The sequence below is a fragment of the Caretta caretta genome, chromosome 26 (genome assembly GCF_965140235.1).
Source record: "Caretta caretta isolate rCarCar2 chromosome 26, rCarCar1.hap1, whole genome shotgun sequence".
In the NCBI taxonomy this organism is placed as follows: domain Eukaryota; kingdom Metazoa; phylum Chordata; order Testudines; family Cheloniidae; genus Caretta; species Caretta caretta.
Window position 1 is genome coordinate 12294556 of NC_134231.1, and position 144179 is coordinate 12438734.

At 46.7% G+C, this 144179-nt stretch overlaps 2 protein-coding genes across 3 annotated transcripts in view; one reads left to right on the forward strand and one right to left on the reverse strand.

Moving 5' to 3' along the window:
- Positions 1–376: 376 nt before the first annotated feature.
- FIGLA (folliculogenesis specific bHLH transcription factor) lies at positions 377–69856 on the reverse strand. Its single transcript, XM_048829548.2, has 5 exons — positions 69772–69856; positions 9209–9442; positions 6184–6336; positions 1886–2122; positions 377–397 (listed from the first exon to the last, which is right to left on the reverse strand). Exons 2-5 carry the CDS (start codon positions 9440–9442, stop codon positions 377–379), a joined length of 645 nt encoding a protein of 214 aa, XP_048685505.1. The 5' UTR covers positions 69772–69856.
- A 23303-nt stretch (positions 69857–93159) lies between these two features.
- LOC125626497 (hexokinase-2) overlaps positions 93160–144179 on the forward strand; it is a 62052-nt gene continuing 11032 nt past the window's right edge. The window contains exons 1-15 of one of the 2 annotated variants that reach the window (XM_048829537.2): positions 93162–93483; positions 107029–107191; positions 117806–117954; positions 120854–120973; positions 123795–123890; positions 125498–125597; positions 126210–126393; positions 128477–128632; positions 131152–131385; positions 132773–133077; positions 134401–134549; positions 137431–137550; positions 139777–139872; positions 140846–140945; positions 142405–142588. In XM_048829537.2, coding sequence (XP_048685494.1) covers positions 93421–93483; positions 107029–107191; positions 117806–117954; positions 120854–120973; positions 123795–123890; positions 125498–125597; positions 126210–126393; positions 128477–128632; positions 131152–131385; positions 132773–133077; positions 134401–134549; positions 137431–137550; positions 139777–139872; positions 140846–140945; positions 142405–142588 — 2219 coding nt within the window. In that variant the 5' untranslated portion in view covers positions 93162–93420. Of the gene's footprint in view, positions 93484–107028; positions 107192–117805; positions 117955–120853; positions 120974–123794; positions 123891–125497; positions 125598–126209; positions 126394–128476; positions 128633–131151; positions 131386–132772; positions 133078–134400; positions 134550–137430; positions 137551–139776; positions 139873–140845; positions 140946–142404; positions 142589–144179 lie in introns of both variants that reach the window. The other variant, XM_048829538.2, reaches the window with a different exon arrangement.

Sequence of the window (144179 nt, forward strand, 5' to 3'; positions counted from 1 at the left end):
CCTAGATTTATTTATGATGGGGCTCATCCCCTCCACTTTCATGCCACCCCTTGATTTTTACCCTCACAAATTGCAAAGGAGCAGATGCAGGAGGCATGCCAACACACGGCAGAGGAAACACCATCTTTCCTGTAGCCATACCTCGGGCCCAATCCTCAGCGTGCATAAATCAGCGATAGCTCCAGCAGCTGGCCCAGAGCCTCCACTCACTATGGAGAGCAGACACCTGTGCTTTCCCACCTAGTACTGCATGAGGATTTGTAGTATCAAGCTCCGTGCACTGTAATCGGACAGCAAATAAACTAAAAATGCCCTGCACCAGGTTATTAGATAGTACAGACAACTTACTTCAGCCTAGTCAGGAGAGCTGGCCATTTTAGTGATTTGTTTGATACACCTTTAAAAAAAGAAATTCGGACACTTTATTCAAAGATATTCATGAAGTTGCTTCTGAGGATTGCATTAAATCAAATTTGAAAGCAAATGCAGCAGGACAGTTCTTAAAGAGACGTGCACAAGCTGAATAGACCTGAGCTCGATGAATACTAGAAAAGCTACAGGGTTTGCAGTTAGGCACGTGCCTTCGTAAACAATAATGATAATTTATTTGAGCATAAGCATTCGTGAGCTGTAGTTCAAATAAATGTTCCAATAAATTGGTTAGTCTCTAAGGTGCCACAAGTCCTCCTTTTCTTTTTGCAAATACAGACTAACACGGCTGCTACTCTGAGACCTGTAATAATGATAATAAAGCCTCAGCTAACAGAAGCAAGTTGTATTCTGAATCAATATCTGAAACTTCCTCTCATGCTCTCGTCTGTTACAATTACAGATAAAACAGAGTTGCCTGCAGCCAAGTACTTGTTTGTGTGAACTACTGTGTACTTTGTAGAACTCTAAATTACAAGATTGGAAACCAGCTTTGCAGCTTTCTCAGAGGCCTGGCCAATGCACAATGCCCTCCTCCTCATGCTATTTTAATGATTACAGCACTTTTAAAAAAGGATCTTTTTCCCACAAGGTGAACTTTACAATAAGGGTCTTGGGATGGAGCAACTCAGAAGCCTGATGTTAAACAAGGATGTACAATTTTTAAAACCCCTTATGCTCTAATGGAAGGGTCCTTCATTGAATAGCTGGATTTTCAGAATTACTGAGCATCCAGTTTGTTAAAGTCATGGGGAAGCACATGTGCACTGCACCTCTGGGGGAACCCCCTTATTTAGGTGCCTAATTTAGACAGACAAGTGCATAATGTTGGTTTCACTTTTTAGATACCTAACATGAGATCTAAACATACTCGCAAAATTTGAACTACAAGAATTCATTAAAAAAGTGTTCCAAAAAACCAAAGTTAAAAAACGTGATCCACATAAAGCCAGCCAGCCAAGAGAATTAAATTCAACAAAAATCCCCCACCCTCTAACTGCCCAAACCCAAGCCTTCTCTGGATGCCTGTGAGAAGAGGTGGACTTTGCAACATGCCCTAGAGCTCAACAGATTCAAGCAATTGTGGACCAACAGGCAAGAGAGAAAGATGCAACTTAAGGACATTTCAGTAGAGCCACACCTACTTCCTTTCCACTCAAGCACCTTTGCTGATCACAGCTATGGCAGCATCACACAAGGAGAGCAATCTCCCATGTCGGAAGATTGCAGGTCATTTAGGACTCTAGAGGTCAAAAAAATAAGGTTATAATAGTACATCTAGGGATGGTATAGGTATGGGGTTATCCTGCCTCAGTACAGGGGTATGGATTAGATGACCTCTTGAAGTCCCTTCCAGCCCTACATTTCTACAAGTCTATGATCTATTCACCTACAGAGCAAGTGGAACATACACCCCCACGCCCCACTTCTATAAAACTCAGACATTCGCTCTTACCAGCCTTCCATTTTTCTGGATTTGTACGATCCCCAAGTAAGAAGGAAGGATGCTCCGGCCCCACACATACACAGGGCTCTCCACTGCATTGCTTGTCCAAGGTACGCTCATGTCGTTTTCAGTCCTGATATAACAGCTGGCGCTCTGTGGCAAGGCATTTCCCCCAAAACCTTCCTCTAAGGAGACGGGCATGGAAACGCTGCTGGCTAACTCCTGATCAACAGGGTCTTCCAATTTCTAGAAGCAACAGAAGGCAGCGTAAAGACTGGACAGCTTAGGTAACCATCCCCCAAACAAGGTATTGCAGATGTCTCTACTGCAGTAAGCCATTACATATAGAAACCAGTACTAAGAAGCCAACCCAACTGGCCTCCTTAAAAAAAAAGGGAGGATGGCAGCTGCTACACAGGAGCCAAGGAAGGACTAAAACAGAGAGTAAGTGGTAACAAAGAATAATCTCTATAACCTTAAATATGAGAGATGAGGGCTGAAGGTGTCTTCGTAGAACAGGAGTCTTAGAAATCCTAGAAGGATCCCAGGGGGTAAGTTGTACCATATTCTAGCCCCCACAGCATACAGGTTATGCAGATAGGGACATCAGACTCCCACTCCTCAGTGCATATCACCTCTGGGTTGGGCTCAGTGTCAAATTGGGCATACAGGCATCTAAGTTTGTGCAACTCAATTACCAAGAGGCCAGGAGAGAGCAAGAATATGGAACTGAAAGTAGACTACCCCCCTGCTTCAACATAGACCTTCTTCCAGATGCTTAGCATGTAAATTATGCCAGCTTAAACTTCTTTATACACATGCAGAGTTTTAGGACTTCCCTCAAAGATACTTGCAGCTCATGACAAAATGCTGCAGTGCATAAAAAACACTGGAGGGCCAACCCTATCGTGAAGGCTCCGTGCGTCTCCAGCTTTCTGCTCCATTCTGCAGGCTTCTTCATACAAACCCTGACCGGGTTCACGTACCTTCCCGAAAGCTTCACTGAAGTATTTTTAGATCTAGCCAATCTGGAAGCTACCTCCAAATCTAAAAGGCTGAAGGACTAAAGCCAGTGGGGGGGGGCGGAATTGGGATCCCCTCCGTTTCCCTTCCCCCCCCCGGGGGGGGTGGAATAGAAAAAATAGAAAGTTTCAAAACTCCAGTTTTTATTTCAAATAAAAAATTTTACCCTTTCAGGGTTTTTTTTTTGGGGGGGGGGGGGAATAAAAAAGTTTGGGCACTGGAATTTCGCCTCCTTCTCTTTTTTGCTACTGGATAAAGGTAAAGTGAAAGTGGGGGGAAAACCCATCCTCCCTGTTACTTTTTCCACTTGAAAAGTGGAGGCAAAGAAAGAGAAAATGAAGTTCTGGTGCAAGTGCTAGAGGAGCCAACTAGGGGGGGCGCTTTTCTTGACCTGCTGCTCACAAACCGGGTAGAATTAGTGGGGGGAGCAAAAGTGGATGGGAATCTGGGAGGCAGTGACCATGAGTTGGTCGAGTTCAGGATCCTGACACAGGGAAGGACCCTGGACTTCAGGAAAGCAGACTTCGACTCCCTCAGGGAACGGGTGGGTAGGATCCCCTGGGGGACTAACATGAAGGGGAAAGGAGTCCAGGAGAGCTGGCTGTATTTCAAGGAATTCCTATTGAGGTTACAGGGACAAACCATTCCGATGTGTCGAAAGAATAGTAAATATGGCAGGCGACCAGCTTGGCTTAGCGGTGAAATCCTTGCGGATCTTAAACATAAAAAAGAGGCTTACAAGAAGTGGAAGGTTGGACATATGACCAGGGAAGAGTATAAAAATATTGCTCGGGCATGTAGGAATGAAATCAGGAGGGCCAAATCGCACCTGGAGCTGCAGCTAGCAAGAGATGTCAAGAGTAACAAGAAGGGTTTCTTCAGGTATGTTGGCAACAAGAAGAAAGCCAAGGAAAGTGTGGGCCCCTTACTGAATGAGGGAGGCAACCTAGTGACAGAGGATGTGGAAAAAGCTAATGTACTCAATGCTTTTTTTGCCTCTGTCTTCACGAACAAGGTCAGCTCCCAGACTGCTGCGCTGGGCATCACAAAATGGGGAAGAGATGGCCAGCCCTCTGTGGAGATAGAGGTGGTTAGGGACTATTTAGAAAAGCTGGACGTGCACAAGTCCATGGGGCCGGACAAGTTGCATCCGAGAGTGCTGAAGGAATTGGCGGCTGTGATTGCAGAGCCATTGGCCATTATCTTTGAAAACTCGTGGCGAACGGGGGAAGTCCCGGATGACTGGAAAAAGGCTAATGTAGTGCCAATCTTTAAAAAAGGGAAGAAGGAGGATCCAGGGAACTACAGGCCAGTCAGCCTCACCTCAGTCCCTGGAAAAATCATGGAGCAGGTCCTCAAGGAATCAATCCTGAAGCACTTGCATGAGAGGAAAGTGATCAGGAACAGCCAGCATGGATTCACCAAGGGAAGGTCATGCCTGACTAATCTAATCGCCTTCTATGATGAGATTACTGGTTCTGTGGATGAAGGGAAAGCAGTGGATGTATTGTATCTTGACTTTAGCAAAGCTTTTGACACGGTCTCCCACAGTATTCTTGTCAGCAAGTTAAGGAAGTATGGGCTGGATGAATGCACTATAAGGTGGGTAGAAAGCTGGCTAGATTGTCGGGCTCAATGGATAGTGATCAATGGCTCCATGTCTAGTTGGCAGCCGGTATCAAGTGGAGTGCCTCAAGGGTCGGTCCTGGGGCCGGTTTTGTTCAATATCTTCATAAATGATCTGGAGGATGGTGTGGATTGCACTCTCAGCAAATTTGCGGATGATACTAAACTGGGAGGAGTGGTAGATACGCTGGAGGGGAGGGATAGGATACAGAAGGACCTAGACAAATTGGAGGATTGGGCCAAAAGAAATCTGATGAGGTTCAATAAGGATAAGTGCAGGGTCCCGCACTTAGGATGGAAGAATCCAATGCACCGCTACAGACTAGGGACCGAATGGCTAGGCAGCAGTTCTGCGGAAAAGGACCTAGGGGTGACAGTGGACGAGAAGCTGGATATGAGTCAGCAGTGTGCCCTTGTTGCCAAGAAATCCAATGGCATTTTGGGATGTATAAGTAGGGGCATTGCCAGCAGATCGAGGGACGTGATCGTTCCCCTCTATTCGACATTGGTGAGGCCTCATCTGGAGTACTGTGTCCAGTTTTGGGCCCCACACTACAAGAAGGATGTGGATAAATTGGAGAGAGTCCAGTGAAGGGCAACAAAAATGATTAGGGGTCTAAAACACATGACTTATGAGGAGAGGCTGAGGGAGCTGGGATTGTTTAGCCTGCAGAAGAGAAGAATGAGGGGGGATTTGATAGCTGCTTTCAACTACCTGAAAGGGGGTTCCAAAGAGGATGGATCTAGACTGTTCTCAATGGTAGCAGATGACAGAACGAGGAGTAATGGTCTCAAGTTGCAGTGGGGGAGGTTTAGATTGGATATTAGGAAAAACTTTTTCACTAAGAGGGTGGTGAAACACTGGAATGCGTTACCTAGGGAGGTGGTAGAATCTCCTTCCTCAGAGGTTTTTAAGGTCAGGCTTGACAAAGCCCTGGCTGGGATGATTTAACTGGGAATTGGTCCTGCTTCGAGCAGGGGGTTGGACTAGATGACCTCCAGGGGTCCCTTCCAACCCTGATATTCTATGATTCTATGAAGATGGATTTCAGTCCCAAGAGAGAACAACCACAGTAAACAAGGAGCACAAACAAAAGCCTCTCCCCCTCCCCAGATTTGAAAGTATCTGGTCCCCTTATTGGTCCTTTGGGTCAGGTGCCAGCCAGGTTAGCTGAGTTTCTTAACCCTTCATAGGTAACAGGATATTGCCTCTGGCCAGGAGGGATTTTATAGCACTGTATACAGAAAGGTGGTTACCCTTCCCTTTATATTTATGACAAAAGGTTTGTTTCATAACCCAGCTACTTTTGTATTCCTATGAATCAGTAACTGACAGGAAGCATCTATGGCAGGGAGAGCTGACCAAATACAATACATTTAACATTAAAAATGGCAGCTTTTCAATTGCTAAAGTGCTGCTTTATTTTGCAATTAAACATCTGCGAAGTAGAAGGGACAGGTAGAAAGGGGGTATGATGTTTTAACACATATTATATTAAATACTGAATGCAAGATACGCATGAATTAAGCTCAAATTCTGGTTGGATGTTAGTGATGACATTAAGAGTCATTAAGTTGCAGTCACATACATGCTGGTACCACGACCCTTTGAGAGAATTACAGATGTATTTTACAGAGAGGGAAAGGTTCTTGTGTACCTCAAAGCCTCCAGTTTCTTCTAAAATCAAGTGGAGCAGGCGTATATATTCCGTGGCTGCTTTAAGTGTGTCGACCTTACTAGGCTTCCGGTCTTTAGGTATCAAAGGCACGATGGTCTTCAGCTTCGAAAAGCCACTGTTCAAGTTTTTTATCTATCCAAGATATGGAAGGAGGAAATTAAACAAAATTTAGCCCGGTAGCTGCAGAACTCCACCCAGTGGTGAAAAGGGGAAACTTTTAAAGGCAGCTCATTTTAAACTGAATAGATCCGTTACATTCTGCATTAAGAATAATTGGTGGCCTTTTATGAAAAGATTAAATGCAGTTTCAATAAATGCTTAATCGATGGTTGTAGAGTCTAACACACGGATAGGTGGCTTGTAACCATCTGTAATACCTTCCACTGATGTGCCATCTACCGCATGCATCAGTCATTGATTAACTCTTTATAAATGGAACCTTAATATAAAGTGCAATTGAATTAGTAACAATATGTGGGATAATCCACCACCTGCGTGTCCTGGGGAAAACAAAGGTAACCACACAGTTATGATCAAATAGCAAAGCTGAGGCCATAGGTGCTGGAACTATGGGTGCTGCAGCATTAAACAAGAAGGTCTATTAGGAACAGAATGCCTAAGACGATCACTGCTCCAATTCACAGCAATTCTGACGTGAAAGCTTTAAGCTCACCAGGTACTTAGGCGTTGCTGCGTTCAGCCTCGCAATGCTAAACCGATTTAGAAGCCCCCCGTCTCATTTTCAAAAGGATTTAGATACTTAGAGCCCAAATCCCATTAATGGCCAACTCCTTTTAGTGCCTCGCTCCTCTTTGAGAATGAGACTGAGGCTCCTAAATCGGTTTAGCGTGGCAACACTGACTGCACAGAAACACCTGTAAACATCTGGGCCTTAGGCCACAACGCTATAGACAACTTTACACACAAGCAAGTAACTCGTGAGTAGTTCCGCTGAATCCAGAAGGACTACTGGTGCAGGTGTGCGCACAGGATCTGACTCCAGCTGCGGGCAAGGACCTTCGGCATATTGGACCAAGTTGTGTTCGCAATTAGTTATCTGACAATGTTTGAAAGTAACGACGTACTGCACATGCTGCAGCTGTGTTTACTGACCACTCTAACCATCCCAGATGCTTCACAGCATTCTGATACGCTGCACTTCCGCCAGCATGCCATTCTTTGAAACTCACCTGCCAAATGGGTTTTGCATTGACACCGTGCATCCTTTTAGTTCTCTCTCCTCAGTCTGTACTCGCTACGGTGCCAGCTTAGAGTTGCTGTGAATTTTGAATCTCTTAACGTTTTGTTCATAACAACTTGGTTATTTTGTTGCATCAGAGTCTTTTGCACAGAGACCATAACATTATTGATACTGAGCGAATGTTGAGGGAGTAGGTGACAAGCCAAATAGAAATCTCTAGTGTTGCTTGTACACCTAGGTCTTCCAAAAACAGTTTTTTGCAGCAACAAGCAAGCTTGCACACATGTTTGGCAAGTGCTGATCACCCAGGCATCTCTCTATTTGGATAGGTTATCTAGAATACATAGTGCACACTCCTCATTTGCAGATAAGAATCACTTTCACAAGCATTCAAAGAACACCTATTGCTGAACCAAGCGACCAGGCACATGTCATGGGCCCTCTTCTGTAGCTGCCCCAGGTGTAAAGCTCCCATTGATTTGAGGAATAGCTCTGCGCATGGAGCTGCTACTGTAGCAAGGCTAACAGTATCAAATCTGATTAATTTGAAGAAGGCCGCACAGGGAAAGTTGGGGAGCTGCATCGGTTGGGGCGGGGGTGAAGTCATTCCAAAAGGAAGGGTAAAAAAACCTCACTCTTACCTTCTAAGTTCTTTAGAGACCCAGAGACTGTCATTATGTCCGACAGCACCTAGCACAGGGGTCAGCAGACTTCAGCCCAGGGCTGCATCCAGCCCTTTAGAGGTTTTAATCCACCCCTCGAGCTCCTGCCAGGAAGCAGGAAACCACGGCCAATGGGAGCTGCAGGGGTGGCACCTGAGGATGGGGCAGCCCCCACTCCGCCTGGCTGCGCCTCCACATAGGAGCCAGAGGAGGGACATGGCACTGCTTCCGGGAGCTGCTTGAGGTAAGCGCCACCCGGAGCCTTCTCCCCGACCCCTCCTGCACCCCAACCCCCTGCCCCAAATCTGATCCCTCCCACCCACCCTCTGAACCCTTCTGTCCCAGCCCAGAGCAACCTCCTGCATCCCCAGTCCCTCATCCCCACCCCAGAGCCCACACCCCCAGGTGGAGCCCAAACACACATACACCCTGCCCCAGCCCAGAGCCCCTTCCCGCACCCTGAACTCCACATTTCTGGCCCCACCCCAGAGCCCATAACCCCAGCCTGAGCCCTCACCCCCTCCTGCACACCAACCCCCTGTTTCTATTACTATTACTATTATTATTATTACATTACTATTCATGACCCCCCCATACAATTTCCATACCCAGATGTGGCCCTCAGGCCAAAAAGTTTGCCCACCCCTGACCTTGCACAAGGGGAGCCAGAGCTGACTGCACCTTTACAGCATCACCCAACAGAAGCATTGAATAATAATTTAGAGATCTCCGTAGGAGCCAAAGATAAGCTAGACGCTAATAATTAATTGCACCCTTTAGCGAAGAGTTGAGCAGGAACTGAAATTTTGTATCAGCATCCCTCCACGATTTGAAGTGTTTGAAGCCCAGACTGCGGTGAGAATTTCACAACCCCATCCACTGCAGGCAGAAAAATGCTCCCCTTATTCTCTGTATTACTGTAGTCATGGATCAGGATCTCCTTCTTCACACCATGAACCTTGTTCCCACCACGTTCCCACCCTGCTCACTGGATCCTGCTGGAACGTCACAGAAATAAAATGTAGAAGTTCAGACTCATTTCCTCCCACAGCCGGTTCACCAGCAGCTTATTGGCCCCACTGAAGCTTTAAAAAACAAAAAGCAGCAGTTTATTTTTGAGGGGGAACAAGAGGCCCCTTACCCTCTCTCTCTCCTTGGCGTTAGCTGCCTGTCTCCTCTCCAAGACCTCCTCCAGGTTCTCGGTGGAGAGGTAGTGCCCGGAGGCCTGCCTCTTCATCCTGGTGATGGCTGCCATGAACGGGAGGGGGCCAAACTGCTCGCTCAGGACATCTCCCAGCACCTCAGGCACGGGGGTCACCAACAGAGGCACCTGGTGCTGCTGCGGCTCCTCTTCCTCGGACGCTTGCTCCGCCATCTGTGAGGTCTCAAAGCAAATCAGTTGCCCCTCAGGTCCAAGAAGGCACGGGAGCACCTCAGGTAGGGGGAGAGAGAGCGAGCGCGTTCCTTGTTCTGCTCACGGCCCCAGGTAATGGGACTGGCTATTCCTTTGGGCAGGAACATGGGAGTCTGGGGAGGGAGACCTAGCAGGGATAACAGGGGACACTACTCACCTGTGGGGTATTTTGGGAACAGTGGCTAGCTGCTCTGACAGCCCCAGGGAGCAGAGGGCACTAAATACCTCCTCCTGGGTAACACAGAGCTCACCAGCTCTATTTTTGGGGGTGGCCACAGTGGAACCCCTCCCAGAGGATGCAATGGAGGGGTGCACTTCTCACGGGGAGTGGGGGCGTGAGCCACTCTGGGAGCCCCCAGAAAATACAGTGGAGGAATGCACTTCTCACCAGGGTGGGGGGGGGTGAGGGTCAGCCGCTCTGGGAGCCCCCAGAAAACACAAGAAGGGGCAGTAGCAGTTCTTCCGGGGTGTCCCTTGCCCACTTATGACTCTGGCGGTGTAGGACTCCACAGAGGTGCAATGGGGGTGCCCTAGCATTCCCCCCCCCAAAATGTGCATGACTTCCCTGTGATGAGGGGGTGCAGGAGTCAATAGAGAATACAATAGGCGCCCCCCCCCCGGGAGAGGGGGATAGAAGAAGTGGGGGCCTGCTCACCCCCTCTGTGTGTGGAGGGGGGGAGCAAGGGGGGGTTACCTGGCTCAGCCGGGGGAGGGGCAGCAGGGAGCCCTAGGACAGGTGTCTCGCTCCCCCCTGGAGACGCTGCGCTGGAGGCCCCGGGGGTAAGTCGCTGGCCCGCAGCCCGCGCTAAGCAGCTCGCACGCTGCGTCCCTAAGGAGCCGCACCTGGGGCTGCCGCAGGGCGCCCCCGGCCCCGCTCTCCGCCGGGGGGCGCTGGCCGCGGCCGGGCTGGGGTAGCCCCCGGACAGCACAGGAGACAGGGTCCTCTCACCGCTTGCTGGAAAGGGGGTTAGCCGTGGGTCGGGGGGGATCTGCCCGGCTCTGGGCATAATGGGGGGCTGCAGCCCTGCATTGGGGGCGCCTTCCCCTCCCCCAGTGCATAATGGGGGGCTGCAGCCCTGCAATGTGGGCCCCTTCCTCTCCCCCCTGTGCATAATGGGGGGCTGCAGCCCTGCACTGGGGGCGCCTTCCCCTCCCCCAGGACATAATGGGGGGGCTGCAGCCCTGCACTGGGGGCGCCTTCCCCTCCCCCAGTGCACAATTGGGGGGCTGAAGCCCTGCATTGGGGACCCCTTCCCCTCCCCCAGTGCATAGTGGGGGGCTGCAGCCCTGCACTGGGGGCGCCTTCCCCTCCCCCAGTGCATAATGGGGGGGCTGCAGCCCTGCATTGGGGCACCTTCCCTTCCCCCAGTACATAATGGGAGGGCTGCAGCCCTGCATTGGGGCACCTTCCCCTCCCCCAGTACATAATGGGAGGGCTGCAGCCCTGCATTGGGGGCACCTTCCCCTCCCCCAGTGCATAATGGGGTGGCTGCAGCCCTGCATTGAGGGTGCCTTCCCCTTCCCAGTGCATAATGGGGGGCTGAGGCCAGGCACTGGGGCACCTTCCCCTCCTCGGTTTTCTTTCCATGCTCCATAGAGAGAGCCAGGTAACCCATGTTGAGGGAACCCATGCTCTGCGACAGGCTTCCTGTCAGCTCCGGGCAAGTCACTTCGGCCCAGATCCTTAGGTATTTGCGTACCTAACACCCAGTAACTTGCCTGAGTGCCTCAGTTCCCCAGCTGATATAGAGGAGAATAATACTCTTCCCAGGGGTGTCTGGAGGACACATCCGATGAAGTGAGCTGTAGCTCACGAAAACTTATGCTCAAATAAATTTGTTAATCTCTAAGGTGCCACAAGTCCTCCTTTACCTTAAAGATTGTGAAGCACTCAGATACTATGGTGGAGAGGGCCTGATACTGACCTTAGATAGAAATCACTGGGAGTAATCACATGTGTAATGTCACTCGTGTGCAGAGGTTTGCAAGATTGGGTCCATATTCACTCAGGCCCATCACCTCATGCCTATTGAAATCAATGGAAATTAGGTGCCTAAATACTTTTGAGGAGCTGGACCTAATATATCAGCAAAAATAGCATTGCAGGTTGGCTTTTCCAGAGAGCTCATTAAACTAGAGGTAAATTCAGGGCTTTGGAGCGGAGCCCGGAGCTGGAGCGTGGAGCAGCTCCGGAGCAGTGGGGTTGCAGGTTTTTGCCTGGAGGTGGAGTGGAGCCGGAGCACAGCTCCAAAGCCCTGGGTAAATTGGAATAATTCAGTTACAGAGAAAGGCAAATGCTCTCAAATTATGAGATGCCGAGCACTCCAAGGAGTTGCATCAGGTCAAACAGGAAAGCACAGTCTGTTTTGGATTACTGGGATTAGAGCAACAGGAAATAAAGGATGTATGAAACTGTCAGTGCACTATAATGTGGCTGAAACAGCTCAAGAAATAACCATCCATCTGCTGCAGCTCTGCAGTCTTAAAGGGTCTGTGGAAATACAGACTAGGGACCGAGTGGCTAGGCAGCAGTTCTGCAGAAAAGGACCTAGGGGTTCCAGTGGATGAGAAGCTGGATATGAGTCAACAGTGTGCCCTTGTTGCCAAGAAGGCTAACAGCTTTTTGGGCTGTATAAGTAGGGGCATTGCCAGCAGATCGAGGGATGTGATCGTTTCCCTCTATTCGGCATTGGTGAGGCCTCATCTGGAGTACTGTGTCCAGTTTTGGGCCCCACACTACAAGAAGGATGTCGAAAAATTGGAAAGCGTCTAGCGGAGAGCAATGCAAATGATTAGGGAACTGGAGCACATGATTTATGAGGAGAGGCTGAGGGGACTGGGATTATTTAGTCTGCGGAAGAGAAGAGTGAGGGGGGATTTGACAGCAGCCTTCAACTACCTGAAAGGGGGTTCCAAAGAGGATGGATCTAGACTGTTCTCAGTGGTAGCAGATGACAGAACAAGGAGTAATGGTCTCAAATGGCAGTGGAGGAGGTTTAGGTTGGATATTAGGAAAAACTTTTTCACCAGGAGCGTGGTGAAGCACTGGAATGGGTTACCTAGGGAGGTGGTGGAATCTCCTTCCTTTGAGGTTTTTAAAGTCAGGCTTGACAAAGCCCTGGCTGGGATAATTTAGTTGGGGATTGGTCCTGCTTTGAGCAGGGGGTTGGACTAGATGACCTCCTGAGGTCCCTTCCAAACCTGATATTCTATGATTCTATAATAAATGTCAGGTTTCAGAGTAGCAGCTGTGTTAGTCTGTATTTGCAAAAAGAACAGGAGTATTTGTGGCACCTTAGAGACTAACCAATTTATTTGAGCATAAGCTTCCAATGAAGTGAGCTGTAGCTCATGAAAGCTTATGCTTAAATAAATTGGTTAGTCTCTAAGGTGCCACAAGTACTCCTGTTCTTTTTATAATAAATGTGCACACTTTGCAAGTGTGATTCTAAACTTAATATATTCATTAACCACCTATTGCACCATATATTCATTGGCTAGAAGGGACTGGGTCTGGCTGGTGGGTCTCCCCCACATGCTCAGCATCTAACTGATCACCACATTTGGTGCTGCAGAAGAATTTCCCCCCAGATCAGATCAGCAGACAACCCGGAGGGTTTTCGCCTTCCTCTACAGCATGGGGCATGGGTAACTTGTTGGTTTGAACTAGAGTACATGGTGGATTCTCTGTCACTTGAAGTCTTTTGACCAAAATTTGAGGACTCCAGTAACTCAGCCAGAGGTTATGGGCCTTTGCAGAAGCAGGTGGGTGAGGTTCTGTGGCCTGGAATATGGAGGAAGTCAGACTAGATGATCAGAATGGTCCCTTCTGGCTTTAAAGTCTATGAGCCTATGAGACTGTTATGATCACCTAGTGTGACAGGCCATAGAATCTCACCCCATAATTCTTGCATTAAACCCATATCTTTTGTGGTTGAACTAGAGCATATACCAAGGCACACGTGAGCTGGGAACATTCACTTTCACTACAGTGGCTAGAACTGGAGCCAAGAAATTAAAGGCAGAGTCTCTCTTTATCACTCATTTATCAAATCTGCTGTGTTCTATTTAGTTATGGGAGGCAGAATTATCTAGTAATTAAAGCACAGCACCAAGCGATACAGATCTGGGTGGTGTTCCTGGTTCCACCTCTGACTTTTGGCAAGTCATTTAACTTCTCTGTGCCTCAGTTTCCCCATATGTAAAATACCACCACAGGATTATGGTAAGACTTGTGGATTTTCAGATGAAAAGTGCCATGAAAGAACAAAATATTAATATTTACATCTCCACTAAATGTAATGCTCTTGTGAGCTCCCACATTGATAGCCCAGAAGACCAAAGTCCTCTGGTTCACCCCAGAATAGCTACAGCATGTGTGTGGCAGATTCTCTCGTGCTGTTCTTTTTTATTGTTCACAGATGATATGTCCTAATAAGGCATTATTCCACTCCATGCTTCCTAGGCCAGTACACCAGAGATCCCCTGTTTTTACACCCGAACAAACATCTATTCAAACCTTGCACCTGGACCTAAACTCGGGATCCAAACCACACTCCTCAGGTTTTACGGAGGTTGAGATCTAAGTCCAAACTTTGCGGCATGAGCCCATCTCCACTTAGGTAGCAAACTTCCTCCTTCTCCTTAATGGTATAACAAGTATCTAAACAAGATCCCCATCATATCCAACAACCTCCTGCTCAATGCATTGACGCTAGTGTGGGGCTTATTTTCTCAGCCCCCTTACAATCAGCACCATGCACACTTTCTTGCTAATTCTTACATGGGTTTGCTCCCATCCTTTGGGTACTTGCATACTTGTCTTTGTGGACAGAACAGCATGCTGCCTCTGTTGCTCTAGAAACCTTTCCAAATACCTTTCATATCTGGGGTAGGGACTGTCTCTTTGTTGAGTCCCTAGCACAGTGGGGTCCTGGCCCATGTTAATACAATACTTCCTTTCTTCCCCACACTCTTTAGGATTGCTCTAACAATGTATTACCTGGCCAAGGTTTTACTCTGTCCACTATTGATTAGGGCCAGATCCTGATCTCATTAACACTGGTGTAAATCTGCAGTTCAACAGAGTTACTACACATTTATAACAGTCTAACAGATCAGAAATTGATTTCAATTCCTTCAATGAGTAAGAAAATATTCATTGCAGGAAACCTGGGTTCAGATGTATCTAAAGTTTCAGTTAAAAGGATTTTGGCTGTTTTGATCTAGTCTCTAGTTGACATTCATTCATTCATTCATCACACACACACACACACACACACTTTGGCAACATGGCAATTTTGTTATAGGCTTTTCAGCAGGTTAATCCTCAATTTTGTTACTCAGAGTTCACTGTGATCGGCCGGTTGACTTGAGTGTAAGATTGGTGTGGATCATAACCTGCATGAAAAGGTATTCATCTCCTAAATACCGAACTTAGGGACAGATTTTGCTATTTTGAGAATCTGATTATTAGTGATGAGAGGGATTTTTTGCCAACAGCTGCAATGTAACACTAGATGTCACTATTTTACCTATTTTCTACTCTTACCATATAATTCCCTCTCTTCTCACAAAATGACAAAAATATCACCACCATCAGTCAGGATTTAAAAGATATTTCCCATCACTGTGTTGCAATCATGCTGTTACAATTCAAAAGTGCTGTAGCTTGGAGAAAATACATGATCGTATACTGGTCCTTAAATTATTTGCAAATAACAGCCAACTTGTGGAGAAGGTTTCAGAGGAACAGCCGTGTTAGTCTGTATTCGCAAAAAGAAAAGGAGTACTTGTGGCACCTTAGAGACTAACCAATTTATTTGAGCATGAGCTTTCGTGAGCTACAGCTCACTTCATCAGATGTATACCGTGGAAACTGCAGCAGACTTTATATACACACAGAGAATATGAAACAATACCTCCTCCCACCCCACTGTCCTGCTGGTAATAGCTTATCTAAAGTGATCAACAGGTGGGCCATTTCCAGCACAAATGAAAACTCAGGGTCTGCAAATATTTGCATGAAGCTTCTTCAGTTGCTCTCTGTTTGAGTCGTGCCACATTTACTCCTTTGCTACTACCCTGGTCATTCACAGATGCCGGTGTTTGACATTAAGGATAACATAAAAGGTAACAAACATGCTCTACCGGCTGAACTAATTTTTGGAAGCTGCTCTGTTGCAACACTAGGCTGAAATCCTCATGTACCAGAACTGAGGCACTTACTAACCCTCACATAAGGTCACATGGGTCAGTGGCAGATTTGAGAATAGAATCCAGGAGTCTATTCCAGGTCCTATGGTCTAGCGATTAATAATATCGCCCCTTCTATAGCTGATAGTAAAAGGATGTAAAGTATTTTACAAGATACTAGAATATCCTATTAATATAGTCTGTTCATAACTGGAAGTTGGGTGACTTCTATATGACAGCGAGGGGATTCATTTATTTGAAAGTCAAGAGCCAGGCCCTCTACTCTTTACTCTTGAAAGTGAATTTTGCCTGCGTGAGGACTGAAAAATTAGGATCTGCCCCAGTTGTGTGTCTTTTAATCACTGAATCACATGAGCTGTACATCTGACAAACACAGAAGGCTCCTGTGTAAATGGGCTGTTAATTCTGACCTGAATGTAGCTCTTGATATGAATCATCTTCTATGTTATATTAATATTATGCTGTAGTGAAAGGAGTGACCCGATGAGTGGCAGAGACTAACGTTGACTCATTTTCACTCTTCAGTGGAAATCATCTTTAGCTACCCAGCGTGGGGACCGATTTTCAAATGATGGCAGCACAGCACCCAACAGCTCCCATTTAGGCACCTACATGCAGTGGCTCGATTTTCCAACGGGCTCAGCATCCCGCAGCCCCTACCGAGGACACACACTTCAGTAAGTGCTGTAGATTGCTAAGCACTTTTGGAAACTTGTTTGGTAACCCTGCATGCACGGGCAGGCCATTATGTTGTTAGCAGTTCAGTCCGATATGGGTTACTGACAGGACTTGGCGGCCTGCCCTCAATGATCCTGGCTTGGCAGAGATCCACACCATCCGCTTTATAGCCTGCTAATAAAAGATTAAGATAGAGTCCCCTGAGGGTGTGTTAGCTGGCAGTGGGCATCATGTGGAAGCTTTAGCTGTTCTGTTTGCCCTTGGAGATGCAAAAGCCTTTCATGGTGCTGGCACAGTTATTTGGGCAGGAACCATTGGGAAAGAGAGCGATTTGAAAACAGAAAGTATCATAGTGCCTCTATATAAATCCATGGTACACCCACACCTTGAATACTGCCTGCAGTTCTGGTTGCCCCATCTCAAAAAGGATCTATTAGAATTGGAAAAGGTACTGAGAAGGGCAACAAAAATTATTAGGGGCGCGGAAGAGCTTCTGTATGAGGAGAGATTAAAAGGATTGGGACTGTTCATTTTAGGATTCAGAGTAACAGCCGTGTTAGTCTGTATTCGCAAAAAGAAAAGGAAAGAGACATCAGCAGGGGATATGATAGAGGTCTATAACATCATGACTGGTGTGGGGAAAGTGAATAGGGAAGTATTATTTACCCCTCCCCGTAACAGGAGAACCAGGGGTCACACGATGACATTAATAGGCAGCTGGTTTAAAACAAACAGAAGGAAATATTTCTTCACATCGCGCACAGTCAACCTGTGGAACTCATTGCTGAGGGAATGTTGTGAAGGCCAAAAGTATAACTGGGTTCATAAAAGAATTAGCTAAGTTCTTGGAGGACAGGTCCATCGATGGCTAATAGCCAAGATGGTCAGGGACACAACCCCATGCTCCGGGTATCCCTAAACTCCTGACTGCCAGAAGCTGAAACTGGACTACAGGAGACAGATCTCTTGATAATTGCCCTATACTGGTCATTCCCTCTTGCCATTACTGGAAGACAGGATACTGGGCTAGATGGGCCATTCAACTGATCCAGTATGGCCATTCTTATGTTCTTATGTTCATTGAAACCTGTGCTCAGGGTGGGATAGAAGATGGATATTGTTTCCCATAGTGCATGATGTCACTAATGTGATGGAAATACAAATAGTACCGTAGATGTCATAGGAAACAGGCTTCTTTTTGTTAGAGCAATGAAGGGTTCATAGAGAATTTGTTGAGGGTGAAATTCATCCCTGTGCAGAGGAGCAGCATAAGGTCATACGACCCATCTGATTGTTGTCAAGTGTCCTCTGAATGGAGAGTGACTCAGAGACCAACTCTCAGTAGATATGTGTCCATATTATAACAACAAAAATCATAACCACGGCTTATCCCAAACTGGCAGCTACCACAGAGAAGCCAAAGACTGAACTCTCCTCTCGCTGTCCCTGCAGGTGACGGTTAAGGAGCATTCCCAGGGCATTGTGGGACTCTTGCCCTGCTGGGCATGTTCTGTGATTTAACAAGAGGCTTCACACTCCAGGGAAGTTAAATCAAGGGCTTCACTAGCACAGGAATCGCTGAAGATAAAAAACACTAAAGAAACTTAATGGAGCCAGATTTTGTTTCAAATTAAGGGATTACTGGAAGGAATGGGTCATAGGTGTATTTAGCCAACTCATGTGCTCAGATATGATTGCATATAGAATACAAACTGGATTTGCATTTTCTCTCAAAGTTAGATCAAAGAACGCAAGGCCCTTTTACTCTATGTAGCAAGGATTATAATGGGAAGGCTTCCAAAAGGCTAATGAAAGCCATCTTTCCTCACCCCACTGATGACAGGTGGGAGTGTATTTCAAAGGATTCAGCGTGTTAGACTGTATCAGCAAAAAGAACGAGGAGTCCTTGTGGCACCTTAGAGACTAACACATTTATTTGAGCATAAGCTTTCGTGGGCTAAAGCCCACTTCATCAGATGCATGCAGTGGAAAACACAGTAGGAAGATATATATATATACAGAGAACATGAAACAGTGGGGGTTGCCATACCGACTCTAACAAGACTAATCAATTAAGATGGGCTATTATCAGCAGGAGAAAAAAAACTTTTGTAGTGATAATCAGGGTGGCCCATTTCAAACAGTTGACAAGAAGGTGTGAGTAACAGCAGGGGGAAAATTAGCATGGGGAAATAGTTTATTTCAGAGGAGTTGCTCAATTATCAGCATTCCTCCCCACGCATCCCTCTGTAACTTCCCCTCATGGTTGGCGAAGCTTCCCACATGCAAAGCCCTGGTCTACACTACAAACCCCTGAGTGACACGACTGAACTCCTGGTACAGACATTTCCCGTTGACATAGCTACCGGTGGAGGTGAATTAACTACGCTGAGAGGTGAAGTTCTCCATTGGTGTAGGTAGTGTCTTCACAAAGAACCACAGAGGCACAGCTGCAGCACTATAAGTGAAAACAAGTCTCAGACTGCTAAGATCTGGCTTCCACACCCCCTGAAGTTAATGGGTGTGTCTCCATTGGCTTCAATCGACTTGATATCTGCTCCTAATGAAAGGATGAAGGAGAATCCCCTTGAGTGCTATTTAGGGCTAGAGCGGTGCTGGAACTGGAATTTCCATCTGATGGGAAATTCCGTGATTGTGAAACAGGTTTTTGTTCCAAAAGGTCACTTCAAAATTTCACCCAAACTTCATTTTGGGTGGACAAGAAGATAAAAAATAGTTTGTTTTGATTGCAACTTCTTATAGATTTTGAAGTGAAAGCACTGTTTGGAAATAAAATCTAACAATTCAACAGGGTCAAATTAGAACACTTTGAGCATACTGGAAACACTTCATTTAGATATTTTTGAAAACAAATTTTAATCAATGGCAACATGTTTCTGTGAACACTTTGACTAGGTCAAATCAACAGTTTTTGGACAGAAAACTGTTCTGATGCAAAACTTTACCCCAGCTCTATTCAGGAAGAGTATTAATATTGAGATACCTCAATGTTAGCAGCGTCACCTCCAACTAAAGAAGGGTGAACTGTTCTCCCTAGGAAGAAGTGTTTGCATTTAGCTCTGTGGAGATACAATCACAATCAAAAAGAAAAGGAGTACTTGTGGCACCTTAGAGACTAACCAATTTATTTGAGAATGAGCTTTCGTGAGCTACAGCTCACTTCATCGGATGCATCAATCACAATCAAATAACTTATAACAGATTTATGCTGTGAGCCTATCAGATCCTACCAAATCAAAAGGTATGAGCACTTTTACGGGAGCCTCTAAGGATACGTCCGCACTGCAAAAAAAAGACCTGCGGAACCGAGTCTCAGAACCCAGGTGAACTGCCGCCAGCTCACAGGGTTCAGGCTGTGGGGCTAAATATAGCGGCACAGATGATCTTGCTCCGTCAGGAGCCTGGGCTCTGAGATCCTGCCCCCCCCTGCAAGATTTCAGAGCCCAGGCTCTAGTCTGAGCCCGAATGTCTCCACTGCTATTTTTAGCCCCTTAGCATAAGCCTGCGTCAGCTCACCCAGGCTCTGAGAGTCACTGCTGTGGGGATGTTTTTGCAGTGTAGACATTCCCCAAGGAACATCTCTGCGTTGCTGGAAATGATGCTCGTGACTCAGCAGGTGGCAGTCTTCCATGAGTCAAGTTAGAGCCAGTGTCCCACCCTCGCACAAGAGAATGCAAATGCTGGTGGTTTATTTTGGCTGAGATACAAAACTAGGGTCCAGGCTATCTGTTAACTAGCAACCCCAAACCTCTATTCGTGTGAAGAGGGGTATGAACCCAGTGTAATCACCAAAGCCGAACACTGCCTATGTCCCACCAGTTTGTTTCAGATGGATTCTGCGATGGTCTTACTTCCCGTCTTAAATGGTTGGGTCTGCCCTATGCTAGTGATTCACCAGGTGGTGGATGTTCATGAACCAAAACCTTTTCCATTGTTCGAACTGCCAGTGAACCTAGCACAGCGCTAGTCAAGGCCCCTGTATACCCTTTACCCAGGTCCCATGTACTGAGATCATTAAAGAGCAAACACTATTATTTGAGTAGCTCTGAGACCCACATCTGGACACCAGGGACCAAGTTAAGTATGACTGAATGTACCACTCAATACAGAACATTGCCTCCTGAAACACTCTTTCCGAACAGCGGCTGCCTCACACACAGGGCCAGATTCTGATTGCCCTTGGTAGTTTCATACCAGATTAACTCCCCTGACTTCCAACAAGAAAAGGAGGACTTGTGGCACCTTAGAGACTAACAAATATATTTGTGCATAAGCTTTCGTGAGCTACAGCTCACTTCATCGGATGCATTCAGTGGAAAATACAGTGGGGAGATTTATATACAATAGAGAACATGAAACAATGGGTGTTACCATACACACTGTAACCAGAATGATTACTTAAGGTGAGCTATTACCAGCAGGAGAGCGGGGGGGGGGGGGGGGGGGAGGGAGAGGGGGGAAGGGGAGGAGAAAACCTTTTGTAGTGATAATCAAGGTGGGCCATTTCCAGCAGTTGACAAGAACATCTGAGGAACAGTGGGGGGTGGGGGGGAGATAAACATGGGGAAATAGTTTTACTTTGTGTAATGACCCATCCACTCCCAGTCTCTATTCAAGCCTAAGTTAATTGTATCCAGTTTGCAAATTAATTTCAATTCAGCAGTCTCTCCTTGGAGTCTGTTTTTGAAAGTTTTTTTGTTGAAGAATTGCCACTTTTAGGTCTGTAATCAAGTGACCAAAGAGATTGAAGTGTTCTCCGACTGGTTTTTGAATGTTATAATTCTTGACATCTGATTTGTGTCCATTTATTCTTTTACGTAGAGACTGTCCAGTTTGACCAATGTACATGGCAGAGGGGCATTGCTGGCACATGATGATTTTCCAGATGCAAACAGATGGACGTCATACCAAAAGGACTGAAGGTAAAAAATCCATTACAATCTACATACCACACAGACTATGCTGTGGAGTGCTCCAAGGGTTGGTCCTCGGGCCAGTTTTGTTCAATATCTTCATAAATGATCTGGAGGATGGTGTGGATTGCACCCTCAGCAAGTTTGCAGAGGACACTAAACTGGGAGGAGAGGTAGATACGCTGGAGGATAGGGATAGGATACAGAGGGACCTAGACAAATTGGAGGATTGGGCCAAAAGAAATCTGATGAGGTTCAACAAGGACAAGTGCAGAGTCCTGCACTTAGGACGGAAGAATCCAATGCACCGCTACAGACTAGGGACCGAATGGTTCGGCAGCAGTTCTGCAGAAAAGGACCTAAGGGTTACAGTGGACGAGAAGCTGGATATGAGTCAACAGTGTCCCCTTGTTGCTAAGAAGGCCAATGGCATTTTGGGATGTATAAGTAGGGGCATTGCCAGCAGATCGAGGGACGTGATCGTTCCCCTCTATTCGACACTGGTGAGGCCTCATCTGGAGTACTGTGTCCAGTTTTGGGCCCCACACTACAAGAAGGATGTGGAAAAATTGGAAAGAGTCCAGCGGAGGGCAACAAAAATGAATAGGGGACTGGAACACATGAGTTATGAGGAGAGGCTGAGGGAACTAGGGATGTTTATTCTATGGAAGAGAAGAATGAGGGGGGATTTGATAGCTGCTTTCAACTACCTGAAAGCGGGTTCCAAAGAGGATGGCTCTAGACTGTTCTCAGTGGCAGCAGATGACAGAACAAGGAGTAACGGTCTCAAGTTGCAGTGGGGGAGATTTAGGTTGGATATTAGGAAAAACTTTTTCACTGGAAGGGTGGTGAAACACTGGAATGCGTTACCTAGGGAGGTGGTGGAATCTCCTTCCTTAGAAGTTTTTAAGGTCAGGCTTGACAAAGCCCTGGCTGGGATGATTTAATTGGGATCGGTCCTGCTTTGAGCAGGGGGTTGGACTAGATGACCTCCTGAGGTCCCTTCCAACCCTGATATTCTATGATTCTATGACAGCTTGTGCCACACGCTCTCAAAGAAACTGCGGAACCACCTGATCAACATCCTCTACAGCAAACAGGGAAAGATTAAGAATGAGCTCTCAAAACTGGATACTCTCATAAAAAACCAACCTTCCACACAAACTTCCTCGTGGCTGGACTTTACAAAAACTAGAGAAGCCATTTACAACACACACTTTGCTTCTCTACAAAAGAAAAAGGACACTAAACTATCTAAACTACTACATGCCACAAGGGGTCACAACAGTGGTTCCCTTAACCCACCCAGCAATATTGTTAATCTATCCAACTATACTCTTAGCCCAGCAGAAGAATCTGTCCTATATCAGGGCCTCTCCTTCTGTCCCTCCACCCCCACGAACATGATACAGTTCTGTGGTGACCTAGAATCCTATTTTCGACGCCTCCGACTCAAGGAATATTTCCAACACACCTCTGAACAACATACTAACCCACAGAGAGCTTCCTCCCAATACTACAAAAAGAAGGATTCTGGGTGGACTCCTCCTGAAGGTCGAACAGACTTCAACAGACTGGACTTCTACATAGAGTACTTCCGCCAATGTGCACGGGCTGAAATTGTGGAAAAGCAGCGTCACTTGTCCCATAACCTTAGCCGTGCAGAACACAATGCCATCCACAGCCTCAGAAACAACTCTGACATCATAATCAAAAAGGCTGACAAAGGAGGTGCTGTCGTCATCATGAATAGATCGGAATATGAACAAGAGGCTGCTCGGCAGCTCTCCAACACCACTTTCTACAAGCCATTACCCTCTGATCCCACTGAGGGTTACCAAAAGAAACTACAGCATTTGCTCAAGAAACTGCCTGAAAAAGCAGAAGAACAAATCCGCACAGACACACCCCTGAAACCCCGATCTGGGGTATTCTATCTACTACCCAAGATCCATAAACCTGGAAATCCTGGACGCCCCATCATCTCAGGCATTGGCACCCTGACAGCAGGATTGTCTGGCTATGTAGACTCCCTCCTCAGGCCCTACGCTACCAGCACTCCCAGCTACCTTCGAGACACCACTGACTTCCTGAGGAAACTACAATCCATCGGTGATCTTCCTGAAAACACCATCCTGGCCACTATGGATGTAGAAGCCCTCTACACCAACATTCCACACAAAGATGGACTACAAGCCGTCAGGAACACTATCCCCGATAATGTCACGGCTAACCTGGTGGCTGAACTTTGTGACTTTGTCCTCACCCATAACTATTTCACATTTGGGGACAATGTATACCTTCAAATCAGCGGCACTGCTATGGGTACCCGCATGGCCCCACAGTATGCCAACATTTATATGGCTGACTTAGAAGAATGCTTCCTCAGCTCTCGTCCCCTAATGCCCCTACTCTACTTGTGCTATATTGATGACATCTTCATCATCTGGACCCATGGAAAAGAAGCCCTTGAGGAATTCCACCATGATTTCAACAATTTCCATCCCACCATCAACCTCAGCCTGGACCAGTCCACACAAGAGATCCACTTCCTGGACACTACGGTGCTAATAAGCGATGGTCACATAAACACCACCCTATACTGGAAACCTACTGACCGCTATTCCTACCTCCATGCCTCCAGCTTTCATCCAGACCACACCACATGATCCATTGTCTACAGCCAAGCTCTACGATACAACTGCATTTGCTCCAACCCCTCAGACAGAGACAAACACCTACAAGATCTCTATCAAGCTTCTTACAACTACAATACCCACCTGCTGAAGTGAAGAAACAGACTGACAGAGCCAGAAGAGTACCCAGAAGTCACCTACTACAGGACAGGCCCAACAAAGAAAGTAACAGAACGCCACTAGCCGTCACCTTCAGCCCCCAACTAAAACCTCTCCAACGCATCATCAAGGATCTACAACCTATCCTGAAGGACGACCCATCACTCTCACAGATCTTGGGAGACAGGCCAGTCCTTGCTTACAGACAGCCCCCCAACCTGAAGCAAATACTCACCAGCAACCACACACCACACAACAGAACCGCTAACCCAGGAACGTATCCTTGCAACAAAGCCCGTTGCCAACTGTGTCCACATATCGATTCAGGGGACACCATCATAGGGCTAATCACATCAGCCACACTATCAGAGGCTCGTTCACCTGCACATCTACCAATGTGATATATGCCATCATGTGCCAGCAATGCCCCTCTGCCATGTACATTGGTCAAACTGGACAGTCTCTACGTAAAAGAGTAAATGGACACAAATCAGATGTCAAGAATTGTAACATTCAAAAACCAGTCGGAGAACACTTCAATCTCTCTGGTCACTCGATTATAGACCTAAAAGTGGCAATTCTTCAACAAAAAAACTTTCAAAAACAGACTCCAAGGAGAGACTGCTGAATTGGAATTAATTTGCAAACTGGATACAATTAACTTAGGCTTGAATAGAGACTGGGAGTGGATGGGTCATTACACAAAGTAAAACTATTTCCCCATGTTTATCTCCCTCCCTCCCCCCGCCCCACTGTTCCTCAGATGTTCTTGTCAACTGCTGGAAATGGCCCACCTTGATTATCACTACAAAAGGTCCCCCCCACCCGCACCCTCCCCCCCCCCCCCCGCTCTCCTGCTGGTAATAGCTCATCTTAAGTGATCACTCTGGTTACAGTGTGTATGGTAACACCCATTGTTTCATGTTCTCTATGTATATAAATCTCCCCACTGTATTTTCCACTGAATGCATTCGATGAAGTGAACTGTAGCTCACGGAAGCTTATGCTCAAATAAATTGGTTAGTCTCTAAGGTGCCACAAGTCCTCTGTTCTTTTTGCGGATACAGACTAACACGGCTGCTACTCTGAAACCTGACTTCCAACAGTTACTCTTGATTTATGTTGGTGTACATAAGACGAGTGAGGCCCATGGATTTCTTCCAAACCACTGCCTGTCCTGGGGGCATAAATCCTCTGCCCCTTCATGAAACGTGATCTCTGCAGCCCTGCGTTTTTGACTGCTTTCTACCAGTTCTATCCTTAGCCCATGTGAGACCTGTATTGATCAGGCAACTTCTGTGCCTGTGCAAGGAGTCTGGACAAAGAGCCCATGAGGCGTGAATCCTAACTGAACCCGGATCCTGTAGGTTTAGCTTGCTGCAGCTCAGATGGTCGGGCTAAGCTGCTGTGATCTGCTTGAATATTTAAGCGCATCTTTCAAATTTTATAAGATCTTATATAACTGCTTTTGTTTCAGCTGGCATTAGGGGTTTCTAAATAGGGCCAGATTTGTCTCCTTAATTCTCTCAATTCACTGAATTTGTGAGGCATGCAGCTTTGCACGTCCTATAGAGCATACTACTTCTTCCTCTGGAGTGGGTGTGTGTGTGTTACTTTTCTTATGAATAGTTTCTCTTCTGCTTTCCACATGCTTTTCTCAGAGTCACTGAGTCGTGCACATGTTCCTGCCTTCTGCTCACTGGGTGGACTTTCTGGGAAACACTTGGTCATTGAATAAGAACCGAGCTGGCTGCTTGGAGAAAGGTGCACTATAGAAAGACTGCCTTTTATATGGAGTGGTTCTCTCTCTCTCTCTGCTCAGGGAAATGTTAACGTTTGACATTACAAAGCCATGCAGCTGCAAAACAGAGCTTGACTGTTCATCGCACGGATCTAACATTTAAACTGGTCTGGATAATTCTGACATCGGGGTGCAGAGTAATGTTAATAAAATTCAGCGTGGCTGTCTTGATGAGAACTAGGTGCGGTTCTACGGAGCAGTAGCTGATGGTATTTGTTAGTAGGTACAGCATGGTCAGTATCCTTCTTGGTTCAAACTCTATTCTGAGCTCGCATGTGTGCATATCTGTATACGCCTCAGTAGTTCCCCCTCAGTGTTACTTGGAGGGAAAATGAATCCCTGAGTCTACTTTTTATAACCACCACCACAGTCAGAGGATTAAAACTATGCAGAGGAGACAGAATGGTCTTGTGTTTGCAGCAGGGACTGGATCTTGGCTCTGTTCCTAACTCTGCCACTGGCCTGCTGGGTGCCCTTAGACAAGTCACATCCCCTCGGTTTCCCTATGTGTAAAGGAGCGTAAGGATAATTACCCACCTTCATAAAGTGATTTGAGATCTTGAGATGCAAAGTGTAAACCCCCAGGCAAGGCATTATCTTACTTTCGATCCACTAGGCTACCACAGTGATGGCGAAGTGTAAGCATTATCTTCGTGGCCAGAAACCTGCAGGTCTCAAACCCTGGCCCATTGAGGGTTCTGTTCAGGTTATTCTACTTGAGTGAGAAAGTGCAACCTGCTGGACAGTGCTGGAACTCAGGAGGCCTGGGTTTTACTCCCAGCTCTGAGTTGCTGGGTCACGTCGCTTCTCTGTGCCTCAGTTTCCGCATCTGTAAAATGGGCACGATACCTTTCTTTGTAAAGTGCTTGAGCTCTATGGATAAAAAGCATTCACTAAGAGCTGGGTCGTGTCTGTGGATTCAGAAGAAAGGGCAGACCACCTTAATTTACACATTTTTAAACTCACCTGCTAGTCGCTTTTTCCTTCCAGCCCCCTGGGGTATGTGTAACACCAGCTTAGACTCAAACGCCCTCACACTGGGTTAGACTCACAGATGATGTGCATGTAACTCAAAATAGGTATGAGACTCAGGCTATAACCGCACACTTACGGGGCTAAAAGGCATTGATTTATCCCAGCTTAGATTCTCCTGTGGATTGAGCCCTTCAAGCCTTTGTTTTTTTGCTGAGGAATCCCCACTTCATCTGAAGTCCCTGGGAGCTGCAGTCACTCACCACGCTTTGGTTCTTCAGCACAGGTCCACGCGCTTCCCAGCTCTGGTCCATTCTTGTCCTTGGAGAAAGAGCTGCACTGCTTTTATTGCTTTCACTCATTCTGAGGGCAACTCACCCCTGTGCAGAGGGCTATTGCAAGGCCTGTGTGAGTGCTGAACATGGGGCTAAAGTCTGCCCAGGCCTTGTTCTGGCCCCCTACCCTGGGGGGAAATGCGTCTCACAGGCAGAGCCCAGCTGAGGGTCTGTATCAGGAGCACTGTGGCAAATGAACTGCAAAGAGAGCAGAAGAGGAGGGGAAATTATCCACCAAGGCTTTTATGACCACCTTGCCACAGGACCCTGAAAATCTAAATTTCCTTTTTTAATCCTCTGTAATGAGCTACTGTATCCAGCAGGCAGATCTGTGTAATCACATTATTGCTAACCTAATCAGGGCGGCATTCTGGAGAATTGATTTTACAAATTAAACTGAGGGCAAGTGGCTTTAATTCCATCTCCGATGGAAGGCATCCTTACTGGAAAGTGAAGTGCTCAGATTTTCCGGGAGGACTGGATCCCTTGGGGAATTAATGCCCTATGAACCCTTTTGCTCCTCGGTCACTGGTTGGAATATGGGTTGGCAGATTGCTCTAGTTCACTGAAAACATTTGCTAATTTTCCTCTCACTGAGAGAAGTTGGTCCATTAAAGATATTACCTCCTGCACCTCGTTTTTCTGATATCCTGGGACCGACATGGCTACAACACCACTGCATAAAACAAGAAATTTGCCATTTTTCTGTTTCAGGTTTGGCATTTTTCACCCAGCTCTAGTCAGGAGCCACCAAAAGTTGTTATAGTTTAAAGTCTGATTCTTCTTCAGTGCAGATAGGGAGTTGCCCAGCTCACAATCATACGCACAAGGGAGGGTGATCACTGCTGTGAGGCTGCCAAGTCATTCCTTCCAAGCTGTAAGAGATGCACAAGCGTGCACAGCAAAATTCTTGTAGCAGCATGAGGGTTTTGCTTAAACTCACGTCTCTTCAGACATGCCCACGCCTTGCCCCTTCTCCAGCCTGGGCACTTGCAAGTGAGTGGCCTGTGATTCACTATTGCTCAGCAAAGAGGCCCTATGCTTGCCACTTTGCTGTATTTGACTCTGCTTACGTTGGTACCATCGTGCACCACGCAAAGGACAGCAGGATCGGCGATCATGGAAAAAATGAGTCCTCCCAGTGGATAAATATCCACATAACACAAAGTCATCACAGCTGGCTTCTTTCTTGGCTTTGTCAGACTCCTGTGACAGATGGGGGTGTGAGTCCCTCCCAGCAATAGAGGTGGCGGAAGCTTGCGGCGAATGGGAACTGGTAGGTGGAGGGATGGGGGGGAATGGGGAGCGATGGGAGATGAGACTCAGCAGGGGAAGCAGCCAGCTCCAGGCTGAGAAGGAGGAGTCCTAGTGGTTCCTATCTGGCTCTCCGGGCCAGTTCCGGAATCATGCATGAATTTACAGGGAACGTTGGTTCCCATCCAGGGCAGAAACATAGGTTAGCCCCCCACAGGATTTCCACTGAAGGGTGCTCATCCCCACTGCTCTCCTGCCAGTATCTCTAACACAGAACTGGGTCTCCCTGAACTAACCACTGCATACTACTGCCCTGGGTTTTGTGCTTCTATCACATACTGTGAAATAGACTTTTCCAAAACATTGCTCTTGGGCTGAAACTCTGAATACAGGGTCTTGGGCCCTGATCCACGAAGGGATTTATGAAGTTAGGAGCCTAAATACCTTTGAGGATCTGCGGCTTGGCCGATAGCTAGGGTTGCCCACCCTCCAGGACTGTCCTGGAGTCTCCAGGAAGGTTAATTAAAGATTAAGTCACGTGATGAAACCTCCAGGAATTCATCCAACCAAAGCTGGCATCCCTACCCATAGCTCATTCACACTTAACTCTTCAACCCCTCAAAGCAGTGGAATCAATGACAGACCCTTTACTGCATAGTTTCCACGGTATGCATCCGATGAAGTGAGCTGTAGCTCACGAAAGCTCATGCTCAAATAAATTGGTTAGTCTCTAAGGTGCCACAAGTACTCCTTTTCTTTTTGCATAGTGATGCTAATGCAAAATGCTGTAACTTACGAGAAATGACTAGACCTGTAGGCAGGGATGTACTGGGGCCACATCTCATCTTGCAGACTTAATTAGCTAGCAGCTTTCCTCTCTAGCTGAGGGACCAGCTCTAGCAACCGGTTGCTCAATTACCTTCATTAAGGAAGGGGTTGCAGACGGGCTGAGTGGCACATCACATCTCTATTACAAGCACCAGATCTTATTTCTCCAAGATGGAGAGTGCCTACGCCAGGCGCAGCACTCCCTACGCCTTCCACGTGGCTGGCAGCACAGCAAACAAAGCTGAGACTCGGGGCAAATTTCAGAGGTGTCTCTGGAGACGGATGTCATCGAGAGCAGCAGAGAACAGGCAAAGCGCAGAACGGTTCTGCGTGCTATCCGGTAGTGCCTCCTGGATGCTCCTAATGTCTGACTTGGCCGAGGGAGAGGAAAGTTCAGTTACTTGCCTATCCCCAGCACTGAGCCACTCTCATCTTATGATTTGCACCTGTGTTCCTTTGAGATGGAAACAATCCCTAAAGAATCACCAGAAGAATGGTCTGTAGTTAGAGCAGGCGTTGGTGGGATGAGTTCTGTTCCCACATCTGCCACTGGCTTGCTGCAAACTGGGGCGAGACCCTAAGCGTATGTCTATGCTCTGTACCGTAGACGCTTCCTACATCAATGGAAGGGTTTTTTCCACTGATGTACTTAATCCACCTCTCCGAGAGATGGTAGCTAGGTCAAGGGAAGAATCCTTCCTTCCACCTAGCCCTAGGGTTATGTTGACTTAACTGGAGCTATAGGCATGACATTTTTCACAGCCCTGAGCATTGTAGCTACGTCATTGTAGCTAAGTTTTAGGTGGGAAACTGAGGCAAAGAGGAGAAAGGTCACATCAAGTCATGCCATAAACAAAAGGGGAGGGCCCCATTTGATACCCCTGTCTTTAGGGTGGGAGTTAGGAATCCAAATACCCCGCTCAGCCCTAAGGGATTTATCCTGAATCGCAGAGCAAGCTAAAAGCAGAGCCAAGAATTAGAACTGACTCCCAATTTCCACTGGTTAGTAGGTCATGCTTCCCTCCCTCATATCTTTGATCTGAGGAGATCACAACGTGCTTGCAGTGACAAGTGAATGAGATCAGCTGACAGGCAATCAGCAAAACCACACATACATGAATCAGTCACTAGCTAGCCTGGAGAAATCATTTAGGGAACGTAACTAAAAACACAAGCACCTAGCATTGGGATGGACAGAACACGCATGTAACGTGCCATTGCATGGTCCCAAGTCATGACAATGACAGTCCTACATGTTTAAACAACTTTGATATCCGAGGAGGTCCTTTGTGCCTGCTTCCCCAGTAGGTTTGTTTAAGCTGGCTGGGGTGAGCTCTCTTTGGGTACTAGACCGTGATAATATCTCTGGTCACCGCTGTCTGTTATCCACGTGCAGTTTGTCACGTTCTATGCAAGGATAAACTCTCTGCCTTTGGACCCAGCGGGAGTCCGCTACCTCTAGTTTTTTCCCCGTTTGGTGCAGCACGAAGGCTAATATAAGTGCCGAAGCCTATTGGAGGTTACAAAGGAACGGTCCCTGGGAGCTAGCTAAAAGCTGAATGGTCTAAAGCCTGGGAAAGCTCTTTGGTTATTCCAGCCTGATACAAGATGCAGTCATCTTGGTTTGCAACAAAATAAATCACTATAAATAGCAATCGCCTGTTACAGCCCAAGGGGGAGAGATGAGAGGGGAAGTGAAAGGTGTTTAAAGATGCAAGAGGCAGCAAGCATCTCCAGTTCTAAGCTGAGGGGGGTTTTGCTTCTCTTGACCTGTATGAAAATACCCTGGTTCTACAGCAGGTGTGGGCTGGATAGGGCACCTTGTAGGGATATGCAATAAGGGATCATTTATCACTAAGATACCGCTGCATCAGGAATAGGAAGGAGGCAGTGAGACAGAAGGTGGTGCTCCATTGCCAGCAGCATTATGCCTGCAGGGGCTAGAAGCCGGGATCAGCCCCCCTGTGGCTCGGGGGGCAGGGGATGCTCAATGGTGGCACATTGCTATTTCTGTAACTCAGCTCCCCACCGCAGCCCACTGTTGTGTCATAGGTCCACAGTGCTTCCACGGACCCCTTTGTACTTCCCAGCTACAACCAGCCAAAGCATGGCAGAGGTGTAAAGTGTACCCATCCCCTGTTCTTGGCAGCAGCTGTAAATTGGCCCTCTGGGATGCATCCTGGTTGCAGCACCCAGCCGGAGCAGCTGGCCCAGCCAGGCACACCCCGACATTCCCATTTGGTGGAACAGCTTCCTGCTTTTTCTGGCTTGCCCTTGTCCCACCCTTACTCCTTTCACGCTTCATCCCCCATCTGAGGGCACACCGAGTCTTGAACTCCCTTGAGCAGTAGAATCGCACCAGTTTCTCCCCAAGGAAACTTCCCTTGCTGTGGTGGTGAAGACCAAGCCTTGCCCCTAAGAGTTAATTCAGAAACATCTATGCTACCCTGACCCTAAGGTGACTCTGAGGGTTTGTCAAAACAGTCTGTCTCTCCCCACTCCTTCTACCAATGTAACAAAATTGGTTTTGAATAGGTGTAGCTAAATCCGTGCAAAGAGCAGCCCCAGGAATACAGGAATCCTGGGGCTTCTGGATTTCAATCCGTTAACACACTGCCAGGGTTGTAGCTGCCCCCAAGGCAAACCTGGCATTTTGATTTCTGAGTCGATAGGACCAGAGACTGACTTCCAGCTACATGACAACCAGGGCTTTGGAGCTGTGCTCCGGCTCTGCTCCAGCTCTAGGCAAAAACCTGCAGCTCCACTGCTCCGGAGCTGCTCCATGCTCCAGCTCCGGGCTCCGCTCCAACGCCCTGATTACAACTGCCGGCGCCCATGTAAGGCCTGGCAGTAGATGGTCCGTGTGTGCAAAACACAGCGTAAGGGTCTGACTCCCTGCAGCCTTCACCTGTGTGATCTGACAGCATTTAACACCCATTCTGCATGGGTGTAAAGGAGAAAGTGGGTGGGGAATGGGGCCCCCAGGGTAGACAAGGACTATGAATGTTCCCTCTGCATTCTGATGCTGTGCGTGTGCGTATGGTGTGGTAGCTTTTTGCTTTCCCCGAAGCCAGGAGGGTTGGCATAGCTGACCTATGGGCCCCAGCTGATCCCAAGTGTGGACGTCATTCGTTAAACCAGGCATGAACTTGGCACATAGTATTCAGTACAATTTCTCTCAAGGACAGGAATTTAGGAAGCTTCCCGCACAGAATTACTGAAAAATGGCAAATGAGTGGTTCTGTTTAAAGGACCTATTGTCTCTGTGGATGGCCTCTCTTCATCTCTCTTTTAAAAAAATTAAAAATCTTTTAAAAAATCTTTCCATCACCTTTCAACTTTCACAGGTCTGATTTCCTTCTCTTGGAGTTTGCTGGCCTGAAAGGCACTTGAGATGGCTAAAGGAAAGGGGCCACCTTCAAGATCTGAGAACAGGCACCGGTGCATCTGAATATTTTGTTTTACTACTGTAGCTTCTCATGCCAGCTCAGAGCTTCCCCAAGGTCGTCTGCCAAAACACGTGACTTGGGATCTGACATGGCCTATTTCACGAGGCAGCTGATGTGACTGGCTGCACAGTTCTCTTCCCCAGTCTTCAGTCACAAGGGGAGATTCTGTGCTCCGTTGGCAAAGAGCAGTGCTAAATCTGTGCGTGGTTAAGGGCTCCCTCTTTAAAGCATAGGTTCAAAGAGCGCTCATTTCAGTCCCATTGGACTGCATGCAGGAGATACAGGTTTGACAGTGACCCTGTTTAGCACTTGGAGCGTGGGTCGGTCTCATTATTCCCTCATTCACAAAGTGGGAAACTGAGGCAAAGAGGCATGAGGTTGACCAGCGAGTCACGCCATAACCAAAAGGGGAGGGCCCCATTTGACACCTCTGTCTTTAGGGTAAGGAACTTATTGGTATATGGGAAACAACACTTGTGCAAGCTTCATGTTAAAGCACTCTTTGTACTACAGAGAGGGATGTTGGTGTTTCTCTAGTGCCCTCAATCCAAGGATCTTGGGTTGCTTTATAAGCTAAAGAATTGAGTGTTGAAATAATCCACTTTAGAGATGGGAAAACTGGAGGCTTCAGAGTCTGACTCTTTAGTGATGCTGAGCACCCACAATTTACAATGGAAACTGGAGCACTTCTGAAAATTAGGCACAAGGACCCAGATCAGCAAAGGTATTTAAGTGCTTAATTCCTATTGAAATAATGGGAGTTAGGAACCTAAATACCTAGATCTGGGTGTAGGTGACAGGCTTAAGATCACACAGGGCATCTGTGACTGAGCTGAGAGATCTGAAAAGGGATCACCACGTAAGGTCCTAGTTCTTGCCCACAGGTATAATATAATAGAATTCAGTCGTTCCTTCTGTACAATTTACTGCTGGCATACAAAGGCATCTTAAAAAGAAAAGAAGTACTTGTGGCACCTTAGAGACTAACTAATTTATTTGAGCATGAGCTTTCGTGAGCTACAGCTCACTTCATCGGATGCATCTTAGTAAATCTGAATTCAACTCGCATTTTAGATAGGTTCCCCATGTGGCATTGCATACAATATCTTATCACATGCCACCTGTGGGTCTTTGAGTACGTACACAGCTGCTTATCAACATCAGATACGGGCATGGGGCCAACCTGGTGGATAAAAGTGCTTGATTATATGACGCAGGAGGATACATCTGAGACTCTTGCTCATCGGGCTGTCTTGCACTGGCAGCGTTGTGTAGGAAAGAAATACCAGTAGCACTTTGCAAAGAGTGCAAGGGACACCAGGTTACTGGATGGATTTCAGTCTTGGGTCCCTCCCAGTGCAGGGTGAGTTCAGCAACTATCACTTCTACTAGGAGGGGGTGTTGTGCAGAGAGGAAGTGAGAGCTTTGGGCAGCTCATCCACAGCGGATCATTCTCTAAATAGGGTTGCATGAGCCCTTCTAAGTTTGCTTCCAAAAGGGGTCACAAAATCCCACTCCTGCCACTGCACAAAAAACCCCTAAAGCCCTGGCCTGCCTGCCTTTTATTATGGCGTCACTGTATTCCTGATGGACCCACAAAGGGCAAGCGCTGCATACACAAACCCCATAGGAAGACAGCCCCTACCCCACAGAGGTACAACCCATGCCTCAAGGTGACAGTTCCCCCTGTGCAGGGGCCGAGCACAAGACCACTGCACCACTTGAGCCCTAATTTGTGGGTTTAAGGGTGCACTGGCTCTGTGCTATCTTAGATGGATAACTTTAAATAGGCCAGACCTACAGCTGGGTACACTGAGCAGTAACCGAACCTAAAGCTTCAGGGTGTAGAATTGCGCAGGGCCAGGACAAAATTATTTTCCACTTTATGGGCCTGACCCGAAAGCCCTGGAAGGAATCCCACAGACTGTAATGGGCCTGTCTGCAGCACTGGTGAAGACAGGTGCCTTACGGCAATTTATCGCCCTCCCTTGAAGCAACAGGTCTTGGCCAGTGCCAGAGGCAGGAAATGGGATGTCTTGGAATTTGCTGTTCCTAATTTGCCTTTGGCATTACTTAGGGAATTCTGGTCAGAATGCAGTGCAAGGGAGGGGTTAATGGCGGTAGCTGCTGAAGTGCTGGTTCATGATCAGATGAGGTTTGTCAGGTTTCCAGGGCTGCACATAAGCAGATTGACTCTGAGGATTGCCTTTATGTAAGAGAGTTTGCCGTGCTGCATTTTGTGTAGGTCATTTGCTTGTTGATTGGATTCCTTTTTATCCCCCTTAGCTGTGTGCTCGCTTGAGCCAGCTTTCAGAATGGAAACCTGCAAGTTATTTGCAGGGAGGTGCCACCTACATCTGCAATGCGTGCATCCCAAGCCCCAGAATTCACAAAAGCCATAGTCCAGCTGGCGGCCCATGGACTGCATCCGGACCCCAAACGTAGATTATAGAACAAAATGGCATCCTCTGCACGGCGCAACCTTGCATGCACCCTGCATGCAAGGCTGCCCCGCCTGGAAAACGCCATTTCATGGAACGTCACTAGAAATGATGGAGGACCTAAGGTATGCAAGCGTAGAATGGATTCGTCTGTGATAGAACAGAGCTAGCGGCATAAACTCTTTGTCCAGATGGAAAATTTAGGGCAAAATTTGCTCACTACAAATGTGTTGCACTCCTTACTAAATTTATCACAGCCTGGCACTGGTTATTTGATAAGCGTGCAATGGACTGACGGGGGAGGCCAGGCCCTGATGCAGCCTTGGAACTCTTGGGCCTGATTCTGGTCTTGCTTATACCAGGCTAAAGAGGAGTAACACCCCTAAAGCCAACAGAGTTTCACCAGTGTCAAACTAGTCTGAGAAGAACAGGCCCTTATTTTGATAACTGGGAATGTTTAGGTATGAGGGACTGATGCCATTGGACCTGCTGATGATCTCACACTGGTTTAAAGACAGGTTCATGCCACTGAAGTGAATAGAGTTACACTGTTGTTAATAGAACTGGGGTCAGACCCTCAGCTGGCAATGGATCTTTGCTCACACCAGCCGAGGGTCTGGCCCCCATTGTCTAGCAGTTTTAGGCGGAGGATCAGATCCTGCTCTGTTGTGTCGATTTTAATCCGGAGTAACTTCAGCAAAGTTAAATTTATGCCTGTACTGGACACTCTGCTAGCTTCGGTTTGGCTGTGTTGGAGTAAGTCTGTAAAACCACTCTTCCCAGCTGGGCCCTAATGATCTCAGTTCCCTGATCTCCCTACATTACACCCCAGCCTGCTTATTTGCCTCATCCAGCTGCTGCATCTTGCCTCTTGGCTGGGGGAGGGACTGGCCTAGTAACTATAAGGCACTGGCCTGGGACTGAAAGCTGGGGTCTATTCCTAGCTCTGCCACTGGCCTGCTGGATGACCTTTGGCAAGTCACGGCAGCATACTGTTTTGCTAACACCGTATCTATCCAGTGACACACAACAAAGCGCCCCTTTCCTCCAACACCTGGGTGCCTTCTCCCTATCCAAAAGTCAGACTGAGATGTCCCTGCTGAACTGGTGTTAAGAAATAGGGACAGCAGCACAGACATTCTCTGGTCAAGTCACTGTACTGATCTGCCTCAGTTTCCCCATTGTCAAATGGGGATCATAGAATCATAGAATCATAGAATATAAGGGTTGGAAGGGACCCCAGAAGGTCATCTAGTCCAACCCCCTGCTCAAAGCAGGACCAATTCCCAGTTAAATCATCCCAGCCAGGGCTTTGTCAAGTCTGACCTTAAAAACCTCTAAGGAAGAAGTATCTAAGGATAACGATACTGATTGCAAAGCACTTCAAGACCTACTGATGAAAAATGCTGTGTAAGAGTATTTATGTCTATTCACACACAAAGAGATATTATGGATATTATTTACTCATGGTTTGTACAGCACCTAGCACAATGGGGCACAACCTTGTTGTGGTGTTTAGGTACTACTGCAACTTAAATGTTAATGCACTCTCTCCCCACTAGCCAAAGTACAAGGCCACTGAATTGGTGTGGTCACATCACATCATTGCAGCTAGTTTTAAGAAACAAAACAACTCCATCTTCCAGAGGGAAACGTTTCAAATAGAGACGGCTTTGCTTCGAAGTATATGTGGAGCGGGGAGATACTATTCTGTCTCTTTGCACTCTGAACCACATCCTCAGCTGATGTAAACTGGCTAAGAATCTAGCTCTGTGTTTGGACAGCAAATTTACAGCAGATATTATCTGATCTGTCTTTCAAGTGGAAATGGAACTCTGCCCCCTTAGTGGCGTGCTATTTTGCATCATATGGAACACTTAAATAAAGGCCCAGGGCTTGTCTACATGGAGACAGTCAGAAAAATTAATCTGAATTTAAAGAAGATTAGTTAAACCACATAAATCCCCCTCCCACTTCACACACACACACACACGGATGGATACTCTCATTCAGAATTAAAATGGCCTTAATTTACTTTATCTCAATTCAGTTTCCTTGCTCTTGCTCATCCTGCTATAAAACAGAAGGAATTACACTCAAATCAGTTTCAGAGTAACAGCCGTGTTAGTCTGTATTCGCAAAAAGAACAGGAGTACTTGTGGCACCTTAGAGACTAACCAATTTATTTGAGCATAAGCTTTCGTGAGCTACAGCTCACTTCATCGGATGCAAATCAGTGTAAACCTACTGCCAGGTCAGGATCAGGTGCAGAGATAGGGCCCTGTGTGTTACATGGCATCTGCCCAGAATCAAGGCTGGTGAGCGTGAAGCTCCTTGTCAATAAGGTCACTAATTATTATTGTCAACTGAGGCACAACTGGCAAGAACAGACAGTGTCTTGTGATGATCATCATGGGAGTGAGTCATGTGGGAAGCCCAAGTGACCAGCGAGGCATATCGTAGACAAACAGGAGCTTGGGAGATCTGATGAGAAGGACGTTGTGGTGATTACTAATGCAGTCATGCTAGAGAAATGGGACCGATTGTCCTGTTGCCCTGGAGCAAATCTGAAGCAAATCCACCTGAAATCATCGGTGTCCTGGATTTACACCAGTGAAAATACAGACTTTGGTCCTTATCTATCTGTCAGCTTCTGCTTAGAATTACGAAGTGGACAGGGGCACGATGCTTCTCTTCACTGGCTCAGTTCCTCCAGGGGAAGATGTATGCATCCGATGAAGTGAGCTGTAGCTCACGAAAGCTTGTGCTCAAATAAATTGGTTAGTCTCTAAGGTGCCACAAGTACTCCTTTTCTTTTTGCGAATACAGACTAACACGGCTGTTACTGTGAAACCAGGGGAAGATAGAATCCACTCCACAACAATGCTGGAGAGTTTTCTTCCTGACCCCAGAAAGGATCAGCTTATTCCCTGAAGCATGGATGTCCATGGAGGCTTTATAATTTTAACCTCCTTACTGTCATTCATACCTATGCTTAATCCCTTTGTCCGAACCACCCTGAGCTGTTTGCCTCAGTAGCGCTTGCAGTTGAAGGCTGGGCTTTGTAGCAAGTAATTAATGCAATCCCAAAGCGTTCATCTGGCTTGTGCCAATGGACTGGCTGGGCTATCTCTCAGCACAGTCCAACATTCGGTCCTCCCTTGTGTCTAGTCTTGTAGGCCTGTGAATGGCACCAGCTGATGCCCTGGAAGGTTTTGTGGCTTGAGTGACACTTGCACTTGGCCTGCGATTGGAAAATGATAGGATGGATCATCATTTTTTATTGCAGTGACTTTTCTGGGAAGGTCAGCTGAGGTGCCTAGCGCCAGGGCTGCAGGATCATTCATACCCTGTAGCTCCATGATTACTATCGCAATCGTCCTTCCTTGGACTGAAGCCAGACACGGTATCCGTGGACTAGAGAGGAGAGGCTTTGGGCAACGCCTTGAGTAGACGTGCACGTGGGGCCTGATCCTGCATGAGGCTGAGGGCCATAGTCTCCCTCTGCCTTCCAGGGTATTTGGGGTGTTCTGTGTCTCCCACGGGGAGCTTGGCATGTTGTGCATGCCCAGCCGGGATAGTCCTGATGACAGACAGGTTGCCAAGCCAGGCCCCTTGCTCAGACCCAGACAAAATCGCTCTAGCTTTCCCCCATTGCAGCCCTTAATCACGCAAGCGGTCCCATTGAACTCAACAGGGCTAGACTTATGCTATGAGTGGGATGTGAGGACACTGGTCTCTCCCATTGGAAGTGTGGCTGCAGGCAGCACTGAGGGGGGAAGGGAAGGGAGCTCAACTCTGGAAGGGCAGCTGTTACATCCTCTCAGGGAGCTCCGTAAAAAGCCGAGTTCTGCTTTTTACAGCTTAGGAGGTCAGGCTAGTCCTTTGATCGGTCCTATGCAATAGGCATTAGGTGGTTTCTTGGAGCCAACTGAGGGCAGAGCTGCAGAATAAGGGTCAGACTGAATACACCCAAAGCCCCAGGGATGGCTAGAGCTGAGGTTTGGGTTTGGTTCAACATAGATGTATGGGGAATTTGCACATTTCAGGCTGGGTTCCGATTCTGAGGGCCAGGTCTTCCTTTTTTTTTTTTTTTTTTGCACCTTTCCAGTAGCACAAAGATTTCATGCTGCCCTGAAAGGCAAGATGAAATTCCTCAAGCGTAGAGAATTGTTGGTAGCATACAGGTGGAGTGAGGGGTGGGGACTGAGGCAGGTTGCCAGGGGTTGTGAGGAGACACTGACAAGAGCCAGCCAGTGGAACAGTCCAAAGGGGTGCCTGCCAAGAGAATGTCCCTCGTGACCGGGACAGCTTGTGCTGGGAGCCAGACTGTCCCCGGCTGACTGCAGGATAACAGGGAGGTGGAAAGGGAACGTGGTGCTCCTTCTGAGCTGCCTTCTCACCCAAGTGGCCCACTTGAAAACCACTGTTATTCACATTTCTATAACATCCCCTTCCAGGATGATCTAAGGCCATAGAGAATTGCTCACCAAAGCATATGCCTGTTTTCCGAGTTACATACAGACCTTCAAGCATAGACGGCAGCTAGGGAGGCTCACTAGTTGTCTAGTGAGCTAATACATGAGGTCAAATTCAGTGGAGTACAGTGGGGTTATAACAGGGATAAATATAGAACCATAGAAATGTCGGGCTACAAGCGACCTCGAGATCATCAAGTCCAACTCCGGCATTGAGGCAGGACCCAGTCAACCTAGACCATGCCTGACAGGGGTTTGTCCAACCAATTCTTAAAAACCTCCAATGACCAGGGGATTCTACAACCTCCCTGGAAGCCTATTCCAGAGCCTAACTCCCCTCAGAGTGAGAAAGTTTTTCCTGATATCTAACCTAAATCGCCCTTGCGGCAGATCAAGCCCATTGCTTCTTGTCCTACTCCATGGAGAACAATTGATCACTGTCCTCTTTATAACAGCCCTTAACATATTTGAAGACTGTCTCAGGTTCCCATCTTCAGTCTTCTTTTCTCAGGTTCTTTTCAGTCTTCTTTTCTTCTTTTTCATCTTCATAAATGATCTGGAGGATGGTGTGGATTGCACTCTCAGCAAATTTGCGGATGATACTAAACTGGGAGGAGTGGTAGATACGCTGGAGGGGAGGGATAGGATACAGAAGGACCTAGACAAATTGGAGGATTGGGCCAAAAGAAATCTGATGAGGTTCAACAAGGATAAGTGCAGGGTCCTGCACTTAGGACGGAAGAACCCAATGCACAGCTACAGACTAGGGACCGAATGGCTAGGCAGCAGTTCTGCGGAAAAGGACCTGGGGTGACAGTGGACGAGAAGCTGGATATGAGTCAGCAGTGTGCCCTTGTTGCCAAGAAGGCCAATGGCATTTTGGGATGTATAAGTAGGGGCATAGCGAGCAGATCGAGGGACGTGACCGTTCCCCTCTATTCGACATTGGTGAGGCCTCATCTGGAGTACTGTGTCCAGTTTTGGGCCCCACACTACAAGAAGGATGTGGATAAATTGGAGAGAGTCCAGCGAAGGGCAACAAAAATGATTAGGGGTCTGGAACACATGAGTTATGAGGAGAGGCTGAGGGAGCTGGGATTGTTTAGCCTCCAGAAGAGAAGAATGAGGGGGGATTTGATAGCTGCTTTCAACTACCTGAAAGGGGGTTCCAAAGAGGATGGCTCTAGACTGTTCTCAATGGTATCAGATGACAGAACGAGGAGTAATGGTCTCAAGCTGCAGTGGGGGAGGTTTAGATTGGATATTAGGAAAAACTTTTTCACTAAGAGGGTGGTGAAACACTGGAATGCGTTACCTAGGGAGGTGGTAGAATCTCCTTCCTTCGAGGTTTTTAAGGTCAGGCTTGACAAAGCCCTGGCTGGGATGATTTAACTGGGAATTGGTCCTGCTTCGAGCAGGGGGTTGGACTAGATGACCTTCTGGGGTCCCTTCCAACCCTTATATTCTATGATTCTATGATTCTATGATTCTAAGACTAAACATGTCCAGTTTTTTTAACCTTTCCTCCAAGGTCATGTTTGATCATTTTTGTTGCTCTTCTCTGGACTCCCTCCAGTTTGTCTATATCTTTCCTAAAGTGTGACGCCCAGAACTGGACACAATACTCCTGCCCTAGGCCTCACCAGTACCAAGTAGAGTGGGACAGTTACTTATGTGTCTGACAGACACCACTCCTGCTAACACACCCTGGAATATTAGCCTTTTTCACAACGGCGTCCCATTGTTGACTCAAATTCAATTTGTGATCCACTCTCACCCCCAGACCCTTTTCAGCAATGCTACCACTATGGTCCTCTGTGGCTATATGGTAATCCGACCTTCCTTGAAGTCTAGCATTCCTTGAAGTCCAGCAGCACAATGAAGAGAAGGCCACTGTGTAACGAGTCCCCTCTTCTTCAACTGCTAGGCCCATTTCTAAAGAGCAGAGTTGATCAAATATTTCCAACGCTTTTGCAGAAAATGTTCATATTGGATTAAATTTTCAGTGTGTTTTTCTACACACAGATCTCTTGGTTTTTCCCCTAGAGAATTTACAGTCTAAATAGACAAGAGACATACAGGGTGGGAGAAAGCATGTGTTATCCTCATTTTCCATGAGGCAGAGAAAAGGGACAGATTTTAAGCACTGAGCACTCAACTTTCTGAGCACTCTTTAAAGCCTAGCCATAAATGACTTGCCCAAGGTCACAAGAAGCCTGCGGCAGAGCTAGGAACTGAATCCAGATCTTCTGCATCCCATTCCTTTCACACACACCCCTAAACATGCATCCCCTCTAGAGATTCTTCCTCGCTGGAGTCTTCAAGAGTCTAACCTCAAACGGCATTGCAGTTTCTCCTGACTTACAATGATGTAATGGTGATCACAGCCTGGCTCGCTGAGGGATAAAACGGAGAATGGGCTTGTTTGTGGTACCATGTGGTTGATAAATTACAGAAAGGGACTGAAAGCAGCCCTCCGGGCTCATCCAGAAAGACACATGGAGGACTGTCTTGGAAGGTACCTTGGGAGACCATCACCTGAGGCTGAGAGCAGAGTAGAGGTGAGGACACATTTTCATTGTGTGTCACAATTGTGCAAGGGTTGCTCTGAACAATTCCTGACTTCCGGCTCCCTTGCTCCAGCATGACCCAGGAAGATTTGCTTCTTTCAGGATCACCGTCTTTCAAGTCCAGCCAATTACAAATTACCTGTGCAATTACACAAACACTGCCGGCCAAGTTTCCTGATCCACGCCTGGACATGCATGCACCCAGGGGGTACTGAGTGTGTTGCCTCATGAGAAGTCTGAAATCCGGGGTCTGCCTGTCCCAAGCAAGCTCAGAGCTAAATGTGCTATCAGACCTGTGTTGAAAGGAGTGGTAGGCTGATATACTAAGAGTCCATATGCTTTTGCAGGAGCAGCAAAGGCAAGTTGAGAGATGAACTGCTGGTACAGCACTCTGAAATCCTTGGCTGGATCCAGGCATATGGGAACACTTTGCTGAGGACATATTAAGTAAGAACAGTTGTGACACAGACTCTGTGTGGATCCAAAATATTCTTGGACCCTCTGGAGCAATGAGATTTCAGATGCACAGACAAGTGATGTAAAAAAGTCAAGCCCCTTGCAACAGCCTTACAAATGTGCCATCATTTACAGCAGTGCAGAGTGGGCCTGGGTTTCCTACTGCCTTCTGTTTTACGCAGTCCCTTTCCACCTGTGCAAAGTGGATGTACAACTGCAACGAATCAGCAGGGGACCATTTTACACCCACTCTGCACTGGGGTAAAGGATTGTACAGGGCGCAAGGCAGTAGCGAATCAGGCCCATGATGTTTCAGCTACCAGATCTTCACAGAAGGGATTATTTTCATTTGGTGTCTCTTAGTTAACAAGCATGCTGGCCACACACCATTAATTACTACTTGCTTAGTGCTGACAGTTGTCACTTACCCAAACTCTGTCATCCTGTTTACCATGTAAAATATAACAGTTCCTTCCCTGCCTTTGACAATGAACATAAAGAAGCAAAAAGAAAAGGAGTACTTGTAGCACCTTAGAGACTAACCAATTTATTTGAGCATGAGCTTTCGTGAGCTACAGCTCACTGCATCAGATGAAGTGAGCTGTAGCTCACGAAAGCTCATGCTCAAATAAATTGGTTAGTCTCTAAGGTGCTACAAGTACTCCTTTTCTTTTTGCAAATACAGACTAACACGGTTGTTACTCTGAAACCTGTCATAAAGAAGCAAGTACACCCAGCTCCAGACAGGGTGACCAGACGGCAAGTGTGAAAAATCAGGACAGGGAGTGGTGGTGGGGGTGGGAATAAACACCTCTATAAGACAAAGCCCCGAATATTGGGACCGTCCCTCTAAAATCTGGACATCTGGTCACCCTAGCTCCAGACCATCTCAGAACAGTCAGTCAGCTGCAGTTTTTAGTACTGGGCCCATGGCTGAGGGTGAGCCATTGACAAACATTAGAAGCTGGGAATGGACAATAGGGGATGAATCACTTGATGATTACCTGTTCTGTTCATTCCCTCTGGGGCACCTGGCACTGGCCACTGTCAGAAGACAGGATACTGGGCTAGATGGACCTTTGGTATGGCCCAGTATGGCTGTTCTTATGTTCTTAAACATTCAGAAATTTAGCATGTCTCAGTGCAAAGCTATCCAAATGACTTGAATTCCTGGCTACGTATATAATGCAAACATTTTAGATCTAATCTCTGGGTAGGCCAATATGCTCTTTGGAGCCAGGGTCTGTTGGCTTGAATCTCAGGAGAGATCCTTTCTGAAAAGGCACTTATTGGATAAAGCCATGTCTGTGGAACAGGGATCTGGTTGAACTACTTGTTTTAAAATTTTTATTAAGATGATGTTAAAATTAAAAGAAAATGGTACAGAGTTTAAACATCGATGTTTCTGGTTATCAGGGAATAACGTACTACTGTTTAAGAAAGTAGCCCCTTCTTAAGGATAGTGGCTTTTAATGAACCAGGCCTGATCTCTCTTTGAATGGATTAGTTATTCAAATAGCAAAATTTTCCCTTATCATCTTATAGACTCTTAAAATCTTTTGAAGAGACAAGGTGGGGGAGGTAATATCTTTTATTGGACCTACTTCTGTTGGCGAAAGAGACAAGCTTTCGCCCTAAACAGAGCTCTTCGTCAGGGACCTGTCTAAGCACAAAAGCTTCTCTCTTTCCCCAACAGAAATTTAGTCTAATAAAAAATGTGACCTCACCTACCTTGTCTTTCTAACGTCCTGGGATCAATACAGCTACAAGAACACTGCAAACAATATTTTGAAAAGATTAATTGGGGAAAACATAGTATTTAAATACTGAGCTGCATGTTAAAATTTCAACAAAGCTGCTCTCCACATTCAGGGCCTGATCCTGTTTCCATTGAAATCAGTGGCCCATGGATTTCAGTTTCCCATTTGACTTCCAGACTCTGATCTTTAGTATCCCTGCTCTGCTTATGGTACCTAATCCCTGCATAATCGTGTGTTTTCTTGATTAAATACGCCTTAATCAAGTGCTGTAGGTGCCTTGTTGGCTGGATTAGCCTTGTTATCAGAATAAAGACGACAAAAATCCTCTTGTAATTAACACTTTAGTAGGATCAGTTGCATAGCCTGACTTAGCCTGGCTAAGCGAGTTTCTCTTAAATTAAACCAAAAGACGCAAAGCCAGGTTCCGATCTCAGTTAAGATGTGTAATTTCCAGAGTAACTCATACCAGTGTAAATCCATTGAACTAAGGTGAGAACGCAGTGTTGCCAACTCTCATGATTTTGTCATGAGTGTCATGATAATTATTGTTTTCCTTAAAGCCCCAGCTCCTGGAGTCATGGAGAAATGCGATGATTTCAGCCTTCTTTCTTAAAGAAAAAGTAAGTTTCAAGCCCTCGCGGCTGTGAAGAAAGCTTCAAAATGGGATTCCCAATGCACCCTAAAGACTCAGAAGCAGAAGGCAAATAAAAAGAACACCAACTCTATTACTTTACATAATCTCATGATTGTTGGTGAGTTTGACTCAATATTTTTGAACATTTGCGATTGGCAATACTGATTCCTAGACGAATATCTACCTTGTCTATTCATGGTACCCATGCAAATATATAAAGAGTGAAGGCAGGTTCGAACAGACATCAGGAATGAGACTTTCAGATGAAAGCAACCAAGTCGTTAGACTAGAAACCTCAAGCCAATGAGCAATCTGAGGACATTTCATTAGACACGTAGCAAATGTATGAGGAGCCTGGAAAGATTCCACAGAATCATAGAATATCAGGGCTGGAAGGGACCCCAGGAGGCCATCCAGTCCAACCCCTTGCTCAAAGCAGGACCGATCCCCAATTAAATCATCCCAGCCAGGGTTTTGTCAAGCCTGACCTTAAAAACTTCTAAGGAAGGAGATTCCACCACCTCCCTAGGTAACGCATTCCAGTGTTTCACCACCCTCCTAGTGAAAAAGTTTTTCCTAATATCCAACCTAAATCTCCCCCACTGCAACTTAAGACCATTACTCCTTGTTCTGTCATCTGCTACCACTGAGAACAGTCTAGAGCCATCCTCTTTGGAAACCCCTTTCAGGTAGTCTGTAAATATGAGGATGGAGCCCATGGAGGGAAGGAAACAAACAGCTCCCTGCTAAAATCTCAGGCAGGGTAGGGAATTGGGGTGGATTGGCTTTTGAAGTTTGCATTAGTGAAAAGGGAAAACTTTTCTTCTGCCCTTGGCTAGTTGCCCATTCACTGTACCTTTTGGTCTGCCATTGCACCTTTTGAGCCTTGTTCCGCTATCCCTTACGCTGGTGTAAAGCCAACATAACCTACCCCTATTTACACTACTCTGAGAGGAGACTAGTAGCAAACTGACTGCTACTCCCCATGCAGGTGGGTCAGGAATGCCTTTGTTTGGCTGTCTCTGAATTCTTATGCAAAAGCTTCACTATGTTCCAAATCCTGATCCCCCTCACATCTGCTCCCAGCCACTCACGGCAGAGATTTAACCCCTGGGGAGCTGCTAATTGCACCTCCAGTGATGCCCTATAAAGTACATCCCCTTTAGAAGGCCTTTGTGCCAATGGAACCTGGCTGCTCATCTCTCCTTCCTTATTTATGTGCTACTAAGAGTGATCGCTTTGATGAGATACTCAGCCAAGGGGGCAACAAGCCAGATGTTTAACAGCAAAAAGAAAAGGAGGACTAGTGGCACCTTAGAGACTAACCAATTTATTTGAGCATAAGCTTTCATGAGCTACAACTCACTTCATCGGATGCATTCAGTGGATGCATAAGCTCACGAAAGCTCATGCTCAAATAAATTGGTTAGTCTCTAAGGTGCCACAAGTACTCCTTTTCTTTTTGCAAATACAGACTAACACAGCTGCTACTCTGAAACATGTTTAACAGCAAGATTCAGGACCAAAATAACGTTGCGCTCCATAGATCTTAAAGGTATCTTCTGATAGCTGTTCTGTGGCCTGCTTTCAATCACAGAACCAGAGAATCATAGGACTGGAAGGGACCTTGAGAGGTGTTCTAGTCCAGTCCCCTGCACTCACGGCAGGACGAAATATTTTCAGAGTGTAGAGGATCCTCAGTCAGCCAGTTTCCAAGTGGAGGTGCCACACCAAAGCCACACAACAGCTGGTATTAGTGGTGACCGTTGAAGGAAGGCCAAAATTTCAGTGGTTCATGGAGACCATACTGACCTTGCCCCTCGGGGGGTCTCCCACCAACACTGGCAGTTGCAGCCAAGGAATATTTTAGTGCATTTGATTTCTTAAAGCTAGAAATTGGAACTCAGGTTCTAGTCCTGGCTCTCTCATTGACCCCAGGCAAGTCACTTAACTTCTCTGGGCTCAGTTGCCTCCCCTCTAAAATGGGGATGATATTCAAACCAACTCGGTGGGGCGAAATGGGGCTTTGGTTTTCTAAAACAAGTGAGGATTTTTAGAAAAAAAGGGCCTAGAAAAGCCAAGATAATTGTCTGCTGTGACAAGATAATTGTCTGCTGTGTAACGGCCTGTAAAGGCACAGGCTTGTTCAAAAAAAACAAAAAAAACAAAAAAAACCCAGGCTTTTTTTAAAGCCTAGCAATCGACATGGTACTTTGACTCACACTTCATGCAATTCCACGGGAGTCTCTCAGACGACCAGGGTAAAGAGAGCTCATCAGAAGGGGTTTGTTTGCTTTTAAAAATTCTTGACCATCTCCAAAATCAAAAATCAAAAAGGAGTTGATTTCAACAATTTCCCCAGTCTCCAGAAAACTTCAAACAGCCATGGAGGTGGCTGAGTCCCCTGGAAATTTAACACAACTCCTATATGTCAGTAATTTTGATCAGCTCTGTTTGTAACTTGGGTCAGAAGCTAGTTCCAAGGGAGGTGAGCTGAAGGTTCATTCTGCAGGTCTTTACCACTGAGAGAGCTGTCATCTCATACGGGAACGTCAGGAGACCAGAGTTTTCTTGCCTGTCTCTGGGACTGACTAAAGTCATGTCAGTACACGGAGTCTACCTGTAAAATGGGGATAATTATAATGACCAACTCTTGAAGGCGGCCCTGCAGATGAAATGCACAATGGAGCAATGCAAAGTAGTTGTATACCGTCTCACTGTTTCCTGGTTTGCTGTCTGAATCCACCTCTTACCTCCTCTTATGTTTAGATTGCTTTTGGGGCAGGGGTCATCTGTGTGTCTTGTCTTTTTTGTGCCACACCTAGCACAACGGGCCAAAGACTGGGGCCCCTAGTTGTTACTACAATACAAATAAATAATGACGATGGATGACCTTCTAGAAACCTGACTGGCTAATACAGATTCAGTGTCGGTGGAACAGGAGGGGCCAGGAGGCCATGGCTCCATCACCTTTTACCGGCGGTAAGGCCGACGATGCAGGGGAGGGGCAGAGAAGAGCGAGCAGGGGACAGATTCTTTGGAGGAAGAGGTGGTGCGGGAGCGGGGCCTCAGGGGAAGGGGTGGTGCGAGGGTGGGGGTTAGGGTGACCAGACAGCAAGTGTGAAAAATCGAGACAGGGGGTGGGGGGTAATAGGTGCCTATATAAGAAAATGCCCCAAAAATCGGGACTGTCCCTATAAAATCGGGACAACTGGTCACCCTAGTAGGGGTTCCAGGAGAAGGGGCAGAGTGTGAGTGGGGCCTCGAGGGGAAGGGGCGGCCCAGGGGGCAGGGCCATGGTTTGGGCGCCAGTGGCCCCCCCATTTTTAGGGAGCTTCCACTCCTGCATAGACTATAACATAAAATTTCTCCACCACTTTAATGTCAGGGTGAGGAGGAAGCAACTGGAGACTTACATCATCCCAGAATGCATGAGTCACCTGGCTCTACCTCGGCTGACATAGCTGAGGTTAACATGATGCGATACGACAGGTCAGGCTAGGCGGAGCTGGTACTGGCAAGAAGCTTCTTGGTCAGGTGCCGGCCACCACCCAAAGACTTCTGGGCAGCTGCCAGATTGGGATTACCAGTCAGGAGCGGGTGCTGATGTGTCATTGGCACATAAACCTGCGGAAGGGCAGGCCACTTCTTGAAGCAGTTCGTTAGTGCTGTAGTCTACGAGCCGAGACATTAACAGGGTGTAAAAATCAGCAGGCACCAGTTTGGTAACTTCGTTCCAAAGGTACACGGAAAATCTCCTGGAGCGTTCGTATTTCTCCAGGGTGCCCCAGCGTGCGTCCCTGCTCTGGCTGTGACTCTAGCTGTTGGGAAGCGTGTTACTGCTCCCCCAACGACTTGGACCGGCTGGAATGGTTTTGGTTTAGTATAATGAAAATTGGAAGTAAGGGCCATTTTGGGGGGCCTGGCTACACAGCCATGGGGCTGCTATTCCCCCTCCTGCTTGGGTGGATGGAGCCCTGGCTGTGCCACCCTACTTCTGGGCTAGCCAATGCAACTATGCTCTACCTCCCAGGATACATGGGGGGTGGGGTTGTGTACTCCTGGCTCCCACCCCCACAGCACTGGTCAGCACAGCTGTGCTGGGGGACAAACAGTGCACCAGGTGTGGGTCTGGCACAGAGTACAGCCCGCTGGGCAATTGCAGAGGATGGTGACTCTTCATCTATCTGCTCCTGGGCTGTATACACACTGCCCCCAGGTGCGGCTTGGGACAGAGGCATAACTGACCCCAATGGGAGTACTTGTAAAGTAAGGTACTGCCCAGGCTCCATGTATGTGAGGGTGGCGGAATCTGGTTTTAGGCAAATCAATGCTGTAGCAGACTGAAATTTTGGTGACCTGGGTTCCAGTCCCAGCTCTGCTGCTGGGTGACTTTGGGCAAGTCACTTCCCCTCTCTGTACCTCACTTTCCCCATCTGTAAAATGGGGACAACAATACTGCCCTTCTTAGTAAAGTGCTCTGAGATCTGCAGAGGAAAAGTGCCACCTGAGAGCAGGGCGTGATTGCGCTTTTACTCTGATAGATGGATAAACTGAGCCTTACAATGATCTCTCCTAAAATGGTGTAAACCCAGAGCAGCTCCAGCTGGCTCAACACAGTTATGATGGTGTGAGCAAGGTCACAATCAGGCCCTCATTTGCCCAGAGAGGTTCCGGGCAGGCTCATGCCATCCTTGCACTCAGGGTACCCCTACTGAGTCACTTCTACCACCCTCATACACCAGGCATGGCACCTTACTCTGCAAGCGGTGAGTACTGTAAAGATGGCAGAATCCAGTCCGCTGTGACTTCAGTGGGCTTTGGATCAGGTCTTAATGGACCTGCTTGAGTCTTCATGCGGCAGTGAGCAGGTGGGGAATAAAGCCCAGCACCCTTAGCCCCTCTGCTCAAACCAGGAAACTACACTGCTGCTCTGGAAAGTTGGGACATGATATTGTGAGATGCTGAACACACATGCTCAGCTCCTCTTGACTTTACAGCACCTTGCAGGATCAGGCCCTTAACTAGGTTGTTTTGTCTCTCTCAGTGGTGTCTCCATTCACTGGAATCTGCTGCCTTAAGCCGGGAGGTGGCTGCATTCCAGAGACTCTGCAAATTCCTGTAGCATCCCAGTGGGAAGCACCAGGGCAGTTGTTCTCAACCAGGTGTACTTGCACCCTGGGGGTATGCAGAGGCCTTGCAGGGGGTACATCAACTCTAGATATTTGCCTAGTTTTACAACAGGCTACAGACAAAGCACTAGCAAAGTCAGTTCAAACTAAAATTTCATACAATGACTTGTTTATACCGCTCTATGTGCTATACACACCGAGATGTAAGTACAAAATAAATATTCCAATTGATTGATTCTATAGTTATATGGTAAAAATGAGAAAGGAAGCAATTTTTCAGTAAGAGCGTGCTGGGACACTTGTGTAGTTTTAGGTCTGATTTTGTAAACAAGTCCTTTATAAGTGGCGTGTAACTTGTGGGTATGCAAGACAACTCAGACTCCTGAAAGGGGTACGGTTGTTTGGAAAGGTTGAGAGCCCCTGACCTAGGGTGATGGTGGATTATCAGTGTCAGGGACTTCTGGAGTTATGGAATCTGCTACTGCTTTGTTTGGAGGACCTGGGGCTTTTCTATCATTGCTTCCTTCCCTGTGTCACATTGGTGCTTTGGTTTTACACTAGCGGGAGATGGCTTTGAATGAAAGACACTAAATATTAAAGCTGTTACCGGGGCTGGCTCTGCTCGGAAGAGGCATGCTCCAAAAAGCAGTGTCTGGAAGGTTTACTGATGCAGCCGCTCAGCCGGGGGCTGACGCTCTGATGCTCTCCCTCGCTCTCTCTCTCTCTTCCTCTCCCTCCCTCAGGGTCAGCCTTGTCCTGAAACGACCGTTCAATTCTGGCATTTGTGTCCAGGAATTTGCTGTGGTCAGATGCTCCTGGTTTCGAGCTGGGATTCCTGAGCTGAGTGTGGTTGAAATTCCACTGGCTGTTGCCCGCAGGGATTTCATACCTGACACTGGCCTGCAAGAATATAGGACACCCTGCAGCAGTAAAGAGGGAGTCTTGAATCCTGAACCCTAATGTCCCTGTACTTTGAGGTAATTCTGACCTGAGCTGAGACATTAGGAGCCGTTCTCAGTAACACTCAAACAGGAAAGTGCATGCAGGGTTTAGAGAAGATGCTGTGGAAAATCAGGTAGCACTAGCTGTGTTAGGGAGACCTTCTCTACCCTAGGAAGGTTTAGGTGGTATCATATCAGTATATATCAGCAAAACCCTGCAGTGGGGATGCAGTTATAGTGGTTTTAAAGTGCCTTCTATACTGGTATAGTTTATGCCGGTTCCCCCAGCTGTCATAAGCTATACCAGTATAACTGCATCTGCACTGGGGCTTTTACCCTCAAAGCACTATCAGTAACATAAGACACCTCTAAGCGAGCGAGCTATGCTGATAAAACTTAAGTGTAGACCAGGCCTCAGTCTGGGAGCCAGAGAGAACCACAGGGTGTGTCTGTGTCCAGCAGCCTCAAAGTCCCCTTTGTATTATAACAGAGGTCAGTGCCTTGTCTACCACAAGGGATGTTACATAGCTGATATCTGAATACTTATGTGTTAAGGAAAGTCCAGATAGCGTTTTCATACTGATGTAACTCCATTGACTTCAGTTGTGTTACACCTGACTTAAAACAGAGATCAGAATTGGACTCCTAACATCAAACTCATATAAATCAGAGTAATTCCTGGTGCCCCAGCAGAACACACATGATTGTTCCATCTCTCCTTCAGCATCTCAGTCCTTGTCATCCTCCACAGTGTGCCACAGACCTACAGGTGGCATATTAGCCTTTGTGATGACAAAGTGCGAGCCAGTCTTCAAAGAAGATGGCAGGATGTTGAACAGCTGGCTTCCATTCCTGGTTGTGCAACTGACTCACTGCAACCTTGGGTAGCTCACTGCACTATATGCCATATCTTTTTGTAAGCTTCTCCAAGTATTTTTTCTTTTTACAGTGGGGAAACTGAGGCACAGAATGTTCTCTTTGAATAAAATGGGAGTTTTAAAAATGGCTGTGGGAAACACATAGTGAACACAGTGTCAAAGGGATTCACCAGATCCTAGCTCTCCCTCCTTGTGAGGGTTTTGCAACTGACCAGCTCTGTCTAGTACTCTGTAGCATCGTAGTATATTTCTCAGTACTGACTATTTCCAAAGACATCTCTCAACAGGAGCAGGGCTAAAAATGCCTAGTTCCTGCTTAGTAGATCAGAGGGGCTTTCAACCCACAATACGTTATATTACCCTTATGAATGATATATGTTCAGGAAGCACAATGGGACTCATTAAGTGCAGCATACCCAGGAAAAATGCAATTGCTAAGCTGACATGCCTGGTTTTCAAATATTTTCTTACAATGAGGACCCGCTAGCCACATTTTCTTTGTTCTGGAAGCTGTTAACATCAGAGTGGGGACAGCTTAGTGGTTTAAGCCACAGATTTAACATATCTTGACTCCTTCCCCTTTCCAGCGACACACACACACACCCCCCCACTGCCAGCAACGGTACAGTCATTTCAGTGGTTTTGTATTGGCCTAATCTTCAGAGGTTCTGAGCACTTGTAGCTCCCACTGTCTCAGTGCGAGTTGCGGGTACTCAGCACCTGTGAAATTCAGGCCCCCATGTTTATAGCATAGGTGGGTGGGAAATCCCTTGGCATAAAAGGGGATACAGATAAGTACAGTACAAATAGATATTTGCATTCATTAAACATTAAAGAATCAAGCCACTCAGTACCCATGTCTGCATTTTACAGATGGGGGCACATGGCAGAAACAGAAGTTAAGTGACTTGCCCGTGGTCACACAGTGGGTCTGTGGCAGAGCAGGAAGTCAAATTTAGGAGTCTGACTTTCCTGACGCATACCTTGGTGTAAATCAGGAGGTGTTCCACTCTAAACAAGGGATTTTCACTGGTATAAATGAGGAAGAATTAGATTCTATCTCTGTACTCCATTTTGTCCAGATTCTGGGCACTGTGTCCATCACCCTGATATCTGTCTTGTACCTCCAAATCCTGTGCTTGTCTGAAGACCCTCCAGGACACCGAGACGGGCCCACTGGTGCCAACTGGCAAAGGGTTCACTGTTCTTTACAAGCAACTCCTGTCTCAGAACTGACAAACTCACTACAACTAACAAACTGCTTTCATAGTATTTATACATAAAGGATGGCATGTGAGGTCTCTACTGGAAGTATGAAACTTATTGATACTCATAATCATTGCGAGATATGCATACAGGGACTATTTAAGGAATAATGTAACTATATTGACATCGTGACCTTATTATCTTGGAGTAAAATGGAGCCACCAGCTAATAATATGACTTGGTGATGGCCCATTCAAGCAGGAGGAAGTTGTCATCCCTCCCTGGCTAGCCAATTATAATGTCTTGCTCAACTGTGTACCTTGGCACCAAACCCGAAAAGTCAAGGGAAAACCATCAAAGATAAACTATAAACATCCAAACCACTTGGAAGTGAAATATAACAGTCTGTGAATAAAGACAAAAGTCTGATTCAGTGTATCAAAGGGTGGAGGAGGACAGTCTGGATCCTTTCACTGAGGAGATACCTTGAGGGGGTGCTTCATGAATGACTAGGGCTGAATTTTGGGGTGAGAATTTACTTTATCAGATAGAAAAAATCCCTATGAATAAGTGTAGGCTGCGGTTCACGTTTTGTGATTTTCTTTGGTACGTAACCATTTGTTTCCATCACTCTCACTTGTTTCTGTTTGAATCTCTATTCTTTCCTCAATAAAATTGAATTCAAGGGCCGTGGGTGATACAAGAGTAGTGTCTAAAGTAAAGCTGGTAAACTGGGGTACACTGTTCCTTGGGGAACAGCGGATCTGGGATTTCTGTGGGTATCCAGTGATCCGGGGCTGGACACCACTTTTGAAGGGACTTAGGGGTTAAGGTGCACTTACCATCAACCCGCAGGGCAAAGGTGAGGCTGCTGTCACCAGAGGAGAAGGGCTGAGCATCTGACAGGCTGGTTGTGTTAGGGCACGAACACCCAGCTGGCACAGGCTAGATTCCCGCACACTGGAGACAGGTGGTGACTCTCAGCCCGGTATGCCAAAGACAAGTCACACTCTCCAGATGTCTATGACTGGGCAAGATTTATGAGTCTGCATACTGCTTATTGTGCCTAAATGGAGCCCTTGGATGGAATTGTTTGCGGGAGTGAATTTAGATCCTGCAGATGGGTCACACAACTAGCCTGATTTTCAAGGGAAGGAAATCCAAGCTTGGGCCTCTTGTTCCAAGTTAACCTGCCCCAAGCTAAAGTACAGAAACAGCAGCAGACACTAAGCGGAGTGGCGCGATATAAGGCGGGTAAAAAAAGCCTCCAGCAACAACCTAATGGTGACCCTAACCAGCGTTTCATTTCTCACTTCGGACCAGCTCCGGTCGTCTTGACGTTTTATGACATATGGTTGCATTCTACAATCATGTACCCTTCCTACGCTGATTAATTTGGACTAAGTCTGAGCCCAGCCTGCCGCTGCATCACAGATCTTTCTCTTCGCAGCACTGATTGTTATATAACTGTCACATTTTTTTTTCCTGGTATGATCTAAATGCAGACATGTCAGAAGATATACCCTCAATCACCCACCATGCAGCACTTTGTCTCTTGTTGAAGCAGTAGCAAGGGGGAGTAAACAAAGCCCGCTCTGTTCTCTCCACTTGGCCAGTGTTTCATATTTCAGTGATTTTAAAGACTAGCTTTCCCTGAGATGTTCAGGTGGTGGAAGCCCGTTGGGTGAGGGGAAACAATGTCAGGCTATAGTTGTTCGAATCGGCAGCACGCTTCTTTCCTAAGTGCTTTAGCTGTGTTGGAGCTTGCAGAGATAAATGTTTTCAAATTACAGAAAGTGTCTCCAAAAAAACAGCATGAGCCAAACTGCTGGCCTGGAGCAAGCAGGCAACAACTGCCCTCAAAGTCAAGGGATCAAAGTTACATTGGTGTCAATCTGGAGGAACTGCAGGCCACGCTTTGGTCCAGGAACTCCTGGTTAGGTTTGTTTTATTCCCATTCTTCCCCATCAAGTAGTGGGGAGGTTTCATGGTCCACTAGAGCAATGGCTCTCAACCTTTCCAGACTACTGTACCCCTTTCAAGAGTCTGATTTGTCCTGTGTAACCCCAAGTTTTACCTCACTTAAAAACTTAAAAAATCAAACATAAAAATACAAAAGTACCACAGCACATTATAACTGAAAAATTGCTCACTTCCTCATTTTACCATATAGTTATCAAATAAACCAACTGGAATATAAATCTTGTACTTACATTGCAGTGTATAGTATACAGAGCAGTATAAATAAATCATTGTCTATGAAATTTTAGTTGGTAGTGACTTCGCTAGGGCTTTTTATGTAGCCTGTTGTAAAACTAGGCACATATCTAGATGAGTTGATGTACCCCCTGCAAGACCTCTGAGTACCCCCACAGATACACGTAACCCTGGTTGAGAACCGCTGCACTAGACTAGGAGCTAAGAACCCTGAGTTCTAGACCCAGGGCTTCCACTTATGTGCTGTGAAACCTTGAATTCTTCCTATGTCTGTACCTCCCTTTGCCCGTCCGTTAAATGGGGATAATCGTGGTACAATATCTGAGAGAACAGGATAATGGTGCAGTAGCTGAGAGAAAGGATGGCCTTGTGGTTATGGCAGTGGATAAAGACTTGAGACATCTGGGGTTTAATCCAGTTGGATCTTGGGCAAGTGACTTAATCTCTGGGCTTTAACTTCACATCTGCAAACTGGAGATACCATTTCCTTTTCACACTCTGTCTTAGCTTGTAATATTTTAGTGCAGGGACTCTAAGCATTTTGTATCACACTTTGTTTTGTTTTTAAATGTTACACTAAATACCAGCAACTTTTGTTTCCTGATTTTTGAGCCTTTAGGGTCAACCTCGGATCACATTGTTAAAGCTTTTCTTGCAACACTGAGGGCTAAAAGCTGTCTTGGAAATGAAAGCTGAGATTCTCACATAAACACATGAATCTGGCAGCTAGGGTCTAAAAAATGCACCAAATCTTGCAAGACGCAAGATAAAATCACAAGAGTTGGAAATCCAATCACTGTAACCCAACCAGGGGGCAGGAACCATTTTGTTCTGATCACACAGCGCCCACATCGGGAGTCATGATCCATGACTTGGGCTCTAGGTGCTACTATAATGACATGTACCAGCTGAAGATCCGTGAGAATGTGTACAAGTCAAAGGAGCTGAGCTGACTTACCTCAGCTGAGAATTAAGCCCCCAGTGGAAAGTGGTTGCAGACTTAATGGTAAGTACAATAGGAATAAGAAAAGGAGTACTTGTGGCACCTTAGAGACTAACCAATTTATTTGAGCATGAGCTTTCGTGAGCTACAGCTCACTTCATCAGATGTATACCGTGGAAACACATCTGATGAAGTGAGCTATAACTCACGAAAGCTCATGCTCAAATAAATTGGTTAGTCTCTAAGGTGCCACAAGTACTCCTTTTCTTTTTGCAAATACAGACTAACACGGCTGTTCCTCTGAAATCTACAATAGGAATGAACTTAGATACGCTCCCAGAGACTTACAATTGCTCTTGTGAATTACACTGAGTTTCTGTGAAGGAGACCCTCCCTGTCTGCAGGCAGGTGGAAATTTCAGACTCCAAGGCTGTAGGCGGAATGATTTTTAAACTCAATGATATCCAAGACTGTGGCAAGGAAGAATTTGGCAAAACTTTCAGAGCTATTACATTTTCCATGGAATTTGTTGCACAGAACAAAATTCTACCTGACCACAACAAAAAAATAACCCTCTCTCTCATGCCTCTTTTGTCGTAAACCTTCTGAATGTGAACTGAAAAGCAAACATTCCCAACTGGACTAATCAGTATTATTTGCGGATTAGATTATTGCCTCAAGTAATCATGACGTGATTACAATAAAAGCTTGCCCATTAAGGGAAACATACACTGATTAAATCGTCATAAAAGGCTTAGTTAAAAGGTCTGGAGTACAGGTATTTTGTATAATTTTCAAAATGTATGTAAGCTTCCAGAGGGTTTATCTAAAGCACAACACTAAAATCCATTTTCTGTGTCTTTCCTCCTCTAACATACACACGTTTGTTTTCATTCATTTATTTATTTGTTAGATTGCTTTCTTTGCCCAGTAAATGTGGGGCCTTCCCCCTGCAGGACTGGGTCCATAGTGCTTAGAAATGTAGCAAAGTGAAGGTACAAAGGGGGTACTGTCTGCTGCGATGAGCACAGTACAGTGATCAGAGCCATGGGCTGTGTGCTGGCAGCGGTGAGTTATAATCCCAGCTCTGGGACTCGCTGTGTGATTGGGAGCATCAGTTTTCTCCTCAGCTGCTTCGTGGAGGGACTTTCTCCTCTGGGCCTGGCCTACGCTGTGGAAATCTCCCTAAAAATGATAACCAGGCCTGTCATTTATTTGTATTCCCATGCTGCCTCGGGGCCTCATTGTGCAAACACAAAGATGGCCCCTGCCCCAAGGAGCTTACAATCCAAGTCAAAGCTCCATCAGACTCCACGTGGCTAGAAGCAGTTCTGGAGGGAGGACTTTCCCTACACTGATCTGGCCTCAGAGCTACAATGACGCTAGCTAGGCACAGCTCGAAGCAACAAGCTGTGCTGGGCCCCCAGGGGTCCCTAGCTGTACCAGGGAGCAGTGAGGCAGGAATAACTCTTAATCCGCCCCCTCCCCTTTTTTTGCAGTTGTTCAAGTAAAATGAACTGAGGGTGGGCGAGAGGGGAGATCTCACTGCACAGCCAAGGATCAGAGGGAGATGGGGTGGGGGTGCACTGGGGGAGTGCTGCTCCCCCAAGGCAGGCAGAAGAGGGGGAGCTCCCCGCTTCTGCTTTCAGCAGAACTGGGGGAGCTGTCTGTGCTTTTTCCTGCTCCCTCTTACTTTAACCTTGGCATCAGACCCATCCCCATGGGCCAGCCAGCTCTGCTGACCGGCATGTCGGGGCCAGGGCTCTGTTCAGTTGCTCCTTGAAAGGCATGTGTGCATAGGTGGTACGTGAACCCCCCATTCGGGGAGGCTATCCCCCCTGCCCTGCCCCTTCTGAATATCTGGGTGTGGAGGGCATCCTTCCCAGCATCCCTCTGTGGCAATGCAAGGCAAGAGAACAGTTTAGCCGTTAAGGTCTCTCAAGTGCTTTGAGATCCCTCAGATGGGAGATGCGCTATCTGTCTCTTGGGTCTTTCTGTAGCACCTATAACTATTAACACTTGCACTGTATAGTGCCCTAACTAGAATGATACTCTGAGAGGCTTTTTCTTTCCTCTGCTTATATCGGTTGTAGGGTTCAGAAATGTGGGGTTTAGCAGAGTCGTGGTTTGGCCATAGAATGGGACAGGTGCATTGGGAGAAAGCCAAGAAATAATTAATTGGTGGCTCTCAATAATCCCATGCTATCCTCACCATATTAGCCCAGGGATTACTTTGACCAAAGGCTAATGCATCTTGGTGACACCAAATTATACCAGCAGCACTGAGACCAGGATCTGGATCCTGGTCTTATGGTAAGATTTGGATTTGAGTAAACCCATTTCCCCCTGCAAATTCAACCGGAGATGCTTTTTTTTCCTTTTCTAACACATGCTGCCAGGGCAGTTAACATAGGTCTCTCATATGGGCCAGTGTGCACTACCAATATTTTAAACACCAATTTCTCCCTTTTGACCAACCCTTGGAGCAGGGATTCATTTGTTGATAGACTAGGGACGTTGTTCCTTTGTTTTCCCATCTAAAGAAAGAACAATACTTGGCAAACTTGCATGAAGTTGCTGGAAACATTTATCCTGGATGCCTGGGAGGTATATACAGTAACTTGATAATATTCTGCTTGGGGAACTGCTACTGGGGGGAGTGAAGACCTTGAAGGATCTGTAGACAGCCTCCCTGGGGATGTTTTATTTTAATGGCTACAATTTGTGACAATTCAGTTAATCTTGAAGGCAAAAACCAGTTGCTTTGTGAGGATCAGTTGTCTCTGCCAGGCAGAGGGGAGGGCAGGAGAGAGAGGTGACCCCATCTCAAATGTCTCCCTCCATCTTATTGTCAGAGCTATAGCAAGGGGCTCTGGTTCCCGCTGTCAGACACTGCCTAGCTTGCCCATTGCACCATGAGATCAGAGAATTGGGTCAGACCTGATTGGTGAGGCCAGGTCATTCCAGGGGAAGAGCTTGTTTCGGGCGCTGATGCGATGGCATGCTCTCAAACCTATATCATCTAAATGTGATTGAATTAATTGTGCCTCTGCTTAAAGCTCATAAACTCTCATCCCATGACACGGGCGAGGGAAAGTCGCCCCAGCCTGCATGCCTGAGATCACGTACCGGGAAGGCTGATTCAGCCGTGGAGACGGGCTTTGATGGCATGTTGCCATGGTGCGCTCAGGCAGGCAGCTCTTTCCTTCCATCGCTGCCAGGTCCTCGCCTCCCTTTATTTCTCTGTGTCTCTTTGTTTCAGTGATATTCATGCATCGCTTTCTGCCCTGCCCCTCCCCTTTTGCTTCTTGGGGTGGGGTGGGGGGGGTCCCTTCAGAGTGCTCTGAATAAGCACAGAAGCTGTTCTCACATGATGCGGCACCAGATGCCCGCAGCTGCTGAGCTGATTAAGCACTTCAGAGGGCATCCATTTAAAAGCCATGTGAATGAACACATGCCTCACACACCCCCTCCACTCCCCTTGCTGCACGTCTGCTAGGAGAGAGGCTCTTCTAGGCCGATCAAGGCTTTCCTTCGGCCAGGATGAGCTCATGTGAATGGGTGGGGTCGTGTGTGGGCGCAGCACAAAAGGGGGGGTTAGGAGGGGGAAAGGGATTATAATAATCCTCTGTATTTCTGCAGCTCCTTTCATCTGAGCATCTCAAAGCCCTTGCCATACATTTAATGAATTAAGATTCCCAACACCCTGGGGAGGAAAAGAAGGGACATTCTTCCCCCTTTTTCAATCAAAGCCTAAAACGAGGCAGAGGTAAAGGCCCAAATTCTAAGGGCCGCTGGGTGTGCTCAGCTCTGAATAGACGGGCTGAATTCTGATCTCTTTTACACCACTGTGAATCAGGAGTAACTGTGCTGAAGTCAATGCAATTACAGTAGTATGGGTGAGTTTGCTATCAGGTCCACCTATTTCAATCATCTGTCTCACTTGGCATCTTTTAACCATGCTCATCTTTGTTGGTAGAATTTGGCTCCGAGGCCATAGTGTGGGTGACTGGGTCTGATTCTGCTCTCATGGGCCACTGCTGTAACTCCATCGACTTTATAGAGTAACTTCTCTTTCACTCTGGCACAGATGAGGTCAGAATGGCCCCCACCATGCTGGAGATTAGACTCCCACCTTCTGCTGGAACCCCCGTTGGAGGGCAGCCAAGGATCTGTCAGTGAGACAAGATGTGCTGAAATTGTTGCAACCCAGATGCTACAGAAAAGGAAGACAGCTGAGCCAGTGCCCCAAGAGTGAATTCCCAAGGATGCAGGACAGCAGAAAGGTCTCCTTACCATGCCTCTAGCTCCAGCCTCAAGTGCTGGACAGCCCCCGCCCCAAAACTAATCACTAGTACTCACCAGTAGATCTTAAAGAGCTTTACGCAGGAGGTCAGCATTTTAATTCCCATCTTGCAGATGGATAAACTGAGGGACTTGCTCATGGGGACCCTGCAGGCCAATGGCCAAGCCAGGAATGGAACCCAGGTCTCCCAAATCCAGTGTCTGTCCACACTAGGCAACACTGCTCCCTTACCAACTGCAAAAGAGAACTGAATGCAGCTTTTCTGTCAGGGTTATCCGCCTGAGTGTTCTTAAAATGTCCTCCAGCAGCATGAGAGGCTGTGACAAAATGAATGTACCTTTTGATCTAAAAGATGCATCATGGCCTGGTTCTCAAACTGGGGGCCGTGACCCCTCAGGGGGTCGCAAGGTGGTTACATGGGGGTCACAGACTGTCAGCTCTGTTGGGCTGACAGCCCCAAGCCCTCATTAAATTAACACCCCCCCCCCATTTTTAATTTATAAGGGGGGGGGTGTCACGCTCAGAGGCTTGCTGTGTGAAAGGGGTCATCACCAACAGAAAAAAATTGAAAACCAGAAGGATCCCATCCAAAATGCAAAGTGAGCACTTAACCACAGAGCACTGTGGATGCTTTGTTTTGTCAAATCCCGGTAAAATCCCACCCTTAGCCGCCCCAGGCCTCCACTGCCTTCAAAAGGAGGAAGACTCAGCCCAGGACTTTGGACATCCTGCTCTCTCAGACTGGGATAGGAGAGTGCATGCCAGGGGAAAGGGACCATCCTAATGAACTCTCTGCCAGCAGCCCCCTTTTCCTATAGGGGGTTCCCACTCACCCACCCCTTCTGATCTCAACTGCAGCAGTAGTTTATGGGCTGAGAGCAGATGCTGAGGCAGGAAGACCCTAGGCTAGTGATAGCTTCATAAGGCCAGAAGGGACCATTAGGATCATCTGGTCTGACCTGTGGAACACCACTCGTTGGATGGCGCCCAGTAAATCCCGAGTTAAGCCCGTATCCTGTGGACGAACTAGAGCATCTTCTTTTCTAGAAAGAGACGTCTTATCTTGATCTACAGCTTAATAGCTTAAAAACAACACTTTGAACTCCGCCGGAGAGCCAACGGAGAGCCCGTGCAGACCCGGGAATACAGTTTCTCATGTGCTCAGGGCAAGAAACTCCCTCTCTCAAGATGGCTTTGGAGCCTTTCCCTTGACTCCACTGGGCTTTGGATCTTTAAGCACAGTGGCTCCGGCAGGGTTCACGCTGCCTTCAGATGTTCTAATGAACGTCAGGAACATTGGTAGAAATAGGGGTCTTGATCCTCCACCTGCTCTAAACTGTCATGCACCAGGGCAGGATTCAAAGACAAATGTCAGCGGAGAGACTCTAGTAGGCTAAAGTGAGGGATAGCTCAGCAGTTTGAGCATCAGCCTGCTAAAGCTAGGGTTGTGAGTTCAATCCTTGAGGGGGCCATTTAGGGATCTGGGGCAAAAATTGGGGATTGGTCATGCTTTGAGCAGGGGGTTGGACTAGATGCCCTCCTGAGGTCCCTTTCAACCCTGACATTCTATGATTCTAAAGGCCACTGAATGGGTTTTTGGGCCAGGCCCCAGCAGAGAATCTGATCCAATGTATCTGAAACCAGAATAGTCTCCTATACATGCATTTGGAGTCACAATACACACTGATTTTTATGCTCATCCCATTAGGGAACAGAAACATCATCATGAGCTTGTGGTATTAGGGACTGTGCTTTTAAGGGCAGAGCTTCCCATCAGATGGAGTCTGGGTGGGACACTGTGAAGCTCTTGTTATGCAAAGCCAACTGGCACCGGACAAAAGACAGCAGAGCTCAGCGCCTGCAAATACAGGGTCCCTAAGCACGGAGTGATCACTGAAGAACACCATGTGGTACCAGGAGTAAACTGAACTGCCTGCCCCTTGGATATCAGGAGCTCTCACTGCATCAGGAAATGAAGGGTTCCTGTGTTAGTTTATGATCTGTGCTAGTCTTATAAGGATACATAAGGAGCTTCCAAAGAGATTTTCCTAGGGAAGGACACAGGTGAAGGAAGCTTATAGGCTGAGATGGATTAGTATAAGCAGCAGGACTCCTAACCTTTTTGCCCCCAGGGGTTAAGTAAATGACCCTAAAATCAGGAAGCAAGTTGCTAGCCATGGCCATTTTTAGCCCCTTCCTCCCCCCTGAAACTTTCTATGCCTCTCCTGAGTGCCAAGCCTTCCAGCATTTCCAGACAGGCCTCTGCCTTTCCTTGGACACTGCTTGGTTCTTATATGGTTCATCTGGAAAAGCACTGGTGGGTAAAGTTTAAACAGAAGATACAAATGGCCATACTGGGTCACATCAATGGTCCATCTAGCTTGTATCCTGTCTTCCGACAGTCGCCAATGCCCGATGCTTCAGAGGCAGTGCACAGAACAGGGCAACTTATCAAGTGATAGTCTGTCGTCCAGCCCCAGCTTCTAGCAGTCAGAGGTTTTGGGACACCCAGAGCAAGGGGCTGCATCCCTGACCATCTTGGCTAATAACCATGGATGGACCTGTCCTCCAGGAACTTAGCTAATTCTTTTTTGAACCCAGTTATACTTTTGGTGTTCAAAACATCCCCTGGCGGGGAAGTTCTGTGTCAGGGACGTTTTATGGCCTGCGTTATGCAGGAGGTGAGACTAGATAATGACAGTAGTCCTTTCTGTCCTTGGAATCTATGAAGTTTCATACATTTCAGTCCAAAGTAACTGTACTCACAAGCCCTCTCGCTCACACTGCAAATAATAGAGGGATCTGAGGGTGTCCCTACACCTGGCCCTGGGGCTTGGATCGCACTGCTCCTATCACAAGGCTGAGTTCACGTTACAGCCACTGAAATACAAGTGGAAGGAGTCACCCTGAAAAGGCAGTTTTCAAGGGACACAAGGGAATACTCTTGCACAGCTTGGTCAGAGCAGTCCCTGGGGGCACAGGAACACAAAGACTGCCATTGTGCCAAGCCACTTCCTGCAGGAAGGATGGAGAGGAAGGCTCCTGTGCCTCTTTCCCACTCAAGCCCCCTGCACGCCTTTCCCACAGCCAAGTACAATCAGTGTGAATGCTAAGGGCCCAGTCCACTGTGCTTGGAAGTCAATGGGATTCTCTCTCATTGGATCAAGCCCTAGGTTTGCATCGTGGTATGTTTTTCTAATAGCTTCCATGTCTCCCTAATTATTATTTGCATTCCTAATGCTAACACTCTCCAGTGCAGAGTGTTGGGAATACCTGTGATGTGGGTTTCAGACACCCCCTGGGCAGCTGTTTCCTTTCGCACATCTGCCTTGCTCTGGATCTCATGGTAGGTGCCCTGGGGGAAGGGTTATAAATCATCCCCATTTCTTCGTCACAACCCTCCTCAATCACCTTCCACCCAATTGAAAATAGGTTGCGTAGAACCGTGCTCACTGACTGGTTCAATTACATGCTCTGTGTGCTTCGGCGCTTTGGTCCCTGCTTGACTTCCGCTCTCGGGGAAGCTCTTGCAAAGTGTAACTTTCATACAGTTGTGATTCATCGACACAAACTCACAGACAGGGAAAGATCACGGAGGTTATCCTGTCCTTCTCCCAGTCAGTGTATTAATAGCAGTATAACTGTAGTGGCTTGGGGTGCCAGCAAAGATCTGGGCCCCATTGTGCTTGGAACCGTCTGTACAAACACCGTCTGTATGAACACCTCTCCCCTCAAGAGCTTACATTTTAAAGAGACAAGAGACAAAGGGAGGGGAAACAGAGGGATGTAGAGGGGAAGTCCAAGCCCAAGGTCACGCTGTGAATTATTGGCAGAGGTAGAAATAGAATCCATGTCTTCTAAGTCAATTGCTAAAGCCACTGGACCATGTTGCCTCTCAAGGCAGGACTGTCCACTAGAGTATGATCCATCATATCTAATCTAGAGGCCAGATCTTCAGCTCCTTTTAAATCCCCTACCCTAGGGGGACAGGCTGAAGACATGCCAGGGTAGGACTTCAATGTGAACGGAGAACACTCTGCGTCTTGCAGAAACTGCTCAGCTTTTCACAGGATTAGGCCCATTGGCTGGAACAGGATTGGGCCTTAAAGGCAGAGTGGAGCCCCAGTCCATTCTCAAGACCCACTGACCTCAGAGCTCCACACTACAGGGGGGTAAACAAGTTGGCAACGATTCATTTAGTCCTTTATTTTCATGGCTCTTCATTTGTCCACAAACAGCTTGCAAAATTCCAATCTAGTCCAAAAATGTTGTGGGTTTTTCTTCCCAGGTTGATTCTTAGGCTGGACATACTTCTTGAAGGATGCGTTGTAAAGACTTGCTGTTCGCTGCTGGTAGGTTGCATAAGTCCCCTTCTTTTCCATGATTGGATGGTGGTTGCTGTTTGTATATTTGTATTGCAGTGACTACTAGGAGCCCAGCAAGTAATGTAATGGCCCAGCACCCGTTGTGTTACATGCTGTACAAATATAGAAAAAAAGACAATCCCAAAGAGCTTCTAGTCTTAAGTAGTAAATAACTAGCCAACAAAACACAGATTTCAAAAGCCATATGCGTACTGCATTGGGCTAGTTGTGCAATTTTAGATGATTTTCTTAACTTATCATTCGCTCTTCATAAGTATTTATATCAATACATCTTGACGGCTGGAATATTAACTTCAATATGGAAAGAGATCAGCACCATTCAGGCTCATAAGAGACACAAAATCCTTTAAAAACAAACTCCTTTGCTAGCCGGGGCTTTTTCCCCACCTGCTTCTAACTTCTCCTTACTGATATTAAGTCCAGTAGATTTTAATAGGGATGAAACCAAGTAGAGTTGTGTAGAAATTATTCTAAAAACCTATAGATAGAATTTAATAGCAAATGAGATCCTTTATATAGAATTTTTAAAACAGTCTTATAAATTTGCACATTGAATTGATATCGGACTCTATAGGTTGTTTTTAAAAACTTCTATGGGGAGTCTAAATTGGCTGTTAACCACTTTACTTTCACTCCTCATGAAAAAGGCTAAACAAGGGCTGCTTCTTGATTTCCTCCTTTAGTTTCTCAATACAAAGTAGAATTAAAAATCTGATGCTGTAGTAGAATGACGGGGACTGGAGGAAAAGTGCCAGGTTTCAGGAGGAATCTACTTCAGTATAATACCATTCATAGGAACACCTGGTGATAGCCTCTGCCCCCAAGAACTTACATTCTGAAGAGAGAAGAGACAAAGGGAGAGGAAACAGAGGGATGTAGAGGGGAGAATCGTAGAAGATTAGAGTTGGAAGAGACATCAGGAGGTCATCTAGTCCAACCCCCTGCTCAAAGCAGGACCAACACCAACTAAGGTCCAAGACGATCTAAGGTCATGCTGTGAATCATTGGCAGAGGTGGCTGGAAATAGAATCCAGGTCTTCTGCTCTTCAGGGGCCAGGCCTGGCTTTGAAGGTATGCCTACATTGCAAGTAGACACGCACGGTTGGCCCGTGCCAGCTGACTCAGGCTTGAAGAATAGGTGCTAGAACAAGGGTTGCTGGGGCGGGTGGGGGAGGACTGCCGCACCTCCTGGCCTGAAGTGGTTTCCATCATATACAGGGTTTATAGTTTGGTTCAGTGGCTCTCAGCACCTCCCTTCACAGGGCTGGATTAAGGTTATGAGGGGCCTAAGGCTAATGGGAGGGAAGAACCTAAGTATGAATTACATATTGCAAAAAAAAAAAAAATTATAAAGTCAAATATTTATCTATATGCATAGTTACATATTATTTATTTACGTCAAATTAACTAGTTTATTCTACTCTCACTACACTTAACTTTTCCAACAAACCATTCCCACCCCCAGCTTTAGCTGTGGTAAAGTCATGAATGATGTCATCGTAATTCAAAGACCTGACTATTTCATTCTAAGTGCTCAAGTGGGACAAAGCACCGAGATGCTCTTGAGTCATGGTGGATCGGAGGACATTTTTGGCCCTTGTTAGAAGACAGAAGGGAGGATGGAGAGGATAAATTGAATTTGCAGCCATAAATTGAGTTTGCAGTCTTGAGGGATTAATTTATACAAAGCAATATGTAACGAGACAAAAAATTTCTGATGGCCCCGCTCAGCTGTAACTTCAGTATGGAATGGAGTACCTACAGTAGGGCCTAAAAATTAGGGACTAAAAATTGGAGGGCCTAAGTCTACAGCCTTATTAGCCTATGGGTTAATCCAGCCCTGCCCCCCTATACAAATTGTTCTAGCACCCCTGCTTGCAGGGCTTGGGCTGCGGGGCTGTTTAGTTGTGGTGTAGACATTCTGAGCACTGGGACCCTCCCATCTCACGGGGTCCCAGAGGCCAAGGCCAAGCCTGAACATTTCAACCTCTCAGCATTAGCCCTAGCCTCTATGTCTGCTTAGTAAAGATCTTTCCTACAATAATCAGCCTGCCTGCTGCATCGCTTATTGCTAAAAAAACAGCTGCAGCTGCCAATGAACATTGTAATGCTTTAGCTGTGGCTGACAGGCTAAAAAGTGAAACTGCCCTGGGCTCAGTCTGGAAGGAAACTGGGGTGGAACCAAATTCCCCTCATTAAAATGAATTACTTGCAAATTATGATCCTAATGCTCTCTGCTTCTGTAGTGAATAACAATACTCAGCAGGAAGCACTGTCAAAGTGCTTAGCAAATTTAATAATTTTATTAAGATGATGTTGAAGTAAAAAAAAACGGTACAGAGTTTAAGCATAGAAGTTTCTGGTTATCAGGGAATAAGGTACAGATTATCAAGGGGTGCGAAATTCGTTTTAGGAACGGTTGGCGTAAGGAATACATAATCTGCAGTCTCCCCAGTTGGGGGTAAAAGTTTAACGGGTCAAAGTACAGACATCGAGATATGGGGGTATGCTGTTCATATAATGGCTATGTTCAAGTGTGGAGTATAATGAGTGGATACGATGATGAGGATGGATTTACCCTCATTTGGTGGGATTTAATGTTCAGTGTGTTTATGGTTCCAGTTCACATGGTCCATACTAATCAGCCTCACAACACCCTGGCGAGGTAGGTCAAAGAATACGGAGCCTGATTCTGATCTGAGTTATGCTAGAAGGAATAACTCCACCAAAATTAATGGAATATCACACCCGGCACGAGTGAGATCAGACTTGGCGCCAGGCTATTTTGTGCATGAATTGTTACGGACATGTTTCTGTAGTGCGGGTTGCATATAAAAATAATGAATACTAAGGCCTGATCCTGCAAGTACTTGCTCTTAGTAGTGCATACTGCTGGGTGTAGCTCTACCAAAGTCAATAGGAGCCATTGAAGTCAATGGGACGCCTCTCAGTACTGACAGCTGTAACTGGTAGTAAGCATTTGTAGGCTCAAGTAATATACAAACAGATGAACTAACTCGATGCAGCTTAAGCCAGTGGTTCTCAACCAGGGGTACTCAGAGGTCTTCCAGGGGGTACATCAGCTCATCTAGATATGTGCCTAGTTTTACAACCGGCTACATAAAAAGCCCTAGGAAAGTCAGTGCAAACTAAAAATTTCATACAGACATTGACTTATTTATATGGCTCTATATACTATGCACTGAAATGTAGGAGTAATATTTATATTCTAATGGATTTATTTTATAGTTATATGGTAGAAATGAGAAAGTCAGCCATTTTTCAGTTTGTAAGCAAGTGGTTTTTAAGTGCGGTGAAACTTGAGGGTACGCAAGACAAATCAGACTCCTGAAAGGGATACAGTAGTTTGCAAAGGTTGAGAGCCACTGGCTTAAGCAGTGTTTCTCAAACCTGTTTGGTACCAGGGACCGGCTTGCGGCCTTCCTAAACAGTGTCAGGGAGAGCTCAGGGACCGGCGCCCGTCCACGGACTGGTCCTTGAAAAACACTGGCTTAGAGGATCTTGACTCTTTCCACATCCAGCTGCGGTTTTTTGTTTTGTTTTATAAAAAACCCTTCAAATTCTTTCCCATTTATTTTACACTTAGCTGTGTCCCACTGTCATGCAGTGAAACATTCTATTTATATTTATACTACAAATTACATCACCGATTATGCAAGGTGGGAAGATCAATTCCACTTTGCTTGAAGTTACAAATACAGTTCAAAGATTTAAATTCAACCACCTCCCTTAATCATGTCTGCTTCATGGGAATGAATACTAGCAGAAGCCTGTTCTCAATCTGCTAGCGGGTAGAGGCATTTCTGCAGGTTTTTTCCTTGTTGCCTGTTGATGTCTTTTAGAACCCCTTGCCAGTGATGCAGTTTACTCAACTGCTTCTGAATTAGTGCTAGTTTCTTGTGTAATGCATTTTTTGGTTCGGAGGCATCCTCTTTAATAACGAGCCCCGCTTTCGGTTGCTCTGAGCAGCATGTTTACAAAGGTAGAGAATGCGTCTCTCTTGCGTGGATTAGTGTCTGCAAAGTGCTTTCAGAGCCCCAAACACAAGACACTATAGATGTGTGTGGTATTATTGTTTTTGTGCTACGGATTTAGGGGGCATCATGCTGTAAAGGAGACTGTGTAATATCACACATGGTGAGTGTAACCAGGCTGGCCACTTCCCATGTGCCCCCTCCTGACTTAGAGTCACACTAATGGCAGGCTGCCTCAGTTTCCCCTCTTGGACTGTTTAATAAACTCTTCTGTCCATTCCCATCTCTTCTCAGATCGTGCTTTATTAAAGCAACAAACACTCACAACAAAGTTTTCAAAGTCCATCCGAAAGTCCACATGCAACAAAGGTTTCTCTTCCTTCTTGGGACCTTTCCTGCTTTGGCAAACCACCCCCGAGACCACACCTGGCTGGAGTCCTAACTCCCAGGACTGTCTAATGGACCCTGCTCACTCCTAGCCATCTCTGATCCCTGTGCGTTTTCCCCTTTGTTTTCTTTCCTTTTTCTTCTTTTTAATGGTGAAGCAGACTTAACTGAATAGTCTATATCTGCCAGTCATTTATAGTCTCTTGCTCTGCCCTGTGTCCTTCAGGTAATGTAACAATCCTAATACAACCCCATTTCCCTGATTTTGCTAAATAACATGATGTAACTTTTTTTCTTACCTTAGGATGTTTGAATTCCTCAGCAAGCTTTTCCCTTTCTTTATCAAAGCCGTTACCGACCCATCAAAGGTGCTCAGTCTTTTCTTCCACCTTACAGAGTGGACTGATCCATCTTTGTGTCTATTTATTTAAAAAAAGATTTTTGTTTAAGCCACAATGGCACTTCATTTTTCCTATCCAGACCCAGAAGTATGTCATTATCCTCAACTCTAGGGCACAATTAAAAAAATGTTTTCCTCTTTTTCTGTTAGTGCAAGTTTTTCACCATTTCTCTTTTACATTTTTCTGTGTTAGGCTTTTGAATAGGGTATTTCTATGTCAATCTTTCCATTTCTTACTGCGTGTTTAGCTACTTTGTCCATCATTTCATTCCGTTACCCCAATATGCATGGAGATCCAAGCTAATGTTAAATGTGACCCCATCTGTACTCGTTCTGTTATTAGAAATAGAATTTCATTGGTTAAATCACTCTTACTTCTTGAGACACCCTTTTTTATTGCCAAAAAGCTGGAGATCAAATAAAAAAAGAAAAGACCATCGCTCTGGGCATACATCCCAGATGCCATTATTGCTAGCATTATTGCTACTAGTTTGGCTGTCGTGACGGCTACAAAATTGGATATTCTTTTAGATATACTAATTCCAAATTGTGTATACAAATATGTTCTCCTTGCACTTCCTGTTTTTCTTTTATGGACCCATCAGCATATATTTGACAAAACTGACTCCACTTTTCATCTTTTTTTTTCATTTTTAATACCTACGGTCTCTTTTTACTCTTAAGTTTATAAGATAAATCCGAATTCATGTTGGAACATGTGACTGCATCCAGAACACATTTCCCCATGTCTAAAAGTTCTGATATCGTTTCGCTTTTCCCTGTCTTTCAAATTCTGCATCCACGCTGTCACTCGAGTGGCATGTGGGGTTCAAACATCACGTGCAATAGTCCGCCTATGGAACTCCCAACCATCCTCATATATTTGGTACTTTCATTGTTGCAGTTCCCATTAAATTTGGCTCAGAAGGTTAGATTCAGTCGTTTCATTCATAGTGTAACTGGCATTTCACTAGACGCTATCTGTAGCATGCATATAAGTGTTGTAATAAACGCACCTCATGCTATTTGTAGTGCTTGGGCTTGTATTAAATCTAATTTTGTAAGTTCTAATTTTGATGTCGATCCGAAACCAGTCTGAATAAGGCTCTGGATACTATCAGCAGTGTTTTCTTGTCTACCGCCCCCGTCCCAATCAATCCCAGCAAGACTTTTAAGAAGGTTAATCCTTCCTCTACATTTATCTTTAATAAACTCTATATGATCTTCCCAAAGTAATGTAGTATAAAATATTATCCCGAGGAATTTAAATCTTTTAACTATAAGTATTTGTTTTCCATACAGATACAGTTTATACTCCTTTGTCATTTTCCTTTTTGTAAAGATCAGTCCTTTGGTTTTGGCAATGGAGAACTTGAAACCCCATGCGTTTGCCCGGTCAGAAGTGTCTCGTAACGCTTTTTTGATTCTCTTTTTCTGCCATCTCAATATTCCTGTTCCTAACCCACAATGCACAATCATTTGTGAACAGAGTGACGCTCACTTGAGTCATTTTGGGAGATCATTTATTGTAATACTAAATAAGGCCAGGCTAATAACACTTCCGTGTGGTGTACCATTTTTAATATTATATATAGTCAACATAACTTGCCTAACTCTGACCTGCACGGTCCTTTTACTCAAAAAAGTTTCTAATCCCTCCATACATTCATGCCGTTATCCCTAGTGCACCTATTTTGAACAAGCCTTCCCTCTGTAGCATGTCATGCACCTTTTCAGCATCGAGAAAGACAGCTGTCATGAAAGCTTTGTGCCTCACATGGTTTTGTACTTCAGTTTCTAATTTAACAATGTGATCAGTGGGGCTGCTTCATCTCCAACAACCACCATTATCTATAATGCCATTGTTTTCCAACTAGGCAACCAATCTTCCATTCACCATTCTTTCCATAATTTTACCCAGCCAGGATGTAAGGGCAGCAGGTCCATCAACATCCACTTCTGTGGATAGTTTGCCTGGTTTCCGTATTAGAATTACTAGTGCGTGTATCACTCCTTTTTCCACATACAATATCTGAAAGTTCTCTTGGAACTATGTAACTGCTTTCAGAGAAAGAGTTAAACATTATGTTGCGTATATAATTAGGGCCCTACCAAATTCACAGCTGTGAAAAACTCATTATGGACTGTGAAATCTGATCTTCCCTGTGAAATTTGATCACGGGGAAGACCAGCATTTCTCAAACTGGGGGTCCTGATCCAAAAGAGGGTTGGGGGGGCTTTGCAAGGTTCGTGTGTGGGGGGGGTCACAGTATTGCCACCCTTACTTCTGTGCTGCCTTCAGAGCTGGGTGGCAGAGAGCAGTGGCTGTTGGCCAGGTGCCCAGCTCTGAAGTCAGCGCCCCGCCAGCAGCAGCAGGGGAGAAGTAAGGGTGGCAAAACCATACCATGCCACCCTTACTTCTGCGCTGCTGCCTTCCGAGTTGAGTCAGGACCCCTACAGTTACAACACCATGAAATTTCAGATTTAAATAATGGAAATAATGAAATTTACTATTTTAAAAATCCTATGACATTAAATTGACCAAAATGGACCATGAATTTGGTAGGGTATAATTTTTCCTGGGGGTGTATTCTTACTGATACCAATAGCTAGCTCAAGTTCCAGCCTACAAAACTATTCGTTCAGTATAGTGTCTTCATGTTTACTCCCCCTATGTAATAGTTCATGATTTTCTTCAATGAATTGACTTCTAATCTGCACTTTGATGATTGTCCCTCAGAAAGTTTCTGCTCAAACTTCTGCTTTCTTGTTATTGGAACTGACAAAACAGAAGTACTGATAAGACCCAGGATGTGACTGCTCTTAGTCTGAATTCCATTCATTCTTCTAATTTGCCTGTATATTTGTGATGTCTTGGTATCCTTATCTGCCCACAATACTTCTACCAACTCACTTTCTTTGATATTTTTATAAGTCTTTGTGCTATTGCCTTATTTCTTTTATAGTTCACGAGCAAAAAAAAAAATACAATGAATAGCAAAAAGCTCTTTTATAGGCTTTGTTCCTTTCTTTAATTACCATTTGCATTCCAGCATATGGTACTTGAGTATCTTAGGTATGGCTGCTATAACTGCTGCTATTAATCCCTTGAATGCACGGTCATTGAAATTCTCTATGTCATCACTCACACAATGAACATTCACAAATTCGGGATCTTTACAAGCTCACAAATTCAGCTCCCAGTTGGAAAATTACCCACCTGATACTTTAAAAAAATCTAAAGGAGGACTTGTGGCACCTTAGAGACTAACAAATTTATTTGAGCCTAAGCTTTCGTGAGCTACAGCTCACTTTACCTTTAACCTTACTTTTGACTTGAAAAGTAGTAAGTATAGAGAAGTTATCACTCTCCAGTCCTTCTTCCTTATTTATTTCCAGTTGTATCTACTTGCAATATTTGGTGTTATAATTGCCAGGTCTAACAAGAAGAACTACCTACTATCTGCTGCATTAAATATAATTGGGGGTGCCACTAGATTGTTTTCAACAATTAACTTCTCTAAGCATGTGCCCTTGTTATCAGTTGTCTTACATTGTGGGGATGTCTGATGACTATTTAGGTCACCACATATCATATAGGGTCTTTTAGCATTCTTCACTATTTCCTGTAACCCCGAGCTTTCTAATTTCCTACCCGAGTTATAGATATTATAAGTCCTTAAAGGACAATTTCTTTTCTGCATTGGGATTTCATCAGCATTATATTCGAGACTTATTTCTTTATTCTCTACTACCGTGTAGTTTAAGCTTTCCCTTATGAAAGTACAAATGCCTGGTCCTCTTCCTAGCTTTTGGTCTTGTCTAAAGGCCCTATACCCTGGAATTTTAAAAGCAAGCTTTTTAACCCGCGATGTTTACTGCATACACGTGGCATCTGGTTTCGCTTTCATACCCAAGAGATTTTCTTTTGGTTCCTGACCGTGTGCGATCAAACTATATGCAGCCCACTTGCATGGCCACCTCCTGCTGCTCTTTATAGGGCAATCACCATGATCTCTCCCAGACGTTGCTCATTCTGTGGTCAGGGTTGGCTAGCCCCAGCCCTTAAGGGGCAAGCCATGCAGTGAGTTCTTCTAAGGGTTTGCCTACATGGTGCTGTAGTGCGGACTACAAAGATGTGAACTGTAGAGCACAGTAACACATTGTGCCTTAACTGCCATGTGTAGACCTGCTGGCATGAACTAAAAAGTTTACATTGATGTAAACAGGGCTGCATTAACCTGCACTGGTACCTTTTAGTTTGTGCCGGCCAGGTCTACCCAGGACAACGTTAGCACACACTACAATTCACACACCTGTTGTCCACCCTGCAGCAGCATGTAGACAAGCCCTAAGTGAAGGCTTTTGAGGAATCGTATGAATGGTGTTATCTGTGTTAGAAACAATAGCTGCCTTTTAAATTTTGCTCTGCGGAATTTGCACGGGTACAGCTACGCAGATTATTTGCTACTTTGATTCGTGTAGTACCAAAGGGTTGATTGTAATGACACTAATACATCGCTACCCTAGGGCCTGATTCTTTGTTGCCCTGTACCTTCGACAGTCATCTACGCTCGTGGATGTAAAAACACGTCTATTCTGGTAGCATTTGATGCCCACGGTGCACAGATGGAAGCACATGCACAAGGCAACGCGAGTCAGGCCCATTAGCCTTGGCGTGCTGCATGCGTGACTTCATCGTAATACTTAGCTTTTATATAGTGCTCTTCATGAGATCTCACAGCCCTTTATAAATGAGGTCAGTACCTTTACTCTCATTTTACAGATGGGGAAACTGAGCCACAGACTGAGGGAGTCACCAAAGTCCTCCAGCAAAACAGTGGCAGAGGCAGGAATAGAACCCAAGTCTCCTCAAACTGTCGAGCGTTCTAGGCAATCTGCACTAGGCAACACTGCCGCCTTTGGTGCAGTTAACCCAGGTGCAAGTCACTCTTTTCACTAATACAGTGCAACTACACTGGTGGTTCTCCCTCTTGCAGCATCAGTGCCAAAACTGCAGCACAAACAAGTCCTCGGTTATCCCAGTGAATTCCAGTGCCTTCAGTTGAATTGCTCTGGATTTACACAGACGTCAGAGTGAGCAGAATTTGGCCTGGAGTTAATTTCCCATCCTTCCAAGGTTGCTTTGGTTTTTAGTTTTTTAACCTAGGCCTCTTTCTTTCTCCAGAGGAATGAGTTATTTGTGCTCATCACGATCTCTGGGATTAAATCACTGGTTGCTGAAATCCGTATTTAGCTCTACTTTGCCCAGCCAGTGACCTCAGGCCTGACGTTCAGGGCCTCCCTCTGCAAGGATCAGAGATGATAAAGCTGTCTCTACGCTAACTTCCTCAGTTCTGAACCTCTCCTGGGCAGGGGATCCCGACACCACCACTAGCCCAAATTGTCTCCAGAAGTAGAAGATGTCGGCTGAAAGCTCAGTGAACGCGAAGGATGGGGCTGGCTTCCCTCAGGTACAGGGATTTTATTGTCTAACCGCCTATTCTCATCCTCCTAGCTAGGAGCTAGTAATAGGTTGTAGTGCAGTTGCTCCATCCCCGTGTAACCTGAAGGCTCCCCAGACAGGACACATGGGTATTCAATTGATTGCAGATTTGCTACCTAGGGTAGGAAGTGACCTGTATACCAGCTACATCTCGGCTTGACCTGGATATCAGGAGATCATTTGACTGGTCCTGGCGAACTAATAGCAAATGATTACTTAAGGGTGTTAAATGACTTCTTTAAAATCCAGAGGATTGTGTCATGTTGGGAATTATCAAAGCCTTTTTCTAATGGGCAAATTTCCGGTGTAGATGTCAATGTCGTTTCTGCATGGTCTTTTCTTACAGCAGCCTTACAGGAAACCAATGGGAGCAAAAGGTGCAATTGAAGGGAGACAGAAGGAAAGTTTTTGTTTAGTGGGTTGAAACTCTTGGCTGAGCTTTGTGGGCGCGGGTACATGAGATTGGCAGGTGTGTGATATTGACAGACACTCACCCTCACTGCAGGAGGATGCTGTTGTTTAGCTATACCATCCAGCTGAGTTTCAGACTTTCGTTCAGGGAAACTTTGACAAGTGGCCTGATGCAATGATTTCAGATTCTGGTTCAGGGTCAAAGTTGCTTTTTGCCAGATGTGGCAAAGAAAACAGCAGCATCTCTTTGGTAGCAAAAATGACCTACTATCTCTGAGCAAAAGCTAGGAATATTGATGATATTGAATATTTTACTCAGATGTCTATTTGCCAGCTTTTTGAGACAATTTATTTATTCCCCTTACTCCCCAGCAGGGTGGCACTTCTGTCTGTCTGCGTAAACTGCTTTGTTTTTGCAAAAGACAAGAAAACAGAGAAATATTTTTTCATTAAGCCATAAAATTATGATTCCCCCTCTCATACCAGCCCAGAGAATTTTCAATGCAGCAATTTCTTCTGGGATAGGACAGCAGAGCTGTGGCTAAATTATTCATGCTGATAAGCAGCATGTGTGTCAGTTGCAAGAGACAATTGCGAGTTAGGACTCCTGGCTTCTGTCTCCTCTTGAGCCATTGACTCACTGTGTACATGGCTGTCACTTTGCCTCTGTGCTCCAGATTCCCCACTCGTGCAGTGATGATCCTGACTCACCTTGCAGGCGTGTTGTGAGAATGAATTAATGTTCGTAAAGCACGAGGAGACCCTCAAACAAAAGGGTTGCCCATGTGCACTGTATTATTACAACTCTGTGGAAACACACACATTCATTCACTGCCTGGTAGACAAACTTAGTCATTAACATACTTTCAAACACTTTAACCAACTTCTTTGGGGGCCTCATGTCCTGAAACACCACCGTTCTTAGCCGAGGAGTGAAATTAGATTTAAACTCTCCCGCCCCTTAACCTTCTTATGGTGTGGTGAGAGAGCAGGAAAATCTGTCAAAGCAAAGGGCCCAGTGCTACTTTCAGTTAAGTCAATGGCAGTTGTGAGGACGGCAGGGTTTGGGGCCTGATCCAAAGCCCATTGAAGTCAAAGGAAAGACTCCCACAGACTGTCCCTCCGCTGGATGCTGGATCAGGCCCGTGACTCCTGTAGGAAGTCAATGGGAGTTTTGCCTCTGTCTTCAGCAAAGCAGGCTAAGGCTGGCTCTTGAATGCAGCTGAAAGGCAGAAATGTGGCCCTTTGTAACTGAGCTTTTATGACCTAAATGCACTGGCTCTTTCGTAGCCCGCTGAATTGCTCTAAGAGCTGTGAGCACTTGGGAGAGCACAGTCTTAGCTGGCGAGAGTCGGCCTTGCTCCACTGCAGTCATGCTGCAAATCTGGCCCTGGATGTTTAATGCCTTCAGTTTGCTTTGGAGTCAAAACACAAACGGAAGTTATTAAAATGACAGATGCAATCACATCAGAGACATATTTTAAAAATACATCAGAGGTCTCTGTTAATGCTTGTTTTAAAAAAGAACTGGTTTGTCTTTTTAAATTCCTTTACAAACGTCCAGCAGAATTACAGATTTAGCGAAGTAGCCAGGGAAATCCTTGGGAGGATTTAGTTGCCACAGCTATAACTCAATCATAATAAAAATGAGCAACACATCTGTCGTGACAGACATCTGTGCCGTTCAGAAGATGCTGGCATATAGAAAGTAAGTCTGTCCTTGGCAAGAGCAGATGAGCTTCATGCAACAACATGCCAAATAACCATCAGTTATGCATGGAGAAGGTGTTTCTTTATGCCCAAGTTGGATTTCTTCTGTGTTCAGCTAAAATCTTATCTAAGCCCCTCTCCTGGCTGTGGGGCATTTCTCTTAGTCCTCAATTAGGTTTCACCTCAGTGGACCCTGACTTTACATAACTGTGGCATAATATTAAAAGGATGCGTAGACTTTGGCAGTGCATTTCCTATGAGGATCTCAAAGCAGCCTGTAGGCACTCAGCCTCACAGACCCTCCCTGTGAAGTCAGTACCGCTATCCCTATTTTACTGATCTGGATCAGAGCGACTGAGGAGCCAAGCCCACGAGAGCCAAATTGCGCCCTGCAAGGGGCTCAACAACTTGAAGGATCTTTCTCAAGACTGTGGTAGAACTGGGAGTACAACTCAGGAATTTCCAGCTCCCACCTGCGGGGTGATCAATTACAGTTTGTTCTGATGCAGCCATGCTTTTAAAGGCATGGTCGAGTATCCTGCCCTGCTGAAGTTCCGAGACATTTCTCTCCCACTCACAAAGTACAGTAAAGCTCCCATTCAGTTTGTTGGTTGTTGTGTGTGGGTGTATTGAAGGTGTTGGGCTAGTCATAGAATCATAGAATCATAGAATATAAGGGTTGGAAGGGACCCCAGAAGGTCATCTAGTCCAACCCCCTGCTCAAAGCAGGACCAGTGAGCCTTGGGACCGAATTCCTTGTGTTTCATAGAATCATAGAACTGGAAAGGACCTCGAGAGATCATCTAGTCCAGTCCCCTGCACTCGTGGCAGGACTAAGTATTATCTAGACCATCCCTGACAGGTGTTTGTCTAACCTGCTCTTAAAAATCCCCAAGGATGGAGATTCCACAACCTCCCTAGGCAATTTATTCCAGTGCTTAACCACCCTGACAGTTAGGCAGTTTTTCCTAATGTTCAACCTAAACCTCCCTTGCTGCCATTTAAGCCATTTAAGCCATTTAAACCTCCCTTGCTGCCATTGCTTCTTGTCCTATCCTCAGAAGTTAAGAAGAACAATTTTTCTTCCTCCTCCTTGTAACAACCTTTTACATACTTGAAAACTGTTATCATGTCCCCTCTCAGTCTTCTCTTTTCCAGACTCAACAAACCGATGAAGTGAGCTGTAGCTCACGAAAGCTCATGCTCAAATAAATTGGTTAGTTTCTAAGGTGCCATAAGTCCTCCTTTTCTTTTTGCGAATACAGACTAACACGGCTGTTACTCTGAAACCAATTTTTTAAATCTTCCCCCATAGGTCATGCTTTCTAGACCTTTAATCTATTTTGTTGCTCTTCTCTGGACTCTCTCCAATTTGTCCACATCCTTCCTGAAATGTGGCACCCAGAACTGGACACAATACTCCAGCTGAGGCCTAATCAGCGTGGAGTAGAGTGGAAGAATTACTTCTCGTGTCTTGCTTACAACACTCCTGCTAATACATCCCAGAATGATGTTGGCTTTTTCTGCAACAGTGTTACACTGTTGACTCATATTTAGCTTGTGATCCACTATGACCCCCAGAACCCTTTCTTCAGTACTCGTTCCTAGGCAATCATTTCCCATTTTGTATGTGTGCAACTGATTGTTCCTTCCTAAGTGGAGTACTTTGCATTTGTCCTTCTTGAATTTCATCCGAGTGACTTCAGACCATTTCTCCAGTTTGTCCAGATCATTTTGAATTTTAATCCTATCCTCCAAAGCACTTGCCACCCCTCCCAGCTTGGTATCATCCACAAACTTTATAAGTGTACTCTCTCTGCCATTATCTCAATCATTGATGAAGATATTGAGCAGAACCGGACCCGGAACTGATCCCTGCTGGACCCCACTCATTATGCCCTTCCATCTTGACTGTGAACCTCTGATAACTACTCTCTGGGAACGGTTTTCCAGATAGCAGGTAAGTTGCCTCAAACCTGACTCATAGGGCTCACCTCAAGAAAGGGAGCAGAGTCCACAGCAGGCACCAACCTCTCCTGGAGTGGCTGCCACTTAGTGCCTATTGTGCTCTGGACATGTGGCCACTGACTGCATATTTAGACAATGTTTACAATGTTGGCAAAGTAAGCCAACAAAAGTACATACAACTTCAGCCATTCCTCAGGGAACAGAGGGGATTTTCTACTGGTGTCAGGCTTCCTATGAGACTGTCCTTTTTATGTGTCTTTGAAAATCCTGTCCTGAGCTGTCCTGCCTCCTTTATTGAGCTCCCAAGGGAAATGACTCGGGGTTCAGGTTTCCAACCAACCAGTCGCTGGTTGCTTCGCGACACTAAAGAATCTGGGGTGGGGGTTGCCACGACCGCCCGGGGCCTGTTTTGGCTCCTGAGGGGTCTTTACCATTCGTCATGCTCAGACAAAGCTGTAGCCAGAATTTCTGAGGGAAACCTGATAGGGAAATTGGAGTGATTGCCCTCTAGTCTAGACTATTTCCTTTATTCTCTTCTGCACTTCCAGTAGCAAAACTTTCCTTCATCTCACCTGCAGAGCCTGATAGATAAGGCCCTAGTTGAGGGGTCCAGAGGTGACACAAAGGCTAAAATGAAGGGGGCCTGTAGCAAAGTGAAGACTCACCAGTGCGGCGCCTCCTGCAGGTCATCTGGGAATTAGCTCTTTTCCTGCGTACGGCGCACCCTCTGCAGGCCCGTGTCTTGCCTGCCGCTGGCCCCGTGTCCCTCCCGGACCCCGCTGCCCTTTACCTCGGGGTTCTGCCCCAGCAGTACCCACGCTGTGGATCTCCCTTCCCAGGGGAACCCCCAACCCTCTAAACCCACCTTGCCTCAGTGGCTACTGCCGGTCGTCATCTAGCCCCCGCTCACTGGGGCAGACTGCAGTCTGTAACGGCCACTCATCACTGACAAAGGGTTTGGACCTGCTGCCTTTGCCTATCCCCGGGCTGCCCCTCTGCAGCCCCAGTACCTTTCACTGGCCTTCCACAAGGCCTGCAGCCTGGGGGGCTACCAGGCTGGAGCTCCCCAGCACGGCTCTGCTTCGGTACCTTGCTCCCAGGCAGCTACCCCTTCCCACTCCGGGGCTAGAGTGGCATTCCTCCGGCTCCCAGTCCCCAGCCCTCTTATAAGGGCCAGCTGGGCCCTAACTGAGCTGGCCACAGCTCTGGCTGCTTCCCCAATCAGCCTATCTTGGCTGTTTTCAATCCCTCTTCTCCAGGAGTGGGGTTGCCACCCCACTACAGGGCCTATCTGATCTAAATCGAGATCTAAAACACAGATGGCTGTCCCCCACTTAGAACCGTCACGCTCCCCCGGGCCTGCAGGTCTTCCAGATGACTAAGGATTTGCAGGTAAACAGGAAGTGAGGTCGCCATGTCTCACAGGATGGGTAACAGCTGCTTGCTGTGGTGACGGGTCAGGAAAGTGCCTGGGATATTCTGAAAACTCTTCTTTCCATGGCACCAGTAGAGTTTAAAGAGCAGTTTACCTTGAATGTGAAGTGATTGAACGGCAGATGCTGCTAAAGCCAGGCTCTGTCATTTGTGGCACTTGTGTGCTGGTGTGGGAGTGGCACTATTTGTGAAAGGAAGCGAAGAGTCAAATATAGTAAAAATCTTCGAACTGTACCATCGAATCTCAATGGATAGAAATTCCATGCTTGACCAACAAGAGTATAGCAGTAGGAATAGGCTACCGACCACCTGACCAGGATGGTGACAGATGATTGTGAAATGCTGAGGAAGATTAGAGAGGCTATAAAGGCAGGAAACGCAATAATAATGGGGGATTTCAACTATCCTTACACCCACTGGGTCTGTCACCTCAAGAAGGGATGCAGAGATAAAATTTCTAGACACCATTATGAATGCTTCTTGGAGCAGCTTGTCTTGGAACCCACGCAGGGTGGAGGCAATTCTTGATTTAGACCAAAGTGGAGCACAAGGATCTGATCCCAGAGGTGAATATAGTTGATCTGCTCAGTAATAGTGACCGAAGTGTAATTAAATTTAACATCCTTGTAGGGGGCAAAATGCCAAAGAAACTCACCATAGTAGCATTTAACTTCCAAAAGGGGAACTATACAAAAATGAGGAAGCTAGTTAAACCAAAATTAATTAGGTACAGTCACAAGGATAAAATGCCTGCAAAGTGCATGGAAGCTATTTAAAAACACCATAATAGATGGTCAAACTAAATGTATACCCCAAATTATTTATAATATATAAGCAGCAAGAGGACCAAAAATATGCCACCGTGGCTAGACAGCAGAGTGAAAGAGGTAGTTAGTTGCAAAAAGGCATCCTTTAAAATAGGAAGTCAAATCCTAGTGAAGAAAATTGAAAGGAGCACAAACTCTGACAAGTCACATGTGAAAGTGTAATAAGGCAGGCCAAGCAAGAATGTGAAGAGTAATCAGCTAAAGACACAAAGAATAACAGCAATTTATTTTTAGTACATCAGAAGCAGGAAGCCTGCCAAACAGTCAGTGGGGTCACTGGACAATCAAGGTGTGAAAGGAGCACTCAAAGAAGACAAGGCAATTATGGAGAAGCTAAATGAATTCTTCGCATCAGTCTTCACTGCAGAGGATATGGTCTACATCCCTACACCCACGCCATTCTTTTTAGGTGACAAATTTGAGGAACTATCCCAGATTGAGGTATCAGTAGAGGAGGTTTTGGAACAAATTGATAAATTAAACAGTGATAAGTCACTAGGACCAGTTGGTATTCACCCAAGAGTTCTGAAGAAACTCAAATATGAAATTACAGAACTTTGGTATGTAAACGATTGCTTAAATCAGCACCTGGCATTGGCCACTGTCAGAAGATAGGATGCTGGGTTAGATGGACCTTTGGTCTGACCCAGTATGGGCCTTCTTATGTACCAGGTGATTGGAGGGTAGCTAATGTAATGCCTATTTTTAAAAATGGCTCTAGAAGTGATCCTGGCAACTACAGGCCAGTAAGCCTGACTTCAGTCGGAGGCAAACTGGTTGAAGCTCTGGTACAGAACAGAATTATCAGACACGTAGATTAACATAGTCTGTTGGGGTGGATTAACTACAGTGACAGAAAAACCACTACAGGGTCCACACTGTAGTGACCCAGAAGCTGCACCGCTGTCGCGTCTGTAGTGTAGACAAGCCCTTAGGAATCTGGAGGGGACATTGTGCTGAGTGGGGATTGTGTGATGAGTCATTCCTGAGTCACCTCTGAGCCTGAGCCAGAGAGTGTGATGAGTCAGAGACAATGACCTCTTTTGATAGGCCCCACCCCATTCAGCCAGGGTTCTTCAGCCAGTCCACAGGCAAGGATCCACCCAGGTGATCCCAAGGCTGCTATATAGGACCCTAAGGGAAGCAGTCTTCCTTCCTGGTCGGCTTAGTATCATTATCTGACTGGGAACTCTCCCATTGCCTAGTAGAGGTGCTGGAACCATTTGTATACTAGGGGTGCTGTTACGCATGTATATATATTGTAAACCCTGTATATAATGGAAACCACTTCAAGCCCAGGGGTGCTGCAGCACCCCTAGTTCCAGCCTATTTGTGTTGCCTAGTGGTGCTGACAAACTCCTCCTGCTCCTGCCAGCCCTTGCTCCCACTCCTACTCTAATCCCATGCCTGTTTCCATGCCAGCTAGTCCAGAAGCAATGTGGGGGGTGAGGGGGGGCTGCACCCCCCTCAGATTTAACTGCTTGGCTTGTACTGAGCATGATCACACAGACTGAGCATGCTCAGTAACATCTGCTGAAGCTTCTGCCCTCACTCTGCCCTTCCTTGTGCCCCCTCCCCGCCCACTATCGGGAGGTATGGGTCGTCCTAGCAGAGTGGCTTGTAGGTCAGCAGGATCTTGGATTTATGCCTTCCAGCACAGCTGAGGGGTGGATATGTTCCATTGCTTTGTCTTACATCTGCCCGAGAAACAAAAGTAACCAGGCCAGTTTTCTATTTCAAACAATGAAACGTGAGCCAGCTGGGCATAGAATTAAAGGTTTCTGGTACATGTGTGAGAAAATGCAATGTAAAGAAGTGGTTGTTTTAAATTCAGGGTGTGTGTGGATGTGGGCTTAATGAGATGTTGTCAGAAAGTATCTGGTGCAGCTGTGGGTAGATGTGTCGATGGCAGGTGCCTGAATACAAGTAAATCATAGAATCATGGACGTGTCAGGCTTGAAGGAACCTCAAGAAGTCTTCAAGTCCAGGCCCCTACACTGAAGCAGGACCAAATAAACCTAAATCATCCTTGACAGGTGTTTGTCCAACCTGTTCTTAGAAACCTCCAGCGATGGGGATTCTACAACTTCCATTGGAAGCCTATTCCAGAGTTCAACTACTCGTATAGCTGGAAAATATTTCCTAATATCTCACCTAAATTATTTCTTGTCCTACCTTCAGTGGACATAGAGAGCAATTGATCACAGTCCTCTTTCTAAGAGCCCTTAATGTATTTGCAAAAAGAAAAGGAGTACTTGTGGCACCTTAGATACTTACAAATTTATTTGAGCATAAGCTTTCGTGAGCTACAGCTCACTTCATCGGATGCATCCCTTACCTCATGGAGAGGGACTGCAGGCTTCCTTTGTAGAAGTCCCATTTGTTCCCTCACAGGTGAGCTTCGTCCTAATCAGCTTCCCCTAGCCTAAGTCTCCCCCATTTGCAGCCTACATGGTTGATTGAGTCCACTTGGTCCTTGTGCCCCATAGACCCTACAGGTACCCTAACACGGATATGCTAGTGACATTGGACTCAGGTCAGTCAGCATCAGGACTTCCTGCTGCCCTCTCGGCTGGACAAAGGTGCCATGCCTATGATTTCTCTTTTATACATTGATACAAACGAGTTCCATATAACACACCTAATGTAGTTCCCAACCCGACACCTTGTACCTGCTGGTTTGAACAAAATGTCTCCATCCATCATCCTGTCCTCCCATCCTTGTCATGCTCCGAGTCAGTGTGTTCCTGAGCCATCCCCCAGGAATGTGTTTACATGAATATCGCCTACTTAGGAGTGCCTGTGTTTTAGCAATGCTTGCCATACCTTTGCCAAGTTCATGTGCCAGACAATAAGACAGAAAATATCATATTGCCTCTATATACCATTGTTGCCATGGTACGCCCACATCGTGAATACTGCGTATAGATGGGGTTGCCCCATCTCAAAAAAGATATATTGAACTTGGAAAAGGACAGAAAAGGACAACAAAAATGATTAGGGGGATGGAAAGGCTGCCGTATGAGGAGAGATTAGTAAGACTGGGACTGGAAAAGGGACGACTAAGGGGGGAAACCATAGAGGTCTATAAAATCATGACTTGTGTGGAGAAAGTAAATAAGGAAGTGTTATTTACTTCTTCTCATAACACAAGAACTAGGGGCCACCAAATGAAATTAATTGGCAGCAGGTTTAAAACAATCAAAAGGAAGCATTTTTTCCACACAATGTACAGTTAACCTGGGGAACTCCTTGCCAAAGGATGTTATGAAGGCCAAGACTACAACAAGGGTTCAAAAAAGAACTAGATAAATTCATGGAGGCTAGCTCCATCAATGGTATTAGCCAGGATGAGCAGGGATGGTGTTCCTAGGCTCTGTTTGCCAGAAGCTGGGAATGAGCGACAGGGGATGGATCACTTGATGATGACCTGTTCTGTTCATTCCCTCTGGGGCACCTGGCATTCGACACTGTCAGAAGACAGGATACTGTGCTAGGTGGACCTTTGGTCTGACTCAATATGGGTGTTCTTATGTTCTTATTTGTTCTTGACAAATCCATGCTGGCTATTCCTTATAATCCTATTATTCTCTAAGTGCTTACAAACTGATGTTTAATAATTTGTTCCGGTATCTTTCCAGGTATCAAAGCTATGCTGACTGGGATCTAATTCCCTGGGTCCTCTTTGTTCACCCTTTTAAAATATAGGGACTATGTCAGCCCTTCTCCAGTCCCCTGGGACCTTACTTGTCCTCCATAAGTTCTCAAAGATAATTGCGAATGGTTCCAAGATTTCTTCAGCTTGTTCTTTAAGAGCCCAAGGATGAATTTCATCAGGCCCTGCTGACTTGAATATGTCTAACTTAGCTAAATATTCTTTAGCCTGTTCTTTCCCTATTTTGGCTTATGTTCCTTCCCCCTTGTTAATATTAATTGTGTTGAAGATTTGGTCACCATTAACCTTTTCAGGGAAGACCGAAGCAAAATAGGCATTAAACAGCTTAGCCTTCTTGATGTCACCAGTTATTAGCTCTCCTCCCCACACAAGTAGTAGACCTACACTTTCCTTTGTCTTTCTTTTACTCCTAATGTATTTAAACAATCTCTTCTTCTTGCCTTTTATGTCCCCTGCTAGGCGTCATTCATTTTGTGCTGTAGCCTTTCTGATTTTGTCCCTACATACTTGTGCTGGTCTTTTGTACTCCTCCTTAGCAATCTGTCCATGTTTCCACGTTTTGTAGGATTCCTTTCGGGTTTCAAGTCATTGAAAAGCTCCTGATGGAGCCATATTGGCTTCTAACTATTCTTCCTGTCTTTCCTTTGCATCGGGATAGTTGGCAGTTGTGCCTTTAATATTATCTTCTTGAGAAACTGCCAGTTCTCCTTAATTCCTTCTTCTGTTAGATTTTCTTCCCATGGGACCTTACCTACCAGTTCTCTGAATTTAAGGTCCATTTTTTGATGGCCATTGTCCTTACTCTGGTACTCTTACTTTTTCCTTTCCTTAGAAACAGGTAATCTATCATTTCATGGTCATTTGCACCCAAATTGCCTTCCTTCTTCAGAGTCACAATTCCTTCCTGTTAGTCAGAATCAAGTCCCAAATGGCTGTCTTCCTGGTTACTTTCTCCACTTTCTGAAACAAAAAGTTGTCCACAATACACCCCAAGAATTTACTGGGTGCAGCTTCTGAAATTCCTCCAGCTTTGAGATAATCCCAAATATCTACCACACTCAGCCAAGTGGGTTTTAGAGCTAGTTCATTACATGAATAGCACATAAATACCTCTGAACGGGACACCTACAGCACTGCAGAAAAGAGGTGCAACAAACAATGGCCATTGGCTCCCCAAATACCTAGATTCTGTTCTAGTCACTCCACCTCTCTGTGCCTTCATTTCTCCCTCTGTAAAATGGGGATAATGATACCGACTGCTTTGAGATGTACGGATGAAAAGTGCTATGTAAGAACTATGTATTAATATGTCTGCTTCGTGGAGTGCTGAATTTGGTCCAATATGTTCTGTTTGGTTGGAGAGCAATGGTGAGGGACATTGGCGCAGTTGAAAGTTGTATTTGCTCTTGTCATGTGATCTCCAAGATTCCTTCAGGCAAATTAGGATAGCTGGGTGGAGGATTATAAGAGGGCCTGATCCTTTGATGGGAAAAACCAGTGTAACTCCATGGCTACGCCAATTTACCCTAGCTCAGAATCTGGCCCATGGTTTGCTCTTCTAGGGCATCTTGTACTCAAGGACCTCAAACATGAGTAATGAACCTCTATTTTACAGATAGGGAAAATGAGGTTCAGAGGTACAGTGGGTCAATCCAAAGCCCATTGGGAGTCTTTTTCATTGACTTCAGCATGCTTTGGATTAGGCCCAGTTTGCCTCTGGCTCCCACAGTGTGTCAGTGGTGGTTGTAGATAGGACCAAGGATTCCTGATTCCCGAACCCGTGCTCTGATCATTAGACAACACTCCCTTCTTGAAAGCTAAGGAGAAGCTATTGTCACTATAATAAGACAGCTCTGCATCTGCAATTGTCTTTAAAAAAACCTGTGTCAATGGAAATAGCTCTTTTATTAATATTATCCAATTTCATGAACCATCCCCCAAATTAAATAATTTTCTTCGCTGCTTCCAGCGTTTTGGTGAAGTGTGCAGCTTGAAATGCCTTTGAATCATTGTTCACTCTATTCTGGGTTTATTGGCATGATTGCCAGTCTCTTTGTACAGCTGAGAAGTGCTGTTTTGTGTGAAAGGAATTCTAAAATAATTTATTTGAAGATATAGTTTGAAAATGGGATTATTTAGAATGTCATAAAACAATCTAATACCAGGTTATATTACCTTTATTTACACTGAGTAATCTCTTACTCTGCAAATAATCCCAGTGGTTTCAGTGGGGCTACGCCCGGAGAAGAATGGGGAGTAAGGGTAGCAGAATCAAGGGCAAAGGAAATGGAAGAGCTTGTGCCATGAAATAAACATAACATATTGCATGCATTGAAACCCAAGATCATTGTGGTAGGCATTGTGGATACACATAGCAAGAGACAATTCCTGCTCTGAAGAGTTTACAGGCTAAATACATAAGACAAACATAGGGAAGGAGGGAAACGAAAAGGCAAAGGGATTTGCCAAAGGTCACCCAGTAGGTCAGTGGCAGTGGTGGGAATAGACTCCAGGTCTCCTGACTCCCTGTCTAGTGCCCAATCCACTCTGTCACAGACCCAAATATATTGATTCACAGATGGTGAAACTGAGGAACAGAAAAGTTAAGTGAGGCACTGACCAGGCAAAGCAAGGCAAGAATAAGATCTAGAGGAGGAGACCTGGCTTCAAGGCTCCTGTTCTAACCTCCAGAAGACACAGGTTCCCTTTATGATTCAAACCCCAGCATAGGGAGAAAAGGGACAGATGTGCTGCGTTATTTTTATCCAACACTATGTTTTAATTTTGCCCTCACTACAAAGAGTTTGGTACTTAGCAAAAGCTGGATGAGGGGGCCAATGAAATGGAGTCACGCTGAAAAGATTATATGGAATCATCTCTTGACGTAACTCTCCCCAGCTTTAAGAGGCACACGCCTAGCTCTAACTTTTGCATGATGAAATAAGGTCAGCCAAGGCCTGGTTTACCCACAAAAAAACCAAAAAGGATGGAGTTTGGCTGAGGAAAGCAGGCTTTGTTGGCTGCATTGGACAAGCTCCATGCTTTCTTTGAAATCCTGAATTTCACTGGTGGAAAGGTTTGAAATGGAACTTGACTCTTTATCCTCCCAAAGTAATCACTCTACGACACATCTGCTGACTGTTGGAATTTCTTAAAACTGTTTGAAAGGACGGCTTCCACAGAAGAGGTCAGAGCATCCATAATGGTTAAATAAGCACTGCACACACAAACACACACATACACAAATCTCCAGGCATGAAGAAAAGAGGCTGCTAAGACCCGTCTGATGGTAGAAACGATACAGGCAGCGGAGGCTGACTCCTGTCGAATTAGCAGGAGAGAGAGGCGCGTAAGACGTGTTCCCAGGAGAACTCGCAGCCCCCTGCTATCCTGTGTTGCACATGACATGCCTGTGTGTCCATGTGTTTGTGTGTGTGAGTGCTCATGCCCTGTTAGCAATTCTGTGAGTCACTCTCAGTTTTACTGTGAGACGAGTATGGGCTCTGCTGTTGTCTATCTTGTGTTGTAACAGGATGATCCTCCTGCTCTGGGGAAGGGAGCAGCTTCCTCCCTCCCGTCCCCTTGAATAACCTTGCTGGGGGCTTCCAAAATCCTAAAGCCAGCTCTGAAAAACAGACTCACTCAATAACTGACACACACACATTCCTATGTACAGACCCGTTGGCTGAGAGGTCCGTGCAGTGATTGATCCACAGGCAGATGACCCGTGCACAGGCAGCCATACAAACTAGACCCACGCAGCACAAACAGCCCGGCGCTCCGACAGACTCTGCAGCCTAGACACACGGCCCTATGCTCAGACAGGCAGACCCGTGTATAGACACATGCAATGCGGACTGACACACAGCGCTGTGCTCAGATAGACAGACCCATGCGTATGCAGTGTTGTGGTAGCTGTGTCGGTCCCAGGACATTAGAAAGACAAGGTGGGTGAGGGGTAATATCTTTTATTGGACCAACTGCGATTGGTAAGAGAGACAAGTTTTCGAGCTTCCACAGACCTCTTCTGGTCTGGGAAATATATGTCATGCACAACTCCCCTCCACACACACACGCACTACACACACAAATGTAGACATAGAAATCTCACACAGATACAAAACATGCACATCACACACATACAAAATATTCTTGGGAAACGTAGTCAGAGGCCAGGTCTACACTACGTAGCTACATCAGTACAATTACGTCGCTCAGGGGTGTGAACCCAACCCCCTGAGTGATGTAGTTACACCGACCTAACCCATGGTGCAGACATAACTACCATCTCTCGGGGAGAGGGATTAACTGTGCGGACGGGAGAAGCTCTCCCATGGTCATAGGAGCGTCTTCACTAAAGTACCACGGTGGTGCTGGGCCAGCGCTGTACATGAAGACAAGCCCAGAGTGTCACAACTAAATAGGTTTCAGAGGAACAGCCGTGTTAGTCTGTATTCGCAAAAAGAAAAGGAGGACTTGTGGCACCTTAGAGACTAACCAATTTATTTGAGCATGAGCTTTCGTGAGCTACAGCTCACTTCATCGGATGCATACCGTGGAAACTGCAGCAGACTTTATATACACACAGAGAAGTGAGCTGTGGCTCACGAAAGCTCATGCTCAAATAAATTGGTTAGTCTGTAAGGTGCCACAAGTACTCCTTTTCTTTTTACAACTAAATAGGAGGTGGAGCGGATTGTTTAGCATAAGTAGTTAGCACATTTTTCAAGGGACCCTTCAAAATGAAGTGGACCATTAACACCTCTCAGTCATAGGGAGGGCAGGGGGAAAGCTGGTGGTGTGGGGCAATTGGAGGGGTTTGAGATTGTTGCAATAAGCCATAAATCCAGTGTCTCTATTCAATCCATGATTTTTAGTGTCAAGCAAAGTTACATGTTGCATCCGATGAAGTGAGCTGTAGCTCACGAAAGCTCATGCTCAAATAAATTGGTTAGTCTCTAAGGTGCCACAAGTCCTCCTTTTCTTTAAGCAAAGTTATAAATGTAAGCTTCCAGGCTCATCTTTTGGAGGTGTTGTGCAGGTTTCCTTTGAGGATGGGGACGGAGAGGTCAGAGATAGAGTGATTGTTTTGTGAACATTGTTCACCCACAGGTGATAGGGTGTTTTTGTATTTTATCATTTCTCTGTGTGAGTTTTATTCAAGAGTGTAGCGACTGTCTGGTTTGACCCAAATAGTTGTTATTGGGGCATTGAGTGCACTGGATGAGGTACACCACATGTTGTGACAGGCATGTGTAGGACCCATGGATCTTGAAAGGGGTGTTGTGGGGGGATGTTGATGATTGTAACAATGGAGATGTGTCTACAGGTTTTGCATCTGTTGTTCTGACATGGTCCGGTGCCACTTTTAAGTTGGCGTGTTCTGGTCTATGGGGAGCTTGCTTATGATGATGAGCTTGGAGAGGCTAGAGGGTTGTTTGAAGGCCAGAAGAGGGGGTTCAGGAAAGATTTCTTTCAGGATGTGGTCTCCGTCGAGTGTGGGCTGTAATTGTTTGATGATACCTAATATGGGCTTTGGTGTCAGTTGGCAGGTGACAACTAGGGGCTGAAAGGGGTTTTATTTCTATATTGAAGCAGGTTGTCTGGTGGCCTATTTCACGACATGATCTACTTCTCTGGTGGGGTGTCCTTCTTTGGTGAAGGCAGTTTTTAGTGTGTTCATGTATCGATCCTGGACTTTCTTCTCAGAGCATATTCTATGGTATCTGAGAGCCTGGCTGTAGAGAACACATTTCTTGGTGTGTTTGGGGTGATTGCTGGATCTGTGAAGGTAGGTGTGGCAATCCCTGGGTTTCTTGTATATACGTAGCTGTTTGTAAGGTTTCTTTGTTCAAGCCAATCATGCATAGACCCACGCACCACGGACAGACGCATAGTTCTGTGCTCAGATGGACTGACCCACACCTAGATACAGCCCTGTCTGTGCTCAGACACGCTGGTATAATACAAGATATTACCGCCCCCAAGTTGCCTCTCTAACATGTAGTGCAGAGAGGCACCCATGCTCCGACAGACGCAGGCATAGCCACATGCAGTGCTTGCAGACACACTGACCTGTGCTCAGACAGACAGACCCATGCACAGGGCCAACAAGAAGACACACATCCCTGGGCTCAGACAGACTCATGCATATCCACATTCCGTGCAGACAGACAGACCCGGGCATAGAGGGGCCGTGCAGACAGACCCATGTGCATATCCACATTCAGTGCAAACAGACAGACCCGTGCTCAGACCCATGCTGGGCGGACAGACCCATGCATAGAGGGGCCGTGCAGACAGACCCATGTGCATATCCACATTCAGTGCAGACAGACAGACCCGTGCCCAGACCCATGCATAGAGGGGCCGTGCAGACAGACCCGTGTGCATATCCACATTCAGTGCAGACAGACAGACCCGCGCCCAGACCCATGCATAGAGGGGCCGTGCAGACAGACCAATGTGCATATCCACATTCAGTGCAGACAGACAGACCCGTGTTCAGACCCATGTTGGGCGGACAGACCCATGCATAGAGGAGCCGTGCAGACAGACCCGTGTGCATATCCACATTCAGTGCAGACAGACAGACCCATGCTGGGCAGACAGACCCATGCATAGAGGGGCCGTGCAGACAGACCCATGTGCATATCCACATTCAGTGCAGACAGACAGACCCGTGCCCAGACCCATGCATAGAGGGGCCGTGCAGACAGACCCGTGTGCATATCCACATTCAGTGCAGACAGACAGACCCGCGCCCAGACCCATGCATAGAGGGGCCGTGCAGACAGACCCGTGTGCATATCCACATTCAGTGCAGACAGACAGACCCGTGCCCAGACCCATGCTGGGCAGACAGACCCATGCATAGAGGGGCCGTGTAGACAGACCCATGTGTATATCCACATTCAGTGCAGACAGACAGACCCGCGCCCAGACCCATGCATAGAGGGGCCGTGCAGACAGACCCATGTGCATATCCACATTCAGTGCAGACAGACAGACCCGTGCCCAGACCCATGCTGGGCAGACAGACCCATGCATAGAGGGGCCGTGCAGACAGACTCTTGTGCATATCCACATTCAGTGCAAACAGACAGACCCGTGCTCAGACCCATGTTGGGCGGACAGACCCATGCATAGAGGGGCCGTGCAGACAGACCCATGTGCATATCCACATTCAGTGCAAACAGACAGACCCGCGCCCAGACCCATGCATAGAGGGGCCGTGCAGACAGACCCATGTGCATATCCACATTCAGTGCAGACAGACAGACCCGTGTTCAGACCCATGTTGGGCGGACAGACCCATGCATAGAGGGGCCGCGCAGACAGACCCATGTGCATATCCACATTCAGTGCAGACAGACAGACCCATGCATAGAGGGGCCGTGCAGACAGACCCATGTGCATATCCACATTCAGTGCAGACAGACAGACCCATGCATAGAGGGGCCGTGCAGACAGACCCATGTGCATATCCACATTCAGTGCAGACAGACACACCCGTGCCCAGACCCATGCTGGGCGGACAGACCCATGCATAGAGGGGCCGCGCAGACAGACCCATGTGCATATCCACATTCAGTGCAGACAGACAGACCCATGCATAGAGGGGCCGTGCAGACAGACCCATGTGCATATCCACATTCAGTGCAGACAGACAGACCCATGCATAGAGGGGCCGTGCAGACAGACCCATGTGCATATCCACATTCAGTGCAGACAGACACACCCGTGCCCAGACCCACGCTGGGCGGACAGGCCCCCGCTCGCCCAGACAGACAGACAGAGGCGCGCGCCCCGCCCCCCGCGGAGCACACACCCTCCCGCCCTGGCCAATGGGAGCCGGGCGGCGGGGGCGCGTCACTCCCGGGCCGGGGGAATCTCTTGAATGAGCCACATTGTTGCAGCGGAAAGTGACCAACGTGCCGGCTGCTGCCCGCTCGCTCCTGCGCCGCCGGGGCCGGGCTGATCGAGACCGGCGTCGGCTCCCGCCCGCCGCGGAAGATGATCGCGTCCCACCTGCTCGCCTACTTCTTCACCGAGCTCAGCCATGACCAAGGGCAGAAGGTGGGCGCAGCCCCCCCCATCGATACCTCGTGTGTGTGTGTGTGTGTAAATAAGTATGTGTGTGTAAATGAGTGTGTAAGGGGGTGAGTGTGTAAGGGGGTGAGTGAGGCTCGGAGCGGGACCCGCGGCTGGAGGAGGGATCGAGGCGGACTTTGCAGGCTATAATCGATCCCCCCCCCCGCCCCATCCCCGGACGGACGGACGGACGGATGGACAGACGGACTGGGCGGGGAGGCCGTTCCCGAGCTCTGCGGTGGGTATCGATACCGAGCCGGGGGTGAGCGAAACGTGGGCCATGTGCCTGTCCCGTCGGAGAGAACTCACCGGTCCGGGGACTGGAGCGGGCGATACCTGGCTCCGGGTGTGGGGGGGGGTGTTTCTGTCCCCCCCCCCCCGATCCCCTTGTGGGGGAGTTGCAGCGACTCCCCGCTTACCCCCCCCCCCGATCCCCTTGTGGGGGAGCTGCAGCGCTACCCCCCCCCCCGGGTCAGGTTGAATTGCTGACCCGTGTTCGGCTGTGCGTCCCTCTCGATTTATTTTTCGGGGGGGGGGGGGGCGAATAGTGGGAGTGTGAAGTGGGCTTCTCCCCCCCCCCCCCCCTTCCCAGTACCGGGGAGCTGGGAGCCCGGGCGGCGGGTGGACGGGACAGCTCAGGGTCCCTCCTAGGAGGTCCCGTTCTGGGGAACTCCAAGCATACCCCACGTCCTGTGTCTCGCTCTGCAAATCCGGCAAGAGGGGGGTGCCCTAACCCCCTGGTCCGCAGCTGCAGGGGGGGGCCGGTCTTCCCACTGCCTTGCTTTTATCGTGAGAATAGGGGGGGTCCCCGGCCCCAGGGGGTCTTGCCTTGACTTCATGTCTCCACCCCACCCCCTATGGGCTGTGGGGAGAAGTGCCTCTGGTTTGGGGGGTTCTGCCCACCGGGCTAAGGGTGAGTGGAAGGATGTGACCTGATCCTGGAAGGGGCCGATTCCGAAGGTGTTTTTCCCCTCCCCAGGGGTTTAGTTCCAACACAGGGATGCGCTTGGAAAGGAAGCGGCTGCAAAGTGTCTGTGGGGAGGGAAGTCTGTTCTGGCTCCCCTTGTCTTGCTGCCAAAGCCTGGCCCAGCAGGATGGATGGGGGCGCCCCTGGGATTAATTTCCTGGCAGTTTGGGAATGCAGATCCCACTCCTGCTGTTGGGTTTTACAGGACCCATGTATGTCCCTGTCCGCCAGACCCTTTCAGTGCCTGCTAAATCTCCTCCCTCCCAGCCCTGGAGTAGGTGGGGCGGCTGGGAAATCAGGGGGCACTTTCCCGCCAGCCAACAGAACTGTTTCTTTTAAAGCATCCCAAAGTTCCTCGCTCCGTGGATTTGAGATTTTGCTTTGGCCCATTATAGACAATAACCTTCCTGTAGCTTGTTCCAGCCAGGGCTCTTACCCCCAGTCACAGAAGGTTGTAAGTATTGTCCCCCAGTTTATAGCTGGGGGCTAGGGGAGGTGAGGGACAGGATGTAACTTACCCAAGGTCCCACAGGAAGGCCAAGGCAGAGCTCAGGTGAACCCAGATTTCCTGATTCCCAGGCCTAGCTTGAGCCACATGGTTAGAGCGCCCCCCCTCACCCCCCTAGGGCGCCAGTGGTGAAATATAAATCCTTCTTTGGGTTCCAGTATTGTTCTCTCCGCTTGGCCTGCTCCATGGTGGGCGGGAGGATGGGGACCTTGCGATTTAAAGTTTTGCTTTAGGGTTAGGCTCTCTGTCTATAAGAGTGAGGGTTATTTTAGGACGTGTCGGAGTGGGATGCTTAGATTTATGTGAAAACCTTCCCTGGAGGGTTCCTCCCTGCAAGCCCGAAGAGGGTTCTTCAGTGATGCCATGTGTCAAAACCCTGCAGTTCAATGCTTTCCCTTTCCCCCTCATCTTGTGGGGTAGGGGAGTTTAACTGGGGACACACTGAGCATCAGTATTAGCAGGATGGTGACACAGTGTGGATATATGCCGAATGTCCGGTTTGGTAACAGAGCAGGGTTGAGGAGATAGTCTAGGTCACTCAGGATTTGCAAACCAAATAAATGGCTTTTTGATGAAGTTGAGAGGGGGAGGCAGTGAATTATGTTGTGACTGGGAACTTTGAACCCAATTTTAGTCCCCACCAAACCTGTGTTACATCATGAATGTGTTTTTCGATACCAGTTAGAAAACAAAAAAATTAACTCTGCCTCCCGCTTTGTCTGGAAAGTGAACGGCAAATATATCAACAGTGCTTTTTTTAAAAAAAAAAGAAAAATTAATACAAAAAACATATGCATAACTTGAGCAAACCACGGTCTCAGTCCTTGGATTGAAAATGCAAATCAACAAATTGTGTGATCTCACTCTATTATTGTATAGTTACAATTTTCACAAGTAATTATGTATTCAGAATGTGGACATACTGAAATGTACTAGTGTTCGTTTAGCTTATTTGCGTAACCTAAATGTATTTGTCCTGCTTTGAACAGAACCAGCTGTTGGTCTCTGAAAATGAACAGTTAGGTGAATCCTCCCCCCCCCCTTTTTATTTTGGCGGGGGGGGGGGGTCACTCTGATGGTGAAACTTTATCTGAAAATGGATTCTGAATTCTCCAGCTAGTCTGGTGAATGTCCTTAAATTAGATCTTAGAGACGGACCAGCTTTTTGTTACATATATGGACACCCAGTAAAGCTCAATTCTAAGTGCTATGGTCATACACTGCAGTACACACATACACACAGATGCTCTAGCTCGTCTGAAGCTGCTGATCAGGATTTCGAAATTCCAATTAATGCTTCCTTTTTAGCGAGGGGGGAAAAAATCACTTCCTCGTTTTAGTACTATATGTTCCCTTTGTAGCAACAGTGACACAGATAAGAACCCGCTCGCCAGGGAGACCAGATGTAAAACTAAGAAATGCTACCGTGTCTGCGATGTCCCTGCTGGTGGTTGCATTAAATTGGAAGTAAAAATACCTAGCAAAAATCAAGTTGATATGTAAAGAAATATAGTTTAGGCTTCCGTCTTGTTCCATTGCGTTTCGATATAACGGGGCTTGTGTAACAGTGGAATCAGCTCCTATGATATATGTAATGTAACAAGACACAGGAGGTAGGCAAATAGTGTTGGTGCGTTAGCTCTGGGTTTTCTTGCTGTTCTCAGTTTGCTATGCCCTTATCAGTAACTTAGCATAAAGTTCTTTCTTAAGGAATTTCACTTGGTTCCAAACCAGGAACGTGGTGTGCAAAGCATGGTCTGTCCCTCTGTTTCAGTAACTACTCTTGCTAGGGAGAGCAAACAAAGGTTATTGTTCGGATGTGGGAAAAAGTTGCAAGCAATAATTGGCCCTGTTAGTCTCTAAGGTGCCACAAGTTCTTTTCACTCGACAGAAGGTTCAGCTACACTGGCTGCGTTTATGTATGCTGAAATAGGTTTACAGATACTTTCCCCAAATAACTCCTTCCAGACTTCGGATTTCTTTCAGAATTGTGTATTAAATAAGCTTCTGTAAGCCCTCTTATTTTAAAAAAACAAAATCTTTAGCTAATGGCCATGCTACTTTGAACGCCGAGTGTGCTGTTTCTTTGTCAAGACAGTAGATTGTGTTTGGCTGTCTCTTGCGATGTGGCTGCCATGGGCCTGCCATTGTTACTTGGGGGCCTCTGGACACCATAAAATCAAACAATAATAACGCATAGGTGCTCCAGCTTTTTCAGTGTGGACTGCATCACGTCTCCCATTTGCAGTTGCATGCACGGGAAAGTAATATTCGGAAAGTAGTGAATGTATCTCTTTGTTGTTTCTAATGCACCTTAGCAGTTGGAAACAAGGAGATCCAGGTAGGCAGCCCACCCTCTGCAAACCACAGTTGGAGAACCACCAATAACCTTGGCCGACTGATTTAGTGAAATGACACTTCATTAACTTGCATCTTCATGGAACTGACCGGGGAAGAACAGAGTATTTACATATTAAAAAAAAAATCAAAAAAAATCTGAGCAGGTTATTGATCCTGTTGCTCCAACCATGGCTGATGGAAACCGTTCCTGATCACAATCCTGTTCAAGAGGTCATGTTGTCTCTTGATTAGAGCTTGAGTCCCTGAGCTTGCACTCCTGGGTTCTGTTCCCCACTTACAGAGTTGCCAGGACGTAGCATAAGTAGGGCCCTACCAAATTCACGGGCATAAAAAACGCATCACGGACCGTGAAATCTGGTCTCGTGCTTTTACCTTATACTATACAGATTTCATGGGGGAGGCCAGTGTTTCTCAATTTGGGGGTCCTGATCCAAAAAGGAGCTGCAGGGGGGTTGCAAGGTTATTTTTTTGCGGGGGGTTGCGGTGTTGCCACCCTTACTTCTGTGCCGCCTTCAGAGCTGGGTGGTCAGAAAGCAGTAGGTGTTGGCCAGGCGCCCGGCTCTAAACACAGCGCCCCTCCCGCAGCAGAGCAGAAGTAAGGGTGGCAATACCATGCCATCCTGACTTCTGTCCTGCTGCCTGCAGAGCTGGGCCCTCAGCCAGCAGCCGCCACTCTCCGGCCACCCAGCTCCGCAGGCAGCAGGGCAGAAGTAAGGGTGGCGGGGTACGGGATTGCCACGCTTACTTTTGCGCTGCTGCTGGTGAGGTGTTGCCTTCAGAGCTGGGCTCCTGGCCAGCAGCCGCTGCTCTCCAGCTGCCCAGCTCTGAAAGCAGGACTGCTGGCAGCAGTAATGCAGAAGGAAGAGCAGAAGTACTGCAACCCCCCCACAACTCCTTTTTGGGTCAGGATTCCGACAGTTACAACGCTGTGAAATCTAAATAGCTGAAATCATGAAATTTACAATTTTTTTTAAATCCCATGAAATTGTCAGAATGGACTGTGAATTTGGTAGGGTCCTAATCATACGTCACTTCACCTTCAGTTTGCCCAGTTGTAGACTGGGTCGAAGTAACACTTGTCAAACCTCAAAGGGATTGTGTAAACTTAATGAATGTTTGCAGAGCACTTTGAAATCCACAGATGAAAGGTGCTTTAAAAACACTAAGACTATTAATATTTGAATGTGGCACGTTCACTGGGTCGGTGCTGCATGTCTCATACATTAATGTTGATTGAACCATTATGTTTTAACTGCTGTCATTTGTGGCAGAAATAATGCTAGGAAAAGTACTAACTGCATGTGGACACTTGTGATTCAGAGCTGAAAAATTGGGCTGGTATGTTTTTCTTTTCCTTCTAGCTAAAGGTACGAATTAGGGATAATAGCTAAGTTTAAGTTATTTAATTTTACTTTCATAATGAGGCCGCCCTTTCAGTACAGTGTCTCTGTCTGTCTCTTCAAGTCAAGTCGGCTATGTGGAAGTCATCAACCTTCCATCTTCTGCAGAATTGTAAAACTTCCACTCTCCTTTGGATACCAGTCCATCTGACCATTTTCTGACGTGACTGGCTCTTTCTTTCGCTTGCTTAGAGGAAGGATTTAAGTGTCTTCTTCCCCTTGTCACTTGGAGTCATTCTTAAATCTCAGTGTCATTGTCTTCCTTTTAAACTGTGACTGTCGTTATGCTGGGGAAGGATGGTGGGTGGATGGTTCCCTGGACACTGGCAACTTCCAGCCACTGAACGAGTCCAGCAATGTCTGTGGCAGACAAGCTTTCTCAAAATACCCAGCCAATACCCTTCACTTTTGCCCTGCAGGCAGCTCTTCTAAGGGCCTCTCTGCTCAGTGTCCCATTGTGGTGGTTTCTGCATTGTGGATACCTGCCATTGGGGGACTGGATAAAGTCCCACCACCACACTCCGGTGGAGTGGCCTGGGGGCACAATGAGCCAGCTGGACAATAGTATCGTGTCAAGGTAGAGGGACTTTGGTGGGGTCCTCCTGCTGTCCATTTTGTTTTCTGGCTGGATAAGATGTAAACCTCCAGGGCTGTCGATTTAGCACTTGGTTCATTTTCTGTCTTGTTACGTAGCATGGCCTACTGGATAGAGCACTGGGCTAGGGCTCAGAATACCTGGGTTCTATTCCCAGCTCTGCTACCTGCTGGGTGACCTTGGGCAAGTCACTTCCCCTCCCCGAACCTCAGTTTCCTCATCTGTAAAATGGGCATAATGATATTGCCCTCCTTTGTAAAGCGCGTTGAGATCTACTGATGAAGAGCATTAGGTATAGTTATTACTTTATTAATACACACTTATATTATCTTAGCACCTAATAGCTCCAATCAGATCAGGGCTAGGTGCTGTACAAACACGTAATAAAAGACATTCCCTGGCTTTAAGAGTTGGCAATATAAAGTGTATGTGGGAGGGGAGAAATGAGGTAACAAAACCCAGAGGCTGTTTTATCACAGTTCATCTCTGTCTGGCCTCTCTTGTCCTGTGGCAACAGCAGTAGCTGATAGCAGCTGAATGGAAGCTTGGCTGGAATACACAGTAGCTTCTGGTTTCTGTGCTTTGAGCCACAAGCGTCAAATGCTCCCTGCGCTGGGGTGGGGGTTTTCCTGGGGGCTGCACTTAGGCTGCTGCGAACAGCAGCTGGTTTCTCGTAAAATACTCGGTGAGGGCAAGACTGACTATGTCGGTCCTTGATGATGCACTGTAGCATGACTTCTCTTAGTAATCGGTTCCTTACTCCCCACCCCTCGAGGCGTCCCGTTCGCATGCTTTGTCCTGTAAAATGAGACTCCTGAGGGAGGGGGGTGGGGAGGAAACTGGCTGTACAGGAAATTGTGTGACTCAGGCTGTAGTGTGCTGCAATAGGATCCGGGAGGAGTGTCAGGCTTTGCTGCTCTCGTAAAGTCACAATGGGGTTTATTTCTGCAAAGTGCCGAGTTCTTCCAGGGCAGTCAGTTGGGAGTGAGGGCCGGCAGCATCTTCCTGCAAAATGCTGAGCAATTCCTGGATCAGTGTCAATACTAGCAATCCGTACCCAAAACACAGTCACGCAGCATATTGTGACTTGTAATTTAGTAGGTGGCAGAATTTCTTCCTTCTGTCCCTAAGATTTTAAGCTGTGTGTGTGTGTGTGTGGGTTGTGTTAGGCCACCCCTTGATGCTCACCCGTGTGATCACATTTGCCGACCTAAATTTACCAGTATGTTTGCAGATGGTCTTAGCTGTGGCAGTAGGCCCAAGCTGGGAAATGGTTTCTGTTCCCTGTACTCCTGCGGCTTCAGAATGTGACCTAGGGCAAGTCGCTTTCGCCTCATTGTGCCTCAGTTTCCCCCTCTGTAAAATGGGGATTAAAACACCAATTTTGCAAAGCACTTTGAAATCCACTGATGATACAAAGTGCTAGATGGGTGATTATTTGCTTCCTGTCCTAAACTGGGGGCAGTGTCACTCTGCTGTTAAACACTTGCTGCATTCCCCACCAAAGTGACTGCATTTTAGTGGCAGGTCAGGTGATCCATCTGCCAGCCTCTTAGGGATGTTTTGAGAATTGCTTAATGTTTGTACAGTGTCTTTCATCAGAGGACCTCAAAGTATTATTTTGTGCTTCAGAATTTGAGAAACTTTCATTTTTTAATTACATTTCTACTAATCCGTAGCTGGGATAGGGAGTAAAAATGAAAACCTACTGGGGCCACCATCCTGTGGGACTTGGGAAGAGGTTCCTGATACCAAGCAGAACTTCTATGCAGAGATCAGGCCTAAACTAACCCTCTGAACTTCAAGGGTATTTCACATCCTGATTTGTGGCTAGCTATTGTAAATGGCTTGTCAGTGGAGCAGGTCAAACCAAAATCCCAGATTTGATCTGATCACCATGGGGCTGTTAAATCCAGATCCAAACTTTGCAACTTAAACACAAGCTCTTTCTAACACACACCGAACTTTCAGTCCACCACCACCACCACAAAAAAAAAGGCCTTTAATGTTTTTTAACATTAAATTCTCTCAGTGCTTCTAAAATGCACAAGCAGATCTAAGAACTAGAGAGAGAAAACACTGTAGAACCGGACACATTTATTCTGAATTTAATTCTTGCCATGTCTGTGGAGCTGAACAAATCAGCCAAAAAATGAAGTGATGATTCATAGAAAAAGGCAAATGGCATTGCTCTCCTTCAAAGACAAGCATGTGCCCAGGTTCTTTTGCATTAAAATAAACAGCTCTGTAGTACTTCCCATGCTGCATTATCTTTGTTATGCAGGAAGTGTTTGTACTTAACAGGAAGCTACTATCATGCTATGATTTACAAAACATTCAGATGTAGTCAGATAAGTGTTGCCACTCGATTGGGGAAACAGAATCAAGACAAAAGATCCACATAACTGGAGTACTGCTTTAATCCATACAATGTTACCCTTAATCTTTAACCATTAGGTTGATTCTTCATTCCTTTTGCTCCTAGTACTGTTACTAACTCCATGGGAGTTGCTGATTCTTCAAGCATTTGTGTGCTTTTACTCCTGAGTGATTTTACTTCTACAAGTGGCTGCATTGATGGTACCAATCTTGCAAGCACTCGAGCATGGGGTTTAACTCTTTCCGCATGAAAACATTGCACTGAATTTGAACAAAACTCCTCACACGCTTAAATATTTGTAGCATCAGGTGCTTAAGGTGTACACTTTATATTGTGAGCTCTTAAAGCCAGGGAATGTCTTTTATTACGTGTTTGTACAGCACCTAGCCCTGATCTGATTGGAGCTATTAGGTGCTAAGATAATATAAGTGTGTATTAATAAAGTAATAACTATACCTAATGCTCTTCATCAGTAGATCTCAACGCGCTTTACAAAGGAGGGCAATATCATTATGCCCATTTTACAGATGAGGAAACTGAGGTTCGGGGAGGGGAAGTGACTTGCCCAAGGTCACCCAGCAGGTAGCAGAGCTGGGAATAGAACCCAGGTATTCTGAGCCCTAGCCCAGTGCTCTATCCAGTAGGCCATGCTACGTAACAAGACAGAAAATGAACCAAGTGCTAAATCGACAGCCCTGGAGGTTTACATCTTATCCAGCCAGAAAACAAAATGGACATAAATACAGAATCAAGCCCCTTGCTAGCCTCATGTGCTCAAGAGGAGGGAGACAAGTTTGCAGGAAAAGGAGAAACCTCACAACTTGTCCATTGAGTAAGGTACATCTGTCCTGTCCTTTGCTACTGCACAAATTCTTCTCAAGTGGCCACCCAAAATTAGCTGAGACTTGTTCTTCAGCCATGAGCTCCCTTGTTTTGTATTAATCATTTCTCACTTCCTACCCTCAAAAAGTCCAACCATTATCTAAAGGTGAAATAAGTGTATATTTAAAATATTCATTTCCCTTTTCTCTATAATTTGATGGAGGCTTCAGTCATAACATATTGGCAATAACACTGGACTTTGCACAGGGTTTCTGTAACCAGTCCCCACGTTACAGGAATGCAGCCGTGTGCACACAGAGATGGGCCTGAGCTGCAGAATTTGGATGTGGATCTGAATTTAAAGTTTGGGGCTGCTTTCGCTCTGGGGTTGTGGTTTCAGGGCCATCTCCACTTTATTCCTCCCAAAGCTATGCTGCCAACAGAGATCATGCGGGATGGTAAAAGATGTGTAATTGCAGTTTCTTCCCTTCTTTGGTTGAATTCCACAAATAGGGATTGCAGTTATTCATAATCATTGCTTAGGTCTCCTACAATTTCTGTCAGCTGAGCATCTCAAAAACACTTCTCTAATATGAACTACATAAGCCTCTTAATACACCTGTGAAGTAAGGGCTATGTAGGGACCCTGTCACCCACGGGTGAAATGCAGCCACCTCTGGGGTGAAACACGGCAGCTGTTCAACAGTTTAGGACAAGAAGCAGACTACCCCATAGTCAGTTTTTCAAGGACTTAGTTTTTAGACTTTGATTTTCTGCTTTATACAGAATACGCTTGGAGGTATTTTTGAATAGCTGGTAGCTATTTTAAATTGCCCCCTACTCATTACACCTGCTTTAGTTTATATCTCTAATTGTGATTCAGGGTTTGCTTTTACAGTGTCTGGACAATAGCTAATAGGAGAATAAGGAACAGGAAATGAATCTTTTAGGTGTCTTTCCGTAGCTCATTCCAGATTGTTCGTGTCTCATTCTGCTGGAATCTTAACAATTCCTGAGGTTTGAACTAAACTTCTGCCCAAGTGTAATGTTTTTCTCTGCTGTGTGTGCTATGAATGTGTATAACACATGCCATCTTAAACTCAGTACTACAACTTTCTGCCACCTACCTGGTTTCGATTTCCTCAGGGAAACACCATTAACTTGTGAAACTTTTTTCCATCCCAAAGAAATTTCCTTTTCCAGATTGCACTCGAGTAACTTATTGATTTGAGATTGACAATGATCTTAAAAAGGTAGAACAACCAACGAGGATGTTCCTCCCCAAAGGCATTCATCTGTCACAGTCACAAACTAATTCTCCCATCTTGCCAGATCGTACCTGTATAATTAGATGTAAATTTACTTACATTAAATACAGATGGCTAATTGGAACAACATAGCATTGTGGGGTTATATATTTAATTGCCAAATAGTTTCATTCCTGGTCATTCCTAAATAACACAGTCAATTTCCAAATAGCTTTGCATTTCAGCATCCCGTATGCCGTCCGAATAGCCACAAATGCTGCTTCGTTATAACTTACTTGGAGTCCAGAGTCATCACTTTGGCCCTGATTCAATAAAACACTTGTTTATAACTCTGAGCTCCATGAGAATGGTCAGTCTTGGTTTCAGACTGGTGATGTCCCACCCGGCGTAGTCCCTGAAATCACTAGGGTAAAGCACATGCTTAAGTATTTTGCTGAATCAGGGCCTTAATACCTCAGCTGCGGGGACTATTTGCTCAATGGGACCTCAGTTTGAAACCAAACTTGGCCATTTCTCTAACCTAGCTCATGTAGTTGCTGACGTTATATGTATTTTTAAATTCATTTAATGCTATTCCCCAGACTGGCTTTGGGATAGCATGACTTACAGCCTTGCCTGTGTTAGCTAGAAGGTAGACTAATGGCTAGTAGCCTCAGTCTAAGTGTGTAGGAGATGATGGATCCAGGTTTTAAAGAGCTTTGTGGAATTAGCGGAAGGTCACCCCGCTTCTTGACATTGCTGATTATTTTTAATACCATGGAATCGTAAGTACATCAGGATCTTGGCAAGCACCAGACTTATAGTGAGAGAGGTTTGTGGGGATCAGCCAAGGTGCATCACCATGTAGTCCCAAACCGGGCACCGTGGCATCTGCTGTTGAGCAAGAGTATTGAAACTCTCTGCTCGCTGTACCTTGCCATAGGTGGAGGTGGAAGAGCAAATATTGTAGATCTCAGCTGGCAAGTGATTGGAAAGCACTTGGCTACCATGTGGGGAAGGAAAGATTTTCCACCAGCAGCACCATGGGGCAGCAGGAGAGAAGGATCAGAAGTGAAGTGGGGAAAGGGAGGAAAAATAAATACTTTGGCTTGGGAAGGAGGGTGTGTGTCTCTGGTGAGCACGGCCCGACTGGGCTCCTCAAAACTGCCTGTACTTCTCACTAAAGAGAGGCCCAGGGTGTGATGATAATGGATCTTCAAGAGTTGAGGGTGTTGGGGTGCAGGCCTAGTTAGCCTGATGAAAACCCCATGTGAAATCTTCCTGCTAGATGGCTGAGTTCGTTCTTGGTTAACTGCACGGCTGGCTTCTCCCAAGGAGACTATAAAAGGGCACAACTGAAGAACAGCAAGGACCCGCGGTGCAGGATACTTACAATGACTTCATTCCTCCAGCATTAAGCTCACAGCTGAGAAATAATATTGTGCCCCTTGCCCTGTGTCCAATGCATCAACTACTAACCGCTCCTGAAGGCTTTGAAGGCTGCAATGTTACAAACAGCCTGGCTAATCTGATTTTAAAAAGCAAGCACATTCCCACTTGCCCTGGCTATGCTCTTGTTTCGACTTTCCAGCATGTCCAAACATCTGAGCAGTCTGGAGATGGGACAGGCCCAGAGTCCTAGATCCTGAACTCTTGCAAAAATGAGGATTTGGGCATGTGCTTTTCCTCTCATGTTTTTTTCCACTCCGAGTGGGAGGAGGGGTGCATAACTGAAGGCTGTTACCTCAGCATTGGTATGTGGGCTGTGTGGGAACTGATTTCCTGTGAGTGAAAGCACATAGCTGGGAAAGCGGAGATAAGTATTTGGCTTCCCCGCTGTATGGTATTTAAAGGTCCCATAAAGGAATCCTGTCTAGCTTGCTCTGACAAGCCCTTTCAGATGTCACTCTTTGCATGTTCACATCTGCCTGTCAGCTTGTCCTCTGCTGGCCTCTTTTTGTGACTTTATTCAGCACACCAGAAGTTTTCCTTAGGGAGTAAGAATATCCTGGCTGGATAGCAAAGATATGTTTGCGATTCAAGGGACAGATCCCAAGGGGGTGTAAATTGGTGTAGAGCCATTGACTTGAATGGAACTAAGCTGACTTAGCCCAGCTGAGGATCTGGTCCCAAATGCATGAGCAACTAGGAGGCAGTGTGGCCGAAAACACACAAGGAATGAAAAAGGGGGAGGGGGGAAAGCAGCCCTTAAAATGATACTTATTTTGCTCACCCTAGTGGTCATATGGCCACGTCCATGAATGAGGTCACTTCTCAGCCAGCTGGATGTTGCTGGCCTAGGAACGTGCCTTTTTAATTTGTTTAAACCAAGTAATTAAACTGCAGGGATGTTTTCAATCGGGGGTTGGCTGTCTCCGTCTAGGGTCAGGGAAAAGACTCAGTTTAGGTGTGGGACTCTGACGGTTTTATTGTGTTTGAATAATAAAGGAAGCCCAGAGTGGAAAGTCTGATCCTAACTTTGCCATGGTGTTTGTCCTTCCCGGCTGGGGGGAGAGGCCAGCAGCTTACCCTGCCCTGTTGATATAAAACTGGTATTCCCAGAGACCGACAGGCTGGCTAGTTTCAAAGGCCTTAAGGAGGAGAGTCTTGGTAACTAAGGCATTCAATGGCCTTTGAGGATCTTGAATTCAGTTCCTACTTCTGCCTCAATTTTTCTACGAGGCCACAGACGAGTAACATATAGCCTGATTTGTCAGAGATGCTGAGCACCAGAAGCTCCAATTAATGTTTGATGAGAGTGATGGGTGCTTGGCAACTCTGAAGAGCAGACCAGGCAGTTGCATGCCTCAGTTTCCCCCTCTGTACAATGGGGATAATTCTGACTTGCCTGGGGGTTGTGAGGCTTACTTCCTTAATGTGAGAAGCGCTTTGACACTGAGAAGGGACGCATGTGGGAAGCACAAAGTATTATCTGTAGTGACTCAATTCAGCTGATGAGTGTTAGTTGTGATTTGAGCTGAGGCGTTAGCTTGATTTGGTCCTTTTCAAACGCTGTGCTATGTCTGTATGGAAATGTACCATGCTAGCAGCTGGTCCATAGAGAAGACGATAGTCTACTGTTGCCAAAAGAATTACTCCTTTTGCTCCATTGAGAAAGGCCGGTGCGCATTGGTGCTGAGGGTCTCTGGTTCAGTCCCCAGCGAGGACCCGTGGTTGGGTAATATTCTCATGGGTCCATCCACAATGCCTGACCCCCATGCTGACCCACTGGCTTTCCTACACCTTTCAGATTGACAAATACCTCTATCACATGCGGCTCTCCGATGAAACGCTCCAGGAGGTGTCTGAGCGCTTCCGAAAGGAGATGGAGAAGGGTCTCAGAGAAGACACCAACCCCACAGCGTCGGTGAAAATGTTGCCCTCGTTTGTGAGATCCACCCCGGATGGAACAGGTAAAGTGCTGCAAGGAATTGCTTGTTCTGCGTACAATGTGGGTGGGGGTGCTGGTGGAGGAATGATCTCTTCTGTTCCTTATTTGTTCCTCTCTACACCCTCTTCCTGATTGTTTTGTCCTCCTGTTGTGTTTGAATTGGGGAATGAAGGGTCCAGTTCTCCGACTTGCCCTGGTGGTGTAATTCTCTTGACTTGAAGAGACTTGCGCCTAATTCACACTGGGGTCGCAAGCCGAGAATGCCCCTTCTTGCAGGACAGAAACAGTCTCAGGTAGAACACAAGGGGCTGGGAGTGCCAGCAGGCCAACTGACCTCTGAGTGACAATGGGAAACCTTAGCTCCCCATAATACACACTCACAGTCGAGCCTTTTAACTGAACACTTCCTGCCAGCCACTATCCTAGCATAGGAGTGCCCAGAAAGTGCTCAGATATTACAATGATGCTGGTATAATAACCTAGATAGATGCAACAAACTCCTCCCATGGCTGACAGCTTTGTTCTCCCAGGTCCCCTAGCCAAGGCAGCTTATTACTGTCCCTCCAATCGTTGTGATCTCTGTGCAATCACCAGATTACCTTTAAAACTGATTTGCTGATGTAACATCTGTCTAAAGCGTTCAGGACCAGCAATAAATAAATCAGCTGGGGTATTTGTTAGGAAAGTTTCTAGATAAATGACTGTCAGGAAACCGGGTGTAGGATTTGTTTGTTTCTTTAAAGAGCGCTGAGAGGCTTAGGTTAGGGAGAAAAGAAGGATTTCTGGTTTAAAGTCAGGGAGTCAATTACATGCAGAGGGTGACATGGAATAACCCCTGGCCCCTGATGAAGACATCAGAAGGAAATTTGGCAGTGGTTTCCCACAGTTGCTGACCTCCCTCCAGCAGAGCTGAACATTGGGGAGCCCTAAGGTAGCCAAGAGGCTGAGGTGTTAAGTAACCCGGTTGATTAGACTGACCTTGCGCAGGACAGGAGACATGACGGCTGAAATGCTGGCAGCAGCTGGTGTCTTTGTGACGCTGGTTCTCCCAACATTGCTGCCCTGGGGGAGCTGAACCAGCATCAGTAGTGCAGGGAAAGGGGTGGGGAATGGGTCAACGACTGCTGAGATAGGAGATCAGCTGGGTGAGCTAGGGGTATGTAGAGGATCTGGAAGACTCTGGGGCAAATTCCACTTCACTGGACCTGTATTTGCGTGTGTCCTGGAGTGGTTCTTTGGCCCAAAGAGCGTGGTGACCTCGGTGGCACCGCTATAAAGACTTTGTATCGAAACGACCAACCTGGGACCCGGTGGCCAGCATCCAGGAGAGGGAAAGGGAGGAGGAACTGAGCCGTAGAAGAAGGCACCCGTCTGCATTTCTCCTTCTGTCTCCAGCTGCTCTGCTGTTGCTTTGGGTTTTTTTTCCCCTGGCTGCTTCTGTCTGTGGTCCTGTCTACACTACAGCAGGGTAGCTATGGTGCTGTAATGTCCTAGTGTATATGGAAGGGCTTGTTCCATCGCTGTAACTCATCCACCTTTCTGAGCCACGTCGCAGGCGTCTGGCAAGACCAGCTGAGCCCCGGAGCGTCCCCTTCTTTGGGTTGCAGTCTCGTGAGAACAGCTCCTCTGACATTGGTGTCGCTGACCCCGAGCCATCATAGGGTGTGTCTGCAGCAGTGAGTCTCAGAGCCCGGGTCTACAGACTCAGGCTCACAGTGCTCAGAACAGCAGGGCAGACATCGTGGCTTGGGCTGTGAAGTTCACCCTTGTCCCTGGGCTTCAGAGCCCGAGCTCCAGCCTGAGCCCGAATGTCTACGTAGCTGTTTTTAGTGCCGTAGCCCAAGCCCCGCGAGCCTGTAGCCCCGAGCTCTGAGATTCGCTGCCATGCGTTTCTGCTAGGCATGTCAATGTCCCCATACAAACCCTACGCCAAATCCCATCCGGAGGTGGTTTCTGGTTTCGCTAGCCTTAGGCAGCGTTGAAGGAATCTTGGTGTTTTCCTGGAGCTGCTGCATCTTCTGCTTTTTAAACAATAAAGCTCTAAACTTTACCCTGGGTAATGTTTCATCCAACGATGCACAGTGACTTGCCAGTCTACTGCTGCTCCTATGCCTTTGGGCAAAGATTCAGCAGAGGGATTTCTCTCAGGAGAACTATATCTTTTGCGGGGAGAGGAGTTCTCTGATCATACAGGTTCTTCCATCAGGGGTGAATATTTTATTTTTTGTTAGATTCAGTTTGTTCCTGTGGTTGAGATCCCATAGTCTAAAAAGGAGCTGAGATTTAAGCAGCCTGAACATCTTAGAGCCTGATTCTCCTCTCAGTCCGTCAGTTCTAGGGAGTTACTCCCTTGATGTCAGCCTAAGTGAGAGCAGAATCTGGCCCTTGCTGTCAGCTTTGAGCCGCTACTGTGTGGGTGCAAACCGAGAGCCCGGTTCAAATCTATCCCTAATATTGAATCGCCAAATGATTGTGTCACTGATGGACACATCCCACCATAAACTTTTTAACAAACTGTCCCCACTCCATTTGCTCTTTTTCCTTAGTGATTGATGTTCACATGTTCTGTCCTGTTTAAATATTAATCTGGGCGGGGTGGGGATACATTTCCATCATAGGTTCTGCTCTGGGTCTTGTGGCTAAGGCACTGGGTTCAATTCCTTGTTCTGTATAAGCATCTAGATGGAATTGTTTGGTTGTCTAATACTTAACATGAGTGCCCCTTCCACATTTTAGAAGTAATTGTAATCCACTCAGTCTTGCTCAGAAGCAGACAGATGTTGCAAATTTAAGGCCCTATGGGAGTTGAGGGTGCTCATTGCACAGCACCTCCTCAGGGTGAGTTGAGGGCTGTTAGTATCTTGCAGGATCAGGTTCCCAAATACATTGGCACCTACTCAAATGAGATGTGGTTGGACAGTTAAAAAGAGCTCAATTCTCAGTTTGGTACAATATATTGTAATGGGCAGCAGGGTCTCTGGAGTCTTCGCTAAGAGGGAATTGGTGTTAGGGATAAAGGAGGCTTCCCCTGTAGACAAAGACCAATAGTAATTCTCTTATACAGCATTCATAGATTCATAGATATTAAGGTCAGAGGGACCATTATGATCATCTAGTCCAACCTCCTGCACAATGCAGGCCACAGAATCTCACCCACCCACTCCTGCGAAAAACCTCTCACCTATGTCTGAGCTATTGAAGTCCTCAAATTCTCCATCTGTAGATCTCAAAGCACGTTACGAAGGCAAGGAGGCGTCATTAACCCCACTTCACAGATGAGGAAACTGAGACATAAGAGGTGGGCAGTGTCAGATCCTGAACTCGAGCCCACGTATTCTGACTCTCAGTCCAACACTCTATTCTCTAGGCTGCGATCTCCCCATAGGTAACATAGCAAAAGCGAGGCAACTGACCTTGTACTGTCAGAGCTCTGTGTTCCTCTCATTGTTCAAGCTGGATCTTTCTTAAAGGAAATCCTTACTGCTCCTTTTGGGTCACCAGGCACTCTTGCTACCAATGTTTTGCTCTGAATACCATATGAAATATGGGGCTTTTGAGATGGGTCAGCTGCATCTGAACAAGCAGCTGGGCTCTGTCCCCAGGAGAACATTATAAGCTGGCTCCTGCCACTCACACTGCCTGTTTGCCACATGAAGGGTTAATCGAGACACAGCTTGTGACTGCTCCAGCACCATGTCTAGCTTTAACAACATGCTGCAAGAGAGAAAACGAATCTAAGGCAAATCAAGTGGCACATTTTATTGGAAAGTGAAGTCTGATCTAAATGTGCCTCTCAGCTTTGTGGGTTTTCCCCTCAGCACTTGAAAGTGTGGGTGGCATTTGTCCATTTCCTTCTTCCCCATCTCTTCGCTGGCCTCAAATAGAGGAAGCATTAGTCAGGAGGGTGCAGTGTTATAGTTTGCATACCCATTTTATGCCACACCTTCTTTATTAAGCGAAATGGCTCTTGGAAGCTATGAACATGCAGCTTGCTCTCAGCAATGCTGATTCTCTTCTGTTTTCACTACTGACTTCAACAGAGTTTCTCCTGACTTGCACTGCAGAGTAAGCGAGAGGAGACCCAATCTCTGTACCCTCTTGCTTAGACCCTGAGCAAACACAAGTCCTGCTGGAAAGAATGGTGTGTTCAATTACCAGGTTTTAATCTCCAGAGGCTCGGTTTGTTTTCTCAACAGCGTAGGCAGTTCATATACCTTGCCAGTTGATTGTTTTACTTTTCTTTTGAAATCTGTGGTAGCCAGGTTACTGGAATATTTTGCTCCTTTGCTTTGCCCTATGGGATAGAATCCTGAAATGTCACTTTCATTCCGAAGATGTAATTTCTTCTTCATGTTACATCCTTCCCCATGTTACCATAGACAGGTACTCCATTGCACACACGCATGAGTATAATACCCACATTGGAATTAGACTAACACAGTATTCAATGGAATGCCTGAATCCCCAAGTAGATCAGTGTACTTAGACTGGGATTTTGAAAGAAACCTAAGGGCATTAGAAGTCCAAAACTCATTGAAATTCAGGGGATCTTAGGTACCTCAAGGCCAGATTCCCCCCCCCCCCTCCAAATGCTGAGCACCCATACCTGAAGTAAATGGGAGAACTGTGTGATTGCCCCACCTGGAAAAGCCAGGTCACAACACATGTGGGTTTGAAGGATTTTAAATATATCATAGTTTATAGATCAGAGGGGAAGCCGTGTTAGTCTGTATCCACGAAAACAACGAGGAGTCCGGTGGCGCCTTAAAGACTAACAGATTTATTTGGGCATTAGCTTTCGTGGGCAAAAATGCATCTGAAGAAGTGGGTTTTTTTTACACACGAAAGCTTGTGCCCAAATAAATTTGTTAGTCCTTAAAGTGCCAGCGTACTCCTCATAGTTTATAGAGAATGTCTGATCTGCATGAAACTGCAGCTCTGGTATTGTATTGTACTCGGTACTGACAGAACCAAACAAAGTCGTTCCCATCTGATGATAGGTTTTTATTTTAATTGTCAGGTTAAACTGCTTAACTTACTGGGCCTGATTCTGAACTGACGGTTTACACTGGGGGTTCCTCCATATGTTTACACTGACCTGAAAGCAATATTAAGCTACTCCTATAACTGTGCCAGCTGAATTTGGCACAGGTGTGTTGAAGTTTAGAACGCTTGCCCTTTTTTCCAGCCTGGTTCTTTTGCTAGAATGATCCAAACTTTATGGAATAATCCCAGCAATAGGATTAGCTGGTGGATCCACAACAATGAGATTGTAACAGGCACAGAAAAGCCATTGACAAAGCTGTGTTGTGGTGTGTCCCCACCTACCCCCTTTGTTTCCATGGTGGACAAAGTCTGGAGCGGCTCCAATTTTTCTCTCTCTCTCTTTTTTTTTTTTTTAAGCTGACTGGATTGAATATTCCAGATCACTTCAGCAGACCTGCGTGTGAGTCAGTGGAGTCTCAGTCTGCACAGTCATGGAATTCTAAAGTTCTGTACAAGGGGCGCGGTGGGGAGAACGGGGGGAAAACAAATTTAAAAGTACATTTTAAAGCTAAGCGAAAAATAACCCTTTCCAGAGCTGCTGTCCCAGCACCTGTTTACTCAGATCAGGCCGAGGATGGTGTAAGCCACAGGATTTCAGTCCCCTTTTGGATTCGGGGCTTCAGTTTTATTTCTTCAAGCTCACACAAGCATGGGTCATGTCGCTCCCCCACTCCTCCCGGGGTAGATGCAGCGAGGTCGACAGAAGGAAGGTAGGAAGCATCAATACTACAGTATTAGCAGCACGACTGCAGCCCCGTAGCTGTGCCGCTGTAGTGTAGACAAGCTTCAGCTACCAATAGCAGGGACGCTGTTACAGCGCAGACTGGATGCCTGCGGAATGACCCAGCGTCCCAGGCAGGCTTGTACAGCTGATGCTGCCGCAGGGTCACGGCCGTCGGTACTTGCAGTTGCTAGACGCCAGCCAGCTCAGGTATATTTCCATGTGGTGCCGTCGCACCTCTGATTGCAGGGTAGACATACCCTGAGTGTCTGCAGCATTTAGCACAAGGGGGGCCATGATCTCCACTGGGGCCTCCACGCACTACCATAATGCAAATAATATTGTTTAATTGGCATCTCCAATCGTAGTTGGATTTTGCACTTCATAAGAACATCCTGCCCAAAAAGCCTTCCTTTCCTACCCCAGAACATTTTCCTCTCCCCCAAAAACTCTGGGAGTCAGTCTGGATGACCAGTCCCGTCTATCGGACACTTTATAACACCTTGACATTAAAACGGATCCTAAAAGCCCCAGGGGTGGCTGTTTTACTTCTGCTGCTCGTGTGTCCTGCGATCCTCGTGCTGGTATCAACTATAATTACCGTGTTTCTTATGGCAACAGGTATTGAGTTGCTCCCTGGATGGACGCTATTTTGGTAAGACTGTGTGACCCTGGGTATGTTGCACATCCCATATTACTGAATACTTGGCTGCTGTTGGTGTGCAAGGTGCGGTACAAGACTTAGAGGAAATCCTAGTCTGTGCCCTAAGGACTTCACATTCAAAAGGCTTGATGCTGCCAGATTCTGAGCACCTCCCACGAGGGGCTTGTGGTAAGATGAGGCCCTGAAACATAAACCCTTGTATCAGAGGCCTAGTATGAGGCCTAAGGCCTGAACTAAAGTAATGGTCAAGACTTTGTTAACATAAAGCAAAGTTACACTGTGACCCAGAGGCAGGCCCTGTCACAGAAGCTGGCAAAGAAAGGGCTGATGTTGCAAAAATACATATACCTAAAAGGTCCCGGGCACTAGAGATACAAACATATGCCAGGATGATACCAGAACACTCCGATACTTGCACATTTCACAGAGATAACAAAGAACAGGCAGACCCATCCTGAAGACAGGGGCAAAAGGGTACTATGATGGATAGAGTTGTTTTGTTCGAACCAATATGTGCAAGGTGCGAGGCGGCACCTTACTACGTCGAGGGGGTGTACCTCAATACGTCAGGAGTGATGTGAAACTTGTTTGTACTTGTGTATAAGAATGCACCCTTGAAGAGTTTTCATTGTCTGGCCTAGGGGGCAATGGTAAATCCTGCCACTGACTGAGCCGATCCATTGTCAGGGAGCACATATGTACTAGCAGAACTGTAGACATCTGATCCAGGGATAATAAACCTGGCTGGGTGCCTTTGTACCTTATCGGAGTCTGTGGTCATTGGGGGTTCTCTCGGGGTTTTCTGTGTTGGCGATCTGCGGAGCCGGGGCAGCACAGAGAGGGAACACACACACGCAGCCAACTGTTATCAACATTGAACAGAGCAGAGCACCACACTGGTGACATCTGACAACATCGTTGACACCCTCGGTCCTAGTCAGTGATTTTAACGGGCGTTGAAAATCCTTAGAGCCTGGCAGCTTCTAAATGTCCCTTCAGGTGTTTTGTACCGATCACCTGAGAAATGCTTTTGGAAATGAAACACAGGCCTTCTCTGTAACTGGGATTAGCCTGTCTTGAACACAGTGCAGATCTTGGCTTTCCCTACAGGTTGTACTGGTGAAGCTAAACCCATTGCTGCTCATTGGTGGTTGAGTCCCAGATATAGACAAGGGCTGTCTTGGTGACCGTTACAAGAATTAGAGAAACTAAGAAGCTTGTTAGTTTTCAGACCCTCTTACCTTGATGCAAGGGTGATCTAAGCTACCTGACCTGCAAATTGGGTATCTCAAGGAGAGAAGCAGTGGTGCCTTGCTGGGGTTATATGGCTATAGAATGGAAGTTTGTGATTCTTGAGTTCAAATCCCAGCTATGCCCCTGAATTGTTGTGGCCTTGTGCAAGTCCCAAAAGACACCACTCTCTGCCACAGTTTTCTTATCTGTGAAATGGGGATGAGGCTAAATCTACCTTGCAGAGTGGCTGAAAGAGTCTTTGTTTATATTTAAAAATTGCTCTATCATCTGGGTACTATGCCAAGCTTCGTTGTCACTGATTCTCAGCCTACCTAAAATTAAAGTGTCTACTTTTTATTTTTAAAAATAAATCTCACGGCACCTATCCCAAGCTCTAGATTTAGACATCTGTAAGCAGATGTCTGTTGTATGCAGCTGCTGGAGAGACAGTTCCCTGATCTAGGATGCTCAAAGGCATTGAGTTATTGTTAGAGAAGGCACAAGTTGTGATCTGGGTCCCAGTTTCAAACACCCCATAGTTCTCGGGTGCTTGGCTTGGGCGTGGGGATGTTGTTTGAATCCTTATAAAGATGGGTTGGTGGGGGGCTGTCCAGTGCTTGCTAGATAATGACCTAACCAGCTTGGCAGCTCCTCCTTATAACATGAGTGTAAGTAATTAGGGCGTAACCAGAGTGTTACAGTTCGGGCAAAGCTTTCTCTTCCTAGCTTGCTGAGGAGGATAAAATGGGATTGACAGGAGGGTGTCCTTGAGAATCTGGCACCTGTTTCTCCCTCCTTTCCTTGCTGACCAGCCACCTTCCTCACAAGGCCTGCCCGCCCCAGGAGTGAGAGATCCAACTCCGATCTCTCGCAAGGGAGTGCACGGCCACTGCCTCTAACTCTGGTGTCCCATGGGGCATCACACCGCCCTTACTGCTAAGAGATTGAGCTGGTTCAAGTTTAAACTCTCTTCATCGTGGCAGCTTGGGATCTCTTGTGGAAGGATGATTTTGGATGAGATTTTTAAAGAAATTATCCCCTGGGATCTGGTCTTGGCAAGTTATTAGTTTCCAGGAGTACAAGATATTTTAAACAGGAGATTTAGGGCAGGGGGTAGAAGAGGCAGCTTTACAGAAATGAGCAATTGTTTCAGCTCTGATTTTTTTTTTCCAACACCCCCCCCGCTTTGCATTTCTTGCAAAGTCAATGCTTTTTTAAAAAATAGAATTAGCTTCCCATCTCCTTTGGGAGGTGGGTTCAGCTCAGTAATACTTGTGAATCGTTACAGGCTTCCTAAAGCAAATTAATTAAAGGGAGGCCGTACTCCAGAGAAGCTGTGTGTTAAGCTATGCCCGAGGGACCTAGCCAAATCACGTTGCGTTATCTGAGTCTCTCGCCTGCATTTGTGTTGTGTCTCCGCTAACAGCAACCAAAACAGGCAGATAAACTCGATTCACTTTCCCTCGCTGCTTGTCATGCTGGTAGATTACACTGCTTTCAAGTAGTAGATGATTTACGCTGCTTTGCATCCCTCTAATGATGAGGGATTTGGAGACAGCCTTGAGATTTAGGGTTGTATATCTCTTATGTTGTTTTCTGCCTCCCTCTGTCACATCGCCATAGGATCTGACTAGCTCACAATCTTAGGTTACGTCTACACTTGAAGCTGGGGGGTGTGATTCCCAGCTCGAGCAGACCTGCTCACTGCTAGTTGTCATCAAATAGTAGCCTAGCCATGCTAGCATGGGCTGTGGCAAGCGGTGGTACCTAACCGTGTCGAGTACAAACCCACCTGGACCCTATGGGGAAGAACCTGACTCCTGCTCTCCGCCTGGCTCTTGCTAACTTTGCTTTATATTAGCAAGGCTTGACCACTACTTTAGTTCAGGCCTCACAACAGGCCTCTGATACAGAGCCTTATGTGTTAAGCTCTCTTTCTAGTACAGTGCTCTTACTCCCATTTCCCTGTTGGCCACAGGGCTTTGTGCCGGTTTTATCCCAGTGTAGATGAGAGGAGAATGGAGCCCCATCCTTACAAAGTTTGCCCAAGCGCATGGCAATGGTCCTGGGATGCTTCAGAGGCATCTTTCCATTCTGTCCCTCTGTGATCACTCAGTCTGTCCTATTTACACTTCAGAATCCTTCCTCCAGAAAAGCCCTGCTTTGAAACCGGTCCCCTGGGGTTGAATTACTCGGCATGGAGATGGAGCGACTCTCCTGAGGTCACACAGCAAGGCAGTGGAAAAGTCAGGAACTGCATCTGGTCTCCTGGCTCAATTCCTCTGCTCTAACTAAGACCAGGCTGCTCCAGCCTCAAAAACAGCGTTGCTGTCTGCTCTGTGTGGACACGGAAGATCTCATAACTCCTCTGTATGAGCTATTTGTGTCACAGGCCACAGTTCCCCAACTACCTTGTGCAACTTGCTGTGGCCCATTGTTGCCTCATCCGCCACCACAGAGCTGCTTGCATTTTAACTGGTTGAAGGGGTCTCTGGATGTAGGGTCAGATTCATCCCTGAGGGGGTACTTTTCACCCCCTCCACCCTAGGGGATAGCTGTGCTGAGGGTAGGGATTCCCTCATGGCGGGCAGGCATTGGGAGTATGGCCATCACTCTTCCTTGAGAGAAACTTCAAGTTCTGTTCAGGGCTGTGTCAGGGGGGTCTGGCCAGGAGAGAGGCTCACTCAGCCCTTTTCCTGACTGTGCCTTATTTCTGCAGTGGAGCTGGCTGGTTGTGTCTGCCCGAGCAGGGATTGCAGGACGATTGCACTGTACGGAGAGATTTCAGCAAATCAGTAAAGTGCATGAAACCACTATTGCTTATTGTTAAAAGCAGCCAAGTACCACTGCCAGCGGTAGCATATCTGGCCCATGTAAATAGGCAGTCATTTCATAGCTCCATTTTAAGTGTGTGTGTGTGAGAATAAGACAGAGGCCTCTAACACGATATTCTTCTCTCTTTGCGCCTGCAGAGAATGGAGACTTCTTGGCCTTGGATCTTGGCGGCACGAACTTCCGTGTGCTGAGAGTGAAGGTGTCTGATAATGGCCTGCGGAAGGTAGAAATGGAGAATCAGATCTATGCCATTCCAGAGGATCTCATGCGTGGGAGTGGGGTACAGGTAGGTTTAATATTCCTCCCCCTCCCCCCACCACCCTTTATTCCTGAACACACTTTCTCGCTGGCTCACCCAGCCTGCTATGTCTTCCTGACGTGATTCTCCTGGGTATTCGAGAAGGAAACAACCCATGCTCAGATGCGACAGCCATCGGGGCTGGGTAAGTGCAAAAGGCCGAGGCTTTTAAAAGCAACTAATAATTTTCACGTACCTTGGGCCTTGCCTTCACTAGTGAAGGTGGGTTTTTAACACCCATTACCCTAGTGTAGACAGGCCAGTTTGTGTTTTAACATGTGGTAGCTGGCAGGTGTCTACACTAGGGTTCACAACTAACGTGTTCAGACTACAACTTGCCATCTCTCCACTAGGGATTTCTAATGAGTGTTAAATGCACCTTTTTTCCTAGTGTCAACGTGTCCGCCGTTGGATGCCCAATTTGAGACCCCATAACAGGGCCTTGTTTTCAGAAGGCAGGTCCGCAGCACTCTCTGAAAATTAGGCCCCTTAAAGGGTGTTTCATGTTGAGTATACAAAACTGCCAGTCACTAAAAATCTTGGCCCCAGAGAGGGTGGTACTCTGGTCTGCCCTGAGATGATGCCAGCATTGAAAGGACAGGAGTAAAGCACAGTGCATGTAGCTCTAATTCCCCTCTGATTCCATCCTCCCGCAACTGTGCCTAATCCCAGTTTAAATCTTACATAAAAGGCCCCCCCCACGCGGCCACCGCCCATCAGTTCACATGTCATCTTGCAGCATCATATTTGCCCTCGGGAGTTGCTGGCACCATGCAGTGGAAAGATGCTCCTCTGCTTGGTCAGAAGTAATCATCAATAGTCACTTTCTTGTCCAGGGAAATCTCTCTCGCTGTCCACGTGAGGGGGTGACACCCAGCGGGTACTGTGATGACACGTGCTCAGAGAGCATCCTCTGCAGCTTTGTATGAGGCTCGTGCTCTCTGGATAGAGGAGGGCGGGAGTGGAGCAAGGAAATTTTAGTGTCATTGCAAGATGCTGACGTGGTGGGGATTAAAGTTGTTAGGAGTCAGCACACCTGGGTTCCATTGTCACCTCTCCCACCAACCTGCTAGTCCCTTCCCTGCTCTGTGCTTCTGTTTCTCCCTTTGACTTGTGAGTCTAATGATGCCCACCATTCTCTCTCCATCTCAAAGTACTTCATTAAAGAGCTGTGTAAGTGTAAAGTACAGAGGCAGGCAGATGATGAAACACGTTGTCCGACTGTCTGTCTCCTAACCCTTTTGTTGGGCTGTTGATTTTGGCTCAGAATAAATACAAATGGAATAAAATAACAGTGTGCATTGTATGGGAGAAAATAGAGTTTGACACAAAATAAATGCAAACAGAATAAGATAATAGTAAATGACTGTTAAGGGGGATGTTGTGTGTGAGTCCTAGGGAATATAGTTTTAAAACTGTAATCCAGTCATCCCCTCCGCCCCACCCTCTTTGCTTTATACCACTTGAAGACAAACTGGTGTAATCTGTCTGTCCAGCTGTCTTCGCTTTTCTCATTAAAGCCTTGTGCGTAGAAGGCGCTTTAAAGTGCCTTGCAGAGAGATGTTAATGCTTTAAATGAGATTCGTCACTACCCGGGGTTTACAGTCTGGCAAAGGGGGGGGAAATGCCTGGAATAAACAGCTGAGGGAACTCGAGTTCAGTGCTCTGTTCTCTGCTGAAAACTTAGAAGAAGGAAACTAACGGATATTGAGGATCGATCCACAGTCAGCTTGGGTGATGCAGCAGGCAGAGCCTTGTCTGTGTTGGGAATTTATCTCCATTCCAGCCACCCACTGGGCCCCATGTGCAGATAGACAAATTTGCGCCCTGGCATTGTCCCCTGCCTGACACCTGAGTTCAATGCACCAGTACAAAGCTGCTGCTTATTACCGTTTACCTTGTCTACGCTAGGGGTTTGCACTGGTGGGCGGCTACTGCTTAAAAGAGCTACCCTGCAAATCTTTGGTGAAGACATAACTAAATCTCAGTTGCATTTATTATGGTAACATATCTCTGTGAAAATTCATTGCAAATCTTCAGTGCAGGCAAGGTCTAAAGAACCAAGGAAGAGAGGTTTTTTCTTTATCAAAGTACTGGACCATCCTGAACTGTCATGGGGAATCCTAGTATTTTGCTCTCTCTAATACCCTAGATTCCAAGACCTCAAAGCACATGACAAAAAATTAGGTAGTTCCGTCTACCTGCGCTATAACAGGGGGCAAACTGAAGTGCAGAGAGGTGAAGTGACTTGTCAAAACTTGCAAAGAGTCACCAGCAGAACTAAGGAGAGAACCCAGGAGTCCTGAATCCCAAATCTCCTGCTTTAACCACGAGATCAAATTCCTTTCCCAAAAGTTGTCTGTCTCTGAAAATCTTCCAGGCTGATACAGAGAAGACATGCTTAAGGATTTATTTTAAACTAAGCAAACTACACCTAGACACCATGGTCATTGGCAACTTATAAGTGAGTCTTAATAATAACTATTTGGATTTTTATTACAATGTGGTCTGCAAAGTCCCCGAATACCAAACCAGTTACAATCAGGAATACAGGTGCAGTACAGGGAATGCTTAACATGCCTGTGAAAGTTTCCTCCAGTATTATGGGTAGGCTTACATGAGGTGGCCAAAAGTTTCCTTTTGTGGGGAGGGTTACTCTCTAATAGCTGAATTGCTTGAATAAAGGAGAGAGACATTGGCAAGCGAAACACAGTCAGTGGCACCCAGTGTAATGTAGGATCCAGCGCATTCAGTTGTGAAATGATCCTGACTTGACTTTGTGTTGATCCATTCCAATGGGTGCTGGATTGGGTCTTTACGCTGAATAGACAGATTAGAGCGACTCAGGGTCTGAGCAGCCTAATGGGTGGTGATCTCTGTTCTACAGCTATTTGATCATATTGCCGAATGCCTGGCTAACTTCATGGAAAAGCTGAACATGAAGGACAAGAAGCTGCCCCTGGGATTCACCTTCTCTTTTCCCTGCCACCAAACCAAACTGGATGAGGTATGTGAAGCTTTTACCTTCTCTGGCTTGTAAGCCATAATAGATTGACCTGCAGGCTGAGGCTTGGGCTGCTACCAGCCACCAGGCGAGGCAAAAGAGAAGAGTAGCTAGGTTTTAATCACACCATATGATTTTAGCCTGGTCTGCACATGGAAGTTGCGTCAATTTGACTTAAATTGATTTTTTTAAACCAATTTAGTTAAACTGGTGCCAAGCAGTGTGGACTTTGGCTTGCTTCGGTTTAGTTTACATCTGTTCCCTTAAACCGGCAAAGACCTTAAGCGTGTCTTCATACACTATGGACGCATCTTCACGAGGAAGAAAGGTGCGTTAGGTACCATACGGTACTTAACATGAAGTAAAATCTGAACAAACTGCCCTGTCTTCATGTGGGTTGTATCTCTTGCTAGTTACCACATGTTAGCTAACTTGAGGTAAGGAAGTGCCTCTTTTGCATGCTGACACATGGAACTTCAACTCTTTGGTGGTTATTACTGATCTGTTTCTACGGCACCATTAACGTGCAAGGCATTTTACTGACAAGTAACGAAGAAGATTTGCTGCCTTGAGGCATTTACGCTCCAAATTGGGGAAATAAGATAATGAGATATGACAAGAAACCATTAGGAGAAGGTGGGGAAAGGACAAGAAACAAAGGAGGAGGGTAAAATTGCTCTTGAGGGCAGCCTAGTTTGCAAAGGGAGTGTTATTTATAAGGCTCCGAGCTGATTATCTTTTGGGATTGTTTTTGTGAATAACACCAGCTGTGTGCTGGGACGCTGGCTGAGAAGAGGATTTTAGAGGAAGGATTGGATGGCCGATGGGGGCAGCTGTTTATCACATATGTCGAGAGAGGCTGTTAGTGGCAGAGGGGGCAGGGTGGAGACAGATCTGGAGCCCCAGGTACAGAAAGGAGAGACAAAGGTAACACTGAGGACTGAGATGGGAGCAGGGCAGGTGGAAAAGGAACTGAATGCAGGCACTGGGTAGGGGGAAGGTGTGCAGCGTGAGGTAAAGCAGCTCCAAATGCCCCAGGACATGTGTCCCCTCGCTACATGCAAACAGACATGTCAAGCTCCGCATCATTCATGGTGCACCATGCTCCTCTTCCCACTGAAGTCATTGGCAATGCTTCTACCAGCGAGCGGGGGCAGGCACTCCTGCAGGGATTGATGTGCTGTCAGATGTACTTAGCTATTGACTTGTTACATGGAGGGACTCTGGTGACCTGATGGACTGTCTGTGGCATTGGGTTCCCAAGGTGAAATTTGTTCGTTTAGCGCCCTCTGGATGCATGCGGGTCATTTCACTTGTCATGTACCCTCTCCTCTGGTACCTAGCATCCTTGTGTGGGTCTCGTTTTCTACCCGTTCCCTGCCATTATAACTGGAATGCTAAAAATTCTACTCACCTCTCAGAAATGTAGCCATCTGGGTATTTTTCTGTCCCTTTGGCACATCCTCCATGTGCAGCGAATACTCCATCGTAAAGGCACCCACATGCTGCATAAGTTTCTATTCACTTTTCTTTCCTTTATACTGCTCTCTTGGGGAAAGTAGGGTGATCTCGTGGAAAGCTGTGGGGAGAGGCATCAAGAAATCTTGGTTCTATTCCTGGTTCGGAAACTGACTCATTGGGTGGCCTGGGGCAAGGTACTTCTCTGTCTTTTTTTCCCTCAGTTTCCCTGCCAAGATACTCACAAAGTCTCCATTTCACAGATGGTGAGTTAGACTAGATGACCCTTGTGGTCCCTTCTAACCCTATGATTCTAAAGCTCCTTGGGACCTAGGGAAGAAAAGCTCTGTATAAGAGAGAACGGAAGATGTCTCTGAAACCCTTTCAGAGTGGGAGCTAATCAAATTCCACGGCTGTACGGCCAAAATATTCCTGCTATTATCAGTATCTCTTAAACCTACTAATCATAGTAAAAGTCCCAGGTGCAAAGTGCCTTCTGCTGCTCAGGGCAGATTATTAGATTTGTTTGGAAAACCTCAAGCACCAAAGACTGTTTTTAATCAGAAGTCGTATGACACCCTGAGCTCTTTGGGAAGCATCTGACTCTGTAGAATCTGGTCAGCCTCACCCTGTGTTTAGCATTTCTAATGCGGGTGGAAGTAAATGACTAATTCCCCATCCCATCTGTATTTTGATGGCATTTCCAGAAATCTGGGCCTTGCTGAGACTCAAGGCAGGTTAACACGTAAAACGCTGCAGCGAAGATGCTGCTATGCCTACAGGATTGCTTGTCACGTCAGTGTCATTAATCTATCTCCCATTGACATAACGCTGTCTACACCAGGTCTGTATAACTTGCATCGCTCTGGGATGTAGATTTTTCATATCCCTGAGCAATGTAGTTATACCGATGTAAGTTTATAGTGTAGACTCCTTGCCAGTGTAACCATATTGATGTAGGTTTCAGAGTAGCAGCCGTGTTAGTCTGTATCCGCAAAAAGAAAAGGGGGACTTGTGGCACCTTAGAGACTAACAAATTTATTTGAGCATAAGCTTTTGTGAGTCTCTAAGGTGCCACAAGTCCTCCTTTTCATATTGATGTAGTTACACAGTCATAACCTACACACACGACAGTGCTGCAACCCGTCCCAGGAACCTACTGCAATAAGTTGCGTCAGTGGAAACCCTTGTCTTTTATACCAGTTCAGCTGATCTACAGTGGAGAAGGGTTTTTATGTTTGGTTGGGTTTTTTTGTTTGTTTGGTTGTTTTTTTTGCAAAAATCCCAAGGGTAGCGATAGGGCCTTAGTGAAAGACAGCTGAAGACTCCAGGTTTGATAATATGGTGTTCTGATTTCTTTTCGTAGAGTATCCTTGTTACATGGACTAAAGGGTTCAAATCCAGCGGCGTGGAGGGGAAAGACGTGGTTGCCATGATACGTAAAGCCATCAAGAAACGAGGGGTAAGCATTACCCGTGTGCTGAACTCCCAGGTTGTTGGGAATCAGCTGCTCCGCCCCGGGCACTCTATTCGGCTTTGGAACAGAAGAAAGAGAATATGTATAGATCCTGGTCTCGATCTAGCTTACAGCCCTCCACGCAGGAGGGAAGGTATTGTATTTCAAGGTGTTCGCATAGACTGGGTTCCTCCAGGTTGGGAAAAGCACTATCTAAATGCCAGCAGTGGCTATACTTGGCTTCAGACCCGACACATTCAAGGGTTGTCGGTCGGATTGATGCACGCTTCATCTGGAAACCAGTGCAAGACAGCTGTGCTCTTTTTAAAAAAAAAAAAACCTGAACAAACTTCCTCTTTTTTTTTTTTAAATCAGATTAGATTCTGTTGGTTGAGGATTACAGCAAACCTCGTGCTTCCTCATGCTTGTGTTCTGCTCTTTTCTTATGTTGTTCTCCTGCAAACTGCATTATCAGCTGTGAAAGTGGGTGTACTCAAAGAACTACTTCAGCGCTGAATTCACCCCTGCTCTGAATTGCATATTGTTGGTGTACCTTCTGATATCACAGTTATTCTGGCATTCGGAAGGACTGGAGATAGGGAGAAAAACAAATGTAGTAACCTCTGCCTCCAGTTCCCCATCTTTCCCTGTAAAGCCTTAAATGGCTTGAGATCTGGCTATGCCTCTCTTCCTTGTACATTACCGACTCCTCAGCTGACTGCTTGAGCTGATAGCCCTGTGACTAAAGCAGGAAGTAGGGAGGTTGGCCAGGAGTCTTTCAGGAGGAGTCGATTCCTCCAGAATTGCTCCCATTGCAAGAGCCTGGATTTCTTAGTCTGGATCTGCCAGAGCCTAGATTTATTAACGCAGCACCAATCAACACGGATTCCTCCTAAATTTTGGGGCAGGAGAGGGCTGTGGACTGGCTGGATGTGAAGTTACTTCCATGAGCATGATGACATTGTCTATACGGTTTATTGCATTTCTTGCAAGTTTTCCTTCCTGTATCATAACTTTTAGTCTTCTAAAAACACGAAGTGTCAGGGACAGGTGGTTGATAGAAGTCTAGATAAATCCATTTGTAACATGGCTACTTAGCTACCCTTCTCAAGGGGGTGTTGAGATCCTTAATGAATGTTTGTGCAGTGCTTTGACATTGAATAGCATTATAAAAGGAACAATTTTTACTAAAGATAGGCAGCCTATTAATGTTCTTCCGTCACTGAATCTGTGCTGATGAACGTTTAGCCCCACTTGAGCCATGGTTTTCAAAAGGAGCTAGTGATTTCGAGTGCTGACCTTGAGATGCCTTAAGAAGGAAGCTGATAAGAAGTGCTGAGCCACCTGCCCTGTGAACATCTTCCCCTTCATGGTGTCTCCAGCTGAGCACTGAGAAATCGAGCGAGCCAAAATAATTAGTCCCAGCTGATAATCCTGGCCCAAATGAGGCTGAATATTTGTAGGCACGGATCCCAAATCTTGGCCTTGGAGCCTCACTCTTTCTATCCTCTAAAGTAACGATTTCCCCAACCCCCACAATCAATCTTAGTAATGAGGGAACGGGAAGTTTTGGTCAAACTTGACTTGATGTCTCTCCCCTTTGCCTGTTTCAGGACTTCGACATTGACGTGGTCGCCGTGGTGAATGACACCGTAGGGACAATGATGACCTGCGGCTATGATGATCACAACTGCGAAGTTGGGCTCATTGTTGGTAAGACGCAGTGTAACATTGATGGGAAATAGATCCCGTCCAACCATTCGAGGTCTCTTTGAGATTACAAGTTTGACTGAGGAAAGTAATAGCGATGATGGAATATTCAAAGACTTCCGTAAGTTGTTCGTCTTAGTACCATGCAACGTTTTGATTAAGAAGCTAGAACGATACAAAATGAACGTAGCATGCATGAAATATTGGCTTAACTGACAGATCTCCAAATAGAACTGTCAATGGGGAATCATCACTGAGTGTTTCTACTAGGGGTCTCACAGGGATCAGTTCTTGGTCCTACGCTATGGAACATTTTTATGAATGACCTGGAAGAAAACATAATATCACTGACAAAGTTTACAGACAACCCAAAGAAGGGGAATTGTAAATAAGGACGAGGAGAGGGCTCTGATACAGAGCCAGCTGGATCGCATGATAAGCTGGTCTCAGGCAAAGAAGATGCATTTCAGTATGGCCAAGCGTAAATGTGTGCATCTAAGAACAAACAATTTAGGCCATGCTTATAGGATGGGTAGGAGCTCTGTGTGGGAAGCAGTGACGAAGACCCCATCCCTCCCTCTCCCAGGTGACTGACTTGTGATCTGTTTGGCACAGGAACCGGTACAAATGCCTGCTACATGGAGGAGATGCGTCACATTGACTTGGTGGAAGGTGACGAAGGGCGGATGTGCATAAACATGGAGTGGGGAGCCTTCGGAGATGACGGCGTGCTGAATGACATCAGGACAGAGTTCGACCGTGAGATCGACATGGGTTCGCTCAATCCAGGGAAACAACTGTAAGCAGATTCCTGGCTTTGGCTCAGATGTGGGGGGTGGTTTATTTTGTATTGTTTGTCCTTCTATTGTGATTGTTTTGGTGTGAGGAGGAGGTCATATATGTTAACTGGGTTACAGGACCCTACCGGATGCAAGGTAGACAAATGCAAACTAGGACTGTAGCACAAATTTGGGTTGGTATTTCTGTACAAACCACCAAGAGCAACCCTGTCATCAGCTTTGCTTCATCTTCTAATGAATGGAATAACAGCTACTTCTGGATTTCCCATTCAATGTAGTGATCTTCACCTGAAGGCAAACAGCATCACCTAGTGTTCGTACATCAGTGCAACCAACAGATATCAAACTCAGTGACTGAGAGATTGATTTTTAAATTAGAGGTGGACCCAGTCCATAAAACTTGGATCTGAGCTTCCTCCAAGATGCAGAAATAGTTTGGTTCTGGTTCAGGTTTACCTCTAATTGCAATGGACGGGAGAGGAAGTCACCTGAAGGCTTGATTTTTTTTTTTTTTTAATCTATGTATGTATATGTTAAGCATTTACAGTTGCATTTCTTTCTGTGCACACAGTTCAGTCCAGCTATTATCAAGGCAGCTCAAACCGTGCCCACAGGAGAAGTTCTAGCATGTACCTTAGCAATTTCCCCAGGATTCTGCAGACCATACAGACTCACCCACTGCAGGATAAGATGGGAGAAGTGGGGTATATTTCCAAAGGGAGATAGGCACTCAACTCCCATGTGCATCTTGGAAAATCTCTCGCAGTGTTTCTAGCTGTTTTAATTTGAAGGCCAGAATCCTCCGTCAAGCATGTGCTCATTGTTACATTGGAGCTTTGATGTTACTGTGGTTTAACCAAAACTCTGGGATACGTGACGAATGGCCGTGTCCATAGGGTTGTAGGATGATGGTTTGAAAAATAGACCAAGCCTTAGACACATTTAAAACTTAGACTGACCTGGCAATATCACTCAGGGAGATGAAAAATTCACACCCCTGAGCGCCAGCCTAACTCCCAGTGAATTTGTGACTAAGTCAATGGAAGAGTGCTGCATTGACTAGCTACTGCCCCTCGGCGATTACCTACACTAACGGGAAAACCTCTCCATTGCTGTAGGAAGTGTCTACGCTATGGTGCTATACTGCCGTAGCAGTGTCATGGTAGCAGCCGTACCGTAGACCTGGCCTGTAAGCGATTTCGGAGCCTAAGTCCCACTGACTTTCAATGCTGCGTAGCGCTTCTAAAGACTGTATCCTCAGGCCCTGTTTACTCTACAAGCGTCTGCCAGCAGAGCTGTGTTGGTCAGGGGTGCTGAAGAGGTGTGATCCCAGGCTGACGGAGCTGGGCTGGGAAAAGCTGTACTTATTTTGTCCTTGGGTGGGGAGGCTGGAATATGGTATACCAGTGATTACACTAATATAAGCTGCGTCCACACTAGGAGCGCTGGGCTGGTATAGTATGCAGCTACAGCTACGCCAGCAAAGCCCTTTCTGTGTGTAGATCCTGCCTCAGGCACTGTGGCTCCACTCCTGCAGAACTCTCACGCTCCCTGGGGCTAAAGAACTGGAAGGGACCTCGAGAGGTCATCTAGTCCAGTCCCTTGCACTCGTGGCAGGACTAAGTATTATCTGGACCATCCCTGAAAGGTGTTCGTCCAACCTGCTCTTAAAAATCCTCAATGATTCCACAACCTCCCTGGGCAATTTATTCCAGTGCTGAACCACCCTGACAGCTAGGAGGTTTTTCCTAATGTCCAACCTAAACCTCCCTTACTGCAATTTAAGTCATTGCTTCTTGTCCTATCCTCAGAGGTTAAGAAAAACAATTTTTCTTCCTCCTCTTTGTAACAACCTTTTACATACTTGAAAACTGTTATCATGTCCCCGTTCAGTCTTCTCTTTTCTAGACTAAACAACCCAATTTTTTCAATCTTCCCTCAGAGGTCCTGTTTTCTAGACCTTAAATAATTTTTGTTGCCCCTCTCTGTACTTTGTCCAATGTCTCCACATCCTTCCTCTTAAAGTGACAGTGTAGAATGGCTTGCACAGTGGACTGAACCTTGTGCTTAACTTCTCTGCAGGTTTGAAAAGATGATCAGCGGCATGTACATGGGAGAGCTGGTCAGGCTCATCTTGGTGAAGATGGCCAAGGAGGAGCTGCTATTCGGTGGAAGGCTCACCCCAAGCTTGCTCACCACAGGACACTTCGAGACTGGATTTGTGTCTGCTATTGAAAAGTAAGTAAGAAAGAGCCTGAGCAAATGGTTCCATCCTCAGTGAACCCCCAACAGTGGAGGGGAGGCCACCCCCTCTTCAAGACCTGTGCTCTTGGGAAGGGAAAGGTCTGTCAAGGCAACGGTGAGCGATCTGTTGTGTAGACACCAAGTAGAAACTGAGCAGGTTAGCCCCCCGCTCCTGCTCTGTGTGATGTGATCACTTAAGAGATAGAACTGTAGAAATGTGGGGCTGGAAGGGACCTTGAGAGCTCATCGAGTCCAGTCCTCTGCGCTGAGGCACGGCCAAGTAAACCTAGACCATCCTGGACAGGGTTTTGTCCAAGTTGTTCTTAAAAACTTCCAGTGAGAGGGATTCCACAGCCTCCCTTGGAAACCTATTCCAGAGCTTAACTTCCCTAAGAGTTATCAAGTTTTTCATACTGTCTAACCTAAATCTCCCATTGCTGTAGATTAAACCATTTATTTCTTTTCCTATTTTCAGTGGAGATCACTGTCATCTTTATAACAACCCTTAATATATTTCAAGTCTGTTATCGTGCCCCCACCCACCCCCTCTCAGGTCTTCCTTTCTCAAGACTAAACGTCCTCAGGTTTTTAACCTTTCCTCCTGGGTCTGGTTTGAAAACCTTTGATCATTGTTAGGGCCCTACTAAATTCATGGTCCAAATCCATGCAGATTTGCGCATGCAGTTGGGTTTCTAATGCACACTTCGAAGCAAATTTAACCGTCATGGGATTTTAAAAATCATAAATTTTCATGATTTCAGCTATTTAAATCTGAAATTTCAGGGTGTTGTAATTGTAGAGATCCTGACCCAAAAAGGAATTGTGGGGGTGTCACAAGGTTATTTTGTACGGTGGGGGAGGTGGGGTTTGCAGTACTGCTCCCCTGGAGAGCAGGGTAGCAGCTGGAGAGCAGCAGCTGCTGGCTAGGAGCCCAGCTCTGAAGGCAGGGACGCTGCCAGCAGCAACACAGAAGTGAGGGTGGCACGGTATGGTTTTGCCACCCTTACTTCTGTACTGCTGCTGCTGGCGGGGCGCTGACTTCAGAACTGGGCACCTGGCCAACAGTCGCCGCTCTCCGGTCACCCAGCTCTGAAGGCAGGGCAGAAGTAAGGGTGAAAATACCGCAACCCCCCTAAAATGTCCTTGCAACCCCTTGGCAATCCCTTTTGGGTCAGGATCCCCAATTTGAGAAATGCTGGTCTCCCTTGTGAAATCCGTAGAGTATAGCATAAAAGCACACAAAAGACCAGATTTCACCGGGGGAGACCAGATTTCACGGTCCATGATGCATCTTTCATGGCCATTAATTTGGTAGCGCCCTAATCATTTTTGTTGATGTCCTCTGGACTCTCTCCATTTATCCACAAGCATCCAGCCGAGTAGAGCGGGACAATTACCTCCAGTCTCTTATAGTTGATTTTCCTGTTAATACACCCCAGAGTGATATTAGCCTTTTTCACAACTGCATCATGTTGTTGACTCGTATTCCGTTTGTGATCCACTATAATTGCCAGATCCTTTTCTTCAGTACTACACTTCTTCGGGTTGTTTTTTTTTTATTACTTCATTTGATTTTTTCCTTTCTCAGTGTAGTACTTTGCGCATGTCTTTATTGAATTTCATCTCATGGATTTCAGATCAATTCTCCAATTTGTTAAAGTCATGTGGAATTCTAATCCTGTCCCCCAGAGTGATGACACCAAGTATCTAAAAACGTTATAAGCATACTTGCCACTCCATTATTCAAGTCATTAATGAAAATATTGAAAAGCCCCAAGCCCCTGTGGGAGCCCACTAGTTACATCTTCCCAGTCTGCAAAAAGAACAGGAGTACTTGTGGCACCTTAGAGACTAACAAATTTGTTAGTCTAAGGTGCCACAAGTACTCCTGTTCTTTTTGTGGATACGGACTAACACGGCTGCTACTCTGAAACTTCCCAGTGTGACAGCCCACCATTGATAACTGCTCTTTGAGTACGTTTTTTCATCCGGTTGTGAACTCACCTTCAAGTAATTTCATCTAGATCTCATTTCCCCAGTTTATGAGAATGTCAAGTGGGACTGTTTCAAAAGCCCTTGCTCAAATCAAGATGCATCACGCCTTCTGCTTCCATCTATCCATTAGGCCAGTAATACTGTCAAGGAAGGAAATGAGGTTGGTTTGGCATGGTTTGTTCTGACAAATCCATGTTGGCTGTTACTTATCACCCTCTTAAGAGTAAAAGCACTGGAACAAATTTACCAAGGGAGGTTGTGGAACCCCCAACACTGGAGGTTTTTAAGAAGAGGTTGGACAAATGCCTGTCAGGGATAGTCTAGATAATACTTAGTCCTGCCTCGTTGCTGGGGATTGGACTAGACGACCTATCGAGGTCCCTTCCAGTCCTATATTTCTATGTCATTAACCTCCAGGATAAGAGGTGGGACTGGCAGAAACCTTGGGCCTGTAACACGTTGAGTTAACTCAACAGTATCTCAGGCTACTCCACTGAACTCCTTTTTTTGCTCTTCAGAGAGAAGGAAGGGCTACAAAAAGCCCACGAGATCTTGACCAGGCTCGGCCTGGACCCATCTGCAGAAGATTGCATAGCCACCAAGCATATCTGCCAGATCGTCTCCACACGCTCGGCGAACCTCTGTGCTGCTACCCTGGCCGCAGTGCTGCGCCGCATCAAGGAGAACAAGGGAGTCGACAGGCTCCGCTCCACCGTCGGCGTGGATGGCTCGGTGTACAAGAAGCACCCCCAGTAAGCCGGAGGACCTAAGTGAGGCTAGCAATGCGTTTGCGAGGAAATGGCCCTGGGGGTCATTCTGCAGCTCGATGGGGTTGAAAGCAACCCAGTCCCAGGGCTGTGACTCCCAGTAATGTCTGTGAGAGTCCTGTATGCTGTTCATGGCTGTAAGCGGGTGGGCCTCACCCCTGCGGCGCCTCCTGCTGGTGTCCTGGGAATTAGCTCCACTTCCAGCCTTGGAGGGCCCTCTGCAGGCCGGTGTCCCGCTTATGCCGGGCCCCCCGTGTCCCTCCCAGTGCCCCTTGTACACCGGGGCGCTGCCCCCTGGCAGTAACCCCTCACTTGCAGGGTCTCCCTGCCCTGGGGAACCCCCACCCCGTATCCCTACCTTGCCTCAGTCGTAGGCTCCTGCCAGTCACTAGCTAGCCCCCGCGCCCTGGGGCAGACTGCAGTATGAGCCGCTCATCACAGAGGCAGCAGGTCCAAACCCAACTTTGCCTGTCTAACCTTGGGCTGTCCCCTGCAACCCCAGTACCTGTTGGGCCTAATACTAGGCCGCAGTCTGGGGCTTTCCTGGCTGGAGCTCCCCCAGCTCCTCAGGCCCTTCCCCAGCCCTGCTCTAATCTAGGTACTCTGCTTAGGTCCCTGCAGCCAGGTCCCTCCCTCTCAGAAGCTAGAGAGTCTTTTTAGCTTCAGCTCAGCAGCCCCTTTATAGGGTCAGCTGAGTCTGTTTGGCTCCCTATCAGCCCAGCCTAAGGCTCCCAGCCCCAGCCCTCTCCCAGGGCTGGCTTTTAATCCCTTTGGGCTGGGAGCGGGTGACCACTCCGCTACAATTGCCCAAATCAGTAGTGTATCAGTTAAGGCACAAGCAAAGTCACTTTTAATAGATTGCATGGTTTGTAACAAGCCTCTAAATTTGTGTTGGAACTTAGAGCATGAGGCCTGGGAATTGGACCCCCGTAGGTTGCAATCTGAGAGGCAGGGTAGTCCAGTGAATAGGGCGCAGGCTACGAGCGTGGAGACCCATGTTCTAATCCCAGCTGCGCTGGGACTCTGTTTTCCCAGCTTTCCTGCCAGTCTGAGGTGCCACCAGTGTTAATGTTTGTAAAAATGCATTGAGTGAAAGGGCTTTACAGGAGGGCATGGAAGAAGTTAAAGAGCTGCAGGAAAAGGCCTTCAGAAGCTTGTCCATCAGTGGATAAGATCTTGCGCTACAGACCTAAATGAGGTCTAGCTTTGCGTAAGGCTCAGTGGGGTATAGGCAACAGGGATTGAACCTGGGACCTCTGGATCTAAAAGCACGAGTCTCCCTTAGCTGTCTATATGTGGGCCAGCCACCAGTAGAGGGGCCTGGAGCACCACGCTCAGTGGGTGACACTCACTTCCCCCTCTGTCTGTGCAGTTTTGCTCGGCGCCTTCAGAAGACCGTGCGGAAGCTGCTGCCAGACTGCGACATCCGATTCGTTCGGTCGGAAGACGGGAGCGGCAAAGGGGCCGCTATGGTCACGGCAGTGGCCTACAGGCTAGCAGCCCAGCAGAAGGCAAGGCAGAAGACCCTGGAAGCCCTGAAGCTGAGCCATGAACAGCTGCTGGAGGTGAAGAATAGGATGAGGATCGAGATGGAGAGGGGACTGAACAAAGAGTCGCACCCGGACGCCACTGTGAAAATGCTGCCCACTTACGTGTGTGCCACTCCGGATGGAACAGGTAACACCCTGTGTGTGTGAACGCTCCTGTCCCCTCCCGGATAGAACATCAGACTGTCAAGGGGCCAGAACCTGCAATCTGAGCTCCTTTGTATTTCAGGGTTTGGATCTGCCTGGTGGGGGCTCTGCCTGGTGAGTGCTCGGCCGCTCTGCCTGGTGGGTGCTTGGCCTCCCCCGGCCCTGACCCCATTCCACCCCTTCTCCCAAGTTCCCGCCCCTGCCCCGCTTCTTCTCCACCTCCTCTCCCTCCCTCTCAGAAATTCCTAAGCACCGCCAAACAGCTGTTAGGCGGCAGCGGGAGGGAGCAGGAAGCGCTGGGAGGAAGTGGGAGGAGTGGGGGACGTGGCGCGCTCGGGGTGGGCAGAAGGAGGCGAGGAGTGGGGAGCTTGGCTGCCAGTGGGTGCAGAGCACCAGCTAATTTTCCCCCGTGGGTGCTCCTGCCCCGGAGCACCCACGGAGTTGGCGCTTGTGTGCTGCCTAATCCACTCAGGCCCTGTCTCAGAGTGGACTCTCAAGCTGGCACTGGGCATTAACAAACACGAGTCACTGAGGAACAGGGTGGCTCTTTGGGGACTGTAGCCCTATATTTTTGGACTTCAGATTTGCACATGCCGTTGGGGTTTCTCATGCACACTTTGAAGCAAAGAAAGTTCCGGAACAGTTTCCGAGGAAACGTGGCCCAGTGGGTAGAGCACTGGACTAGGACTTTGTTCACCTGGGTTCTACTCCTGACTCTCCCACTGACCTTGCAGCGTGACTGTAAGCAGGTCACTTCCATGCTCTGTGTCCCTACTTCCCCTCCTGCACCTTCTCCGCTTTAAGAAAAGGAGTACTTGTGGCACCTTAGAGACTAACCAATTTATTTGAGCATAAGCTTTCGTGAGCTACAGCTCACTTCACATGGCTGTTACTCTGAAACTTGTCCGCTTTGTCCATTTAGATTGAAGCACGTAGCACAATGAGGCCCTCGTCTCAGTTGAGGTTTCTATGCGTTGTCTTGGTACAAAGCATAATGGGGACGGAGAATTGGTCCTCCATGGTTCCTTCCGATTCTCCAGAACAGAAGAGTTCAGAGGGTGGATTCTGATCTCTCACTGGTTTAACTCCCATGACATCAGTTTTCACTGGTCTCTATGAGGTTGGGATTAACCCCTCCATTTCCAGGCTCTTCGTGTCGCCTGCTCGCTTTACTTTGCATTCCTCGGTTGCTCTGCTGCCTGCAGATGAGAGGTTGGGGCTGGCTGGGTCTTTGGGGTGATCTGGGTACATCATTCGCTGGCAGCCCCTGTGGACAGTGTTGTAACTGCCTTCGTTTGGGTTTCAGAAAAAGGCGACTTCCTGGCCTTGGATCTCGGGGGAACGAATTTCCGTGTGCTGTTGGTGCGTGTGCGGAGCGGGATTAGGCGCGGCGTTGAGATGCACAACAAGATCTACTCCATCCCGCAGGAGGTCATGCAGGGGACAGGAGAGGAGGTGAGCCAGGGCCAGCTTGAAAGGAGAAGAGGGGGCGTCTCGCCTGAAGTGTCCTAGTGGTTATGGTACGGGGTGGGAGCTGGGCCACCTGGCTTCTAGCCGTGGCTCTTGCCCCAGCCTGTTCTTTACCCTGGACAAGCCCCTTCCCCCTTCTGTACCTCCGTCTTTAAAATGGGGTGATGATACCATTTGCGAAGTGCTTTGACATCTAAGGGTGAGAAGTTACACAGAAATGTTGTTATTATAGTGTGGTTTAGGATCTGAAATTACACAGTCCAGCAGACCGACATGCTTGGACACCAAAGATGGATGCACTAGTAATGTCTATCTGTAGAACCGTCAAAACCATTTCAGGTAACTCATACTGCTGCAATAGTGTTCTCCATTCATAGAATGCAGACACTTCGTAAAGGTGTGCAAAGATCATATTTTATGGGTAGTGAAACGGAGGCACAGAAGTTGAGTGACTTCCCAGAGTCACACGGTGACTTAAGTATAATTCTGCAAAGTATTTCAGGCTGTTTAGTAGCATTTCTCAGTAGTTGCACTGGAGCAAATTCTGGGCACTGTGTTGCCTTTTGCCCCATTATAAAATGTATACAGATGCAGCTGTTCTGTGCTCACTTGTCAGTGTTATAAATGATAATAAGGGACCACGGCAAGAGGGCTTGGTGAGGAGAGGGGGAGCAGGGTGTCGGTGTGATGTATTCATGCCATGTAAATATTCAGACACCTGAAAGAAGATGAGATTTGGGGTGTCAGTTCAGCTTGCAGCCTAGCTGGGTGTGTTCCTGTTAAAAGACCAAAGAAATAAGCCTCGCTAATATTTCACAGCCAGAGTAAGATCAAAACCATGGGCCCAGGTCCACGGTTGTAGAACAGTGCCCCACATTTAGCATTCCCATCTTGCACTGTACTGACTATATCACGCCCATGGGGCTCTGTTAATCCATCCTTGCTCATATCTCCTGTCACATGGCCGCCTTCCAAGGAATCCAGCTGTTCTAGCAGCCAGCCTGACGCCTCAAGCTCTTGCTTTGTCCCTGAAACCCATCTCCTGAGTCTGGAAAACAAGCAACAAGGCTCTAAGAAAAGGAGATTCTCCCCTAACTCCCGCCTCTCCAATGCATTGAAATGACTCACTGACGCATTACCCTCCATACCACTCGCAAGAGAGTAAATCACAGATGTTCTAAAATAGAGCTGCAAATGTTGGGAAATCAGCATGACCCAAATTCCTTGCTGTTATAAACCCACTGCCCCTGGTAGAATTCAGGCAGCAGAGAATTTATCCCAGCACTAAGCAAATGAAGAGGGTACTGAAGAAGAATTTTCTTCCTGCTTATAATTTTCCCCTGCAATTTCAGTTAGGCCTGGTGTGCACTTAAATTTAGGATGAAAAATCCACACCCCTGAGGGACATAGTTATGTCAACCTAACCCAGGGGGTAGAAGTAGCTAGGCTGATGGAAGGATGCTTCAGTTGACCTACCTATGGTCAGTCGGGGAGGTGAAGTTCCTACAGCAACGGAAAACCCCCTTCTGCTGCTGTAATCTGCAGCTACACTATGTGGGGCCATAGTGGCATAGCCCCCATAATGCAGAGAAGCCCTTTAGATCAGGATAACTGAGCGAACACAACCTTAATTCTAGTGTTGCTCTGTGCTGGTGGAACAATTGTGGGCTTCCATCCCAGAGGTGGCTGCATTGATGATGCCCCCTCTCGTGAGGTGCCAAACAGCTCTTTGGAGAGATTGAGCCTCCTCAACACCCACTGCATCAGCGACAGTGGAGCGTGATCTCGGCAATGCAGATCAGCCCCCAGATTCATCGGCTGATCAATTTCAAGGCCAGATGGGACTGTTGTGATCATCTGGTCTGACCTCCTGCAGAATAAGGGCCAAAGAAGCTTGCCTAATAACTTCTGCATCAAGCCCATAACTTCTGTTTGAGCTATAGCGTAACTGTTTAAAAAGAGACCAAGTCTTGATTTAAAGACTTCAGATGTACCACATCCCTGGGTCAGTTGCTCCAATGGTGAGCTAATCTCACTGTTTAAAAAAAAAAAAGCTCTTTATTTCTAAAGTCTGAATTTGTTTTAGCTTCAGCTTCCAACCCCTGGATCATGTTCTGCCCTTTTCTGCTCAATTAGAACTGGCTGCTATCTGAAATCTCTTCCCTGTGTAGGTATTTACAGACCATAATCAAGTCACTTTTTGGCCATCTCTTGGATCAACCAAATAGATTGAGTTCCTGTAGCCTCTCACTATAAGGCATGTGTCTCTTAAGTTTGTAAAGAGCTTTTGCATTCCTCTGGGTGAAGAACACTGTATTAACGTTGAACCAACAACACAGTTTGTTTCGTTTTTTAACCTGTGTGAGAAATGCAGAGAAAAATCTTTTAAATAAAGAAAAGGGGGCTGAAGGAGAAAAGCCTGAAACTTCAGGTGATAAATTTGGGGCTGAGATGGGGTGGGGTTTGTATCCCATTGCAGATGGGTAACCCAGCCCCAAATGCTGGATTCAGGCATCACCTGAGTTTGGAGTTAGATTTTTATGGCTCTAGACTTTGTGTTGCTGGTAACTTATCCCCATCAAGCCCTCCAGTGCTCCCATTGAATTCAGTGCTCAGGATAAGGCCCAATGTGACTGTGTTTTAAATTTTGACTATATATAGCTAGGTGCCGCTGTATAATTAGCTACAGGAGGAAGACCTCAATGGAGATGGATTTTTCACTACTTGGTTATGCAGCTGAGTTGACGTGGTAGCCCATTGATCTTTGCTAGTACCAGCAGACACACTTTTACTTAGCTGGTAGCCTGGTACTTAATCAAGTTTTCCGCAGTTACTAAAGCAACTGCCTCTGGTTGTCTGTCTACAGCTGTTCGATCACATCGTCCACTGCATTTCTGACTTCCTGGAATACATGGGGATGAAGGGCGTGTCACTTCCTATGGGATTCACCTTCTCTTTCCCTTGCCAACAGAATAACCTTGATGAGGTAACCTATATCCAGCTACCTGGTATCTGTACCTACTAACTAGCCTGTATTGCTACACTGTTCAGAAACAGAGGGAAGGATTAGAAGATGACATCCTCGTTTTCAAACTTCCTTTTCCTGTTTCACTTGTGAGTCTGTTGCCACCTCTAGACATTTCTCCTTATCTTGACCCTACCTGACCTGAAATCTTGCTTATGCCCTACCCCCTTTCCATCCTATTGTAGTTCCCTCTTCCATAGTCTTCCAGAACACCGTTGGCAGAGCAGTTCTGCTCCAAGATGGACCATCGTCGACCTCCTCCTTAGTTACCTGCCCGGGCTTCCTAGCCACATCAAAATTCTCTTTGTGCCTCTCTGACCACTCTAATCTCATCTTCATTGTGTCCCAGCAATCCTGGGGCTAAATCCTACTAGAGGAAAGCTGCCCATAGTTGTCTTTCGCAAACTGTACTCTCTTCGTCCTCATCTCTGTCCCTTCCAGGTTGCTCTCCATGGAGGGATGTCCCGTGACTTGTCATACCCTCGTCTGTGATAGTTCTTAAATGTCATTATTACTATATATGTTTTTATTAATTCCACCCACAAGCAATGCTGGGCATATCAAAGGAGAGGTCCCTGCCCCAAAGAGCTTATGATCTAAATAGAGCAAATGTAGATAGAGGGTGCAATACAACATTATTCCCTGGCTCTCCTTAGTTCCTGTCGTGGACCAGGATGCGAGTGGTCAGACCTAGTTGTCAGAGCAGTGATGGTCAGGCCTAGTGGTTGGAGCAGGAATTAGGAATTGGAGTTGGGGGGGGGGGGGGGTCGGAGCCGGGGGTCAGTCAGGAGTCAAGCCAAGGGTTGGAGCCGGAGTCACTATCATGGGCTGGGGTGCAGAAGCAAGGAACTGGAACAAAGCAGGAAGACAGGGCCTCTGATGTAGCAGCCAGCCAAGGATTCACCTAGTTGCTCGGACAATTTCCTGTGCCTCCTCTGGCTTAAATAATGAGTCTGAGCCAATCAGAGGGGCTAGATGTCTCCTCCAATCAGGAGTTGCATGGGTGGTGCCTCTGGTGAGCTAAGGTCCACCGGCTCGTGCTCCCCACTGGTGCCAGGAGGCTGCTGAGTGGTGGCTGTAATCTCCAGGGGCCCAGATTCAAGACCTGCAATCCCTCATTTTTTTTCTTATTACTTCCCCTTCTGACCATCCACTTTGTCGCTTTAGTTCATTTTTAACCCTTTCCCTACCAAGAACTTTCCATCCCCCCCCCCCCCCCGCCCTCTAACATCCAGAGTCCTTTCCTTTTTAAACCTCACCTTAAACCTTCCTTTTCTTTCTAGCATCTTAACTCTCCCTGTAAAGCCTATTGCAATGCCATGTGTGAAAGAGCTTGGTGTGTTTTAAAAAACAAACAAACAACGAATTGGAATTGGTTTAAGATGTCACGTCGCAGAGCTATTTACTGCAAATATTTCGGTGAATATCTGCCAGGACTAATGGGAACATCAATGGGAAGCTTTTCCCCAGGCAGGAATGGGAGCTAGGCATCCATTGATGCCTTAAAAAAACTCCTCCTGTGTTAATAACCTGTATCATTGCAACAAAGAGGAGGACACAGCTCTAGTTAATATTGACGAAAACAATATCTAGGCTCCGCCCTCTGTGTGTAGCAGTATCTGTTGAAAAACATGTACCATTCAGGTCAGCTGGTGTCCTCCTATATCAAAAGGTGATTTAAAGCTCTCCCTTAAATAGGTTCTGAGTAGGCTGGCCAAGAGTTTGAACACTGTGCCCAACTTGTTGCCTTAAAGGGGCCTGATTTTAAGGAATTCTTGAGCCTTCTCTCATAAAAATGGCCATACTGGATCAGAACAATGGTCTATCTAGCCCAATATCCTGTCTCCGACAGTGGCCAGTGCCAGACCTTTAGGAGGGAGAGGGGTTGTACAGAACAGGACAATTGGGGTGATCCACCCCCGTCTTCCCTTCCTGGCCTCTGGCAGTCAGAGATTTAGGGTCACCCTGAGCATGAGCTTGCATCCCTGACCATCTTGGCTAATAGGTTTACTCTCAAAATCAGACCCTTTAAGTTACCACCAGTTGGGCACCTAAAATTACTAGTTGATCTTAAATCTTGACCACAGTCCCCTTTAGCCGTGTATGTGAACAGATGTAGCTACAAAAAGCACTCTTACCGGAACAGATCTTAAGTGACTGTATTGTATCTTTTGTTCTCTTTTTAAGGGGATACTTCTGAAATGGACTAAAGGGTTCAAAGCTACTGGCTGTGAAGGAGAAGATGTGGTGAACCTGTTGAAAGAAGCTATTCATAGGAGAGAGGTGAATGTCCATGGGACAACTGATCTGAGCGATCAGTGTGCAAATGAAAGGGAGAATTTGCGACTAGTCACTCAGATAATCCAGATCTGTTTGGAATTCTCACTGCAGCTAGAAAGGAAATTTACTTGGCTGAGCGTAAGGTCAGAAAATGGCTAAATGACTGTCGTATCTTACTCCTCACCAAGGGTTGGACTTGGGACCTCCAAAGCTAAAAGCAAGGGTCTCTACAGCTTGAGCGATTGGACTAAGGCCCTAGCTGGCAACTGTAGCAGATTTAGGTGTGCTGTGCTGCTGTGAATTCGGGAACACATAACGTGCTCTGAAAAAGGGCATTAGGTGAACTTCTTACAGCTGCAGGTTCTAACACTAGCAAGGTCATCCCGGCTCTTCAGCATGCCAGTGTAAATGAGCCAGGTTACAGGCAGTTTTACCTTGTTTGGGGTATTTTGGATCAGGCCCAGCTTCCTAAAGTGCTTGGCTCTGCAGATGAACAATCCTAAATACAAAATATTGCCATCTGAGGCAAGTCTACCCTGGTGGGGAGGAGACACGTCTGCGAGTCTGAGTCCATGTCTTGTGCAATGAGGCTAAAAAATAGCAGCGAGACATTCCGAGTCCGGCTGGAGCCCAAGCTCTGGGACTCTCCCAACCTGCAAAGTCGGAGGGTCCCATAATCCAGGCTCCAGCCCGAGCCTGAACGTCTGCACCACAGTTAAAAGCCCCTTAGCCTGAGCCCAAGTCATCTGGCACGAGTCAGCCGCATGTGTCTAAATGCCGTGTAGACGTGCCCTTAGTTGCTTTGATCCCAGTAATGGGAGATGTATAAAACCGACATAGGGAGACTTCAAAAAGTCAGGTCCTTTCTGCTCTGCATCATTCACGTTGAGGGTGTTGCTCTGAATGCAACAGTGAAAGGGCGCATAGAAGGTGCTGGTTCTTCCAGAATAATGCATGGTAGCCCTTTCTTCCCCAGGAGTTTGATCTGGATGTGGTAGCAGTGGTGAATGACACAGTAGGCACCATGATGACCTGTGGTTATGAAGATCCTTATTGTGAAGTCGGGCTCATCGCTGGTAAGAACTGAAGCTTTACATAACAAACCGATCTCTCCCCCGTAGCCAGTTCCTATTCTGTACTCCACTCACGTCCTTTTTCTTTTAGCTGTTCCCCCGGAGAGCTAGTACACATCAGAAATTTCCACCAGTGGTGAGGAAAAATGTTAAAATCTTTAAAATTTCAATGAAAAATGGCAGCGAGTGAAAATCTTTTGCCTTCCCCCAGCCCCAAACAACTTCATTTCCTTGAGTATTTGGAACCAAATTCCGACGTGGTATAAGCAGGTGTAAGCCTTCCATGGTGAAAGACTATGAAGGACGCTGGTAATGACAAAAAGAACTGGAGGACTTGTGGCACCTTAGAGACTAACCAATTTATTTGAGCATAGTGTAGCCCAGGCTGCAGAGATAGTGTCACATAAGACTGTGAAATGTGCATTGACAGGGTTGCACAGAGTAATAGTAAAACCCCCAAACTCTGTTGCCCGCTTTCTAACAAAGAAACTTCTTAATTTAGCATGTCTGAACTCATACCGGACGATGATCTACCGGGTTAGCTCCATTGACTTCAGTGGAATTGTCAGCAGAATATTTGGCCTTCAGCAGACTGTGAACTGGAATTTTCTGCGATTTCAAAATTTGTTTTTGTTCTGAATTGGAACAAAACACTGAATTTCAAAATTTCCACAGAACAAAAATTTTGAAGAAAAATTGCTTTGGGGTCAATTTAACCGGCTTTTTCTTTCGATGTCAACCTTTTTTCAGTTTATGAACGATATAAAATCGGTGTAGAAAAGAAAAACCAAAATGTTCTGTTCCAAAAATGTCAAAAGGGAAATTGCATCAGAGGGGTAGCCGTGTTAGTCTGGATCTGTAAAAGCGGCAAAGAGTCCTGTGGCACCTTATAGACTAACAGACGCATTGGAGTTTAAGCTTTCGTGGGTGAATATGCACTTCGTCAGATGCATGCAAGGGAAACTCTTTCCATTTTCTCCTTGGCAAAATTTTGTTGTCGAAAACTACATGATCCCATGGAAAATTTAGATTCTGCCCAAGTGACTTTCAGCAAGCTTTAGCACTGGGGTGCAGAACCTACGGCCCGCGGGCTGGATCCGGCCCACTGCTTAATTCCATCCAGCCTGTGGCAAGTCTCGGCGTCTCCCTGTGGGATTGGTGCCATGAACACCGGCTCGCCCCATTGGGGGGGGAAGCCCGAGCCTCTGTGCCCGCCCCGGGTGGGTGAGCTGAACGTTTTATATTTCTGTCTAAAAAACCCCCACTAAATTTAAGTTGCTTTTTACTTGCGTGTGGCCAGCGACTGACAGCATCTGGGATAGTTCTCTCCCCAGTCTCCCTTAACTACCAGTAGTAGAAGAGCTCTTATCTTCCCCCCTTTTTTTTTGCTTTCCCTTCCATCCCCCTCAAAGCAAGTGATGTTTCGGGAGCCTCTAGACCTTTCTGTGCTCTTCTGCCACAGGCACGGGCAGCAACGCCTGCTACATGGAGGAGATGAGGAATGTGGAGCTGGTGGAGGGTGAAGAGGGCAGAATGTGCATTAACATGGAGTGGGGGGCGTTCGGGGACAACGGCTGCTTGGATGACTTCCGGACAGAGTTTGATGTGGCGGTGGACGAACTTTCTCTCAATGCTGGGAAACAAAGGTGCGTGTGTGCGTGCACGGAGCTTTGAAGACTGCCGTGCTTTCCACGCTCTCTTGGAGAACACATGGCATTCAGGGATCTCTCTAGCACATCCTGGGCTGCAGGCCAGGGACTAGGATTTGTCCCATTAGCTTCATGACATGGTACCTGAGCATCACGAAGATTCCTCCCCGTTTTTCTGAACTGAGGCTAGAACTTGGGATGGAAATTTGGACACTTAAGAAAAAGTCAGCTAGTTTAGTGCGAAGGGCCTGACCCTGTTCTCACTGACACCAGGGGGCTGGAGCAAGCCCTGTGAGCATCATCTTTCTTTTTCATCTCTCTGTGCCTCTGTTTTTCCCCCACAGCGTGCGGGGGGATCATGCTACAACTTGACTGGGATGGTGTCCGGTTTAACTCACTGGGCCCGATACTCCTCTCACTCTCCCCCTGGTGCGAATCAGGAGTAACTCTGCTGAAGTGTGTGGTGTTTACACTGATGTGCACCCTTGTTAAGTGGCAGGGAAATCCAGCCCATTGTTTTCCGATCGTTGGAAAGAAGGTGCTGTGAGAGACGCAAAGTATTTAAAGGGCAGTCTAGAATTCCTCTACAAACCCATCCTAGAGCCAGGTGGTTCTCACCCCACTGCAGCTGAGCTAAGGCAGGGGGGAGTATTATCTTCATTGTACAGGTGGGGAACTGAGGCACTGTGGGGAAGATTCAGTGACTTGCCTGAGATCACACAGGGAATCGGTGGCAGAGCTGGGCGTGGAACCAAAATCTCCAGAGTCCCAGTCCTTTGCCTTACCCCCAGCCTGTCCTTCCTACCCCATGCTCAGCTGGACCTTTTCATCTCTGTTAGGGGGCTTATTCCTTCACCCACTTACTTCCCTGGTCCTTCTCGCATGAACAGAGAGCAACAATACCCGAAGTCCAAAGGTGCAAACAATTCGATGTTTATTGGGGTGAACTTCCAGCAAGCATGATTCCAGTTTCCTTCCTTAGTGTCCTCCTTCCCAGCTCTGACACCACAGAGCCTTACACCTGGGTCCCTGTTCCCATTCCTGCCATTAGCCAAACATGGTTCCAATTTCCCCACCCCTATTCCTTGTTCCCATTTCCCCCTTTAGCAAAATGTGATTCCAATTTCCTTACCCCCATTCCCTGTTCCCATTTCCCCCACCCACACACCCACCCACTCACTTCCTGATTGACTGCAGGCTATACAGTAAAACTTGAGTTCTGCTTTGCTATACCTTAACCAATCATTTTACTGAAATTTAACTAACCAATCCTAACATATTGTAACACGATTATGTAACCAATTATATCCCACCACCTTAATTAGTTTACTCCCAGCAAAATTAATTATACAGCAGACAGGAACAATCACAGAACCAGACAGAGATTATACAGACAAACAATAGCAAAGTGGGAACTATAATGACAAAACAATACAGAAGTGAGGATTTCACATCCCAGCTATTGATAAGTGAGTTCTTGCCAGACAGGATGCTATCAGACTAAGTTTCCTTTTACATTTTCTAGGCACTTCCCTTTCTCTGGAGGTGACAGGCATTATCAGGACAGGATTGTATTCCTAACAGCCCT

Coding starts and splice junctions, on each gene's coding strand:
- FIGLA (XM_048829548.2), bottom strand. CDS start 9,442: ATGGCGGAGCAAGCGTCCGAGGAAGAGGAGCCGCAGCAGCACCAGGTG. Junction 6,337..9,208: donor ACGCCAAGGAGAGAGAGAGG/GTAAGGGGCCTC, acceptor TATCTTGGATAG/ATAAAAAACTTGAACAGTGG. Junction 398..1,885: donor TCCAGAAAAATGGAAGGCTG/GTAAGAGCGAAT, acceptor CTTTTTTTAAAG/GTGTATCAAACAAATCACTA.